This window comes from Gymnoscopelus braueri, assembly GCF_963280865.1.
Source record: "Gymnoscopelus braueri genome assembly, chromosome: 4".
NCBI classification, from domain to species: domain Eukaryota; kingdom Metazoa; phylum Chordata; class Actinopteri; order Myctophiformes; family Myctophidae; genus Gymnoscopelus; species Gymnoscopelus braueri.
Window position 1 is genome coordinate 13,196,545 of NC_137605.1, and position 144,179 is coordinate 13,340,723.

The following is a 144,179-nucleotide window of genomic DNA, read 5'->3' on the forward strand; positions in this document are numbered from 1 at the left end:
GGGGGGCTTCACACCCCCTCACTAGACCCGCGGATCAGGTCACATTAAATACTTGCCACATAATGTCCCGATGGTTTATTAAGTAATTTAGCGAACGACTCCGGTTACGAGACGAGCTAACCGTGCAAACGGGAGCCCTTTTTCTTGTTTGTTCAGTGGTAACCCTGTAAAAAAAAAAAAAAAGGTGGGCGTATCCGGTTACGTTGTCTTTTGAATGAGGGTACACCGCGTTTATCTTCTCACAATCTTTGGCCTGGGAATGTGCCAGGTGTTCTCGGGTTAAAACTCTGTAACTGCGTGTAAATGCTCTTACACGCACCGCTGAGCAACACTTCTGATGCATTGTTTTTGGATTTGTGAGATATGCCTGTTTTTGTTTTAACCGCTTTCAGAATAACCCTTTGTTAGTGTCACATCACAGGTTTACTGGTGTAAAGAAGTGGGTGAAATTCTTCTTCTTAATTTTCTTTCTTATTTTTTTCGTAGAGTAAGAGCACAAGAGTACAAGTCAGGATAGAGACGGCTCAAATAATCAAAAAAATATATATACCGATAACTGTAGTAGCTGGTATGGGCATGATGTTAAGAACATAAGCATCATATGCAGGTGTGTACATACATGTTATTTAGAATATTGGCATCATATGCAGGTGTGTACATACATGCCGCCACGAGGAAAGGTTAAAAAAGGAGAAGCAGTCGCAGTGTTCTTAAAGTGCTTTCAACCTGGTGTCCCTGTTTTGGGCATGTCCTGTGCAACATTTTCAAAAGAATTCACTTCAAAAATCAATTAAAAAAGCAGATCTACAAGTTGTCGTGAGCTCTGTAGATCAACAGTCTTCGCCATTCGTCTTACAAAGAAAGTCTATTGGGCTTAAAATGGTTAATAGTGGTTGTGATTTTCCTCTTGCAGCCTATTCCTCCAGTACGGCCACGGCTTACTCTCCCTACCACCACGAGACTGAGACGGACTCCTCTGGCGCTCCCCTGCTCTATGTACTGTGAACAGACGGACGGAAGGGAAAACCCACTAGTAACCAGCCGGCCGGACGGACCGTGTAAACCAGCTGGTCGATGGACCGGCTCCTCCTTCTGAACTGTCATCTGAACTGGCCGGCCGTTAAAAGGAGTAATGTTGTTACCGACCGGAGCACCTTGTACTGCATGGACAGTTTTTTTATTTTTATTATGTGAGCTCTCCCTCCCGCCTCGTTCAGTGGTCCTCCTAGACAATGTCTCTGCTATCGAACTGTCCTTGAAATTCACAGACCTCTGCGTGAGTCACACTCACTCAACACCTACAGTGTAGTGTCACAAGAGGTGGCTCCGCAACTGTCATGCTTGCATGACCCCGACCGGCGGCCCCTATCTCTCCTCCAAAATAGTCCACTTCTGCACAGACATTATGCGGACGACAAAGGGATTTTTTTGCCGTCTGTTTTTTTTAATAAGGAAAAGAGAGTTGATTTTTTTCTCTCTCTCTCCATCTATTTGAATGCTATTTTGCAAGTTGTTTTTATACGAGCGGTGTCCTGTCACTCTGTGCTGTAAAAAGAAATGGGTGAACACTCCATGCAACGGTAGCTCAGGCACACGAGGCCAGATTAGACGTTTCTGCCCGACAGCAACGATATGTAAATGAATGCAGTGCAGTGTTATATGACGCGTTATCTTTAATCGATAATTTGATGACCAGCGTACCGGTAGGCGGCGGTTCCGGTAGGAGACACAAAGGAGACTCCGCTGCCGGTCATGAAATTATTGGCTTAGGAATGCAACAAAAACTAAAAGAATATCCATGAATTCAAGTCTCCATGGGGTGACTAATCGATTGAAAAAAAGTCATTTTGGGGGTGAACTATCCCTTTAACCCATTAAGACCTGAGGCGATTCTTAAAAATGTTTTCTAAATCCTGACAGTTTTTTGAAAAAAATCTGAAAAATATTTTTTCACGATTTTTCAAAAATAGCAGATCTACAAGCTCGTAGCGCGGCACTCGGTGCCGCGCTATGAGCTTGTATATCTGCTATTTTTGAATAGCCTAAAGAAATCTAAAAGTGACACAGATGCGTTCCAGGTATTAATGGATTAAGTGGTACTGAATTTGCAGCTCAACAAAAGCTAATTCGTCCTAGTGTATGACGGAGGACAATAATAACGATTATTGTCCCATCAAATCTCTTACTGTCGCTGCTCTATGAAGGTCATGGTTTGTATAAAATCTCTTTACTGTCGCTGCTGAAGGTCATGGTCATGGTCTCGTTGCCGCTGTCAGGAAGCTCCTGCCGTTGTTGTTGTGCCGCTGATTATGAAAACATTTTACCGTCCGTGTTCTTGTGAGTGAGTGAGTGTATATGCAAGTGAATGCGTGTGTTTTTGCATGGGTATGAATGATATCTTACATTTGGACCTGTGTCCTTTTGTCGTTGAGTATTTTTTAAATGTATTTTTAAGCCATATTATGATGTACATATATATTTTTTAAAGTCATTGTTACTGGGCTGTTCAGACCATTTACGGCATCGGGTCACCTTTTTAAAAAAAAGTATTCACTTTAAAGTCTTACTTTTTATCAAAATAAAAAAAAATTAAGAATATATTTGCTCGTCTGTTTTCACGTCTTAAGGGTCGCTCGCACCAAGCACGATAACTATAATGATAACGAAGTTCAACGAACTATGTCGTTCACCGTTGTGAAACATACAGTTCACATTATGGTGAACTATTAGTCCGGTCGTGAACTCAGCCAACCACCTGGGCTAATAACGATTATTAAAACTATTATCTTTATAGCTATAGTGCTTGGTGTGAACGGCCCTTCCACGCATGATGATAAGGTTTCAACTTTGTCTTTTTCCCATATGATGCAGCTTAGTTGGATTAGCTACACTTTGGCACGTAACGACACCGTTCGTCTCTTAGCTATTACAAGCATTTTTATGAAGAATTGTGGACTGGACAGACGACATACTTAAAAGTAACACGCTGTCCTCATCAGCCCCAGTAAATGTGTTGTAAAGAGCTCTGTGTGTGTTGTTGTTGTTGCGACACCTGTGATTTCCTGTCCTCTTGCACCAGACACCTTGAAGCCCGGGTTTACACTTGGTTGCGCGCCGGTGAAGCGCAGCACAGAAAATAGTCGATCTACAAGCTCAGAGCGCGTCGCGTTGCGACGCGTTCTGAGCTTGTGGATCGGCTATTTTCGGTGCGCAACAACGTGATGCGCGACCAGGTGTCGCCGAGGCTTTTAGTCTGTCTGTCAACACAGGGCAAGTCTGTCTGTCAGTCAGCTCTGCCCTGCCAAGGTTGCAGTGGGGGAAGAAGTACTCAGATCTTTGGCTTAGGTAAAAGTAGCACAGTTACCACAATATAAAAATACTCTGTTACAAGTAAAAGCCCTGTATTTAAAATTGTACTTGCGTAAAAGTATTGGCATCAAAATATACGAAAAGTACAAAAAGTAAAAGTACTCATTATGCAGAATGTCCATTTCACACGTTTTTCCAAAATGTTCAACATTTGTCAAGAAATCTGTCCAAAATAGCCGATCTACAATCTCACAGCACATCGCCATGCAAATCGTTGTGTGCTTGTAGATCAGCCATTTTCGAATACGCAGCGTAAACTTAAATGGTAAAATGTATGTGGCGACACACCGTGACACATTTTCTTACAAAAGAAAATCAGTTATCTGTGGCGAGCAGCACGGCCGTAGGACGAAGTATAACCGGTATGAGGCTTAAGATTACTGCTGTCAGCCAGGCTGTTCTCCCCCTGAGGTCACCCTGTTGTAGGAGGCGGGCCTTTTCCGCCATCAGCAAAAGAGAGGAACTCGTTTGGCTGGTTCCAACAAAAGAAAAGGAAATAAAATCCTGGGGTTTGTTCTTTGTCATCCATCTATTACAGGGGCAAAAGGAAACGCTGGAGAAAGTTCAAAACTATGATTTCGGGGGAGCTTCTCTTCTCGGTGTCTTAAAGTCCTGATACACAGTCCTTAATTTACCGTCTTTTGTGTGTGGCCCTAAACTGTATAACCCCCCCCCTCCCTGCTCCTGGCTCCCTGCCCCTTCTGCCACATTCCTGTTTTACCTGTATGTGATATCGTGTAAAGCGCTGTCTCTTTCACAACTAAAAACCAAGGTAAGGACAAAATGTAACAACCTGTTAAATATATCAACATTTTTCATAAGCTGCTTTTTTTCTTAACCACAGTACTGTATCTAATGAAGCCAGTTAGTCAGGCAGTTTTTTTTAAAGAAAATGTCATTAGGCATGGAAATTTACCTCTCCTCAATTACGTTTCCATGTAAAAGTGTTGCAGCGTATCATTCACTATGTTTAATCTAACTGAAAGCAGAACTCCATGTTAACGTGAACCTCTTTCTTTCCTCTCTCCTAGGTTTGCTTGCTTGTTCCATTGCTGTCAGACTAAAGAAAACACAGGTGAATAACCACCTCAAGAGGGAGACAAAGCATCACTGAAACACAAAGACAAAACAAATGCATGCTTAGATTCACAATTTCATACATTTTTCCCAAAAGTGGAGACCGATGAAGCCATTGCTAGCCAATTCCCAAGGAATGCCTTAGTCAAAATGTAATGCTAAATCGTATTTTAGCTGCAATTCCTGAGCGTGTTTTTTTTTCCAGCCATGCTTCTGTATTTAGTCTGATACAAGGACAGTTAATAGGCCAATTGCAGAGTTCATGACACAGAGCTCACCGCCGGCAGGGTGTCTTGTGTGGAGTCATCCACCTCTGTGTCATTGACTCTGTGTGTGTCACACCAGCACTGTGTGCTACTGAGTGAGTGACTACCGCTTGCAGCAGATTACATGCCAATTGCACAAGTGTGAGCTAAACCAGAGGTTCTCGGGCCTTTTTTTTGTGTCAAGGACCCCCACATTTATATGTATTTGGTTGCGGACCCTGTACCAGCGACCACCCATATAAAGATTTGTGTTGTAAAAAAAATTAAAATACGTTTTTATTTTTTAAATCCAAATCTGAGTGAGCTTGTAGTAAATAGCCAATGTACATGGGGTTAAAGTGGTTAAACTGATTTTGATGCTATTGTATATTAACAAATGTTTCTGGGGACACCCTGGGAACCCCCCCCCACCACAGAGCAAAACACTGACAAAAGCTAAATGTAATGTAACTGGGGTTCGTAATGTTCCGTGGTGAAAAAACAAACCAAGGAGATGTCCTCTGACTGTCTGGGTCCGAACCATGTTGGTTTTTAATTGCTCCATAAATAACTAGCCATTCAGTTCAGGCTTTTTATCTGTTTTAATTCCCTCCTAACATCACCACCTACTACTGTACCTTTTGCATGAGATATCCCATCGAGCGCTTTACTTTCCTTTGAAGTATAATTTATAGTATAAATTAGCAAGATATCCTGCCAGTTTTACTTTTATTATTCCTTGCCTTGCCAGATTTGTAAATCATAAGAAAATGGTTAGTATTCTCACGTGGATGCCCTCAAAGATAAATATTCTGTTAGTGTGTTTTTTCTTTACCGATGGCTCACTGTGATGTGTTTTCAAACATTGAGATAGACGTCGTTCTTGTACAAAAATATATTTATTTGAAAAAGGGAAGGAAAAACAGCATTCCGTGGATGCTTACAAAACATTAACAACATTCAAGCACACCTAAGGTACGTTCAGTATAACACCATTACCCGATCGACAGTGTTAGGACACTGTTATGAATTATGATTACGATTATGGGACTGACCTTAAAGGTCAGTCCCATAATCATAATTCATAACGGATACAGTCTGTTTGTACTGAGCAGAACGTTTTGGAACTGTGTGCCACAGCAAAAATTGAATTCTGTACAACTGTAGGAACAATGACCTTAATTCTGATCCTAATTCATCTTTCTCTTTCCCCAACAGAAAACAATTTAATGTGCATCAGGTCACATTATTTATTTTGTCTCCAATATACATCAGTGCTTATTTGTGCAGTCCACACTTGACCCAAATGTCTTCTTTTCATGTCCGAACAGGTCAAGAAAAAAGCTTCTAAACTTCTCAGCCCACTATAAGTCTGTTCTTAAACTGTCCCGGGGGACATTCTAACCACTTAAATCCCATACTAGTGTCTTTTCTGTTTTCTGTTATTGTGGGGAAAGCTTTCGCAGAAAATAGCCGATCGACAAGCTCGGTTGTAAGCTTCTCGACCTGCTATTTTCTTGCGTATTGAGCTTTCCCCACGATACGGATGCAGGGGTTTAGAAGTGTTTAAGAAGCGAGCACATGATGGACCGTTCTGCCTTCATCATCTGTAGAACAGCATGTCGACCAGCAGCTCCAGCAGGTTGGTCTCTCCGATGACGGGCCTGAAGAAGAGCTCCGTGACCAGGCCGTGCGTGATGGTCTGCAGCGACGAGGCGGTGAGGAGGATGCGGGCGAAGCGGCCCTCGTCCCAGGGATGGAGGGGCTGGACCACCTCCTTCAGGGCGTTGTGGGCCTCCTGCTGCAAGCACTCGATGAACACGGCTGCCTTTAAGTCCGGTACGTCTGGAAGAAGAAACCCAAAATACGTAAGTGACCAAAATTAGATATATGATGCAAAGATAATATATGCTCCATTGTGACCACAATGGAAATAAGCTCTCGAGACTTTTTGTGTTTTATCCTTTTGACAGATACGTACAAATATATATTCTTATAAAGGCATTTTTGTCTATGAAAAGGTAAATGAATCAATCAATCAAATAATTCTTACTGTACATGAAAGAAGATGAAAGAATCTGAGTGATTGTCAAGGGATCAAGTGATGCCATTCATTCGTTCGTTCGCGCCAGCAGATGAACACTAACCTGGATTGAATATCATGGTCCCTTTGAGGTACGCGTATTCCTTGGGACTCAGATCCAAACTCCAGAACTTCTTGAGGCAGGACTTGAGCTTGCTGACGCCGGCCATGGTGGGCTGCTCCCTCTCCGTCTCAGCGTTCTCTTTGCAGTTGAGCAGGATCTTCTTCAGCATGCTGTCGGCGGGGCTGTCGGTCACCTCGAAGTCCACACCCTCCTGGGCCAGACCCAGGATGAAGAGCGGAGCCCAGGAGCTTTTGAGGAGCGAAAACTGGTCGTTTGGCGGGAGCTGGTTAAACGCAGGTAAGCTCTTCATGAAGTGAATGGTCTTGACCAGGACCGCAGAGGCTTCCTGGCAAACCTCCGACGGCCTTTTCAAGCAAACTGTCCGCCGCGTCTCACAATTGCACCCGTGTGGCTTTGAGTTGTAGTTATTGTTGTTTTGATTGCAGGTGCCGCTATCCTTTCGGCTCAGGATGTTGTAGAGGATGGCGTTTGAGTGTCGATCACTGTGATCTGAGCAGTGGCACCCCTTCTCCATGTCGAGGCCTGTAGAGAGATCGGTGCAGTTGCTGGTTTTAAATTCTCAATTCGGCTCAAATGCTATACTGTCCTCCTCCTCACTATGTCGAGGTCTCCGGCTGTAGGCTTACTGGTGCCTCTGTCTGCTGTGATGCCTCTATTTATAAGACCAACCCTCCCAGCCTCGTGGACCTTGACTTGTCAATACTCCCCGTTCGGGTGAAAAACAACTCACTGTATTGCTGAGCAACTGACTGAGCAATCCCTGGGAAGTTAAGATAAGCTTTCCTCAATGAAAGAGGAACTGCTGGAGAAATGCCTGGATATCAGGTGCGGTGGGCCTTATCTCTGAGCCTGTGTCATTAACCCAGGCAGTACCAAGCTACCAAGGACTGCAGAGCTAATCAGCCAACTCACACTGCCAGCTCACTGCCAGGTGGAACGAGGCCAAAGCCAAGAGGGGGGCAATGACCTATAAGTTAAGTCCTTGAGGCATACTGTATAACCAACCCTTATTTATTTTTATATTAAATATACATTCAGTGATACTCTACCTGTGGGTATTTAGAACAGATCGTCAAAGTGTTTTTAAAAAAGGCCCACTTGCAGCCTTTTTTAAAAACACTTTGACGATCTGTTCTAAATAGACAATTAATTATTCTCCTCATTGAACAGGACGTGTGCCATCTGTCATATTCTAGTCCACACATAAGGAAAGGTAGCTGTGAGACACCACGATTCATACATAATGTCTGCTTACAGAAATGTGCCTATCTAATGAAATGCTTGTGCTGTATCTTGGGTGCACCCTGAATAGGTCTATTTGTTCCCACCAGAGCTCCTTAGAACATGACATGCCATGGAATCTCATCGTTCACTCATTTGGAGGATAAAGTCTGCAATCTATACACTATATGCTTCTCTTTCTTTGAGAATTTCAGCAACGTTACCGCCTCTCTGTGGCACAGTTGACAAAAACATCTCCATGAATTCAAAGGCTTCATGGGGTGAGTAATTGATAAAAAATATGTACTCCTTTAATGCTTGACGTCTTAATGTTTTATGTAAAGCACTTTGAATTGCCTTGTTGTTGAAATGTGCCTTGCCTTATCGAAGAGGACTCAATCTCAGAGATGACATTGAATTGTGGGCCTTCGAACATGCTAAATTGAAAAGAAGTGTGCCATGGAGACACGTAATCAATTAAACATACTGTAGCACACAGGCCGTGTTAATGTTTTCAAATGGGTGCCACAAATGCAGAAGATATGCTCAATCAAATAATGTGATCAAAAGTTCAGCTCATCATCACACTGTCTTTTTTCTTTTATCGTTTTGGGGCTTTTTCTGCCTTTATTGATAGGAACAGTAGGCTAACAGGAAATGGGGAGAGAGATGGTGGGGGTGACACGCAGCAAAGGTCGTCAGGATCGGGAGTCGAACCCGCGACACGCTGTCAGGCTGGATTACCAACCTAAGTGCCCAGACGGTAGTTACATTTAAATACTTTGTCTAAAAAGTCCGTTCATAAAAGTCCTTGCGGTCTTGTTTCCAATGAGGTCCTTGATATACTCAGATAGATACTCATCTAAGTTTTATGGTAAAGTGTCCTTGTGGGTCCTATGTTGGTACGATATCACGTTTATTAAAACAGAATAAGTGAACACAGAAGTAGGATCAATAAAGGTTTATCTATCAATCATCTCCCAATCTGGGAACCCTTTGGCAAAATAAAGAAGAGAAAAAAAAAGTGGAATGGAATCTTTCTTGAAAGATTAATCATCTCCTGACACCAAAGTGTCAGTGATCTGACCTCGTCTCTGTAGGCAGTCGACAATCCGGCCCATCATTGTTGTGTTGTTTTGTCAGCATACTTGATGATGACATTGGAACTGTGAGAGGAGCTCATATGTGCATTTACATCACAGTACATTATGTGCCAAATAAAATAACAATTGTTCTGCGAGTCAGTGAGTCTTCCATACATTATCAGTGGACACACTGCAGGAAAACGGAAACTAAAATGACTGTTGTATACCTCAGCGATTTAACTGTGGGTTGGGAACCACAACCACTGGTATAACTCGTTTGAATAGAAACTTTATTGTACACATGGCAAAATGTAGCCACAGATGTCATCTAAGATTAGACTTCACCTGAAGCAGCGTAGGAGAGGAACAGGAGGGAAAGCAAGTATTTAAACCTATATATATATATATATATATATATATATATATATATATATATATATATATATATATATATATATATATATATATATATATATATGCTAGGAAGGGACACACGTGGGCTGAGAAACAGGTCTTAAACATTACATTATTAATGGGAATTTAGTCCTATCATGACATTCACCAAGTCCAGTCCTTGTTATTTGTCTCCTTTTATGTGAAACCTGTTATGTTCACACACAAATTTTTTTTTTTTTTACTTCACCAGTATATTCAGAATTGCATAATGCAAAAATACATCTTAAACCTTAAAGGGATAGTTCACCTCACCCCAAAAAAACATTTTTTTCCTATCGATTAGTCACCTCATGGAGACTTAATTCATGGATATATATTTTTTTTTTGTTGCATGCATTCCTAAGCCAATAATTTGATGACCAGTGGACCGGTAGGCAGCGGTTCCAGTAGGAGACACAAAGGAGACTCTTTGTGTCTCCTATACCGGAACTGCTGCTGGTCATCAAATTATTGGCTTAGGAATGCGACAAAAACAAAAAAATATCCATGAATTCAAGTCTCCATGGGGTGAAAAAAGTCATTTTGGGGGTGAACTATCCCTTTAACATAGTGTCCTACAACATTACAAACAAATCATTGCACTAGCCTAGTAAGTAACGCCTTGGTAGATAGACTGGATTAATTATCACTGAATGATGAATGTATGTGTTACAGGGTGAATGGAGAACCAGGTAGATTGAAGAAGGCACGTTCGTTTTTACCACCCACCCAGCAATTCTGTAGAAGCAACACTAGAGGGAGCCACAAGCCAGGCTTGTGCACAAACATATATGGCTGCGACCACACACACACAGTCACACACACACACACACACACACACACACACACACACACACACACACACACACACACACACACACACACACACACAAGCACACGCGCACGCGCTCATGCTTTTTTTTGGTTTATTGAAAGCAGGACTGTTAAGATACTTTTATTGTGTTCTGGCTTTTGTTTTACTTTCTCCCTGACACACACACACACACACACACACACACACACACACACACACAGTGATCCATGAAAAGAACTATTCTGTCCCTATCGGTTTACAACTCAAACGGCGCTGAGTCGACTAGTAGAGCATCGGCCGGTCAGCGCGGGCACTCGCGCCGCGCGCTTCCTCGGCCTCAAGCTCCACTAAGTCGGCGCGCCTCCGTCGTGGACAAGCGTGTGCGTGTGCACGCGTGTTCAGCGTTCCCCTAGCGTAGCTTCCTGGTTGCTATGTGGGGGGGAAAAGACAACAACAAAAGACAGGTCCGCGTCGGCACATCAAAGCCCCGCCTCTCCGCGACTTTTTATTTCGCGAGGAGGAGGAGGAAACTCCTCGCGAGCCTCGCGTAATAAACCCCCGCCTCGCAGCGCCGCGTCCTCCTTCTCCTCCTCCTCCTCGCGAGCCTCGCTAATAAACCCTATCTCGAAAAGCCCCGCCTCGCTCCGAAGCCCCGTGCCTAAAAACGAGCGCTCTGTCTTCAATCTACCTGGTTCTCCATTCACCCTGTGACATGTGCATGGTGTCCCAATGGGGTTTCTAGATTATTCAGTTTGAGATATTTTCATTTACTGGTCCATACCTGGGGGTGCATTCACCCAAACTACATGCAGGGGGGGGGGTTATCAGATCGTCGGATGCCAATGATCAATGCACATTTTCAGATGGAGTAACCAACCCACTTGGGAGAAAAATGCATGAGAATTGCCATGTAACTGAATAATGTCCCCATCCGCCGATTGGTCGTTGTCACTGAAGCACTCTGAGTGCTGCCCATGGTCAATAGCCATGTGCAATGTCAGATCAACTGGTCAACCCACTGAGGAGATAAATGAATGTGAATGGAAAAGGATAGAGAGTCTTGATTGAGTGAGATTTCACTGGAAATGCTAATAAACTGCTTAGATTTGGAGAAAGTGACAAGTCGCCTTCCGCAGTCTGTAGCTGCCATCAGACTTTTTATAAATAAGTAAATAATGTTTTTGTTTTGGTCAATTCATGTTTGTATTTGTCTCTCTTTGTTTTTACATGTGTATTGAGGTCCTTTACTGTATGTTTCCTGATACTGACTAAGGTCACACTAACCTCTAACAGCTGAATCAGATCAGTCAATCAGCAAAGGCAATTTAGATCACAGTTAATTACCAGAGCGGAGGCAGAGGCACATGGTAGTTTTATACAACCTAGATTCTGACAAGTCCCGGAAAAGACACGCTGTGATTGGCCAGTAGTCACTTTGAGCGGCAGTTGGGGCAAACGCTCACCCCAAAACATGATTTACGATTCTCTGCCTATCGGTACATAACTCGGACGGCGCTGTGTAGGCTCAAGCGAACTTCGCAACGTTTGGCACGGCAACTCACTCGCTTTCGAGTGGTGCCCCTTGTGGCTCAAGTTCGCTTGAGACTGTGCGCCTCCTTCCCAGTCCAAAACTATACTCTATCGGCAAAAAAGAATAGTCCGCGGTTGTCAGAAAAAGAGTGTCTGTCGCCAGTGGGATTCGATCGCGGGGGATTTGGAATCTGTAGTCCAATGCTCAGAAAGGTACGTCACCAGACCAGTCGGTAAATTAGGGTTTTGAGCTGTATTAGAATGTGACAACGCCCCCACCATTCTGGGGGCGGAGTCGTTGTTTTCTAGTTTTTGCATTCAGCCAATCGCGTGGCAGGCAGGGCGGGGCTTGGTAGAATCTAGTTACCGTTAAATAATACGCGGCAGGCGTAGTCAATCTGAACAGAGCACTCAACGTGCAACAAGCAAAGACTAAAGAGCGATGCTGTTGTTTAAGAGTCATATCAAGATTTCTAAAGTTTCTAAAGAAGAGAAAAGAAAAGATTTGTAACCCCATAGTTGATGCGGCCAATGAGGTGTACATCGTTAAGTGTATTTGTTCTGTGAGATTCTCTGTGAGAATGCTTAAGTACTAAATTAGTGTACTGTATGTTTGTTTATTCAGTTCTCACGGCATTTGGCATTTGATGGACATCAAAGCATTGGTGCTAACAAATGTCTGTACAAGAAAAAGAACACCTTGTGAGCATATCTTATCAACCGGAGGGGAGCTATCTGCAGCACATGCCAATGGTCAACACTCATGTGCAATTTCAGATCGATGGGTCAACCCACTGAGGAGAGAAATGGATGAGGACAGTTTTCTTCATTTTTTAGGCTCTCTCCTCTGCCTCCTGTAGTCCACGATCAGCTACTTGGTCTTGGGAAAGCTGAATAGAAACTTTATTTCCACATAAATGTACAGATCATGTCATCCAAGGTTTGGTTTGACTTGAGACAGAGAGGAACAGGAGATAAGGCTTTGCAAGTGTTTAAACCTAAATGCCAGGTGGCAGGGACGTAGGCAGGCCTGTCAATTATTACACAATCGCCTAATCGCGATTATTTGAGACGCGTCGCAATTATTGAGACGCATCGCTTATGCGTGGTAAGCATGTAGATCAGCTATTTCAACTATTTATAATTATTACATATGCCAGTAATTCTTTTGTATATTTCAGCTATTTGTCATATCTGCCCTGTGCAATTTCTGATTATGAAGCCTAAAAGGCAAACACAAATTATTCATATGTTCCAATGTTCAATGGCAAAAACCCAATTGTCAGCTTAAATCTGTTAAGGTGACAGGCAGCCCTACGACATACTGGATGTGGTGCTGAAAAACACAAGGTCTTAAGCATCACGTCATCAACGGGAAATGTTTTCCAGGGGGGTTTCTGCATTGAGGTTGTTATTCCTCAAGTCCCCCTTCTTAAGCACTGTTGGTGATCTGCCCTGAATTGTTATCTTTTCTGTGCCTAGCACCAAGGCTTTATACTGATAAGCTAATTACTTTATTATTGTGCTAAATAAACAAATGGAGAATCCTCAGTGAGTTCCCCCACCGGTCGTGATATTTTAGTGTTTTTGTCAGGGGGGATGCTCTACAGGTTATGGAGCTATGGATACATACACACACCACAAGAAGCTCAATGTTAACAACCTATCACCTTTTGGTAAAGCGATTGGAATACAAGTTCTGTCATTCTGAAAGCAGAGAGCTGTGGAGTCAAGGTCACACACGGGTGAATGACCGCAATAAAGAGATTATATGTGAGACACAACTGGCAGCACCAGTCACCAAAACGATTGTCTGTCTTTTATTTATTTATAGCACAGTGGCTCTCAAAGTGGAGTCCAGGTACTCTCAGCGTTCCTTGAGGGGGTTCTAAATTGTCCCTTATGGGTCTCTGTTATGGGGGTTGTTGTAGAACCACTACTCTGGCAGCACATTTTAACACTCACCAGAGTTGAATAATGTTGTTCTGGTGGACAGTGTTTCTACACTAGAATAATCTAGACTAGGTACAGTGGGTACCTACAGTAGGAAGAGGGAGTGCACATCTCCCATAATTATATTGGCCTCTCCACTGGCTTCCTGTCAAATACAGAATCCAGTTGACGGTTTAATTATTTGTTTTTAGAGATCTACCTGTTCCACCTCCAGGCCGTCGCCTCTTAATTTGATCCTCTGACCAACTCCTGTTTGTTCCTTTATCCCAGACGCAGTTAAATGCTACTTTAATGCTGTCTCAAGGCTGTGGAAATAGTTAACCACTTTTTATTGGGTCTTCCCCCTCCTTTGACTCTTTTAAATGTCATAGACACACCTTTTTGGCATGATGAGTTTTAATGCTTGGCTTGTGTTGTCTTTTGTATTTCATACCTTTATTTCATATTTTTATTTTCATGCATTCATCTTATTTTTGTCTTTGCCAAATGTGATTCATTGACATTGGTCAACTTTTGTTGATCACAAATAAACCAGACTTTGCCTTGACCTTCACACATTGTGTTTTTGAAAATATGCTCTGACCACATGTTGCATAGGAAGATTCTGGTGGTTTGACCTGATAGCTGTATTAGCTGAATGATTGGAGCGCAGAATGTCATCTTTCCCCATGTTTGAATCCAAACCGCATGGACTGTTTGCTCCGCTGTGTGTCATTCACTCCCTTGCTCTCTGTCTCAAAGTGGGGCCCAGATTGACCCTTACAGGTCTGTAACTCTGAGAGTTGTTCACTCTCAGAATCATGGGGTCCTTGAAATAAAGAATTGGTTGAGAACCAAATGCACTTAAATCATTGGTGGTATCAGCTGTATGGTATTTAGACTCAATAGAGCTCTTTGTCACGCGTGCGGTCCCAAGATACCAAAAAGAACTTAAAGTCTTGTTCTTTTGGTCACACATAGTAAAGTACTCATTGTTAATGTACTCATTTGTATCTCTGAGAATGTACAAATGGAACCAAATGGACGTTTGGTCACATTGCAAATTAACACTGGTGAATTCACTGTGTGTGTGTGTGTGTGTGTGTGTGTGTGTGTGTGTGTGTGTGTGTGTGTGTGTGTGTGTGTGTGTGTGTGTGTGTGTGTGTGTGTGTGTGTGTGTGTGTGTGTGTGTGTGTGTGTGTGTGTGTGTGTGTGTGTGTGTGTGTGTGTGTGTGTGTGTGTGTGTGTGTGTGTGTGTTATTTTGACACAGACTTTACAGTGAATTCACAGAGTTAAATGAACACGCAGGATTTTACAGATGTAGATCGGTGTCCCAGAGATAAAAACATGGTAATAAATGGGGTGTCCGTGGACTGACTAATGCATATCAAACTGGGGGGGGTCCTTGAAATTGAACAGAATGAGAATCAGTGTTCCTGCAGAGGAGACGTGATCATTCTGACAGTTACACACTCTACTATAGTATATAGTAACCTCCCCTGGGCTGGGAAGCGTCCTAACAGTTGTAAAGGCCCGCGATAAGGAAAGATAATTATAGCAGTTGGGAGCAGGCAGAGACGGGCACGGAGGACAGACGCTTATCTCCACCCAGATAGTAAAAAGAAAAAAAAAAAAGGTCCTTCAGTTCCGTAAATGTAATAAGGGCTGGCTGTGTATGCTATGCTATGCATACGGCACACCTGTGAAAGTGGAAGACCAGAGAGGAGATAGGCCTAATGATGATGGCGCAATATGATGTAATTGCTGTCACTTGAGGGATGTCCCTGTTTTAGCTCATCTTTCTGAAATTCGAATTATTATTTTTTCTGCATCATGAATACCTTTGCCAGACTGAAATTAAAGTTAGTTAGTAAGTAAGTAAATAAAAAACAACTTGTAAATAGGGGTGCACACTGGTGCCTGCCTGGTCCTAGTGTGGTGAGGGTTTGAATCCAACTCCTGTTTTGTCTTGCATCATGTCTCTTCTCTCTCTCTGCCCTTGCTTTCCTGTCTCTCTACTACGACAAACATTTTCATGACTAGGACCCCCGAATTGATATGTACCCCCGTCTGAAAAGATTTTGTGCCAGGGACCCCCATAAAAGAAGATTTGTCATCATCTCTCGAAAATAGCTGATCTACAAGTTCACAATGTGTCGCATTGCAACGTGTTGTGAGCTTGTAGATCGGCTATTTTCGAATAGCCAAAATGTTAAATGTGCATCCCTAGGGGTCCCCAGACCCCACTTTGAGAACCAAGTTCTGTACAACACTGACCCGTCTAGAATAAAGCATAGCAAGACCAAAAATAGATGTGAAAAACAGGACAAATGTTTTCACCAGTTCTTGAGGACAAACAGGTGAGTGATCATTGTTCAAACCACATAAACTTCATTGTTGGAGTGAAATAACAACTTTTATATGTCCCCATAATGAGCTGAGGAGATGTGAACTCGAGCTTCCAGCCTCTGGGAGTCATTGAACTCTTGCTGCTGTAATAGGCAGGCCAACAGCCCTGCTGTGTGTTTGCATGATGTCCAGGGCATGACACTTGGCCTTGACCTATTGTTAAGATTCAGCTTGCCTGCATGGTTCCCTTTCCCACAAGGTCATCAACCCAGGGGTAAGGGCGCCCCCTTATGGTGGGATATTGTTTTCGGGACCTTCTGTTAACTCCTGCTGGCCTGCTGCCACTCAGGGCTTCTGCCACAGTTAGACCAGTGATTCTCAAACGTTTTCATGTCAAGGACCCCCCACATTGATATGTAATTGGCTGCGGACCCCCATCTGAAAAGGTTTTGGGATAAGATTTGCTATTTGTTTTCTTTGCTGTTAGACATTTTCTGGATTTTCTTTTACAATTTCTGAATTGCCGGCATATAAAATAGGGCTGAAGTGGTTGAAGTGTTTTTTTTAATGCTATACTGTATATTCATTTATTTAGCTGGGGACCCCCTGGAACCCCCTCAAGGATCCCTGGGGGTCTCCGAACCCCACTTTGAAAATCACTGAGTTAGAAGGTGCTAAATTAGAGTATTCAGAAAGAAAGTGAATAAATAAATGCATTAATTAATCAATTAAATAAACCCTTATTGACAGACATTTACAATTGAGAGGTTGATCCACCAGAGCATCCTTGATCCTTCAGATATTTTACAGCCTACATCTTTTTAGACATTATATAAGCTAAGGTTTTTAAAGCTGCAATATGTACATTTCATGTCCTACCTGGGAGTTGAACTTGAGTCTCCCATGCAGGACACTAAGCCAAGTAGACATATCCACTTTGACAGAAGAGATGTTGCACTTATGAGCTTAGGCAGTACTAGGCTACTAGGTCAACCAGTAGGGTTTAAATGTCTCACTGGAAGAGTAGAGAGACCACTTCCAACTCCAACCACTGCAAATGTACTAGTTATATTGTATTAACATACTCTACCATACAGATGTTCCAGTTATATTGTATTAACATCCTCTACCATACAGATGTACTAGTTATATTGCATTAACATACTCTACCATACATATTGTACTACTAACTAGTTATATTGTATTAACATACTCTACCATACAGATGTACTAGTTATATTGTATTAACATACTATACCATAGAGATGGGTTAAAATAATGTTTTATTAATTCAAATAAGTTCCGGATTGTCAAGTCAAGTCACCTTTATTTGTATAGCACATTTGAAAACTACAGAAGTTGACCCAAAGTAATTTCCATTCAAAATAACATCATAAAGACCTCATAAAATACACCATAGTAAAAGAACCATAAAAACAATACCTCATACAAATACAGCATAATTAAAAGAACAAAAAGCAAAACAATTTAACACAAAAGTACATTCCAAAAATACATTCCAGAGTAGGCCATAAGTTAATTACCCTCAGACTGAGCTGAAGGCAATGGAGAAGAGGTGAGTTTTTAGGGTGGATTTAAACCTTTCAATGGTGGAGCTGGACTTGATTTGCAAAGGAAGGTTGTTCCAGAGTGTGGGGGCAATAACAGAAAAGGCCCGGTCACCTTTAGTTTTTAGGCTTGTTGGGAGAACAGCAAGGAGCATTTGGGAAGATGACCTAAGTACCCTGGGGGCAGGAGGTGCAGAAACCATTTTAAGGTTTAAGGCTTTAAAAACAAAAAGTAAAATTTTAAAATCAAGACGATGTTTCACTGGTAGCCAGTGCAGTTGGGCCAGAACCGGGGTAATGTGCTCTCACTTCCTAGTTCCGGTCAAAGGTCTGGCAGCTGAATGTTGGACCACCTGTAGACGGGAGAGAGTGGACTGAGTCAGCCCATGATATAGTCCAACCGAGATAAAAGCATGGATAACTGTTTCCAGGTCCTTGGGTGTTAAAACAGGCTTCAATTTAGCTATGGTTCTTAACTGATAAAAGCTACCCCTCAGTACACTAGAAACTTGTTTATTAAAATTCAAGGAGGAGTCCAAATAAACACAGTGTGTGCATATTTGCAGAGAGGGGGAGAGAGTGTTTGTTAGGCCAGCGACAGATTTTTGCGGGCCAAATATGATTGCAGCTTATTGCTTCCCCCCCTGTTTCCTTTAGTTATTTTAATAGTATGACTACATTGGTTTGATTCTGCGAACTTGGAACCACTCAAAAATGTAAGGTGCAGGCCTTTTGATTGATTGATTGAATACTTTATTAACAGTTTGCAAAGACAAGCACAGGAAAGTACAGTTCAGTACAAGGTCTGTGAAGAGGATTTTAAACCCAAGAAAGCACTATATGGCTTGTTTCCATTGGGGTCCTTTGTACTCAATTCATCGAAAATGGCCTGGTTCACTAAATCCGTGTTTGACAGTCAACTTTGAATTAACTGTTGTAGGCAGTTGTACACTCATCTAGATTCTACACTCTAAGTACTACATCACATGTAGTACTATACCCACTCTTAAGGTTGGTTCCCACAGCTACTACAATAATTTGTTTTACCACTTAAGCGACAAATAGCAAATCTATCGTGCTGTGAGCTTAATCTGTTATTTAAAAAAATAATAGAAAATAGGGGCACCAGGGTTACTGTTGTTAACTCACAGGTCACAGGTCAGAATACGTACTCTAAAGTGATGTCAGGATCCAGAAGTGAAGCGTAGTTTTATGATCCTACCATAAACCCATGGCAGGTGAAGGTCATATATCTAGGTAGGTATGATGAACTCTAATAGCACTAGCACTCCTTGGTTCAGTCTGTGTATGTAACAATGTAAACAGAAACTTAACACTGATTATACATAATTTCCATGATTTAAATCCCCTCCTCTGCAGTAGTGGAAAGTAACATTTATTTAAGTACTGTCTTGAGGTACTTTTACAGTTGACTTGACTTAAAGTAGCACTATTCTGTAAACTTATAACTTCTACTCAACTACTGCTCCGAGGCAAATATCGTACTTTTTTTACGCCACAAAAATATTTGACAGGATAGGCCTACGCCTATAATTACCAGTTACTTTGTAGATTTAGATTATTTGAAAACAATCTCAGATCTTGTAGATCAACAATTTTTGAACAAAATCTGACAAATGTAGAGAATCATTTTTACTTTCCAGTACTACTCAAGTCATTTTTTTAATAAAGGCCTTTTACTTGTAACAGAGTATTTTTATATTGTGGTATTGCTACTGAGTATACTTCTTCCACAACTACCCATCTATATGATGTCAGTTTTGTTGTCATTTAATCATAGGATTGAGATAAAATCCCAAGATGGAGATCAAATGATTAGATTTATGTAAGATTTCTATGATTAATTTCATTATAATGATCAGTTATTGTATCATTCCTGGTTGGAGAACATATTGAAAAGTGTAGGTCCAGAGTTTTGCAATTGAGGTTTATTTTTTGCACAAATTTGGACTACTAAACTAAATAACACACACAGACACAGACAGACAGACACACAGACACAGGCACACGCACACACGCACGCACGCGCACACCTCATCAGAATGCGACGTAAAAAGGATCTGACGTCACACGTGAACGTCGCTCCACTGATGACGTATGTAGCCGCTGCTGCTGTAAACAATCATGGCGGACAGTGAACAAGTTGTCGTGTATTATTTCGCCATCAGTAACATTCCTGCCAGCTTCCGCTCAGCCACCCTGAGGAACTATTTCAGCCAGTTCATAGAGAGTGGAGGATTCCACTGTTTCCACTACCGACACCGACCCGAGATCCTCAGAGAGGCCGAGGAGGGCGAGCCTAAAGACCGACCCGAGGTCCTCAGAGAGGCCGAGGAGGGCGAGCCTAAAGACCGACCCGAGATCCTCAGAGAGGCCGAGGAGGGCGAGCCTAAAGACCGACCCGAGGTCCTGAGAGAGGCCGAGGAGGACGCACGGAGGACGGATGAGGACCCTAAGGAGAGCCCGCTGGAAGGAGAGAACTCTGGAGCTTCCATGTCAGCGGAAACAAAGCCAACAGCAGCGGTGAAAGGTAACTAAAAACTTGTTTTTATTTGTATAAAACTATTAATAACATAGTTTAAAAAACAAACAAACCACGTATTAATTTTATAATTATTTGTATAACTGATATTATTTTAGAGATGTACCGATACCATTTTTTTTAGCTGTACCGATACCATTTTATCTTTCCCGATTCCGATAGGCCTACCCATAACTTGCATATCGGTCGATACCGATCTGATTCCGATACCAGTCGAGCAACATCAATTCTAAATATGACTGTAAATGAAATCTAATGTGATAAATGACATGGTATCGGAATGGCATAGACTGACATACTCGCCGATACCAGCATTTTAGGCAGTATCGGCAGCTTTTCCGATACTGGTATCGGAACGACTCTATAAAAACTATTAGTCCATTTTTACTCTATTAGCTATGGTCACCTATTAGCCTTCATACAAGACTGTCATTTTTATGTGATGACCGTCTTGATCCAAGGCTATAGCCTTGGCTGCTTTGGATCAGGACGGGTCATAGTTTTCTTTTATCTCACGATAAAAATAAATCTATGACAGTCTTGATTCTGAAGGCTGTGGTCACCTACTGCCTGGCCTAGGGTCAAACACCAACTCTTCAGATTAAAGCAGGGTAAGTGATATTTTTTGGTGAAAACAAAACGTTTTTTGTTAAAGCACTATATTCTGATATTCATTGCTATAGAGTGTTTGGTCAGTAACAGGGGTCTCTCCAGCTCTTTAATAAACAGAAAATACATTTTCAGGTGGGTCACACATTTTGAGCCAATCAGGAGAGAGTACCTATTTATCAGCTTATTTTTTTATACTGTTCCAGTTCCAATTTGTCTGCTCATTTATTTGTGTCATCACTTCCAAATTCTACTTGATTATCCTGTATCCTTTCTGAGTTCTCTCTCCTGATTGGATAAAGTTGGTATCCCGACCTGAAAATGAGTTTTCTATTCATCAAAGAGCTGGAGAGACAAGGAGGAGACTCATGTTACTGAACAAACACTCTTTAGCAATGATTACTATCAGAATATAGAGCTACTTAACACTTTATGTTAACAAAAAGAAATATAGCTTGCCCTAGCTTTTAATTTACATTGGAAATGAGGCGGTTTACAACTTTACATCACACCAATGTACAGAATGATCTGTCATCTCACAGTAGCAGGATGATGATGTACTGTTGATGTACAGTTATGAGGAGCTTTTTTCCTTACTTGAGTATGTCAATTTTTGAGCGGTGTAGCCGCTCCTATAAGTGGGGTTGGGAATTCGTCTTTCCCTGTACTGTGATTGGCTGACTCTATTCACACCCTTTTCGCCGTACCGTGATTGGCTGACTCTATTCAGACCCTTTGCTTTGATTGGCTAGCGAGACGCATGATGAAATAATAACCTATAAATAGCACCACGCACTTCAAAAAATCATATATTTTTTAAAGTGAGCTTCCATCACTGTGATGACCACTGTTGTTTCTAAATAACACCGCTCACTTCACACTGGGTGTGATTTTTCAATACTTTTATACTTCTACTCTGCTACATCTCAGAGGCAATTCAATATTTTTTACTCCACTACAATTATTTGAAAACTTTAGTCACAAGTAAAAGTTACTTTGTAGATTTAGATTGTTATTACAAAGCATACATAAACCAATTATGCTGTATTTTCTACTTTGTCTATTCTACAAGAGCTTCAAAAGATTGACACATTCTTAAAACTTGAAGCTCGAAACAGGAATGGGTCATTATTATATTCTGCATAATTATAACATTTTGATGTCAGTTAGTACTTTTGTACTTTTACTCAAGTACAATTTTGAATGCAGGACTTTTACTTGTAACAGCGTTATTTCTACCTTGTAGTATTGCTACTTCTATGTAAGTAAATAATGTGTGTACTTCTCCCCCCGCTGTCCAGCAGTGAAGACGTGTTGCTGCATCGTGGCGGTCCACAGTCAACACGCTGACCGGCTGCTCAGACTGTATGCTGGTAACCAGTGGATCGACCCCAAGGGGAACTGGCTGTCCAGGAGATGTGTCATCAAGAGGATCAAAGTGTCACAGCAAACAGGTTAGTTCAGTGATACTCTGCAACCTTCTTCATTTCAAACACCTCCAGTTTGATATGCATTATTAGGCCACCGTTGGATAATACATATATAATTAAATATTTAACTTTATTTTTTATTTTTTTTATCTTTGGGATCCCAATATACTTTGCTAAGTGCTGTGTTAATTTAACTATCAGTCATTTAGCTGGGAAACCCCCCAAAGACCCATAGGCATCCCTGGACCCCAACAATTTCGTTGTGTTTTTGGCATTGAACATTGGAACATATGAATACAAATTATAACATTGATAATAGTGAATTATAAAAGTTTGGCTTTTAGACAGAAATTGCACATGGCATATATGACAAATAACTTAAATATGCAAATAAATGATTGACATCTTTAATAATATACTTTCAAATAAATATTAAAAAAGCTTGTAGATCAGCTATTTCTGCTTTTTTATATCATAAAATGTATTTTTCATCATGGAAACGACTTTGACGATTGTGCAAATTAATTGTGATTATCTCAAATAATTCAGATAAAACGATTATGTAATATTATGACAGCCCTAACTAATTGTTCTAACCTCCCATTGTCTTGGGAGAATTACTAGACAAGAAAATAAATATCAATCTAATGGACAAAACAAAATATCTCAATCATTTTTAACAAATACCTCAATATGATATTGTGGGAATGACCATTGGTACTTGCTACAGAATATTTACGTGTGATTTTTTTTAAAAATAATCATCAGTAATGCCTATATAATTAAGTGGGTAAAGGCCTGGAAATTACATCACTTTACTGTGTGCCTTATCACAATATTAAGATATTCAAATTCGCAGACAATATCTAGTCTTGCGTCACATATCTTCCAGCTGTGATGCTGTGTCATCATTTTGTTCGGCTCCAGTTTGTATTTTGTGCTTCACAAAGGAACTCTTAATTGCAACAAAATGTTATTGCTGTTTCAGATGAGCATTTATTCCCCTACAAAACGAAACTGCAGCAGAGGCGCCGTGTGTCGCTGACGGAGTGTTTCACAGAGGCCGACCTCAAAGCTTTACCCGAGCTCAATCCCCCGTCTCTGATGGAGAACGGCAACGTGGGCACGACGATCAAAGTCTTCCTCCAGCTCATCCAGTCCTGCCGTCTGCCTCCGCGTCTCATCCGCAAGCTGGGCCTCACGTTCCCCAAGACCAGCTGCAACCGCCGCTACGGCAATGTCCCTTTCCAGTACTATGACTCCTTCACAATGCCACAGACGGAAGACAATGTCTTTACTGCTGCGGGGCATGAAATAGCAGGCCCTGGCGGAGTGACTCCTAAACGGTTAGGACCTCGGAAACCATGTGACGTTGGCCAGGGTGCAACTGAGGCGGAGGAGGAAGAAGAGGAGGTGTTGGATGAGGAAGATGGCCAGTCTAATGCAGATGATGTGGGTTTACATCAATTTAAGTTACATGTGGATAGTCTAATGTCTCAATATCTTCTGCATTGTCATGTTTCAGTATATTTAAAGGGCAATTTCACTTTATTTAAAACACTTCTGGGGACATTATTACATATAGGCTACTGAGACTTTTGTGCTCCCCAGACAGTTTTTTAAGTTGATGATTGATTCAACATTTAGACGCCCCAGACATGGTTTAAAGTGAATTCCCCCTTCAAGTTCTGTGTGTCTGAGTGCTTCAACTCTGGTCCTCAGGTATGCCTAGGACTGCAGATTTATTTTAAATCTATCTCCTGATAGGTTAGAAATGGTTTAATGTTTGGTTGTAGCTACACCATGTGCCAAAGCAAATTCCTCATTCCTTCGCAATTAAGTGTCTCAGATTCAGTTTGACATTTATACTGCCTAGAATATAAGAGTGAGTATGCTGTAGTTAATGAGAGGATATCTATGTTCATTTGAGCAGAGTAAGTGGCGTTGCTTTCACTTCTTCATTTGGGTTTCCTCTTGTTTTTGCGTAGGATGACGACCGTTGTGAGGAGTGGGAGCGCCATGAGGCCCTGTATGAGGACGTAACCAGCCAGGAGCGGTGCAAGGAGAGGCTGTTTGAGGAGAAGATTGAGCTGAAATGGGAGAAGGGAGGCTCGGGCCTGGTGTTCTACACCGATGCCCAGTACTGGGCCGAAGAGGAAGGAGGTAACCAACATTCCACAAGTGTTGAATTAAGCATCACATCACACCCCACTCTCCAATGCAGACGTGTGCGCACGCACACACGCACACACAAAGAAACAGGCTTGTCTGGCTTTTTTTGTATCATCCATTTAGCGTCTTTTTTAACTCGTTGTACTCTGTAATTCAGTCAGTAAAATATTCAATCAATCAAACACAGAAAGTCCTCTGCACCAGGTGACTGATTTATGGAACTGAGTACTGACCCCTTCGAAAGAAAACTTGGCAATACATTTTATTTAAATGTCAATATCTTTAGGATATGACATATTAACTATATTATGACACTGGTATGAACATACAGTAGTTGAGGTATATATGCAATTATAAAAAACAGCAAAAAAGTACAAATACTTATTTTTCCAGCGGAATAAGCAAGCCAATAAATAGTTTATTTTTTGCGGGCCGTAGTGCCTGGTGATATATGTGCTGATATGATGGCTCTTACTTCCTCTTGGGGCAGAGGTGTTTGACCAACCCACTGCGTAGGACAGTGATCACACCCTTTTGCTCATTCTGTTATGAAAAATGACAACAACGGCAAAATAATATTCATGTTGCAAGAGGCTGCATTATATAGGGAAAACTGTTGGTCACTGTTGCCTAAATAAAGTAGTATGTTACTATGCAGGACAACATGCATTCAAATAAATACAATTTAAGAAATAACATTTGCTTCAGGAAAGCTCTAACCATTAGAATTCAGCCTTTCATAAAAATGTTGAACATATAAGGAACACACAGAAAACTAATATTATGTGGCCCTACCATTATTTTAAGAAGAATGTATTTGCTATTCAAGAATAGCTGTCTTATGATGTGAAAAGTTAATTCTAGAAATGCATGTATAGTATGTAAGATTTGTGAAGATTTGTTCTTAACAGTACATGTCACCCATGAATGACGTGTATTTGCTAAGTCATACATTGATTTTGTCTCCTTGTTATCTTTTTCCCATAGATTTTGATGAGCAAACCGCAGATGACTGGGACGTTGACATGAGTGTTTACTATGACAAAGGTATTTCACGTTTGCATGTTTTCATGTCCTTTGCATGTTTTCATATCATTTGACTTCAAATGAAATTATGTTACTGTTACTTTTCAGGATTCAAATTCAGCAGATCTACAAGCGCAAAAGCTTGTGGAACTGCTCCTTTTTGATGCTTTTGTGTGACGCTGTAGTATGATCAAGTAGGGTGTTAATTTACAAGAAAACAAAAAAGTTAGAATACGGAGATAGGAAGTTTCTGCCCGACAGCAACGATATCTATTGTTTCGTATATGCTGGCCTGTGCATAGCCTTGTGATCCTCAGACAGGCCCTCCTGCTTGTTCCTAAAACCTGCCTCATTACCAGGGTTCGATCAGGGTTTTGCAGTCCGGGCATCTAGGCTTTTGGAACGCCCCACCTGAGGAGCTAAGGCTAGCAGCAACATCAGTGCCTTCTTTTAAATCACTTCTGAAAACATACCTCTATGTTAAAGTGTTTTTTCTTAACTCTGTTTGCCTATGATAGCTCTGTTTTTTACATTTGTTTTCTATTTGACTTTTATTGTTGTATTCTGATTTTGCAGAGTTTGCTGCTTTTTTTACGTTCTGTAAAGCACTTTAAAACTTTGTTTTTAGAAAAGCGCTCTACAAATAAATAAGTAATCTTTATCCTTATTGTCCCCTCCCCACAGATGGCGGTGACATGGACTCCAGAGACTATGTGCGCATGCGCTATGAAAAGAGGCTGAGGGATGGGCTCGAAGACAGGTCGGGGCGTGGCCACCCAATTGGCAGCTTTGAGAAATTTACTAAGGTAGTGATTTCTCACCACCACAGTTTATTTGACTTATTTCTTATAGTTTCATCCTGGAGCTGGAACTAGCTCAGGGTCCAGGGACCCCCAGGGTTCCTTGAGGAGGTTCCAAATGGACCCTTATAGGTCTGTATCTCTGAGGGTGTATGATTGGAACCGAATTGACCCTTAAAGGTCTGCAACATCTGAGAGTATACAAATGGAACCAAATGTTCCTTTAGGGGTCCACTTGGTTCCATTTGTACACTGTCAGAGTTATGGGGGTCCTTTATAATCAAAAAGAAGTTTGAGAACCAATGACTGAACTTAGATGTTATGTCGTTGATGTCCTGATCAGGGTTTCGGTCGTAGAGTGATGGAGAAGCAGGGATGGAAGGATGGAGAAGGTCTGGGGAACAGCCAGGTCGGGATCCCTGCAGCCCTGGAGAACGACGGACAGCATCCCAAATGCAAAAGAGGTTTTGGGTGAGTAGTCTTGAAAAAATAGAGACAAAAATAGAAGTTGGTGTTTTGCATTTGAGTCGGTGTACAGTCTCGTCACATTTGATCATTTCATTTCATGACGCGTGCGTGTAATTCTTCTGTTTCTACAGGTATCATGGAGAGAAGTTAAACTTGTATCCTGTGAAAAGGGCCAGAAAAGAATTTCATATTTCTACAGTGTATGATAAACCTAAAGATGTCGATCAAGGTGACAGCGTATTGAGACGGCAACAAAACACCAACTTGAAGTTCAGAGGCTGGCAGCCAGGGGGCAGCATTGGACCACGAAGATGACATTACTTCTACACATTTTTGTGTTTTTTTGCAGACATTATTTCTTTGTTATAATTGTATAATAAAATATTTTAAACATATATCCTCCAGTTTTATTTTTCATTGTAAAAGTATCTGCTTTAAATTGTTAGAAAGAGTTGGTCATTTACTGTTTCATAATGTTCCATTTAATATTCAGTGTTTAGTCTACACATTATTGCGATTTAACATTGTTTTTACTTTTAGTTTTATTAAGCATTATGTAACCCAAATGCAGTGGTGGAAAGTAACTAAGTGCATTTACTCAAGTACTGTATCATTTTGATGTATTTTTTACTTTAGGCCTACTGGAGTAATTCCAACTTTCAATACCTTTACTTCTACTCCACTACATCTCAGAGGCAAATATCATACTTTTACTCCACTACAATTATTTGACAACTATAGTTACTTTATAGATCTTGATTATCATTACAAACCACTTCAGCCCTATATATACTTTTCGGCCATTTGAAAATACGATCTACAAGCTCACAATGTGTCGCCATGCGACGCATTGTGAACTTGTAGATCTGCTATTTTCAAAAGACATTTGAAACCTGTGAAACGGGACACTATGCATAATGAGTGCTTATACTCGTGGTATATTTTGATACCATTACTTTTGTACTTTTTTGCGCAACTAAATTTGGAGTTCCGGACTTTTACTTGAAACAGAGTACTTCTACATTGCAGTATTGATACTTTTACTTAAGTAAAAAATTTGTACGTTTTCCACCACTGCCCAAATGTAAAGCAGTGGTTCTCAACCTTTTCAGGCCGTGACCCCCAAAATAATCATATTTGAACTGGGGACCCCCCATTTTGTTTGACTCCGCTCCACAGATAAATATTGTGAAAATAATAATAAATATTTTCACAATATTTGCCTCTTTCTTATTTTATTTGACAATTTGGCCAATGTTTTATAGTATAGTTTGTTGATTGCTTTTGATGCAGTAATGGTCTTTTTCTTTTCTTTAATTTATTTTTATTTTTTAGGTATTAAAAAGGTCTTAAAAGTCCATAAATTGTCACTTCACTGTCATCTGGGGACCCCCCCAAATCATGTGGGGACCCCCCTGGGGGTCCTGACCCACAGGTTGAGAACCACTGATGTAAAGCATTGCGCAAAAATATGAATAGCTACACATGCGTTCCAACCGTAGGGAGGTGCTTTTATTTTGAAAGCAAATGGAAATAACCCGGAAGTTGTTCGAAGGCGAAGCATTGCGACAACAACACAAACGTAGTGGCGGCAGAGAGCTATCAGGTATTTACATACTGTCAACTAATGTCATAATATACGTACTGTACGATGATGATGTATAATATAAAGTAGGTAGCATTTGTTCTAATTATATTGCCCCTGCTTTTCAAAAGCTAATTGTGTCAAACTTGCAACGTTAACCACAGTAACAGACAGTGGCCGCAAGCAACTCTTTTAGATACTATTTTTAATGTCTGGAATCTTCTAGAGTTGCAACACCAACCCTTATGACAGCCCATACATCCACACAGAAAAGTCTGATCTGATTGTGTTAAACGACGTTAAATCCACCAACATTGCAGCTGTACGGAAATCTTGGTTTATCCTCTTTCTATCTGCAAAGTTTTTGTTTCATAAAAATCCACCATAGACATGTTATTATGAGCTACTTTCTGTCATTGTGTTGCTTGCCGCTACAGTAACAGTACTGTTCCAAGCCAGGGCTCGTATTATTATTATTATTTATATATATATTATAACCTTTTATATTAACTATTAGCTTAAGTTATAATCATTAATATAATACTGGCACGTCTGATCTTAAAACTGACATCAACAGACTTGTCAGTTCAATTCACTTCAAATGAGCTTTATGTTTATTGGCACGAGAAAATATATGTTTACATTGCCAAAGCAAGTGTCCAAAACTGAGAAATGTATTGTACATTTAAGTGGAATAAAGACATGTAAACAGAGCTATATGTAACATTGCAACTTGGGGAAAAAACTAGCTTACAAAATTGCTGATAGATATACACATTTAGGCAATGGTAGCTTGGTAAAAAGCTTTTTGATACAAATGCAAACATTTTCAGGATTTTGCAGTCACTTGATATATAAAACCGTTTGGGACAAATGGCAGCACTTTTTCACAAGTAGCCTATTTAAAATAGCTGCAGTTTTTTCAAATGTGTTTAAAGGTAGTTGCTCTGTTTATACAGTAGCTCTGTGTCGGGTGAGGAATACACATAATGATAATAATAATAATGGCTGTATTCCAATGGACATCATTCTCCTGTCCCTGCCAGGTAACAACGTGGACACTAGCATCCTGCTACCTGTACTTCCATCCATTTAGATGTGGAAAAGTGACCTGGTATTGGCCCTGTCGCAAGCCTCACAGTGACCTGGTATTGGCCCCATCACCAGCCTCACAGTGACCTGGTATTGGCCCCATCACCAGCCTCACAGTGACCTGGTATTGGCTCCACCACCAGCCTCACAGTGACCTGGTATTGGCTCCACCACCAGCCTCACAGTGACCTGGTATTGGCTCCACCACCAGCCTCACAGTGACCTGGTATTGGCTCCACCACCAGCCTCACAGTGACCTGGTATTGGCCCCATCACCAGCCTCACAGTGACCTGGTATTGGCCCCATCACCAGCCTCACAGTGACCTGGTATTGGCTCCACCACCAGCCTCACAGTGACCTGGTATTGGCCCCATCAACCAGCCTCACAGTGACCTGGTATTGGCCCCATCAACCAGCCTCACAGTGACCTGGTATTGGCCCCATCAACCAGCCTCACAGTGACCTGGTATTGGAACCATGTCCAACCAGCCCTCAGCAGCCCAGACGTTACGCTTCGGCCAGGTGGTCATCGGCCCCCCGGGGTCGGGTAAGACCACCTACTGCAAGGGGATGCAGGAGTTTTTGGGCCACCTGGGACGCAAGGTGGTCGTGGTGAACATGGACCCCGCCAACGAGAGGCTTCCGTATCCCTGCGGTGTGGACATCTCGGAGCTGGTCACGCTGGACGACGTGATGGAGGGCCTGAAGCTGGGGCCCAACGGCGGGCTGCTCTACTGCATGGAGTATCTGGAGGCCAACCTGGACTGGCTGGAGGGCAAGCTGAAGGAGCACGCCGACTGCTACTTCCTGTTTGACTGCCCCGGGCAGGTGGAGCTCTACACCCACCAGAACTCTGTGAAGAACATCTTCTCGCAGCTGGCCAAGTGGAACTTCAGGGTGAGAGGTTCTCCACAGTGAAAAAGGTGTCAGGGAGGGGGGGGACTTTGACTCATCTTCCTTTTTTAACCACTTAACCCATTCAATCCAGGAACACATCTGTGTCACTTAATATTTATTTGGCTATTCAAAGATAGCATATCTACAAGCTCATAGTGCTATGAGCTTGTAGATCTGCATTTTTTGGAAAAATCGTGAAAATGTGTGCAAATCTTTGAATATATATATTTTTAAAGCAAACATTTTAAACTTTTTTTTTTGCTTCTGGGGGTCCCTGGAACAAAATATTTTGTTGGACAAATACATATCATTTTGGGGGTCCTTGACATGAAAAGGTTTTAGCAAATGGCACCACTGATATAGCAACAAATAGAGATTTAGAAGACATTTGTAGAATTCCCAGAAGCAGAGATTTGAGTTACAAACGTTTGCTTTAAAAATATATATTTATATATATTTAGAGAGATTTGCACAAATGTTCACGATAAAAAAAAAATAGCAGATCTACAAGCTCATAGCGTGGCACTCGGTGCCACGCTATGAGCTTGTATATCTGCTATTTTTTAATAGCCCAAAGAAATCTAAAATGACACAGATGCGTTCCCGGTCTTAAACCCTATATATCAGAATGGTTAGGGTGCATACCACATGGCACATATCAGCAAGTCTCTTGTTTGATTCCCGGTCCAGCCGGACCATTTTGCTGAATTTCTCTCCACCGTCACTGTCAATAAAATAAATAAATATAAACAACTATATACTGAGTCCCCCAGGGGTCTATCCCCTCTATGCCCCTTGAGAGTTGAGACACATTATTTCCTATATGCTTCCCCTTGCAACGAGGCAGCAGTGGCTCAGGTGGTAGAGCGGTCGCTTGGGAATCGGAAGGTTCCCAGTTCGATCCCGGCTCCCCCTGGGTTAGTGTCGAACTCCTGAATGCTCCCGATGAGCAGTTTGGTGCCTTACATGGTTTCCTCCGCCGTCGGTGTGTGAATGGAAAGCGCTTTGGATAAAGGCGCTATATAAATGCACCATTTATTTCTTACCATTTACGTCAGTGGTTCTCAAACGTTTTCATGTCAAGGACCCCCAAATTAACGCTTATTAGCCCACGGACCCCCATTTGAAAAGATATGCCAGGGACCCCCATAAGAGAAGATTTTTACGGCTCTAGCAGTGATTCTCAACCATTTTAATTTCTAGGACCCCCAGTTTGACATGCATTAGGCTAAGGACACTCATTTAATGGCATTTCTATCTCTGGGACCCCAATTTATATTGTAAAATGTATGTTAATTTAGCTCTGAGAGTGCTGGTTCCATTTGTACACTCAGAGATACAGACCCCATAAGGGTCCATTTGCTTCCTAACTATCTATCATTTAACTGGGGACCCCCTGGAACTCCCTCAAGGACCCCACTTTAAGAACCCCTGATTTACGTTGTCCTGTATTCCAGCTGGCTGCGGTTCACCTGGTGGACTCTCATTACTGTGCCGACCCGGCCAAGTTCATCTCGGTGCTGTGCACCTCTCTGTCCACCATGCTGAACGTGGAGCTGCCACATGTCAACGTCCTCTCCAAGATGGACCTGATCGAGCAGTATGGAACACTGGGTAGGGCTTCAACCATACATTATATAAGTGTTTTTCAACCCTTTTCATATCAAGGTCCATTGTTTATTGGTAATTTGATGAGATTTAGCCTCTCAGACCCAAGACTTAGAATATTTTGTTGTCATTGGATAATATTTTGTCCACAATTCCATGCTGTAATGATGTGGTACCATAGGAGAGATAACAGGTTAATGTTGATCAAAATAACAATTATTTCATTAAGTAATGCAGATAACAAGAACAATAATTTAATATTTTACACTCTCAAGAGTTAAAGAAGAGTCCATTTGGTTAACAACTCTCCATCATTTAGCTGGGGACCACCTGGAACCCCCTCAAGGACCACTGGTGGTCCCCGGACCACTGGTGGTCCCCGGACCACTGGTTGAGAACTACTGCATTATATTGTTGGTGATTATACTATCAATTATTTTTGATTAATTGAATAACCGAAAAGCATGTAAAAAAACATATTTATACAAATGTATATATAGATATAAACTAATTGAGGCGAAACAAATAATAGTAGTTATTTTTTTATAATCGACTAAATCAATTAGTCTGAGTAACCTCTTAAGCCGTGTGTGTGTGTGTGTGTGTGTGTGTGTGTGTGTGTGTGTGTGTGTGTGTGTGTGTGTGTGTGTGTGTGTGTGTGTGTGTGTGTGTGTGTGTGTGTGTGTGTGTGTGTGTGTGTGTGTGTGTGTGTGTGTGTGTGTGTGTGTGTGTAAATGTGACATGCTGCATGAAGGACTTTATTCTGTCTAGCAAACAATGTCTTCTTTTTTGTATTGTTTCTTCTACCATGGTGCAGCCTTTAACTTGGATTTCTACACGGAGGTCATGGACCTCACCTATCTTGTGGACCACTTGGCTGCGGACCCCTTCTGGAAGAAGTTCCGCAAGCTCAACGAGAAATTGGTGGAGGTCATACAAGACTACAGTCTGGTCTCCTTTGTCCCTCTCAATGTGCAGGTACAGTTCCTGTTGTCCACTTGCCTTCGCACAGTAAAATTCTGACTAGGGTTAGCCCAATAAAACCGGGAACGCATCTGTGTAACCACTTTAACCATTATTTTATACTTTGGCTATTCAAAAATAGCAGATAAACAAGCTCATAGATCTGCTATTTTTGAAAAATCTTGAACATTTTAGCAAATCTTTGAATATAATATTATAATATAGTAATAATATAATAATATATATATATTTTTCACTTATGTTGCTCTATATCAGTGGTTCTCAAGCTTTTTTCATATATCAAGGACCCCCAAAATTATATTTATTTGTCCGCGGCCCCCCATCTCAAAACATTTTGTTCCAGGGACCCCCAGAAGCAAAGATTTGAGTTAACAATGTATATACATATTCAAAGATTTGCACACATTTGGGACAGATTTTGGATATATATGAACCTTCTCTGATATTGGGACAGCATTTATTTTGTATTTTGTTATTATTTTGTATTTTATTTTTTGGAATGGCTGTATTGTTGTTTTATGCTGTATGCTGATTTGTACCACTGGAGTTACATTTTGTATCATATTAAAAAACAAATAAACATTTGAATTACAAAAAATAGCCAAAGAAATCTAAAATGACACGAATGCGTTCCCGGATTGAATGGGTTAAATATGAGAACCGAATGATATAAGATAAGGCCTTTATTAGGGAAATTCAGACGCCAAAGGCAGCACAGCAATTAAGATACAGTTACAAGGTAAGAAACAGTACTGCAGATACAGAAGTAAAGTAAAACATTTTCAGACATAACACAAAAAATAAACACCATCAATAATGAACAAAATGTCGTCTCTGTCAGGTGGAAACCTCATATGTTACTTTTCAGGATCCAAATTCAAAAATAGCAAAAAGTAGCAGATCGACAAGCTCAATATGCGTCGCTCCGCGCCGCGTTCGAGCTTGTGGATCTGCTACTTTTGATCCTTTTGTGTGACGCGGTAGTATGATCAAGTAGGGCGTTCATTTATGAAAAAACACAAAAAGTTAGAATATGGAGATAAGAGGTTTCTGCCCAACAGCAACGTCATACAACAGTAATACACCCTCAACAAAGCTTGCATTATGCAGGACAAAATAAATATTAATGGACCCATAAGGGGTCCATTAATTGGTTACAGTTGTACCCTATCAAATGGATACTGTGTTACACCAGACGCCAGAGGTCTGGGTGTCTGCATCTCATGGCGGGGCACCGATACATATCATTTTTGGTGGTCCTTGACATGAAAAAAGTTTGAGAACCACTGATAATATAGCAACATAAGCCATTAAAAAAAAACTGTTAGGATTTAGAAGACATTTGTAGAATCCCCAGAAGCAAAGATTTGAGTTGAAAATGTTTGCTTAAAAAATATTTACAAATTTTAGCAGATCTACAAGTGCCAGCTATGAGCTTGTATATCTGCTATTTTTGAATAGCCAAAGAAATCTAAAATGACAGGGATGCTTTCCCGGCCTTAATGGATTAATTCCAAGCCAGCATCAGGTGTCTTTACTTTAGTAGCACATTGCGTGCTAAAGACTGAACTAATTCCCCTGGTGTTGTGTTTGATTGAAATTAAAACCTACGCAAACTCTATCACCCATTGTTGGACATGACACATGCACCCTCTGTTTTATTTACATACAGCCCAATGAATAAATAAATAGACACAATCAGAGAACCAATTAAATAAAAGCTGGTGTGTAAAAAAATGGGTTCTGATAATCAGATTTTTGTCCCTCTTAATATCCTCAGACATGTTGTTCCAGAGTCTAGGGGGCCCTAGTGGCAATGTACTGTAACGATCACGGTTAGTTTATCATCACAATAATTTTAATCACTTTAATCACTATAAACATGCATTTATATGTTGGCTATTCAAAAATAGCAGATCTACAAGTCAGCTTGTACATCTGCTATTTTTTTTTATATTTGAAAAATATCTAAAATATTTGAATACATTTGAATACTTTTTACATAAATCTTCTCTTCTTGGGGTCCCTGGCACACAACATTTTCAGATGGGGGTCTGCGGCCAATTACATATCAATTTGGCCACGAAAAAGTTTGAGAACTGCTGGTCTAAGGGCAATCATTCACTTTTGGTACAGTTGTTTGAAAACTATAGGGATACACACACACATTCATTGTCACCTTGTATAAATCCAAGGGGTCTCAGTTAGGCACCGTTAATCCATTTAGACCGGGAACGCATCTGTGTCATTTTAAGATTTATTTGGCTATTCAAAAATAGCAAATATAAATATACAAGCTCATAGTAATGAATATATATATATATATATAACATATTTTGAGATGGGGGTCCGCGGCCAAATACATATAATTTTGGGGGTCCTTGACATGATATAGCAACATACTGTTAGGATTTGGAAAAGATTTTTAGATATGTATTTGGCCACGGACCACCATCTCAAAATATATTTTTTCCAGGGACCCCCCAGAAGCAAGGATTGGAGTTATAAATGTTCGCTTTAAAAATATATATATATAAGATTTTATATAAGATTTGCACACATTTTCACTATTTAAAAAAAGATCTGATTAGGGCTGAAGCTCTTTAATTCAGCCAGGTGCTAGTGCTAGTCAAGTGTCACCCACTGCACTAAAACCTAAATGTGAAAGAAAAGTAAGGAAGCTAGAAACGGGGTGTTTCTGTTTACCTGTACAGGCAACCATCTGGAGAATGTAGCATGTAAAAACACTTCTATTTTGTTAGCTTACACGACAAGTCTGCTGTTCTAGGACGGTTTGCAGCTTAGTGAGGACCGCCAACCTGTTTGGTACTCAAATGTAAAATTGTGGTTTTGACTTGCCACCAAACGTCTGAACAAATAGAGGCTTGTGGAGGCAGCTATTGCGTGCATGAGCAGGATGATTGGATTAACATATGCAAATATGGAATAGTCAAATAACAGCCGGTTAGCAAATATAATCACTTTTGGCTCATAAAAAATAAAATAAAAAAAGTGTGCTTTACTGAAAACAATCAGAAGACAAAACATCTAAAATTACGGTATTTATAATACATCACACTTATATAGCGCGTCCAAGATTGATGACAAGCAGCGTGGCAACTTTAGAGCAGTGCATACATTTTAATATCTACAGAGATTTTTTTTATTATATTATCAATAAAATCTTGTGTTTTGCCAATTATTTAGGGGCCCACTTGTTGGGAATGGCTGCTTTAGCCCTTCTTCATCAGAACTGATGGTTGAAGCCGCATCAAAGAACATGAACCAATTTAAACTTTATTTAATATTCTGTCGTAATAGTTTTTTTAAACGGGAGATTGGCAAATATAGCATTTCCACCATAATGAAAATCCACTATTTTGGCAGCCAGTGGTGACTCAGGTTGCCATGGCATTTAACGAGTGCAAGTTAAAAGGCGTAGCGCGACAAGAAAGAAGGAACCTCTCCACTCTTGAGTGGTGGAAGGTCAGCTAATGAGGGAAGCTTTTACACATGAAGGTCAGGCTATCCTTACACAACAATCATTCATGAAAGAGCCAAGCTTCTCGCTAAGGCTTGGAAGCTGAGCCATTATAAATAACTCAACAAGTTAAGCCATTAATTTCAAAGGGAGAAGCAGGCTGTGTTTTGATATATCCAGCATAGATACTTGAGTAAAAAAGTAGATTTTCTTTTAACAATATGAGCCTGTACTTTATGTCTAAGAAGGCAGAAACAAAATGCTGAAATAGCACTGAAATGGGATATGAATGCCTTTTGTTGTCATTACTTTATTGATGACAGAATTACATCACCAAAACAGTTTTCTTATAGAAAGGCTTATAAGAACATTTTTTTCGCAGGATCTTTGACAACAGTGGTCTTTTTCAGCTCTGACCTCATGCTGCTGCCTTCCACCCAGTGGTGGAAAGTAACCAAACACATTAACATTTACTCAAGTACTGTGCTTAAATATAATTTTGAGACACTTTTACTTTACTGGAGTATTTCCATTAAATAAAAATACTTCTACCCAACTGCATGTCAGAGGCAAATATTGTACTTTTACTTTGGTACTGTAAGCATATTTTGATGCCAATACTTAAAGGACGACTTCACCCATTTTCAACCTATCTTCATATACAGTAATTGGTCTACACTAATGCTCATGATAATATGGTACAATTTTTGTCTACTCGGGTCTGTATCTCAGAGGAGGGCTGTGGACAGTTGGACATCCCGCCTACCAGTGACATCGTCGGGGGGGAATCGAAGCTAATAGAAACTGCAGGCTTTCTATTCCTGGAAAGTTACAATGCTGTGATAGAAGCCATTGTTCTCGCGTTAATAAAAATCAAAATACAAAAATGTCAAATCTGGTTTGAAAACTAAATCCTGTTGAAAATGGGTGAAGTCGTCCTTTAATTAAAAGGCCTTTCACTCCTAACAGATAATTTGTTTTTATATTGTCGCTTGGTATCGCTACTTTTACTTTAGTAAACAAAATCTTGAGTACTTTGTTCCTCCACCATCACTGTGTTCCGTTCTCCAGGATAAAGAAAGCATGACTCGGGTCTTGCGGACGGTGGACAAAGCCAACGGCTGCAGCTTCGGGGACTTGGAGGAGAGGAATCTGCAGGCCATGATGTCAGCCGCCGTGGGGGCTGACTTCCAGTTCAGCTCGTATCCTTTCCCAACTGGAGTCTGGTGACTCAGCCATGATTCACTGCTGGAGCCTGTTCTCATTAGGAAAAACGTACAGTGGATACTAATGGCTTTTACTTTTTTTACATATACAGTAGTACGTTATGTCTTGCCATACGTAACATAGTTATTAGTTACATACAGTGGTGTAAAGTAACTAAGTACATTTACTCAAGTACTGTACTTAAGTACAATTTTTAGGTATTTTTTACTTTACTGGAGTATTTCCAATTTACTAGTTACTTTGCAGATATAAATGATTATATTATAAAACATTAACCACTTCATCCCTATTTTATACATAGGCTATTTGAAAATAGCCGATGCGACGCGTTGTGAGCTTGTAAGATCTGCTATTTTCAAACGTCTTAGTACTTTTACTTTTGGTACTTTAAGTATATTTTTATGCCAAAGCTTTTGTACTTTTACTCAAGTAACATTTTGAACACATGCCTTTTACTTGTAACAGAGTATTTTTTTATATTGTGTTATTGCTACTTTTACCTAATTAAAATATCTGAGTACTTCCTCCACCACTGGACTCAGCCATGATTCACTGCTGGAGCCTGTTCTCATTAGGAAAATGTACAATGGATACTAATGGCTTTTACTTGTTTACATATAGTACGTTATGTCTCGCCATGCGTAACGTAGTTATTAGCTACATAGTACATATGTTCAGCTCCAAGTTATGCTTGTATCCTTTCCCAATAGGTCTGATGACTCAACTATGATTCATCGCCACTTAATATTCAAAACCTGAAGCTTCGCAGTATTTTAGCAATACTGTACTGCCTGATCGAAAACATTATTCAAATGATAGCCTTTACACACAGAGATATTCTTTGTGTGTGCGATTAATTTGTCCGAAAACATAATTTTCTTAACAGTTGTCATGAACACATACACACGGAGCGGAAATATTACTCTGCAATAAAGCGACGTAATTATTATTCCGAACAAGGTCGATTTCTTTAGTTTTTTGGTTTTGTTTCCACACCGCAGAAGTTTTTATGTAAAATGTTTGCTGCCGCAGGCGAGTATTACTCATCTTCGTATAATGTATTGGTCCCCGCCCCCGGTGGTGTGTCAAGACCTTTAACCTGTTGAACTTGGCTCTACCTTCTTCTTTAACTATGTAACCTCCAGAACGCTCGGAGTGCAGGAGAGATATGTGGAAACAAACGAAAAGACAGTGGAGGAGGAAGTGATGGACCTGTGAAGTTTGCTGGACAAAAAATGAACTCTCCCTCTCCAGCACTGCTTTACCCAGGCCAGAGAGATGTGAAACTACACCGCCGGTCCTTCAAGGATACAGAACAACTAGCAACAAACAACAACCACCCGTAACCTTAACCCTCCACATAATAGTCAGTCACTCCAAGGATAAACTGAAGCCCAGCAAATGCTGTCCTTGCTGCCAGAACTGCTTAACAAGATCATGGCATGGATATTAATAATTCTCACTCACAAAATAGGAGCACGGAGTGGTGATCAATAAAGACAAATACTTTATACTAAAAGGTGTTGATTATGGTTGTGTTTTTAATCCATTACGTTATTACAGGATCCATTTTTATCAAGACGACGCTCGTGGAAGTATCGCTCCATGGACAACGGACAATCTGTGGCCTGACGGGCGTCAATACCTCAGACATGCAGCATATTATTGGTGCAACTAGTGTGTGTGTGTGATGGGATTTTCAAACACCGTCGATTTAACGTTACACCCTCAATATGATGTCCCTTTTCATACTTAGATAGTACACATTTTCATGAAGGTTAGGGCCCTTTAAACAGTAATTGCTGTTTTATTGCTCTTAGTTTAGAGACAAGCAAAGCAACACTCAAGCTGTGGTGTGTACAATCATCTGAATAACAATTATTTACAAAGGTTTTCAGGACAAACCAAGCATGTCCAGTAGTTACAGTTATTTGTGAAAATATCTTCCTAATCAAAATCCTCCCAGGATATTATGTTGGACAAAAAAGATGCCACCCTCTGTCTCTGAAAATACTAAATCTACAGTGATCTACTTACACAGCACTAGGCTGCATTTCCCCCCCCCCCCCCCCCCCACACACACACAGGCCTGCCCGGATTTTTTTGTACCAGGCAGGCCCGTTCAAGATTTTTGGTGCATGAGTGAATGTTTTTCCCTACTTAGGCAGCTAGCAAGATGTGTTTAACCCACAGATGTATGCATTTAAGGACCATCTATGTGAATATTTTTGTGGGGAAATTTGACACAACACTGAATCACAAATAAATGGCCAAAGTGTTGGTGTACAGTCGCACCAAAAATAAAAAAAACAACATAAGTGTGGTGGCAGTAGAAGAAATTATTTTGAAGAAAACGCGTGCTCTGTTCGAGGCCTGGATCTTCTATCCAGCAGGTGGCACAAGTGCACCCAAATCCTGGTCCCAGGGCCGTGGAACTCCACTCCAGCTCTTCGCGGCGACCGGAGCAGAAAAAATTAAGTCAGGCGGGGAGAGGAAGCCACATTAAATCTGTGTTTCTGCACAACTGGCCCTGTGTCTGGTCTCTGGGATGGAAGACCCTCTGTCTTTACAAGACACTCAAAAAACTCTTCTTTAGAGAACACAGTATTATCTTCATTGTTACTCTTGAGGTTATTTATTACCCTGGCTGTTCCACCGTGTGAAATCAAGGGCCCTTAAAAATCCATATTTAGATGCTGCATAATCATGTTATAAAAGGCGAGGGCCAGACATGCCTTCCAATCCACACACATCTAACATGAAATGTCATGTATATGTTTGTGCTCAGTAGATGTACTCTCTTGCTGTATTTTGATCATATTTAATATGTTTTATTTTGTGTGTGTGTGAGAGAGAGAGGAGATTGAGAGAGAGAGAGAGAGAGAGATAGAATGTTATGTAAAATGATAGTGTCTCTTATCCTGTGTAAAATGGTGCAGGTTGAAGGACTCAGTGAGACTGCACACAGCAATCTGCTGCTCAGTACATTAGGGGGTGTGTCACGAGAATGTTAAATTGTGTTCCGATGTTTGTACATGTGATCAAGTATGCCTCCTCACTGCTACTTCCTGCCTTTTTTTCCTTTTAAGCCCCTAGAGGTAGGTGTGTGTGTGTGTGGTGTGTGTGTGTGTGTGTGTGTGTGTGTGTGTGTGTGTGTGTGTGTGTGAGAGAGAGAGAGAGAGAGAGAGAGGGAGGAGTGAGTTGTGTGTGTGTAAGAGAGAGAGAGAGAGAGAAAGGGAGGGAGGAGTGAGTTGTGTGTTTGTTTGTGAGAGAGAAAGGGAGGGAGGAGTGTGTGTGAGAGAGAGGGGGGAGAGAAAGGGAGGGAGGAGTGAGTTGTGTGTGTGTGTGTGTGTGTGTGTGTGTGTGTGTGTGTGTGTGTGTGTGTGTGTGTGTGAGTGAGTGAGTGAGAGAGAGAGAGAAAGAAGGAGTGAGAGGACAGAAAGAAAGAGAGAGGGAGTGTGAGACAGGGGAAGAGAAGTGTGTGTGTGTGTGTGTGTGTGTGTGTGTGTGTGCCTGTGAGAGATAGAAAGAGGGTGTCTGAGCAAGAGAGGGGAGTGTGTGTGTGTGTGTGAGAGAGAGAGAGAGAGAGAGAGAGAGAGAGAGAGAGAGAGAGAGAGAGAGAGAGAGAGAGAGAGAGAGAGAGAGAGAGAGAGAGAGAGAGAGAGAAAAGAAAGAAAGAAAGAGTGTGTGTGTGTGTGTGTGTGTGTGTGTGTGTGTGTGTTTGAGAGAGAGAGAGAGAGAGAGAGAGAGAGAGAGAGAGAGAGAGAGAGAGAGAGCTGACAGCTTCTTGCCCCACTTCAATCGAAAAATATGAACCCAGCTTGATTTAATTCCATAAATCATCAATCACAAAGATACAGCCAAATCATTAAAGTTGGGATTTTAAAAAAAGTGTAAACATGGAGTTTCCTTTATAGCTCTTTAAAAGCTCATAAACCCCCTGTAATAATCACCACCACAGCCCTGCTATGTATGCTACATTCAATGTTGTATGTATACGCCCTCTTTGTCTTTTGTTGGAAGAATGCAGCTAAACGTGTGCTTTATTTTCCCAAAAAAGCCCTGCATTCCCTCGACTGGGACACTTCAGCAAACTATTGAGACATGTACTGTGAGTCTGTGACTGAGATAGGGTCAGGTTTGCACTAGTAGTTCAATGTTAGCGGGGGGAGAAGAGAAGGCAGTGTGTCTGTGGCTCAGGCCGCCCATCCCCCCACACTACCAAGAGCACAGCGTTTCTCTGCTAGCAGAGTGAGAGACAGACAGAGGGTAGAGTCTAGACCCCATCGCCCGGAGGAGCGGTCGGGCGATGGGCGACCGCGATTGGCTGGTTGGTTGTCCAGGGCAACAACAACCGCTGACAACCAACGTAGTAGAGACCGGTTTCATAAACATTTTCGTGTCTTGTCAAGGACTCCTAGATTTGATGTGTATTCGGCAATCTGAAATTATGTTTTATGAAAGGGACCCCCATATAACTATAAGACAGCTTTTGTGTTGTCTAAATATTTCAAAAATATTTCCAATGTTTTCATAATTAATCAACAAACCAAAAAATGTAATGTTTTGAAAAATAGCAGATCTGCAAGCTCAACGCCACGCGTTGTGGGCTTTTAAGTGGTTAAACTGTAGCACATTTTACCAGGGACCCCCTGGAACCCCCTCAAGGGTCCCTGGTGGTCCCCGGACCCCACTTTGAAAACCTCTGTCTGTCACGGATGTCAGAACAATTTCATGACAGATTTACGGTGGTAAATGCAGTACACACACCACACATTTCTTATAGACATGTTGGCCAAATGTGTATACAGCAGCTACAACAGTGTTATGAATGCAGTATGGTCTCTTCTTCGAAAACGTAGCAATCAACTAATTAACCAGCCATCAATCTAACTCCAGCACTAACCTTGGTGTGTTAAAACATCTAGTTTTAATTTAAAATATATGACAAGGAAAAAATAATTGTGTGCGTAAACTCGTGGGATACTAGCTCAAAGCAACGGTTGCCTGACAACCAACTAGCCAATCCCCGTGCGAGCCATTCCTCCGGGCCATGGGATGCAGACTGTGGCCAGACAGAGAGGGGGTGGGTAGGCAGAGAGAGGAGAATTAGTGAGAATGTACATTGGTAGTCGCTCTCTCTCTTTGCTGCAAGGCTCCCTTCTGTTCTGAAACATCTATGCTGCCTTGCTTTGGCTGCACTTACACTCTTGAGTACAATAATCACTGGAGGTGGATTGTTTTTGCTTTTCTTTTCTTTTTTACACTATAATCATTATTTGTATGTGTATTTATACATGTTAAAAATATTATATTTCCTATTATTCTTTCTCTTTGGGGGAGAACAATGGTGTGTACAGTAACACAAAAATAATAAAACAAAACAAGTCAACACAACACACAAAACAAGTCAAATGAAGGTACACAAAAGTGTTTCAGTTCATTCTCCTTGGTTCTATTCCCACACCCTGCCTGCAGTGTGTGTGTGTGTGTGTGTGTGTGTGTGTGTGTGTGTGTGTGTGTGTGTGTGTGTGTGTGTGTGTGTGTGTGTGCTGCTCAAAGGACTACGTGTACATCCATGACATAAACTCAAGCACAGAAACGACTCTTATTACTGAAGGTTTCCATCACAATTTATATATATAACAATAACACTGACTATTGTGTGTGACCGTCAACACACTTGCCAGTCTGTATATTGTAATATTGATACATTTTAACAAAGTGTGGCCCTAATGAGAGTGTGCTCTTTTTAGGACAGAGTTATGGGAACAACAGGAGTCTGCTTGATGTGTGTGGTGGGGCAAAAATGATATTCCATAATTTAAAAAAAGGGGGGACATGTGTGAAGAAGTCCTATCATACATTGTGACGTGAGGAGGAAAAAAATATTCCACAATTTAAAAAAAAGGGGGACATGTGTGAAGAAGTCGTGATGTGTGGGGCAATTCTTTCTTTTTTTTTTCATAATGAAAAAAAGGGGGACATGTCACATGTGTGAAGATTGAAGAAGTCCTATCATACATTGTGATGTGGGGCAAAAACAATATTCCATCATTTAAAAAAAGGGGACATGTGTGATGTGAGGAGGAAAAACTATATTCCATAATAAAAAAAGGGGGGGGGGGGACATGTGTGAAGAAGTCCTATCATATATTGTGATGTGAGGAGGAAAAAAATATCCCATAATGTAAAAAAAAAAAAGGGGGGACATGTGTGAAGAGGTCCCATCATATATTGTGATGTGTGGGGCAACAAAAAAAAACATAGTAAAACAAAAAAGGGGGGGACATGTGTGAAGAAGTCCTATCATACATTGTGATGTGTGGGGCAAAATAATTATTCCATAATTTAAAAAAAAGGGGGACATGTTTGAAGAAGTCCTATCATACATTGTGATGTGAGGAGGAGGAATCCACTCCAGTCTCCAGCTAGCAGTCCGCTCCGTGTGTTACTCGCCCCCGTGCGGCTCAGTAAAATGGCTGTGTGTCGCCTAGCCTCGTGTTGAGGTTCTGCCTCTCCTCAGCCCGGGCTCAGTAACACAACTCCCACAACAATTTGTGTCGGGCTTTTACGCATTGTATGGATACCGAACCGTCTCTCTGAAGCGTTTTACGGGATCGGGAACGGGGAATGGCGGCCGGATTCGATCCGGTATAAGGCGGGGGAATGCATCGGCACCGGGACAAATGGTTATAAAAGATTATTTATATTCACAAATGCTTAGCTTTTAGATTGTGACTGACTCGCCGAGAGCAGGAGAGAGAGGGAGAGAGAGAGGAGGGGGGTTATCATGGCCGCTCAGGTCGCCAGCGCCGCCACTCTCAACACTAGCCCGCCTTCCGAACTCAAGAAGCCGGACCGAGACCCGAAGGAGGAGTCGGTGCTACCGGGGGAGAAGCAGCAGCAGGACAAGAAGCAACCGGGACTGGAGAGCGGATCGCCGGGCCGGGGTGAACCGCAGGACGGGGCCGAAGGTGGAAATGCAGGGGGAGGAGGGGAACCCGAGATGAAGAACGGGAACGGGAACCCGCCCAGGGCTAATAATAATCAGAATGATTCAATCGGACCGGAGGGAAACAACCACCCGGGGATGGTGCATCACCACGGGTCCGCTTTCCCTCCACCCTCGTACGGATACAGCCAGCACTACGGTCGGGCCCCTTTTCATCAACATGGCGGACAACAAAGCCCTGGCATGGCAGCTGCTGCGGGTCCAGTCGTGCAGGCGTCGAGCAACATGATGGATCCGTATCAGAACGACCAGCACGGCTTCCCCAACCAGCACCAGTTCAACAACTACAGCCCGTTCCCCAACAGGACTCCCTACCCCGGCCCGGGGTACGGCGGGATGAGCTCCCCGCGCGGCGGCCAGCAGCAGCAGGCGCCGACGGCCGGCGGCCAGCAGCAAGCCAAGCAGCAGCAGCAGCAGCAGCAGCAGGCAGCGGGAGGAGGAGGAGGAGGAGGAGGAGCAGGGGGTCCCGCAGCGATGGCTGCTGCCGCCGCCGCCGCCGCCGCGGCCGCCGGTGGACCCTACAACAACCAGAGGTACAGCATGGGGACCCCCCCTACCTCCACCCCGACCCTCAACAAGCTGCTCACCTCCCCGAGCTCCACGCGGGGCTACAACCCCAGCTACCCGTCTAGTAGTGACTATAGCAGCCAGGAGGGGGCCGGTAAGGCACCAACGGACCAGTATGGAGGCAGCAACCCGGGCGGCTGGCAACAAAGAACCCACCACCCGCCGCCCATGAGCCCGGGAAGCGCAGGCCAGCCGCTGGGTAGAAACCAGGTAAAAGCCACCAACGTTATTAAAACACACGGACCAGCGGGGGTTGTTCCACACACACGGCTCTTTAACGCTGTGTTCTCTCCTCTCCACCTTCCATAGCTGCTTCACAACGTAGCAGGCCAGCCATTGTCTATTGGTTGGTTCAGCCAAAGACTCTAAAATGGCTGCCTTCTCTTGTTTTTTCTGGTCCAAGCACACACACCGTTAAATAACTGCCGTTTTGGGTCGTTCGCGAGGAGATACGGCCTCGCGACGGTGCCGCTCGGAGCGTGTATTATGTGTAAAATGTTACTAAAGGACGTTGAGGGAGTCGGGAAGGCCCGACTTTGAACGGGGGGTGAATACAGTGTGTTGTAGGGCAATGGCTTGCTCTTTACACGACCCGCTTTGCCTCACATGCAACAACACACACTTCACATTTAACGCTATATTCCCTATAATAATGTGACTGTAAACCAGTAATCGGTACGCGAGATGAAGATGTTACACACTCGAATGTATGGATTAAAAAGCAGGGCCACATCTTTAGCTGTTGGGTTGTCTTCTGTGCCTTTTTAATTGTATTAGTCGGAGGTAGGAATGCATTGCATGGTACACCAGATCAGACTCCTGGCCTTGCACACTAGTGCAGACCTGGTGGTCTTTAAAATCCGTAGAATGCTTGAATGTCTGCAATGTTAATCTCAAACAAGTTGGGGGTGAAAAAAATGTTGTACATGATCGTAGAAGCGACCATAGAGCAGTTTTAATTCGGTGCGTGTGTCGCCTTTTCAGGCGCTCGTCCGTCACATGGCTGTAAACAGTGTGCTGGTTGATGTGAGTGTGACTGAAATGAACTGCAGACCTAGTCAGTCAGTGTGTGAGCAGATTGCTTTGCTCTGGGATTTGAATTGTGGAGGTAAAATGCTTCTGTCAAAGCCAGGAGACAGTTGGTCTTGGGTTGACATGCGAGCTGGAATCTGATTGGCTCCCCAACCGGTGCTCATGGCCATTTATAATTACATGTGATGTAACGCAACAGTTGCCTGATAAGAAGAAGAAGATCACACCAGCAGCAGCATAGAGTCATCATCACCCAGTGTGTGTATAAACCACAACAGTGCTTCTCACACTTTCTCGTGTCAAGGACCCCCCAAATTGACACATATTAGCCCACAGACCCCCCCCATTTCAAAAGATATGTCAGGGCCTCAACCATTTTCATTTCTTGGGGGTCCCAATCTACACTGTAGTATCATGATCAGTGCTGATGTAACTCTTCAGAGTGTACAAACGGGTCCATTTGGTTCCATTTGTACACTCTCAGAGTTACAGACACATAAAGGTCAATTTGGTTCCTAACTATTAATTTGGCTGGGGGACCCCCTGGAACCCCCTCAAGGACCCCTGGGGGTCCCCGGATTCCACTTTGAGAACGACTGAACTACAACATGCATTACTATTCCACCTCATACTCTGAAGGCCCCAGCATCTCCCCCATCCTACCTCCCCTGTCCAAACACATTATGTGCATTAAGGCAGTTAAAGGTTATGGGTCTAATGAATGGGTTTTTATCAATTTGATTTTATATTTTACAAATTATTTCTGTGTATTTGAAACGAGACCAATTGTCTGCCCCATCAAATACTTAAACATGTAAGACTGCTCCTTGTACAGGCCTGTGTTTGTGTGTGTGTGTGTGTGTGTGTGTTTGTGTGAGAATTATTTGTCAAAAACGTCAACATAATATGAAATGACACACTGCAATCAATAATTACCTATATGTTGGCAGAGAAGAAACATGTTGGAACATCAGGCTTACTTAAACTGAAATAGCATATTCCTATTACAGTTGTATTGCTGAATGGCTCAATTTGCTGTATAGGATAAGATTGTACATCAGTTATGTTGCTTTAAAAAAAAAACCAACAAAACAAGATCACATTTTGATATCAATCATTCATTACTACGATAATTACTTTTGTAACAGTGGGAGGCTATAAAACAATCTCTTTGATTTACATGCCACCCTCATGCTTGTCCTTGATAGTTGCAATTTAAAATATAGACAGGTTGTCATGCTGGGTGTGGGTGTGTGTGTGTGTTGTGGCAGAGTATTGAGTGCCACACAAGTTTCACAATGTGACTGAAGAACCCCCCCAACCTTCCTCCCCCCAAGCCAATCAGAAGACAGTCCACGTCTCTCACTCGCCAAGGGAGTTTCCTCTCTGTCTTATGCAGATTAGCCATGTGCTGTTTCTTATTTATTTCATTTCATTATCTCAGATCTGGGGAAATGCCACGTTGGGCATTTTTGCACACTGTTTGTAAAAGGCCACGGCTGAGCTAAGACGTCTCATTTCTCAGGGCATCGTCAGGTGCACATGGGGTTACCGTCTCTGGAGAGATTTGGGAGTAGTACACCAATAGGTTTTTCAAATGACATGGTTCGTTTGTTGAAATTGGATTATGGAACTGTATAGTAAATATGTGTAGTTATGGACTTTCTGGCCTCTGATAGGTGGACTTTTTGGTTGTAGGTGATAACAATCTGAGGTTTATAAATGAAATGAACAGCCTGGGGCTCAAGGTTGGTTGGATGATTGGTTCATTCATGCTATTGGGCATAATAATTCCCCATAAGTTAACCACTTAGAACCCTAGCATCCCTGTTCTATGGGGAACATTTGCCAAAAATGGAAGAGCTACAAGCTCACAACACCCTGTGATCTTGTAGCTCTGCTATTTTTGCTAAAGCGATTTGGTGAAGATGGGAAAAAGAGCGCATGGCAACTCATGTCCAGTTCACTAAGTCTAGAGGGTTAAATGGTTAAAAGTTTGCCTATGCTAGCATGGTGAGTTCTTGGATGGGAGCTTTTATTACCTCTTGCTTTCTGTCAGACTGTGGCATGGAGCTACTCCCTTCATTTCTAGTGTCATTCATTCAGAGCCAAAACTGCCTTCTCTGGGAAAAAAAGGGAAAGCATGCTTGGACCCGACTCAAAACAGAAGCACAGCTGGGATGTGTTTAAGATTGGGCAGACTGCCCTCCATTCGAAAGTAGATATATATAGCTCTGTTGACTTCCGAAACTATGGCAAAGTAAGGTAGAAAAAAAATCAGGTTAATGACCGTGGGAAATGTAAAAAAATAAAACAAATTAAAAAAACATAATTCCTTGGACCTTGCCCATGATCTTTTCCTCCAGTGAAGGTGCACCGCTCCGGAGAATTTGAGGAAGGTAGTAAATGATATAGGCCAAGTTGTGAGGTTTTGAATATCAAAGTCGTATTACTTGTCAGTGTCCATTTCTCTTTGACATATCTTAGGTTTGTTGATTTGATTTCCCTGTCTTTTGTTCTTGCCTCCCTCTAGCCTCCAGGTCCCATGGATCCAATGGCCAAGATGAGGAGTCAGCCGTACGGAGCGGGGAGCCCATACTCTCAGCAGCCTCAGCAGGGACCCCCCACAGGTCCTCAGCAGGGACCCGGGTACCCCGGCCAGGGCTATGGCCCTCCGGGCCCTCAGAGGTACCCTGTGCCTGTGGGTTTGCAGGGACGGACTCCCGCGGGCATGGGAGGCATGCCTTACGGGCCACAGGTCGGTAAAGCCGGAGTTATACTTAGTTTAGCTGCACGCCGGTGTCACACGGCATAAATAGCTGATTGCAAAGCGTTGTGAGCTTGTAGATCTGCTATTGTTGGTGCGTGACACAGACAATTTGTGCAAAGAAGTATATCAAGCCCTTAAATGTAAAATAAAGTAACCCACTATCTTGACTGCTATTAGATCTGCCTCTGTCGATCAATCTGCTATCTTGGTATATAAATCTGTGTATGTTCTGTTCAGATGGGATCCTATGGCCAGCAGGGACCAGCAGGTTATGGGCCTCAGGGTCAGGGGCCGTACTACAGCCAGCCGGGCCAAGCTCCTCACCCAAGCCAGCAGCAAACCCCATACAGCCAGCCCCCACCAGGACAACAGGGCGGACAGTCCCCTTACCCAGGGCAGCCCCACCCTTCCCCGTCATCCGCTCCACACGGTCAGGGTGGGCAGCCCTATCAGCAGCAGCAGCCCCACATGCCTCCACAGTCCCAGGGGCCACTGCCAGGCCCGTCCCAAGGGCCCTCCCAGTCTCAGCAGCCACCTTACTCCCAGGCTTCAGCACCTCAATCCGGTGGCCAGTCTGCTTACCCACAGCAGCAGCAGCAGCAGCAGGGGCCTCCTAGCCAGTCCCCGCAGCAGCAGCAGCAGCAGCAGCAGCAGCAGCAGCAGCAACAGCAACAGCCGGGCACCCAGCCTCCTGCCGGGTCACAGGCCCAGCCCGGCTACCCGGGATCTGCCCAGGGGCCACAGCAGCCCCCCTCGCAGCAGCAGCAGCAGACGTCTGCTCAGCCTCCACAGCAGCCAGCGGGTCATAGCCAACACTCACAGGGCCAGCCTGCTTCATACCCCCAGAACGCACCACAGCAGCAACAGCAACAGCAGCAACAATCACAACAGTCACCTTACCAACGCTTCCCTCCTCCACCACAGCAGGTACCGACCGACCTACCTACCTACCTACCTATATAGTATATATATACATACCTACCTACCTACCTACCTACGTATATACCTACCGCTCTCAACCAGGGAGTAGGGCTGGGCCTTATGGCCTAAATCAAATATCACCATATTTTGGACCAAATACCTCAGTATTGATATATTGTGCCCAAAACCTAAAATATCGAAAACGGACGATCTACAAGCTCACATCTCGCAAAGCGACATGTTGTGAGCTTGTAGATGTGCAATTTCCTTTGAAAAAAATAAGAATAAAATGAAAGACAATTTTTTAAAGTATGAAATTAGGCTTAAATGATTAGAACTAGGAAAAGACAACTTATGCCATAATATCACTCATTATACATCATTACGATTTCCAAACTTCCACACAATATCTAGTCTCGCATCACAATATGGATATAATATATGGATATGTTGCTCAGCCCTACCAGGGAGCAGATCCTGTACTTAATCTTTGTTGTGTGACTGTGTGTGTGTGCACATATTTTGGTTTGTTCCTGAGTGTACACAAATGCACTTCAAATACATGTATGGTGTGTTCTCAGGAGGGATCACAGGACTCGTTCCAGTCCAGCGCCCCATCCTCTGTCCAGCCTAAAGCGGGCTCAGAAGACAGTCAAGGCCGCCCCTCCAGCCTTCCGGTCAGTTCAGCCCCATGTCTCAATTACGTGTGTGCAAGTATTGATTATCTTCTTAGCGATTGGATAATCGAGAATATTTTATTTTATTTTCTTTAATGAACGAATCGACATGCATGAAAAAATTGCAATTGCCCTTTTTAATCAATATGTGCAGGGTCAAATCATGAAATGGGGTTGGTTCATATATTTTTTTAAACTACAATGCAAACACATCGTGCTGGCAACTCTGTTGAGGAGGAGACACTTATTTGTGACTGAAGCTGGGGAAAGGTGCTGTGTGAATGTTTAGAAACACTAATCCTGTTCTGTCCTAGCTCCTCTAGCCTCACTTCTGCAAGGGGTGTTAAGAAGGAAGGAAAGGACCTCTACATGATATGTGTCAACTTCGAGAGCTTGTAGACTTGATTTGAGGACTTGTCAAATGCCAACGACATGCATGTATATTGCAGTGTTGATTTCGTCGACTGAAACTACGGCGAAAAGTCTTCGTCGACTGCCTTTTTTCACTGACGAAAACGGGAAAAAAAAAGATAGCTAAGCTATATGATGACCAAAACTACAATTAAATATTGACAATTTCGTCAACAAATAAATACTAGACTAAAATGGAGCGACTAGTGGAGAAGGGATAAGACGAGTCATTTTATGCTTGGTTGCACGTGGGTGTCACACTCTGAAAATAGCCGATCTGCAAGCTCAGAACGCATCGCAGACGAGTTGTGAGCTTGCCTTGTAGATCGGCTATTTTCGGCATACATCTAAGTATAAATCAAGCCACCAAGGCCACATTTTATTTTAGTTGACTAAATCAACAGTAGATTTCAAACTAAAACATTTCAAATGAGTAAAATGACCAAAACTAAAGGATTTTTTCCCCAAAAGACTATGACTAAAACTGCATCAAAATCTGCTGTCAAAATTAATACTGGTATATTGATATATTTGAACTTCATTCTTTGTCAAATATTCATACGCATGTAAATTGACATTTGAAGTCACAAAGAAGAAACAATTCTCGTTGTGCAACTGTGTCGATCTACATGTGTGAATATTCTTTTGGTGACTATTTCCTTTTCTTTGTCTGACTTAGAATTCTGATTACGTGACTGTGTGGATTACAGGTTCAAATTTCAGTGAGTTTGAGTCAGTGTGCTCAAAATAAACCCACAAGCTCTTGAATTTTGCAACACATTCTACCTTCATTATATACTGTAGATTGTCCTTTCCTTCTTTACGTAACCCTGGTAGGAGTGAGGATAAGAGGAGCTAGGACAGAGCAGAACGAGGACCTGAGAGCTAAACTAAAAAAGGCTGCGTCCTTTTGAGTTTAGTTCAAAGGTGTGCGAGTTTGTGTATGCATGCATGCGTGTTTGTGTATGTAGGAGTCACATGGCAGGGCTGCTACACGCTGACTCAGTTCCCATCCTACAAACCTTGGTAGCCATGGCAACGCCCAGCGCTAATGTGTACTGTGTGTGTTTTCCTTTTTTTCCCCTTCAAAGATAAATAAGGGCAAAAGCCTCAGTGCCATTGATTTGAGTCTGAACAACAAAGGAATTCCACTATGCTAACTATGCTAAAAAAAACTACCACGTAATCGGACTATTGCTAACGCTTATCTAGGTGGGGATTAAAACTTGTTTGGAAACAGGAAAAACGTTGCATTGACGGTTCCCGTCAGGCTCAACAGTAAACATAGGAGATTTTTGTATTAAAAAGCACAAATAATAAAGTACATTTGTCTTTTTAATATCAATGCATTGCTGTATTCCTTTTTTTGGTAATTTTCCAGAAAACGAATTCAAAAGATTTTTCAGAAATGTTTGAAATGCACTAATAAGTGGTTTATTCATAATGTACTTTTTGTCCCTTCCTAGAAATGTAGTGGTGTCAAAAGTACAATATTTGTGTTTGAAACTTAGTATCCAAAAACTCAAGTACTCAAGTAAAGTACACATAATTGAGAATGAAATGTAGTTTTATATGAGTACAGACAGTACTCGTATAAATCGTCTGTCGGGTGGAAACCTCATATGTCCGAAACTGTTACTTTTCAGAGTAAAAATGTTGTGACGCTGTAGTATGATCAAGTAGGATGTTAATTTACAACAAAAAAAAACACAAAAAGTTAAAATGTGGAGATAAGAGGTTTCTGCCCCGACGTAAACGAAATGTGCTTTTGTTACTGTCCACCACTGCTACTGCATCCATCAACCCGTCTGTTGTTTGTTTCTCAGCCACCGGCGCTGACTGGACCTCTCTCTTCTCCCGTTCTGGGTTTTCAGGATCTCTCGGGGTCCATCGACGACCTGCCCACGGGCACAGAGGGCGCCCTGAGCCCCGGCGTCAGCACCTCGGGCGTGTCGAGCAGCCAGGGCGAACAGAGCAACCCGGCTCAGTCGCCGTTCTCTCCCCACACCTCGCCCCACTTGCCGGGCATCCGCGGGGGGCCCTCGCCCTCCCCGGCCGGGTCTCCGGCCAGCTCCAGCACTCCCCGCACGGGGCCCCTATCGCCCGCAAACATGCCAGGTGGGGCCGGTCTGTCAGCCTTTTGCGGGCCAATTGTAGAATTATTGGATATCTGCTTTTCAATATTTTCACATGAGTTTTATTTTCACATGAGAGTATAATCATGGAGGATTTAATCCAGCCTTGTCATTTCCTTTTGCTTTCTTGAACTTATTGGCTTTTTGTTAGACATGGGGGGGGGGGGGGGCATTATATTAAGGCAGAAGATGCTATACATACTGCAGAAATTCAGGGTATGGGACACCCTGAATACCTTACAGCTTTACTATAAAGAGACATGTCGAAAAAAAGACTTTTGTAGCTAACAGTGTCTTAACTTAGTTACAGTTACTAGATCCACCCACAGCCTTGCTGTCATTTCCCCATTTTATCTCTTAATAGAAATAAAATAAATAACTTGATTTTGTACTGCTTCCGTACTCTAGAACGTCAATCCAGTAGGTAGTGAGCTGAGCTTCCTCGGGCAGATTTGGCAAATACATTAAAAAAAATGATTGTTTGTGGAATGTGAACAACAAACCAAGCAAGTCAAATTCCTCTGTGTGGAACTAAGCATACTTTCCTAATAAAGTATTGAGCCTTAATGTTATCAGCCTTATCAGCTAAAACTGATGCTCCATTTGTACTCCACTACCAGGCAGTGATGGAAGGAAGTACTCGCATGCTTTACTTGAGTAAATGTACTTAGTAGTTACTATCCACCACTGGCTATAGCTTCTGCTATATGTGCAAACGTCTGTTGAGAATGATGCATTTGAGGAACTGGGTGTGATCGGTGCATTATTATGCAACAGTTTCTGTTTCTTTGATACATATTATTTTGCTGGCATTGGAACTTTTCTCATCTAATGTTTTTTATCATGTACTACACATCACTGTTTCTCAATGTCCGGTCCGCGGGACCCCCAGGGCTCCAAATGGACATTTTTATAACGTGTGTGTAACTCTTTTTAGTGTACTAAAGTGAGCATTCATTTGTGCACTGTCAGAGTTAAATAAACGCAGTGTAGATTGAGGTCCCGCAGCAAAAGGGAAAGAAAGAAAGAAGTTACAAATGGGGGGTTCTCTGGCCTCGATTAAACTGGGGGGGTCCTTGAACTTAAAAAGGTTGATAATCACTGAACTAAACTATACTGGAACCCCAATCTACACTGTGTTAATTCAACTCTTAACACATTGTGTGCCAGAGGTCTATTAAAATAGGGTACGTTCAGTGCCAGCATATCTTCCATCCACTTACGTTGATATGTTTCGTGCTGTAGAAGCGAGGTCCGGACCGTTTATGGCACTCAATGTGTTAAGAGAAGGTACAAATGGAACCAGAATGGACCCGCACGCCGGTTCCATTTGTTACATTCAGAGTTACAGACCCGTAAGTGTCCATTATTTGGACCCTCTGGTGGTCCCTGAACCCCACATTCAGAACCAGTGTACAAAACTGACTTGAGCGAAAAAATAAAGGAGAAAAAAGGAACAAATTGTTCCAACGCAACGTGCAGCTTGCAAACACCAGTCCGGGTCCCCAGCTAAATGATGGAGAGTTAACCAAATTGACCTTTATAGACCTTTAACTCTTGAGAGTGTAAATGATGGTTTCATTTTACGCTCAAGAGTTAAACTATTGTTCAACATCTGCATTACTTAATTAAATAATTGCTATTTTGATCAACGTTTGCCTGTTTATCTCTCCTACGGTACCAACATCAATACAGCATGGAATTTTGGACAAAATCTTATCCAACGATAACAAAATATTCTTAAGTCTTGGGTCTGAGAGTCTAAATCTCATCAAACGGTGGTCCGTGGCTCAAATGCCCAATTAATAATGGACCTTGAAATAAAAAGGGTTGAAAACCACTGCTGTAGGGCTCTGCAGTATCCTGGTCAGTGGAAGAAACATTCCTCACCTTTTGTGTCAAGGAACCGCCATACAAGATATTTTGAAAATAGTCAATCTACAAGCTCGCGACAAAGCAATTTTCCAAACGGCTGATGTACAGTGTATAGGAGTTAAAGAGGTTAAACTGATTTTGATGCTTCATTAGCAAATTTAGCTGGGAACCCCCCTCAAGGACCCCCGGGGGTTCCTGGACCCCACTTTGAGAACCACTGTTCTATACCAGAGTTCTCAAATTCTGCCCGAACCCGACCCTACCCGACGTTTTCGGGCCGGGACGAAAATGAATGCTAATTTAAAAATTGTCAGGCCGAGCCGAGCCTCGGGTTCCGTGAAAAAATGCCCCTAGAGGCCGAACGGTAAGGCAGACGGAAATGGCAGTGGATGCGTTAATTGCATTGCTGAAAGTGAACTTTACTCAGGTATCTAGTTCGTCACCGTCCTACCTTCCTAGCCCGTGTTATAAAAAAAGAACTGGTGAAAATGGCCAGAACCCAAAATCGTAAAAGTAACCGTTTTCAAGATGTTTTGGCCATTAGCTCTGGAACGGAAGGTCCAACCTGCTCAGTTCAAAGCTTGTTGGATGTGTGACTTTGAGGACGTTTTTTTTGTTTTTTCGGGCTTAAAGTATGGTAATCGTTCGGGCCCTGTTCGGCCTTAATGTTCAGGCCTGTTGAGAACTATTCTATACTCGGTACCACTAACACATTCATGTGATTCCTCTGTGCTTTTAGGGACCCAGATCCCCCCCAGGCCGTCGAGCGTGCAGTCGGATGGCTCCCTCCACCCATCCATGAGCCAGTCCCCCATGGCACAGGACAGAGGTACAGTATGCATGGAGCAGCACATTTTGATGTAGTTTTAGCAGTAGTCTTTTGAATAAAATGGGCTGATTTTCACTGCATGCCGAAAATAGCAGATCTTGTTGTGAGCTTTTAAATCATTTATTTTCAGTCTGTGACACCCGCATGCACCCATGATGACTTGTCTTAGTTCTACTGGATCTCTTCTCCACTAGTCCCTCCCAAACAATTTGAGTCTAGTTTGGCTATTCTCGCTCATTTGGATTCCATAGAAGCCAGCATGTCTACTATGGAAACATGTTGCGCAAAGAAAATAACCGATCTACAAGCTCTCAATGTGTCATTGGCCTTTTTTCGGTTATTTCTTTTTAAGATTAGAGCATTTTCAGTGGTCATGTTCCAGAAGCATCTTCCATAAAACCTTGAATAGTCTCGGATATTTTTGAATAGCCAAAGAAACCTAAAATGAAAAGAGATGCGTTCCCGGATTTAATGGGTTAAAAGCTCTCCACTAATGGGCCTGGGATCAATTGTAAATGTGAAAGAACTACAAGAGCAGAGTGCAGTGCACTGTACACTCTGCTTTTAAGAATGCAGTTTTGTGTTTGTATTGTAATGTTTATAGATCGACCCATGTGTTCGATCAAGGTTTGTGTTGTAACGTCAGAGACGGATGCATTCTTTATTAGTCCTTGCGCCAGGCAGCCATCAAGACACAGAAAACACACAATATGCATTGACGATAACAATACTCCCTTACAGAAAGAATTTGGCAACCATTCATGGTTAAGCAGAGGATATCACTCATGTTCAGAACTGAAATGTTTGTTCAAAAGTCATATACTTGTGGGGACCAATTATCTCTGAGGCCGATGCTTGCATTGCATCCTCGGCACTGTGTACCGTCGTCCTGATGGCACGAGGCGGGTGTTGACTGTATAGCGGGGGGGGGGGGGGGGGGTGTTCCGTCACCACCAGGCATGTAACGATTCACTCAACTCACGATACGATTCGAATCACGATACTACGTTCATGATACGAATTTTCAAAAAAGAATTAAACAGAAAATTTGTTTCCAGACAAATGACTGAAAAATCTTTTTAAAATTGTTTCTCCTTCACAAATCCAGTATTATCTTTTTTTTTTCTACAATACCTTTTTTCTCTTATCCTCTTTTCAATACAGTAGCAAACTTAAAAAAAAAAATCTATTCTCTTCCCTTTTTTTCTATGCTGTTTCCATCGCGATATATTTTTTATTAAATCGGGTTAAATTCTCACCAGTTTGAATTGATTTTAATCGATTTACGATAAATCGTTACATGCCTAGTCACCACGAATACCTTGTCTCTTTCTAAGTTACCCGGGTCTCATACTTGATGATGTCATACTATCAAGTTGAACTCCAGCTATCTTCCTGGAAACGTTGATCATTTGTTTTATTACTCACAGATTGCTATTGTTCTGCTTTGTATTGTTATGTAACAGATGGAGATTGAACCCCTATTCTTTGTGGCTTTGTATTGTCATTTTTCATCAGAGTTAACCGTATGTTCTCCAGGGTTTATGCAGCGAAACCCCCAGATGCCTGCGTACGGCTCGCCTCAGTCCGCCTCCGCTCTGTCGCCACGCCAGTCCTCAGGTGGACAGATGCACCCAGGGATGGGCCCCTTTCAGCAAAACAACTCCATGGGGGGCTACGGCCCTCAGGGAGGACAGTACGTCCCCCAAGGTGAGTCAGTGGGCACCGGGTGGACAAAAACAGACTGGGTGCCTGGCCTGCTATTATTATTAACCCGTTGAACCCCAGCATCCATCCATATTCTAGGGGGGGAGGGGAACATTAGCCAAAAATAGAAGATCTATAAGCTCTTGTAGATCGTCTACTTTTGGCGAAGAGATTTGGTGTAGAATAGACATCTATAGTACAGAGCCTAATGAGGTCCAGGTTGACTTAAGTCTGGAGGGTGGCACTCCATATTTCAAAAGGCTACAGATGGAATTTGTTTGTTTTGTTTCTGTTTTTGTGTGTGTGTTTTGCTCGATTCATAAATGCTTCCCGTGCATATAAACATCAACAGTCTGTTGTTGCAAAGTTGCCCCCCTGCTCACTTCCTGTAGCCTATGGTATGCGTTTCTTTGCCTCGCAGGAATTCCGTGCTATCGCCCCGTCCCCTCCCTCCGACTCCAGAGCGTCTATTTATAGCGGTTGAAGCACAGAGTCAGCTGACGTAGCAGAGCCTCCTGTCAGTAGAGCTGCCGCTGTGACGGAGGGCTCTGTGTGCTCAGGGTGCACAGCTCGCACCGCTAGTTCCCACTGGAGGGAAAAAAGTCAGCCTCCCCACAGCTCCTTGACAATGGAAAAACTCGGCAGATAGACCAGTGCTTCTCAAACGTTTTTAATTCTAAGGACCCCCATAACTCTTGAGAGTTTTACAAATGGAACCACTTTGTACGACTCTCAGTTAAGGACCTGTAAGGATCCATTAGGTTCCTAGCTATCAATAATTTTGCTGGGGGACCTCCTGGAACCGCCTCGAGGACCCCTTCGGGGTCCCCGGTCCCCACTTTGAGAACCACTGAGATAGACAGACCCACTGTTACAATTAACGATCTTGGGAGATGTAATTCAATTTGTGTTTGTGACGGGAATCGCGACAAACGTTTTAGAATCTGTGTTTTTTTTCTTCCTGTGCCATCCTCAGGTTATCCTGTCCCCCGGCAGCCTGGCCCTGGCTACGTCAACATGCCCAACGCCAACTACGCCGGGCCTGGCATGGGCCCGATGAATCCCATGGCTGGTCAGGGCGGGGGGCCACCGTACACGGGCATGCCTCCCGGACGGATGCCACCGGGCCAGATGGGCACGCGTCCCTACGGGCCCAACATGGGCCCTAACATGGGCCCCAACATGGGCAACATGCCACCTCAGGTGGGCTCGGGGATGTGCCCTCCTCCGGGCATGAACAGGAAGGCCCAGGACGCCGCGGCGGTCATGCAGCACGCCGCGACCAACTCCATGCACAACAGGTAGGCAGTGGTGGAAAGTAACTAAGTACATTTACTTAAGTACTGTACTTAAGTACAATTTTGAGGTATTTGTACTTTACTTGAGTATTTCCAATTTCCAATACTTTTACTTCTACTCCACTACATCTCAGAGGCAAATATTGTACTTTTACTCCACTATATTTACTTGAAAACTTTAGTTACAAGTTACTTTTCAGATATAAACTATGATATAATGAAACATACATTAACCACTTTAGCCCTATTTTATACGTAGGCTATTTGAAAATAGCCGATCTACAAGCTCACAACGCGTCGCATCGCGACGCGTTGTGAGCTTGTAGATCTGCTATTTTCAAATATTTAGTACTTTTACTTTTGGTACTTTAAGTACATTTTGATGCCAATACTTTTGTACTTTTACTCAAGTAAATTTTTAATTCTGGACTTTTACTTGTAACAGAGTATTTTTATATTGCAGTATTGGTACTTTTACTTAAGTAAAGAATTTGAGTACTTTTTCCACCACTGCAGGTAGGTTACGTCACCTCATGTCAACAAACCTTTAACATGGTTCCTCTTGGGCTTCGAGTGACCCCACAGGCAAAAGAGCGACAGGAGAACACTAAACAAATGATAGATGAGCATATAGACATAGTCTGACAACAGAGGTCTCTGAATTCAAAATATTGAACTTGAAAATATTTGTTCCCAATAAAAGAGCGCTTTCCACATCTATTGAAAAAACACGTTATTGCGTTCCAGACATATTCACGTCTTCGCCGCTGATAGCAGCCATTGTTCCGGTGCTCTCCATCTCTTGTCAAGTCGATGGATAGATAAATAACTGCTGTTTAACCCATTAAGACCTGAGGCCACTTCTAAACATTTTTTAAATTCTAAAAAATAATTTTCACGATTTTTCAAAAATAGCAGATCTACAAGCTCGTAGCGCGGCACTCGGTGCCGCGCTATGAGCTTGTATATCTGCTATTTTTGAATAGCCTAAAGAAATCTAAAAGTGACACAGATGCGTTCCAGGTATCAATGGGTTAAGTAAGGTTCGGCTCCTCATATATCTCCTCTACATGCATCCACACAGGATGCCTGGGTACCCCAACATGTCTCCAGGCATGATGGGCTCCGGCCCGCCTTACGGCCCACCCATGAACAACATCCCCGGCATGATGAACACACAGGGTGGGCCTCCGTTCAACATGGGGCCAAACATGTCCAACAACTCTTCTGGTGAGTTACTTACTTAACTTTTATTTGTTTATTTGGACAGGACAGTACTTATCAATGAACACAGCAAACAACATTACAGCAGTAGAGTGCACACATTACAAGTAAAATCACAACAAGGCAACGCTAAGAAAAGATAATATGTAAACGGCCGACTGCAAGACCATTTATGTGCACAATTTGAAAGAAAGTTGTGCATTGAAGTGTCAGCAGGCAGTTTTCTGCTAGTGCAAAATGAATGTCGATTGCAGCAGTGAATGCAATTATAATGGTGGTACAATAGTCTTACAATAGTGTTGCACGACATTATCGGTAGCGTATAGAATCGGACGATATTTCATTAAAAATGGATTTTACCAATATCTTTGCACCGATATTGACCAAGATTTTGGCACCGATATTTCACCGATATTGACCGATATTTCACCAATATTGATGCAGTAATAATGAAAATGAAAAATAAAATAATTCAGCAACGAGCTCAATATAAACATAATGTATAATAATGTAATATATCGGTATCGGGCCGATTGACCCTGCATATTATCGGATATCGGCCAACATTTCAATATCGTGCATCTCTAATCTTTCCTCCTGTGTTTTAGGCATGGCCCCGAGTCCAGAGATGAACAACAAGATGAACAACAAATTGGACGGGCCCGTAACGCCCAAACCGGAGACCAAAAAGGTTTGAGTCGTCCTGCTGATTGATACTTTAAAACATTTGCGTTGTCCACGGAGACGGGGTTCCTGCGTGTCGTTTAACCCGTTAAAGCCGGGAAAGCATCCGTGTCATTTTAGATTTTACCTTTTTTCCACACAAGTCTTCTCTTCTGGGCAGGGATCTGCTGTGGATTTTTTAGCTTGTGGAGCTCTATTGTAATGACGTCACGTCACATGCACGCATGTGCACATAGCCACTCAGCTCAGTGCTAGTTGAATACTGTATTCAACAGTGTGATGGATTATTTTTTTAACCCATGAAGACCTGAGGCGATTCTTTAAAAAATTCTAAATCCTAACAGTTTTTTGAAAAAAATCAAAAAAATGTTTTTTCAATATTTTTCAAAAATAGCAGATCTACAAGCTCATAGCGCGGCACTCGGTGCCGCGCTATGAGCTTGTATATCTGCTATTTTTGAATAGCCAAAGAAATCTAAAGTGACACAGATGCGTTCCAGGTCTTAATGGGTTAATGTAATTATATTTCTTATTATTTAGTTTTTTTTCTTTATCAGCAGCTGGGAGGCCACAGGCCTTAGGCAGGCTTAGGCTTTGCAGTAGCGACAAAACGAAGTTTCCTTTGGACGATTCGGTGGCACGGTGATCGTCATTTGTAGATATTCGCAGACAGTGAAGCAGCAGAATACTAGGCCAACTATCTGTCTGTATGTCGGTTTATACAGTGTAACTGTACACATGCTCGAGTAATGTTATGCAAAGCAGCCAGGTAGAGGGGCTATTGTTCTAGGCGTTGACGGCGTGTTGACACGTCTTCCAGGTGCGTGCACCTCCTTCAGAGCTAGTGGCGCTGCGCTCCACTTCGCCCCCACCGGCAGTACACCCCCCGCTTCTGGGGGTCCCTGGCCCAAAACATTTTCAGATGCGGGGGGTCCGCGGCCATGTTATATATCAATCAATTTTCAATCAATTTTGACCTTGACATGACATTTTTTGAGAACTACTGACTTAGAAGGTATTTGTATAATCAGCCTCGGGTCTTAATGGGTTAACTATGATGTGATTTGCTGATGCGATGAATAATATCCCAGTAACTGAAAACGATGTGCGCTCGCTTTAGTCCTAAGTGTTGTATAAATAAGTCGATACACATCACATTCAATGGCCGCTATTAAAATACACCTCACATTGAATGACCGCTGAAACCTTCAAGTTGCACGAGGAAATTGTTTGTGACCTTGTGTTCTGTTGATTGATGATGTGGTGAATTAGACGGTTTGACTGTGAAACCGTATGTACCACTGCTGGCACAGCAGCAAAACCAACCACCCCACAGTCAAAACATAGATAATAGGTGGTCTGTGACTCTCCAATATTGAGAGTCCGGCATCGGACTGAAAAATCTGGCATTGGCTAATGTATAGTTTCTCAATAATTACATTTTATTCCCCCCTCCTTTTATTGTTCACATATTAAAGGAATAAAATATTCTGCAAATGCCTTCTACATCAGTAGTTCTCAAACTTAAGTGCCAAGGACCCCCTAAAATGATATGTGTACTATTTGGCTGTGCCTCCCTCCCCCCCATCTGAAAGTTTTTTTGTGGCAGGAAACCCCAGAAGAGAAGATTTGTGTTTTAAAGGAAAAGCTAAATGATTCAACATTTTTCAAACACTTTCAGGATTTTTCAAAACCGATGCTTTCCCAGTTTTAATGGGTTAACTCAAGTCTATAAATTGACTCTGTGTTGGAACTCTGAATAATGTGGGGTAGGGAGGGAATAATGTGGGGTAGGGAGGTGGGGCCGTGTTGTATTTATTTCTTCAGTGTTTCCAAAACTAATCAGGGCCTCTTGTCCATTCCTTTTAAGAAGAAGTCCAATTCTTCCACGACGACCAACGAGAAGATAGTCCGCCTGTACGAGCTGGGACCCGAGCCTGAGAGGAAGATGTGGGTGGACCGATACCTGGCCTTCATCGAGGAGAAAGCCATGGGCATGACCAACCTGCCCGCCGTGGGCCGAAAGCCCCTCGACCTCTTCAGACTCTACATGTCTGTCAAAGACATCGGAGGCATGGCACAGGTAGGCCTGTCTGTCTGTCTGTTGCAATTATTACATATTAATCTCCTGATCACAATAATTGCAATTATTTTGCACAACCGTCATAATTAATTGTTTACATTCTTTCTTTTGTATGAATTCTTCTGTTGAATTTTTTTTTATATATAAAGAATTCCAAAATAGTGGAAATGGAAGATATATGTGCCATTTCCAAAATGTTTGAACATTTATGAAAGTATGAAATTATTAAATACATGGCCTGTATTGGTTTATTTTAGATTATTGGTACTGGTCATTGTCTGTCAGTCATTTACTTTTCATATCTGTCCTGTGCAATTTTTGTTTACAACGCATATAGAATTGTATTTTCAATTTATATATGTCCCAATGTTCAATGCCAAAAGCACAATTAAATCATTAATGGCAATTATTTGTATGCCAAATAATCATCACCTAAAATGTTGTGATCGTGATAGCCCTAGAAACAGGTGTGCTTCACTTTTCACACATCGTCACGTAACGTTAAGTGTTGCTCGTCAGTGTGTGCCTTCTTCACGTTTGTAGCGCTGTGCTAAAGTTGCTCTCGTCCCGTTTTCCTGGCGCGCCGCCGCCTCCTCCTCAGGTGAGCAAGAACAAGAAGTGGCGTGAGTTGGCGACGTCCCTGAACGTGGGCACTTCCAGCAGCGCCGCCAGCTCCCTGAAGAAGCAGTACATCCAGTGTCTGTACGCCTTCGAGTGCAAGATCGAGCGCGGCGAGGACCCGCCCCCCGAGATCTTCACCGACAACAAGAAGAACCAGACTCCAAAGGTCCAGCCGCCCTCTCCAGGTTGGAGCCCTGCTCTTTTTCATGTTTCCTCCATCTCTCTCTAAGCAATCTGGGAACCCATTCGTAAAAAAAAAAGTGGATTTTTTTTTTCTTTTCCTTTTGTCTCTGAGAGGGCACAACCTCCTTTTTTTTGTTTAGAAACAGGAACTTGGTTTGGCTCCTCCCCTTTCTTAGTCCACCTCCTCCCGTGTGCTTCTGTGTTTATTCCTATTAACAAAACAACACTACATGTTTAGGGCAGTGGTGCTGGCAGATTCTGCTGTTTAGCAGAATTTGTCTTGAGAGATTACGCTTTCAGAGTGTCGTACTTATCAGGGCGCCATTTTTTTTTTGTCATATTTAATTCCTGCTAAATGTCGAGAACCGTCGCTGTCGGGTGGAAACCGTTAACCGTTAAGAAAATGGAAATAAGAACCTGTGTTCCAATCGATCCAATGTAGTTGTTCTTTAGTCACAATCTCTTGGTACTACTTTTCATTGGTTAAATATTTACAAAAACTCTCACACTCACTTTCACTTTCAAAAATTTCACAACACACAACACAACATGAAAAGGTCAGATATGGAGATAAAGGTTTTCTGCTAGACGGTGACAATACGAAGTATAATGCACGTGACACTATATCCATATCTTACAATATGAATTGAGTGTCAATATGCATTGAACTCAGAAGCCCTAATGCTTATTCCAATGCAATTGAGAGTCAAACTTTAATCTTAGGTTTATTATTTGCACACACAATGATGAAAGTATGTAGATTGAAAATAATTACAAAGCAGATAAGAAATGTGCAGGAGATAATAATGCAAATAAAACCGCGGCTTGTCCTTTGAAAAAGTGTAAATTAAGAAGGAAGCGAGACATTGAGTAAAGAACAACAATAATAATAAAGGGAAAACAAATGGTTAAGACAGAACGTGACAAGAGAATTGCAAGAGTCGTTGAGCTGAAAAATTGGTCGTACAAGTCTAATTATAGCTTCTATCTAGTATCTAATCTTACCTCTATTTAATATTCAACCTGCTGTGTTGCAATGTCATTAAAGCCCTGCCACTTTTATCTTTCTGCTTTCCCTCTCTGCTGTCTCTTCTCTCTTGCGCTCCACACTGAAGCGTCCCTGTGTTCCACAGCGGGGTCAGGCTCCTTGCAGGGCCCCCAGACGCCCCAGTCCACCAGCAGCTCCATGGCCGAGGGGGGAGACTTGAAACCCCCCACCCCGGCCTCCACCCCTCACAGCCAGATGCCCCCGATGCCACCTGCCAGGTGAGGCCCGTTCCACGGCAAGCAAGGGGGGGGGGTTGACGTCACCATCGTCACTGATGATGTCATTCCAGCGGAGAGGCTTTTTCATGTCAGACAGATCTTACATTCTACGGATCCGCTTTAAAAGGGATAGTTCACCCAAAAAATGTTTTGTCGCATTCCTAATTTAGGTCCGCTGGTCATCAAATTATTGGTTTAGGAACCAATAATTTGATGACCAGCGGACCGGTAGGCAGCGGTTCCAGTCATCAAATTGTTGGCTTAGCAATGCAACAAAAACAAAAAAAATATCAATGAATTCAAGTCTCCATGGGGTGACTAATCGATAGAGAACAAAAAGTCATTTTGGAGGTGAACTATCCCTTTAAGCGTTTAGCTTCAACTTGGATTATAAAAAGCTCATGATAAATCAGGAGGACGCTGGTGATAGTGCTCAAGACAATACTCCCGTGATCCTTGAGACGGTGCCAGTACAAGAGTAAAGCGCCGTTCACAACAAGCACGATAACTATAACAATAACTATAAATATGTCGTTTTTAAAAACAAATCTAACTGAAGTGGATGGCACAGTCCACACACCACAACTATAATGACGACGATAGTCGTAAACAATGTCGTTTGGATTACTTTTAGAGTGATGTTATGATCGATGGAAAAACATTTGACAGCTGTTTGAAGGACATCTGGGCTGCAACCGGACTCATTCAAAGTTTTGTTATGAAGGGAGATGAGGTGACGATGCAATGAATGGCTAACACTAGCTGGTAGTAGGCTAGCTGGCATTACCTTAGAAAGAAGAGGAAGTCCGCACACTGTTGACGCTCCAGCGACCACAATTTTATTTAAGGCTCACAGCACACAACGTTTCGACCCCTTCGGGTCTTCATCAGGTATGAGAAGTGCAGACATAGGCAGGTTAAAATAGAGAGCAAACAATCAAGTCCCAGCTGTGTCGGGGATAATGGACACACCCCCCCATCTTAAGGGGACAGGCTACAAACAGTATAATGAGTAGAGAAACAGAAAATCAGTTCATTTTTAGAAAAACAGTTAATTTTTAGAAAAATAGAAATTCAATTCATTTTTTAGAAAAATAGAAATCCAATTCATTTTTAGAAAAATAGAAATATAGAAATTCATTCATTCTAATTCATTTTTAGAAAAATAGGAATTCAATTCATCTTTAGAAAAATAGAAATTCATTCATTTTTGTGACATAATGTAATGACATAATGCAGCACAATACAGTTTTAAGAGGCAAAAAAGCCAATGGACTAATTATAGGCAGTACAGGGGTGTTTTTGGGATCCCAAAAAAGACACATTAGGCATAGAGCAATAGTTTAGCAGCTCCCAAATAGGCATCACTCAAGGCCTAGATGCACAGATCAAATAAGCGAACGAGTACACAAATATGGTACCATAGTGAAGGCATAGACAAAAAGACAGTATAATAAAGAGAACTTATAATAAAGAGAATAGCTGGAATTACCTCTCAGGTACAACTATCTCGCCTCCTTATAATTAATAATAGTCAGATTATCTGATATATCCTGCTGCATGCGTCTTTCAGCACCACTGAAATGGTGGAGATTTCTCTCTCTCCTTCCATGTGGGCTCTGACTGGCTCGGACACACAGGCTCACACAGCTTGTCTGTGCAGTGCGTGTTTGATGCCACTGTTCACAGAACTTATTGTTCACAAGTGTGGACACTCACATAATTATCGTTATAGTTTTTGTGCTTGGTGTGAACTGCCCGTAACCCACTTCAATCCGGGAACGCATCTGTGTCATTTTAGATTTGAGCTATAACCATTATTTTGTACTTTGGGCTATTCAAAAATAGCAGATCTACAAGCTCATACCGCGGCACCGAGTGCCACGCTACAAGCTTATAGATGTGCTATTTTTGAAAAACCTTAAAAATGTGTGCAAATCTATGAATATATATATATATATTTGTTTTTTAAAGCGAACATTTTTACTCAAATGTGTGCTTCTGGGGGGTCCCTGGAAAAAAAATATTTTCAGATGGGGGGGGGTCTGCGGCCAAATACATATAATTTTGGGGGTCCTTGACATGAAAAGGTTTGAGAACCACTGATATTACAGCAACATAGGTTTTTCAGAAAACTGTTAGGATTTAGAAGACATTTGTAGATGTGTTCCTGGATTGAATGGGTTAACAAACCAAAAAAAAAGGTGAAAAGGATGGGAGGAAACAAATTACTTTTCTTTTCATCCTCTGTTCATTCTTCTCTTTGTGACACTAGAATGACATGTCAGTAGAACAGCTTGCATCTAAAAGCAGAGGAAAGCAATAGCAGGAGACTAATGTCTTTCTCTCATTTGACTCACCCTCCACTTCATTCATTCTCTCTCTCTCATCACCCCCCCCCCCCCGCCCCCCCACCTGACACTCCTTCTCCTCTAGGAGCAGTGTTAGCCTGCAGGACCCCTTCTCTGAAGGGAGTGACCCTGCCTTCCCCAGGAGGAACATGACTCCCAACTCGGGCTACCAGTCTGGCATGAGCACCCCGGAGATGCAGGGCCGCATGGGCCCCTACGAACCCAACAAGGACCCTTTCAGGGCCATGCAAAAAGGTGGGCACAGCGTCTTTGGCCAATTATATTTAGTTGCTGTCGGGCAGAAACCTCTTTAACACATTGACTGCCAGAATTATTTCATTTTTTTTTTTGCCAGTGCCAGAGTTTTTCATTGGAAAAAAAAAGTACTCAGGAGCCGAAATACAGCATTTTTAAGTTTTAAGTTAACAAGGAAGTGGATAGGAGTCTAGATCTTCAACTAATCATATCTCCTTGGTCTTTGGGTGAATTTTTTTTTTCACTTCACGTAGATCTACGCGATTGGCACGTGGCGGCTTTAAAGCGGTTCGCGTAGATCTACGTGATTGGCAGTAGGGACTACACCATGAATTAAAAAAATAAAAATAAAATTAATATCATATTTTTTATGTCCCTCAAACGTTTTTCAAAAGGTTTGAGCCTAAATCAAGCCTCAGATATACTCATTCCAACTAACTTCTCTCTGGCTTATAAAGCACTTTCACCTGCAATACCACATTGTCCTGTTTGGCACGGGCGCTATTGAGCCAGTTTGTATGCATGTTATCTCCTGGTTCTGTGTGGAAAAAGTTTTTTTTGGTTGGAACTGAAAAACGGGAGGGATTGTGTCACGTCAGGGACCAAATCAGTTTGGCCTGTTTTGAGACCAATTTACTGAAAACCACAGATTTGCTGTGAAAGCCTGAGTGTTCAAACTGGGGTATTTTTGGGGATAAAAGAGAGGTAGGGGAGACCAAAAACACACAAAAAAGAAGAAAAAGTTAAAATTCATGGTGTAGTCCCTTTAACTTTTTGGTAAATTAATGCCCTACTTGATCGTATTACAGCGGCACACAAAAGCATCCGCAAGCTCGAAACATGGTGCCAAGCGACGTGTTTTGAGCTTATAGATCTGCTACTTTTGCTATTTGAATCCTGAAAAGTAACAGTTTTGGACATACAGTATGAGGTTTCCACCCGACAGAGATGATATTTAGTAATACCCCTGTCTTGCATAGAATGGGGCTAAAATAACTTTACAAGCGGCACTATTGTATGAACATATTTTTATGTTGTCAGTATCTGTCGATTGGTGTAACAATGTCTTTTTAACCTTCTTTGTATGATGGCTGATGGCAATTAATAATACAAAATAAAAATAAACTAGGGTGGACAAACATTTTTAGGCGAGAGAAAAAACATGAATCACTTGGACCCTTGTGTCCCATGTTTTGGGGCGAACATTCAGTGAAAATCGCCGATCTATAAGCTCACAACGAAGCTTGTAGATTGGCTATTTTCGGCACAGAGATTTGAGGTATTGAGGGAAATACTAGAGTATTCTAATATAGATCCCTCTGGGACCCTGGGCAGCTCAACAAGTATCTAGGGTTCAAGTGGTTAAAAGGGCATTAAAGCAATTTAAAGAAGGAGAATCACTGTGCACAGCAGTTCTATTCTCCCGAGTGCCAGCCGGTACCAGAATAAGCTGAAAACGGTTGTCCAGTTGGCACTATTTATTCATTAAAGGAATGAATAAAAGTAATGAATAAACAGTGTCTGTCTAATATCCTGGTGTGCATTTGGGCCACTCTCGTCTTTTTATCCTGGCATTAAAACATTCATTTATTTTATTGTGTTATCCCCAATATAGCATTTTCCTAAATGAGATAGATAGATAGAAAGCAGAGAAAAGGGCATTTTTCCAAATCCATTGGGGTGAATTTTTTTTTTTTTTTTTTTTTTTTTTTATCACGCTGCTTCACTGGGAGTCAAATGGTGACTCCTAGGTTAGCAAAGAGCGCCATCTAGTGTAAAAACTGAAAACACCAGTACACGTCCTCGGCGGTGTGGGCTTTGGATTGACACACGTCAAAACACGTCATTGGCAGTCAATGAGTTAATGTCTTACTGTACCCTCCGTGCTGTTTACATTTCTGACTAATATAAAGTATTCAATCAATCAATCAACCAATGAAAATGTGCCCCAGCAGTAGGGGAACAGTTCCTGCCTGCCAGCCAGGGACCTAACAGCGGTGTGGGGGACCAGCAGCAGCAGCAGCCTCCACAGCAGCAACAACCTCCACAACAACAGGGACAGGGACCCCCGTTCAACAGAGGGCCCCCAGGGGCCATGGGCAGCATGGGCCCCATGGGGCCCCGGCAGCAGTACCCGTATGGACCAGGCTACGAAAGGAGGTGAGACTTCACTTTTTAATTTCAAGGGCCGTGGATTAAAGTTCTCAGTCATTTGGGATTGCATAGAAGTCACCATGTCTTCAATGGCAGTGGTTCTCAAACGCGGACCCCCATTTGAAAAGATATGCCAAGGACCCCCATAAGAGAAGATTTTTACGTCTCTAGCAGTGAGCACCCCCAGTTTGACATGCATTAGCCTACGAACCCCCATTTAATGGCATTTCTATCTCTGGGACCTCAATTTATATTGTAAAATCAATGCTAATGTAACTCTGAGAGTGTACAAATGGAACCAAATGACCCGTTAGGATCCATTTGGTTTCATTTGTACACTCTCAGAGTTACAGAACCATGAAGGTCCTTTGGTTCCTAACTATCCATCCATCATTTAGCTGGGGACCCCCTGGAACTCCGCCAAGGACCCCTGGTGATCCCCAGACCCCACTTTGAGAACCAATGTTCTATGGAACCAGGTCGTGCCAGCGCAGTGCGACGTGTTGTGAGCTTGTAGATCGGGCTATTTTCGGTTATTCGATTATTTTAAGATTAACGTATTTGAAGTGGTCAAACTAGCGATAGAATACATGTTCAGAAGCGTCTTCCATAAGCCCCGATGGTCTCGGATTTTGTCTTAAAAGCAAAGGTTAAAGCCTCAATAAATATGCAATTTCTTCAATTGGTTGGCTGTATGTATCACAGTTCAGGTTTTTTTGTTCCTTTTTGTTTAATGTTTCAGTCATCATGAGATTTAATTTTGCTTTATTTCATGGGCCCAAGTGTACAAATGGAATCAAATGGACCCATAAGGTAACCTGACACCGTCAAATGGAAGAAGCTTGCGACACACATTTGTTTCACAGCCTACTTCCCATCTGAGACTCTGGTCGCAGAATCGATGACAGACGGTTTTTCTTTTTTTCAAGCTACTAGGCAGGTGATTGGATGATCCCGCCCCTAGCAGCCGCTGATTGGTTCGGACACGCAGTGTTCGGGCAGCCTTACTCCCTACGCAATCCCAGACCTCCCTGAAATCAAATGCAAATGAGATTTCCGGAGGGAGGGGCTTTACCAGGCTACCCATAAGGGTCCATTTGACACAACCATTATAAATGGTGTGTACCAAATGGACCCATAAGGGTCCATTTGGTACACACCATTTATAACACCCTCAAGTGGAGTCCCTGAGTGGGGTCCCCTCCACTTTAGAGAGCCACCTATTGATGGTGAAATGGCTTGTTAATGTTCTACTGTAGGACAATAAGGTTTGGAACGACTGGCAACAGATGTGAAATAATGTGATTATTTTTTTGTATGTGGCATTTGTTTTTTAATTCCTGAACAGTGAATAGTCATGATAGCCGATCTACAAGCTCGCGTTGTGACGGAGCCTGCTCACTGTCACGTTGTGAGCCTGTAGATGTGCTATTTCTGCATTTTTTTTTAGAAAATCATAAAAAGTCCGAAATAGGGACTCTAGGGTTATTGGTGGTTTTACTGGTGAGAATTATTCTAATATTATGAATGTAATCACCATATGTGTAGTCAATACTTTAGGAACGGTCTATTCTAGTGTATTATTTTGGAAAGAACCAATGATATTTTGCTAATTGTAAAAGGCGGGATCTTCCCTTGTATAAACTACTAATTCAACCAAATCAGAAATTAAGCATGTGCTCTGTTTGGAACTACAACCACAAGACACTATGAATGTCTGTGTCAATTCAGCCGAGGGGAATTTGACCAGCATATTAGGTGAATTGGATATAATTTGATAAGCTATGATGCAAAAGGATCACTTAACAAAAGATGTCTTCAGAATCATAATGCATGTTATGATTCCCTCTGGTGTCCGTCTGAATTCTCAAACACTGAACTGGTAGCAAGTATCATTTGGATTTTCCTCTTAATGTTAGCCAAAAGATTTGGTGGAAAAAGGTAAATATAAATTGCATTTCTCCTTAGCTGTGAACTAGCTGTTTTTGTCTATCCTGAGACACTTAACCAGCCATTTTGTTTTCAGGCCAAATAAGCTTTTTGAGAATATAACTCGGTTCTCTGTTGGTTTTAGCCCCTTAAGGAGTGGAGACGGCATTTACCAGCAACACTGTAAATTGACAAATATTTTGGCTTGTGGCGGGTGTTAATTTTCCATCCTGTTACTAAATGAAGTAGTAGTCAGCACTTGCAAATAAGAATGGAACAGCCCCTGGCTTTATTCAGCGCCCGGGGCTCAAAATGCGTCTGTGTCCTTCTGCTGCTGTGCGTTATTTAATGTGTTAACATGCTTACTGTATTTGCAAGTGCTGACGACTTCATTCACTATTTTTGGTGGGGAAAGAAATTCGGACCATGAGATCCTGAATGTACTGTATTATATAAATCAATGGTTCTCAAAGTGGCGTTCGGGGACCCCCAGGGTCCTTGAGAGTGTTCCATGGGGCCCTCAGCTAAATTGTTGACGGTTAAAAAACAAATGGACCTTTTAACAGGTCTGTAACTCCAAGAGTTATAGGCGTCCGTGGCCTAACGCAGTGTTTCTCAAGGGGTTTCACCCCTAGGGGTACGTGGAGGTACTACAGGGGGGGTATGTGAAGGAAAGCGAAACATTTGAATTTTTTATTTTACTGTTGCGTTTAATTTTAAAACATTGACAGACTTTGCGTGAACTTGCTGAAGCAGGTGAAAACCAAATGAAATCTAAAACCTAACTAGCGCAACTGTTATTGAATAGAAAGCAATACTCATTTGCTATTATACGGTTTTATTTTAGAACATACCGACATCAAAACTGGGCCCACTGAAATGTTAGGGTCACAGTTTGAAATAATAAATCTGCTGAGGAACAACTGATTGTTGTTCCTCCCAGTCTCTTATTTGTAATTTAGATTCTTCAAAAAGTGGTTTATCACTCATCCATAGCATCCTATACTAGCTATGGCTTTCTCTTGCAGTATTCTAAGCAAAGAAATGTTTTAGTCGTGCATAGAGTGTACTTGTTTTTTATTATTACTTAAGTGTTAGTAGTTTTTTGTTCTGTCTGTCGTTTCATTGGAGGTTTTGTTACTTGTATGTCGTGCATATGCTTGAAAACCTGGGGATTTCTAATCTGTATTGCCTTTCATTTTGTACTCATGATTCTCCAATAAACCCTATTTAAAAAAAAAAGGGGGCACTTTGATTTAAAGTCAGAGAAAAGCGGTACTGAAGACAAAAAAGTATTTTTTGCGCCGCGATCATTGTTGTTTTTTCCCTCCTGCGCGGTGAAAAGAAAAGCTCATCACAATCCAGCTATTGCCGCCCGCGCGCGCGTGCACAAACGAGCACGCGCGCGAGAATTTCACGGGGGCAGCGCCCGCCTGCCTCACCGCCCCTCAACTTCTCTGCGCTTCCCAAATAATCGCCCGCCTCTCATTGAAAATGAATTACATAGGCGCGTTCGCCCGCTTGCCGTGTGAAAGGACCTTAATGCATGCCAAACTGGGGGGTCCTTGAAATTAAGAAGTTTGAGAACCGTTGATATAAAGGATATATTAATGATACAAAATTATATATTATCATGTTGTTTGTGTTGTTTCAGAGCGGAGCAGGGTCCAGACAGTATAATAGGGTATGGGTCCAGACAGTATAAATGATATATATCATGATGTTTGTGTTGTTTCAGAGCGGAGCAGGGTATGGGTCCAGACAGTATAAATGATATATGCCATGATGTTTGTGTTCTTTCAGAGCGGAGCAGGGTATGGGTCCAGAGGGCAGTATGGTCTCAGGGGCTCCACAGCCAAACCCCATGATGGCTGCCAACGCTGACACCACGGGGATGTATTCACCCAACCGCTTCCCACCACAACAGCCACGGTCAGTTCGCCTGGAAAATCCTCTCCAGCCGTTGATATAGGTTTGATGCCACCAGCAACTGAATAGCCCTTCTTCTTATCAAAGAAATATATATTATTTTTTTCAGGGTTCTTATCGGATTAGAAATGGTATGTCATTATTTGTGACTTATCTACAAGCCCATGCGTTGTGTGCTTGAGTAGATTTTTCGGCGAAGAGATTTGAGTGTTGAGGAGGGAAAAGGAGAGGACCTAGTATAGAGCCCTGTGGGACTCTGGTTTCTAGTGGTAAAATATTCCCTTCTAGTGCTAAAAGATTCCCTTCTAGTGCTAAAAGATTCCCTTCTAGTGCTAAAAGATTCCCTTCTAGTGCTGAAAGATTCCTGTCTAGTGCTGAAAGATTCCCTTCTAGTGCTAAAAGATTCCCTCAAGTACTCGGCTGGGCGATGTTGACACAGTGATCTATATGGGTATAGATATATGGGCCGCTTCGTTGGACAGAGAGGACTGGTAAGATCTACTGTAGCAACGGGGGTGACCTGATAGCCAGGTCATTGGTTAGGGTACATACAACTAGGGCTCCATCAGTTAATTAATCTAAGCCCCACCCACCCCCCATCTTTATTTGGCCACAGACCTCCTTGAGCCAGGGACCTCCACAATATGGCTTTGTGTTATACAAGTTTTTCAAACACTTTCAAGATCTTTAAAACATTGTGAGCTTGTACATCTGATACTTTTGAATAACCAACGTATAAAATGTAGATAAAGTGGTTAAAATGATTGTCATGCTGTATTAACACATTTTGCTCGGGGACCCCCCCCCCGTTCCCACATTGAGAACCACTGATCTAGACTAGAGGTCAAATATGCAGGACAGCCACCACGCGCAGTCAGTTTCTGTCTGTGAATTTGGTCTTCTTGAGTATCAAGAACGTGGACACCATCTATCAAAACCCAAAAGAACATGGTGGCCGCCAAGTGGCACCGTGTTCTATTCGGTTCCTCAAGCTATATAAGAATAAACAAAAATAAGTAGAAGGTCTAAATAACATATCAAACATATTGGTCTTCATAGAAATGTAGGTGATGTTACATAAGAAATAGCCTATCTACAAGCTCACAGCGCACCGTGGCATGTTGTGAGCATGTAGATTGGCATTTTTTTTTTTTATTAAAGATTTTTGAGAATTTGCTAAATAAGTAATTATTTTGGCAATTATTATTATTATTTTTGTGTTCACCTACTTACATGTCCAAAATGGGTACACCAGGTTGAAAGTGATTATGGTCTATATCCCAGTGTGCCATGTGTTTAATTGCCTAGTAACACAATGAGCAGCTCATACAGTATATGTGGCTGTGAGCAGCAGTGACTCTGACTGGGTGAGTAAGCAGTGTGACACCTAACATTTGACCAAGTGGAAGCTGACGGGATCTCCTAATGTTTGCAGGCACGATTCCTATGGTAATCAGTACCCTGGCCAGGGCACGCCCCCTAGTGGCTCATACCCCAATCAGCAGCCTGGAATGTACCCACAGCAACAACCGGTAAGCGATCCGTCTGTCTCTCACACACACACACACACACACACACACCGCACTCCAGTCTCACACCAACGCCGATACGCCGGGAACAAATGATGTCACACTGAAGCTATTCAGTTTTCAAGTATAGGTTTCGTCCTTTGGTGTTGGCACTATTGTTGCGTTTCCTTTTCAAATGGCCTTCTGATGCTATCTGGTTAACTGGATGCTGGGTACTCGTGTGCTGCTTTAAGAGGTTTTAATCTGGGTCACCTGATGCTATTGTCCAGGTGGGGGGTTTCCCCCTAAACCTTTTAGTTTGAGACCCAAAAGATCAATTATTTGGTGTCTCCCCGGGAAAGACACCAAATGTACAAAATACATTACAGCGTTGTTGTCGGGCAGAAACCTTATCTCCATATTCTAACCTTTTGTGTTTTTTCGTAAATTGACGCCCGACTTGATCATGCTACAGCGTCACACAAAAGCATCAAAAGTAGCAGATCCACAAGCTCGGAACGCGGCACGTAGCGACGCGTTTTGAGCTTGTAGATCTGCTACTTAAGCTATTTTTGAATTTGAATCCTTTCCACCCGCCCACGAAGATTGATTGTTCACTTAAGCAAAATACTAAATAGTGGAAATATACGATGGACAACATTTTGAGCTTGTAGATCTGCTATTTTCATTATTAAATAATGTTTTATTCATGGACTTAATTCTTTAATTTATTTTTTAAATTATGAAAATCTTTTGAAATAAAAATAGAAGGGGTTTATTTACTCGCGACAAATTAAATGGGTCCGCGACCCTTTGTTTTTAGGAGCCACTGCTATTGTCTAGACTGTCTGTGGACCGTTATTGTTTGTTTTTCCAAACGTGCAGAACTACAAGCGTCCCGTGGAAGGTGGATACCCGCCAGCCAAGCGCCATGAGGGCGACTATTCCGGGCCTTTCCCCGGCGGGCAGCAGCCACCGCAGCAGCAACAGCAGCAGCAGCAGCCGCCGCAGCAAGGAGGCTCCACTGCGCCCCCCTCAGGCCAGCCGGAGGCGTACAACCAGTACAGTGGCAGCGGCGGGCCCTACCCCGGCCCCGACCGTCGCCCGCCGGGCCCCGGCGGCCAGTTCCCCTTCCCCTTCGGCAGGGAACGGATGCAGGGCGCCCAGGGTCCACCCAATGCCCAGGTAGGGCCGCAAATAACCCATTATTATCTTAGCGATTATTGTTCTATTGATTACTTTTTTCGATTATTCGCTATTTTATACTTTTTAGTGAAAATACCAGATTTAAGAGCTCACTATGCGCCGCATTATTTGTGAGGTTGTAGATCAGCTATTTTCACTTTTTGACTATAATGACATGCCCCAAAATAGGGATTGATTATTAACCCATTAAGACCTGAGAAGATGATTTAGAAATGTCTTCTAAATCCTAACAATTTTTTGAAAGAAAAACCCCCAAAAAAAAATCCTCGTTTTTTCAAAAATAGCAGATCTACAAGTTCATAGCGCGGCACTCGGTGCCGCGCTATGAGCTTGTATATCTGCTATTTTTGAATAGCCAATGACATCTAAAGTGACACAGATGCGTTCCAGGTATTAATGGGTTAATTGATAATGTTTTATGAGTTTTTCCGATTAGTTTCAATTAACTGTTGCACCCCCTACTGGTCACCCAGGGGCCCAACATACCTCCCCAGATGATGCAGCAGGGTCCCGACGGCCCCCAGGGGCCAGGCATGTGGCAGGGGGGACCCCGGGAGATGAACTTCCAGAACTACCCCAACCGGCAGGGCGGCCCGCCGGGGGCCTCCTCCGGGGGACCCCCGGTCCCCGGCGGCGGTTACCCCGGCATGAACCGCTCCGAGGAGATGATGCCGACGGAACAGCGCATGAACCACGAGGGCCAGTGGGGGGGCCCCCAGATGGGCCCCCGGCCGGGGCCCCCCTACGGCCCCGGAGGCGCCGGCCAGCCCATGTCACGCGCCGGCGTGCAGCCCGGCGGCTACCCGTCCCCGCAGGGCGTGCAGAACCACATTCCACAGGTAGGGGGTCGGCTTTTGCCATCATGGAATTTTCGAATTATTGCGCTAACGATTTTAATTGAACATTGGAACGTATGAATCAAAATTACATAACATTTCTGTTTGTCTTTTAACCCATTGAGACCTGAAGCCGATTCTACATGTCTCCTAAATCTCAACAGTTTTCTGAAAAACTTATGTTTCTATATCAGTGGTGCTCAATCTGTTTCATGTCAAGGACCCCCAAAATGATATGTATTTGGCCGTGGACCCCCATCTCAAAATATCTTGTTCCAGGGACCCCCAGAAGCAAAGATTTGAGTAAAAAATGTTCGCTTTAAAAATATGTATTCAAAGATTTGCACACATTTTCACGATTTTTCAAAAATAGCAGATCTACAAGCTCGTAGCGCGGCACTCGGTGCCGCGCTATGAGCTTGTATATCTGCTATTTTTGAATAGCCTAAAGTGTAAAATAATGCTTTTTAGCTCAAATCTAAAAATGACACAGTTCCAGGTCTTAATGGGTTAAGCTTAGTGATCAAAAGTTGCACAGGGCAGTCAGTTATGACGAATAACTTCAATATACAAATGAATGACTGACAATGACCCGTAGCAATAATCAAAATGTGCTATGGCCAAATAAACAAGCCATATAAATAATAATTTCATACTTTGTGCTATGGGAAATCTACGAGCTTTAGTAGAGAGCCTTTAGATCTGCTATTTTGTAAATAAAAATTAAAATAAATGTATGACAACTTGTCAACAGATGAATTTACACAGATGAATGGAAATGATGCAAACATAATTGAAGTCTTTGTTGAGAAATAAACCCTGGCAGGGTGATTAGACCCCGACACGCCTACTTAATAAAGAAATTAATCAGAATCAGTTTTATTGTCACATCACAGGTTTACAGGGTAAAAAAGTGGGTGAAATTCGTTTTTGTACATCGTTCCCATCGCAACGTTAGTTTCCATAGAAAGAAGAGGGGGGGGGGAGAGGAAGAGGGGGTGGGGGACAAGTGGGAAGGAGATCAAAACAAGAGAGCAACAGAAGGCCAGACAAGTTATCTACATATTTACAAAGTACCTGAGATAATAATAAAAAAAAAAGAAAATTAATTAATAAATGTACCCAAAAGTATTATCAAAACGAAGGATTTAGTTACTTACGGTAATGAAAGCAGTCCATTAATTTATGCCAGGTGCGTCCAGTGCAACGTGTCGCCTCGGAAAACAGCGGGTAGTGTTGATAAAATAGAATACATTTCCGGTTACTGCATTGTCTAGTTCTCGCTTCAAATGTTTTCAGAAACATTCTTGAGAGCAATGTTGAGCTGTAAATTACATTGTGCGTTTGTTTACACGGCTGCCATGTTGGATACGGCATAAAATCAAGCAGCGCAGCTGGGTGATCTGAGCCTTTGATTAGACAGATTTGCTATTTGCTATTGAGCTCAGCGGTCATTATTCAGAAATAACACACAGCTGAATTCCGTGATTGACCAATCGGAAGCAAGCATTCAACCAAGCTGTGTAATGCTAATGTAATAAGAGTGACCTTGTCCTGTCCACACAGGTGTCCAGTCCGGCCTCCATGCCCCGGGTCTTGGAGAGCAGGTCGCCCAGTAAATCGCCCTTCATGCACAAGATGCAGAAGGCCGGACCCCCGGTGCAAGCGTCTCACATAGTGCCCCCCGCGGTGCAGTCGCCCCTCATACGGCGGGACATGCCTTTCCCTCCCGGATCCGTGGAGGCCACCCATCCCGTCTTGAAACCACGACGGCGACTCACCGTCAAAGAGATTGGTATGTTATGGCTAGTTGGCTACAACGCACTTGATAAATATTTATAAAACCCACAGACAGAGTAAACCTTTTCACTTTCAAAATCCTGTGAATATATATATATATATAGCTGATCTACAAGCTCACACCGTGTGGCTATGCAACACGTTGTGAGCTTGTGGATCGACTATTTCGACTACTTAAAGGGCAATTTCACCCATTTTCAACCTGTCTTCATATAATTGGTCCTCACTAATGCTCATAATATGGCATAATTTCTGTCTACTCACTCTGTTTCTCATTGGTGGACTGTAAACAGCTCAGAAACCTGCCTACCAGTGACATCATCGATGGGGAATCCAAGCTAATAGAAACTGCAGGCTTTCTATTCCTGGAAAGTTAGCATGCTGAAATAGACGCCATTGTTATCGCGTAAAAAAAATACAAAAAATGGAATCTTGAAAAAAAGAACATTCCTAACAATGATGTCACTGGTAGGCGGGTTTCTGAAGTGTCCATAGCCCTCCTGAGACACAGGCCGAGTAGAAAAGAATTACACAATTGTATCAGGAGCATTAGTAAGGACCTATTATATGAAGATATAATATATAAAATGGGCGAAGTCTTCCTTTAAGGGAGTTTTTTTTAATGAAAAAACTAAAGTTGAATGAATTACGGAGACACCAGGTTTCTGCCCGTCAGCAGCAATATATATATGAACGCACGTTGAATACTCGTGTCTTTTCTTTTGTTTCTATCTGGCAGGAACCCCAGAGGCCTGGCGAGTAATGATGTCATTAAAGTCTGGTCTGCTGGCCGAGAGCACATGGGCTTTGGACACCATCAACATCCTGTTGTATGACGACAACAGCATTCAGACCTTCAGCCTCAACACGGTGGGCACATGATCACACCCCATGCTTATTATTCTGAAAAACTAGTAAACTACCGCGACCAATTCAGATACTTTTTAATATCTATTATTACTGATGGGCTTGAACTTGATCAGCCACAGGGGGTTTAGGGTTGAGTTGAGGGCTGTTGACACCAAGCACTATAAATAACTCTATTTGTTCACCATTGTCTTTGTTATAGTTGCGCTGTGAACTTTCCATTTAGAATGATTTTTTCAAACTGGTGTGAATGGCCCTTTAAAGAGAAAGACATGCTGGCCTCTATGGCAGGGGTCGTTTTTCAGCCCAAGGACCCCCTAGCCGAGAGAGAGAGAGATGAAGCAGGGACCCCCACTACATACTGTATAAAATTGTATTTTCATAGATTTCATAGACCAACATCAAACCTCTTTGCCGAAAATAGCCGATCTACTAGCTCACAACGCCTTGCAGCGTGAGGCGCTGTGAGTTTGTAGATCTGCTATTTTTGGCTTAAGTTCTCTTCCGAATAGGGATAATAGGATTCAAGTTAATGTAAAAAAAAAAAATCCAATCACAAAGATTTGGCGACCCCCCCCCTGCAGTAACTCTGAGGACCCCCTAGGGGCCCCGGACCCCCTGTTGAAGACCCCTGCTCTATGGTATCCAAATGAGTCAAATAAGTTGTTGTGACTGAGAGCTTTAAACCATGTGTATGTTAACAATACTAACGGTCATTTCCTTCCCCTCCACAGTTGCCTGGCCTACTAGAGCTGGTGGTCGAGTATTTCCGACGCTGCCTAATCGAGATCTTCGGCATCCTGCGGGAGTACGAGGTGGGAGACCCCGGCCAGAGGACGCTGCTAGACCCCGACGCCCTGAACCGGGACTGGGACAGCCCGGACGACGAGGACGCGCTGATGGAGGACATGGAGCAGGACGACGAGGAGGACGACGAGGAGGAGGAGGAGAAGGAGAAGGGAGCGGCCGAAGGGCAGCCTCGCGTGAAGGCCGAGGAGGAGCAGCAGCCGTGCTCGGGCTCTCGGACGGAGGAGAAGGCGGAGGACGAGGATAGGAAAGGGAAGGGGTCTTCGTCCGAACAGTCGCGTTCCTCGTCGTCGACGCAAGAGAGACCCAAACAGGCCAGCAAGTTCGATAAGCTCCCTCTCAAGGTGGTACGAAAGAAGGACCCGTTTGCGGCCAACCGCGCCACCCACCACGGCAAGGTGCAGGAGTTCGACAGCGGGCTGCTCCACTGGAGCGCCGGCGGAGGAGACTCCACGGAACACATCCAGACCCACTTCGAACCTCGAGAGGACTTTGTGGAGCCCCGGGAACGGATGCTGGTCCCCATGAAATTCCTGAAGAGAAAATTACCTGAAAAAGAAACGGCAGCGGAGGCGGCGGAAACCGGCGCCCGGGCAGAGGAGGCCAAAGAGCGGCGTCTGGATGAGGATGAGAGGCCAAAGCGGCCAGCGTCCTCGGAGAACGCCTCAGCGGTGGAGAAGGCCTCTACGTCGGCGACACCCTCTACATCGGAGACGTCTGAGAAGGCCTCGGCGTCCGAGAAGATGTCCGAGAAGGCCTCTGCGTCTGAGAAGGCCTCTGCATCTGAGAAGGCCTCTGCGTCCGAGAAGATGTCCGAGAAGGCCACTGCGTCTGAGAAGGCCTCGACGTCTGAGAAGGCCTCAACGTCCGATAAGATGTCTGAGAAGGCCTCTGCGTCTGAGAAGGCCTCTGTGTCTGAGAAGGCCTCTGTGTCTGAGAAGGCCTCTGTGTCTGAGAAGGCCTCTGCGTCTGAGAAGGCCTCTGCGTCTGAAAAGGCCTCTGCGTCTGAGAAGGCCTCTGCGTCTGAGAAGGCCTCTGCGTCTGAGAAGGCCTCTGCGTCTGAGAAGGCCTCAACATCTGAGAAGGCCTCAACATCTGAGAAGGCCTCGACGTCCGACAAGACGTCCGAAAAGGCCACGACGTCCGAGAAAGCCTCGGCGTCGGAGAAGGCCTGCACGTTAGCCAACAACAGTGAGGAGAAGAAAACGGACGCCGACACCAAGCAGTCGGAGAAAGAGATCTCCAAAGGCCAACAGGAGATCAGCAGCATCAGCGCCCTTCCCGCGTTCGGCGGCAGCGACCTGGCCCTGCTGCCGTCGTCCCGCCGCCTCGGCACCATCCTGGAGGACGAGCCGCACAGCAAGGACGAGGGCCCACTCATCACGCTCGCCCACTGGCAGGACTCTCTCGCCCGCCGCTGCATCTGCGTGTCCAACATCATCCGCAGCCTCTCCTTCGTCCCGGGCAACGACCACGAGATGTCCAGGCATCCGGGGCTGCTGCTGCTGCTCAGCCGCCTCATCCTGCTCCACCACAGGTAGGCCCCGCCCACAATCATTACGTAATCGCCCCACCGCAGTTATTTGAGATGAATCGCAATTGTTTTTGCACGATCGTCGGCATTGATTCCGTTCATCTGCATAAATTCATCTGTTGAAAATGTTTAATTTTCAATAATAACGGAAGAAGCTACAAGCTCATATTTAATCATTTAGTAAAAATATTAAATATGGCTTATTTTGGCAATGGTGCATAATTTATTTGGATTATTGGCATACTGGTCATTTTCAGTAATTTCTTTGCATATTGTACTTTTTTTTTTTTTTTTTTAAGCATTAAAGCCATACAGATTTTTTTTTTTCAATTTTGCAATGAAAAAACCCAATTAAATCGTTAATCGCAATTATTTGTACGACAAATAACCCACAGGCACCCCGAGCGGAAGCAGGCCCCGCTCACATACGAGAAGGACGAGGAGTCCGACGAGGGCTCGACCCAGCGGGACGAGTGGTGGTGGGACTGCCTGGAGCTGCTGCGGGAGAACACGCTGGTCACCCTGTCCAACATCTCTGGCCAGCTGGACCTCTCCATCTACTCCGAGAGCATCTGTCTGCCTCTGCTGGACGGCCTCCTCCACTGGGCCGTCTGCCCCTCGGCCGAGGCCCAGGACCCTTTCCCCACGCTGGGCCCGCACAGCGCCCTGTCGCCCCAGAGACTGGTCCTGGAGACCCTCAGCAAGCTGAGCATCCAGGATAACAATGTGGACCTCGTCCTGGCCACGCCGCCCTTCACCCGGCTGGAGAAGCTGTACGGCATCCTGGTGCGGCTGATCGGGGACCGGAAGGTGGCCGTGTGCCGGGAGATGGCCGTGGTGCTGCTGGCCAACCTGGCCCAGGGCGACAGCATGGCGGCGCGCGCCATCGCCGTCCAAAAGGGCAGCGTGGGCAACCTGCTGGGCTTCCTGGAGGACAGCCTGGCGGCCACGCAGCTCCAGCAGAGCCAGAGCTCTCTGCTGCACCTCCAGGGGATGCACTTCGAGCCCACCAGCCCGGACATGATGCGGCGAGCGGCCCGGGCTCTGCACGCCATGGCCAAGGTGGAGGAGAACCACTCCGAATTCACACTATACGAGTCCCGGCTCCTCGACCTCTCCGTGTCCCCACTAATGAACACACTGGTGTCCCATGTCATCTGTGATGTACTCTTTCTGATTGGCCAGTCATGACAGCTGTAGGGAGCTGAGGCTCCACCTTCTTAGGGGTTTTTAAAATCCCTGCCCCCCAACCCCCACCCCATGTCTCTCTCTCTCTCTTCCCCCCCCGGTGACCTGGCTTGTATGTGTAAAAGGGGCAGGGAAAGCTCAAGTGACTCTTTTTAATTTATGCAAAACCCTTCAGATTCCATTCTCTGAGCCCTCCCCAGGCCTGTCCTCGTTTAGAGGCGGGCCAGTCACAGAGCTGCAGTGGATTAACCAACCAGAGAGACTCCCAACAGCCACAACAACAACAACAACAACAACTTGGATCGTGAACGCCAACCAGACAATGTCGGAGCAGAACGGCAAAGGTTTAGGAGACCGTGCCGCACTTGTGTGTGTGTGGGGGGAGAAGGTCGGGGGGGGAGGGGGTAAAAGTACTTTTTAATAAAAGATAAATAAATGAATTAAATAAATAGCTGAAAAACAAAAAAAAGAGAAAACTGTTAACCAAAGTTGCTGTCTCGTTTACAGTGAGTTTTGGGAGGCTTAACGTTGTGCCCCAGCTCTCCCCTTGAAGGGGCACAGTGAGTCTGTAAACTGGTTTTCTGTTTCTGAGGCGAAAGCAGAACTGATGAGTGGCCAACTGGTTCTGGTTGCTGTTCAACTGGATCCCCACCAGTCAGCCTCTACGATAGACAGCCTGCTGCTCAAGCAGACAACCTTCACCGGGGAGGCCTGTGCAGTGTGCAGTAGATTGTAGGACATTTTCTGTACCGTACTGCTCTTTTGAGTGTAAGCATTCTGTAACACGAGTTCTCTCTCTCTCTCTCTCTCTCTCTCTTTCACACACACACACACACATATACACACACACACACAAACAAACGCGCGCAGAGAAGGGCGACGACGGCGCAGCTCTCCCTAGACGTTTCGAGGTCGTTTTTTTTTCTTTTTTAGTTTGGTGTTCAAGAGAGAAAAAACTAAACAAAAAAACTAAACAAAAAAAAAAGGTCTTTCTTCCCCCAAAGTTATAAAGACAAAAAAAAAACTACGACCGGACGACGACGACAACAACAATCCTTACCTCCTCTCTTTATCCCTTGATTGTATGAGATACCCTTGACGGAAAAAGAAGTCCCCCTCCCCCCCCCCCCTTCTACACCCCCCGAGGACTGGTTTTCAACTTGGGATAACAGCTTTGCTGTGGTGTATATATGATGTTGTACATTACACTTCTTTCTGTGTCCGTCCTCTTCTCTGTCTGTGTCACTATTTCCTCTACAAACACACGCTACTGACGGGGGGGCATTGATCGAGGGCCCACGCAAAAAAAAAGAAGCCCCGATTCGTACTTCGTCGGACGGCAGCGGCGGCGGCGCGCGCCGGAATCAGGCCGACCTATACAAGCGGATGCGAAGCGTTGTGAGCTTTGTGTAGGTCGGGGCGCTTTTTCCTGCGTGCGGCTTCGTCGTGTGACGGAGCATAAATTGAGGGCGTAAATAAAGCCTTTTTGGTTCCTGAACTCTGGTTCCGGGTCCCACTACAATCCCCACAACCTCCCTCTCTGCGCTGATGGACCCTTTCCTCCGGTCTGTCTCTCGCTCTTTCTCTCTCTCTCTCTCTCTTTTCACAGCTCCTTAGTACGGCAGACACGGCTCGAACCCTGTTAATCTCCTGGTACAAAAATGAAAAATAAACCCTAGATGAAGTTACGTTTGACAATTTTTCTCCGGTTAATATGGATTCTCTGCATATTTGTATTTCAAGACTTATGTAGCTAAAGACATCATGTAAATTCCTCCCTTTCCCCCTTTTTTGGCTCAATGAATATCATTTATTCAGTATGAAAATCTTTATACTATATGTTCCACGTGGTAAGAATTAAATGTACATTAAATCTTCCTAAGATGTTTAACGGCGTCATTCCTCTGGTCGTGTTTCTGGGGCATGATGGTGTACTTTTTTTTTTTCTTTCTTTTTTTTTCTTCTGGATCATCCGGACCAGAGCCATATAAGGAGAGTTGTGTCACCTCCGTTCACTTCATCGGGCCAGTCTTCTACAGAGCCTTCTATTGGCCAATAGTGACAAAGCCCTGAACCGGAAGTTTACGGAATGCACTGGAGTCACGTTTGTCACTACTTCGAGTTTACATGAACCACGTGACCAGCGCTGTTTCTGCCCCCTCATTGCCCCATCATTGACGCAACTCTCCAATAGAAGGCTCTGGTTCCGGATACAAGGATAATATCTGGGAATTACAAGATCGATAACTTCATGTGCATGCATTTTTATTTTCTGAGTTTCCACTAACCTTGAGCTGACTATTCAGAAGTACACAGCCCAGTCACATTTTAAAGGGATAGTTCACCCAAAACAAATCTTTTTTTTCTATCGATTAGTCACCCCATGGAGACTTGAATTCATGGATATTTTTTTGTTTTTGTCGCATTCCTAAGCCACTGATTTGATGACCAGATGTCCGGTAGGAGACACAAAGGGAGACTCTTTGTGTCTCCTACCGGAACCGCTGCCGGTCATCAAGTTCTTAGCTTAGGAATGCGACAAAACAATATCCATGAATTCAAGTGTCCATGGGGTCACTAATCGATGGGAAAAAAATATTTTTGTGGGTAAACTACTCCTTTTTAAAGCCCCATAATATGTGCCAATAAAAAAGAAAAACCTCTGGGACCTACCGGATCCAAAGGTCAACCAGTTCGGAGTTATAGGGGTTTTAGAGAAGGAGATACAACGGAAGCGGATGGGGAGCCATGTTTTTGGCACGGTGATCTATAAGGCCCTTCCTTCGCAGAATCACCGTGGGTGATTCCAGAGCTGCTCCAGCCCCTCCCGTGTGGAAAAAAACGGAAAAAAATAAAAGACTGAAAACATGGTTCAGACCTTGTTCGGCACCGAAGCGCTACTCTGTGAAAACACGGTTCAGACCGTGTTTGGCACCCGATGTGTTAACTGTCATGTCATGTCCTACCGGGGGATTCGAACCCGGGTCTCCCGTGCAAGTGCCTGAAATTCTTAACCACTGAGCCGATAGAGCACACCTGCTCGCTGAGGGGAGAAATATATATATTTTGAACACTTCTCAACCAGTAGTGGTTCTACCGGGCCACAAGCATCTAAATGTCTCTATAGACTAAATATTTGTTTACTAACATTGAGACTGGATGCACAGGTGATTGTTTCACGCAATCAATTCCCAACCTGTTGTTTTTGGTTGCGCTGGTTTCAGCACACCCCAACCCCCTCTTGTGTGTTGGCTAGTGAGGCGTGTCCTAGCGAGACCTGATAGAATGGGTTTCATTGCGCGCATACTGGTTCTTATCAGTGTGACGTCGTCTGTTAAGGGGTCTATAGGGCATAGCAGTGGCGGCCATTTTGTGGGGCCACAGATGCAAAACCCATCCATTTTCCCCATAAATATTTATATGCAGTTCTTTTTAGTCTGAAACCAAGCCATCCAGACATGACCATAAAACATTTGATTCTGTGTCAAGAATATTTGAATATTTAATTATATTTTGCCGTTTTTTTTTTTCTTTTTTGACACAATCAAATGTTTTATGGTCATGATTCACTATAGGAGCCTGGATGGCTTGGTTCCAGCCTTAAAATAATTTATATAAATATTTTCGGAAAAATGAATGGGTTTTCTACAAGCCCCCAGAACCGAGAGGGAGCAGTGAAGCGCATTGGACATGGTGGCTGTTCATAGGTACTGCAGCTTATTACAGCCGGGTCCAGACACATGAACGAGTGAAATTGTGAATTTCACTCGTTCATGTGAATTGGGTTTCGACCAATAGGCTCGACTCACGAGCTTGCGCACAGGGTTGCACACGGAGGTGACACTACTGTGCATGTGAGACGACGCGCAGAGTGACGCAAAACGCGTCACTTAGGCCCCAAATAGGCCCCGCCCGTTTCATTTCCTAACCCGGAAGAAGGGGTGAAAAGGGAGTATGCACTGGGTGAGCAACTCCATACAAGTGAATGGGCTGGGATTTCCGGTGTGCTCTCTATTATTTTGTTTTTACTCTTTTTTTTAATCTGTGGCACCACAAAATGCCTATCGAAAAGCCGGGAGAGCAAATGCAACCATGTTGGTTATATTGTATAAATATACTCTTGAAAAGAGGCAAAAATTGTTGCACACTCCGGCTCCATAATTAACATACTCTTTAACATACAGATTGGTCCAAATACCATTTTATTCACTAAGAAAGTTAGTGTAGCTTTTAAGCCTGATACTTAGCGAAAATAGCTTTCAGATCTACTATGATCGCTGGTTTTCGGAAATGTTTTGCCTATAATGACATGCCCAAAATCTTGACCTAAGGTTGAAAGTGACTTATCTGTCGCATCATCACTTCACTGAGGGATTTTGTTCGTATTTTTACAAGTGAGTGAGTGTGGGCTCTAGCCTCTAACCCACAGTCTGTCAGCGTTGGGTGGGTCCGGGGCCCAGCCAGTGGTCTAAATAGACCCTTATGAGCGTATACAAATGGAACCAATTTTTTATTTTCTACACTGTAATATTCTCTGTTCATTTAACTCTGAGAGAGTACAAATGGAACCAAATGGACCCGTAAGGGTAAATTGTTTTGGACCTCCTAGTGGTCCCCAGACCCCGACATTGAGAAACGTCTCAAAGGTGCTTCACTGATTTTTGGGCGGTGAAACCGCCCCTATATGTGAGGTTTGGACATCGACATTCGCTGCACTGTGATTGGCCACCATTGTACCCCCCCCACCCATTGCACCCCCCCAACCCTGCGCTGTGATTGGCCGCCATTGTACCCCCCTAACCCTGCACCGTGATTGGCCAATCACAGTCTATTCAGGACTGTGATTGGCTAGTGAAACATGACACATGTGCATAGCCCTATAAATAGGACTATGCACTTAAAAAAAACACATTTATGGGTTTTTTTTAAGTTAGGGGTGTACAATGGTTGGTCCACAATATTACTTTTCTTCCATCACTTCTTCCATCACTGTGATGACCACTGTGACCACACCGCCCACTTCACACTGGGTGTGATTCTTTTTTTTTGTTTCAGGTTTTTTTTGTTTCTTCTCAAAGATGCCCTTTAATTGCTTGGTTTTAATTTATTTAGCACACATATTTTAAGACATTACTAAAAGAGTACACAAAATATAGGAGGGAAAGGTGCCAGGAGGAGGCAAGAAGCCCAAAGGGCTTATACGAGGCCTCTGTGTATAACACAATAAAAAAAACATTAGTTGGACATGATTTGCAAACAATTGGCCAACAAAGTTGACACGCATGATTATATAAATTGACATGATTGCATCATAAATTAAATCTGCAACATAGCTGAAATACATGATTATTATATCTGATTATCAATGGCATGATTACTGATAATAATTTGCCAACATATTTCACATGTATGATTATACAGGGTGTCAAAGCCATACTGCAAAACAAGCAAACAGGGAATAGACAAAAAATAACCCCAAAAAAAGGGATCAATGAGTCAGTGTTATCAGGGAATGTTGACAAGTCCCCCCTCCAGTCATGTTTTGAAATATGCAAATATACTCTTATCATTAATATGTTGTTTAACATGTTTTTTTTCCCCCACATAGAAAAACAAAACAAAACTGAAAAGTGGTCCCTTGTTGAGAAATTCTGGATCGCATGAATATTCAATGAGTGCTGAATATTCATAATTATTCTAATATGAAAGACACATCACAGGCCCGCCCACTACTGCTGCTCTTAGTGGTTTCGGGTTCCCAGCAAGAGGATAATTTGCATGTTAGTTGGACCTGGTGGGCTGCTGTTGCTGAGTGGGTGGAGAGGAGGATGTCTGGGAAGTAATCGGAAGGTCGTAGGTTCGACCCCCACCCCCTGACTCTCCCAGTCTGTGTCCCTGAGCAAGACACTTAAGCTCCCCGCCCGGGTGCCGCGTTAATGTCAGCCATTGCTCCTATGATAGTTAGCAGGCGATGAATTCTAACAATCTGTGCAAATGTACTGTTGCACTGTGGTTCTCAAAGTGGGGTCTTCAAGGAGTTTACAGGTGTGTAACTCAGAGTGTACACATGGGTCCATTTCATTACATTCTGAGTGATCCTATAGTGTAGATTTGGGGGAGGGATGAAAAAAGAAGGGAAAAAGTATCAAATGGGGCTCTGTGGCCTAGTGCACATCAAAGTGGGGGTCCTCGAAATGAAAAGGTTTAAGGACCACTGCTGTAGCAAATACCCCAACAACAACTAAAGGGGACACAAATGTATTAATTTAATAGGTTTGTTGGGTTGATGACATGACACAGTCTCAGATTTTGAGGAAATGCAGAGGAGCCTCTAGTGGAAGAATGTGGGAAAGGACACTAGTTCTGCACATATTACAAATTACAATCTGTATTCACGTCAAGTCAAAGTCAGTGATTTCGCAACCTTTTTCTTTTCAAGGACCCCCGGTTTGATATGCATTTGGGCACGGATGGTATACCATTTTATATCTCTAAGGACCCTCATGATCTACTACACTGTAAAATCCTCTCTGGCGCCTGAATTTCCCCCGCGGGATCATTAAAGTTATCTATCTATCCGTGTACATGTTCGAATCAGAATCACTCATCTAAGTAAACAATGAAAGAGGGTTCATTATTGGGGCATGGCCACACGGATGACAGGAGCTTCAGTCTGAAGACTGTTCGACTGGCATGTGTTTCAATAGGGATACGGGTCCAGTGGGCACCTAAACCTTGTGGGCTCCTCAATGTTAAATTGGCATATCTTTTCTCCCTGAAATGTAAAACAAAGTATAAATGTATGCTTTGGAAAATGGTCGGAAATAATGTGAACATGCACGGTACATTATTGTCGGACCTAAATTCAATTCAACTGTTGAAGGGTAAAGGGTCCTTAATTACTATCAACGTTTTTGTAGCAATTTGTAACATTTTGTAGATTGGGCCTTAGAAAACATATATATATTATAGCCTATGTATTTGGCCCCTTATTTGTGAAATAAATGTAGATATAAATCATATATAAAATAAATAAATATTTAAAAGAAATGCCCAGTGTTCCCAGGGGCCCACTGTTCCGGAACAGTGGCCCACTGTTCAATAGGCACAGTGGCTAAACACACGTCTGCAAAAGACATAAAAACAAAAACATTTACTTGCATAGGTAAGTAAATATATGCTTGACATTGTGGTCGAAAAAAACGCACATTTGATGACCGTGATGCTTGTGTAGTCTACGTAAGGAAAAACAGCAGCACAGTCCTCAGGTGCGAGAGCATCAACGTGATCACAGTGTCGGCAAGAGAACAGTCCCAACAACTACAGAGAGGGATGTTCTAGTAGCCTACAGTGGTTCTCAACCTGTGGGTCGGGTCCCCACTTGATTTGGGGGGGGGAGGGGGGGTCACGGCCTGGAAAGGTTTAGAACCACTGTTCTAGTAGGGCTGCAGTGCATAAAGCCCTCATTTACAGACTAATGCACATTTGAGAGTTCACCGTTGCAAAAAAGAAACCACAGGCACTGTGTCTGTAGAGAAACTGATATGGTCGGCTGAGTCATCCTTCACCATATTCTCCACAAGTGGGCGAGTGCACACCAACAGAACGAGCACCACAGGCCTGCATGCTTGACCCCCCCGACTGTTGAGAATTAAGTAGTCCTCTGTTGTGATCCTAAGAGCTATCATTTAATCAGGTGGTTTATACCAAGCAAGCTGCACAAGCATGGAAAACGAGATGACACAAGGTAATATCACACTATATGTTCTGAAGTTTATTACAGGTAGGGATGTCTCCCTGTCTCTCCACCTACTTGGTAAACAGAAAATAAATGTTCAGATGGGTTGCCAATTTCATCCAATCAGGAGAGTAGTACCCATTTATCAATTCAAATCTTTATTTATATAACGCATTTCAAAACAACAGCCGTTGACCAAAGTGCTGCACAGCACAGAAAGCACAAAACAAAGCACCACAAAAGCAAGTGCAATCACATACGCACTTGACATGCACATCAATGGATGCAAAAGTTTAAGTACAGAATAGCCCACTCAGATTTGATTAAAAAGAAAGGGGAAATAAATAAGTCTTTATCAGCTGTATGTTATAGTCTTACAGTTTCACTTTTGTCTGCTCATTTGTGTCATTACTTCCATTTTCATTTGTTTATCCTGTATTTTGTTCTAAAAAATACATAAATATATGTAGTTTACATTATGTTTATTATCAATGAAGAGGTCAAAGTTTTCTCTCCTGATATCCCAACCTGAAAACATATTTTCTATTTACTAAAAAGCTGAAGAGACTGTTATAGAACAAACACTATAGCAATGATTAATCAGAATATAAAGCTATTTAACACTTATTTAAACAACAAAATACCACTTCGATACCACTGCACCTTTAAGCACATACCGACAATACATTTGCAGAGGTCACATACATGTGGCCGGAAGATATGATTCTATTTGTAAAAAAGGGGGGAGGAATTCATAACTATTTAAGCCCTATATGGACAAACGGCTAAAATAGTAGATCTACAAGCTCACAATGTGACACACTGAGCTTGTAGATCTGCTGGTCTCACTATTTTTCAATAAAAAAAGGATTATGTTAACATAATTATTTTATAAAATTGTTAAAATGTGATGTTATGAAACATAAAATACCAAACATATCAGAAAGTAAACAATTTCCCAAAAGGAAATGCATGTATATACTGTAAATATATAGTCTGACAGAATCGGAGATGAAACATAATCTTCACCGGCTATAAAAAAAGAATGACTGACCAGAGCGGGGATATCAAAAGCAGAGGCCTTTCTTCCTCCCTGCACACATGGGGCATGGAGGGGGTCACTGAATCTATTAGTGTGCTGCGGCCTTCGCTGTCACCAGATCTCGGCGCGGCCAAATACATATCAATTTGGGGGGTCCTTGACATGAAAACGTTTGGGAACCACTGACTTACACCGTAACGGTTCGTAGCACCGGGCACCACGAAGGAGTTAATCTGCCCCTGCTAACAGTACAGGACCCTGCAATAATAAAACAAGACAGGGTCTAATAATGGTGTGGCTTCCCTGAGCAATCCTACTCAGAGGCCAGTGTGGAGTCTGTGTGAAACATGCAGTACGCAGTTTGTGGGCCAGCTGACCACCTATGGTGCCACCTTATAGAACATTATAAAAAGGATGGACCGCTGGTAGGTCCCTGACCAGAGGTTGAGAACCAGTGTCTAAGGTGCGGTAGTTTTTCTTCTTACAGCGGTGTGGATTGCGTGGAATCGTGTGGTGAGGACAGAGGCGTTTCCAATGGTGTCTAATGGCCGCTCTGTGAGGTCACTCGCCAACCTGCTCTAGTGCCACGCAGTTCCTGTCATGGCTGGGGACAGGAGGGATGTGGTGATGATAATATTAATAATCCTATATTAAACTTGCTTTGTGGGTAGATGGTGGGTGGGACGGTGGGCTTCAGCGTCCCACCCACCTCATTCCCATATGTGGAGACCACTTTAAACAAGGTTTGAAGGCTGCGTAGCGGCCTGAAAATCGGGTTTTAAAAAAAAGCCCTGGGTCTGGATTGAGGGGGGGACAACAATAAAAAAGCAATAAAAAAAACAGAAGTGTCTAAGGTGTTCTAATGTGTTGTGCTGTCTAAAAGGTTTCTTAGAGCCTTTCTGGATTGCATGGAACCATGTGGTGAAATAATAAAAAAACGAATACATTTAAAAAGTGCACAGGGAAGAACCAGGGGTTCAAATCCTCTGCGGTGCCTCCGGCTTGGCTGGGCGTCCATACAAACAATTGGTTGTGTTGGTGGGAGGGAAGCCAGGCGTGAAGGGTGATCTCTATTGCTGCACTGCAGCGGCCCCTACTAGTTGGTCCGGGTACCTTTTCAATGGAACTGTGTGGAACAGTGAGGAAGGAGTAGTGGGTTTTTCGACACACGCTACGTCTTCCCGGTGGGGGCTCCTTGCTGGCAGGAGTAACAGCAGTAACAAAACTAAAGTGTGTGGGGAATTCAATTGGCATAACCGGGAGAAAAAACAGGAAATAAATTGGCTACTCTTAAAAAAAGGAGGGGTCCTGGTCTGAGACCATTTGCTGCATGTCATCCACTCTCCTCCCACATTTCCTCAAAACAGCCTAATCTAAACCCTAAACCCTCTAACTGGTACTTGTTTTAGAGTCTTTTTCCATGCCCAGTTGGTTGTCTCCATTTGTGTGGTGACCTCTGTGTACCCTCTGGGGAACTTCAGTGTTGTCTCCCCGTTCAAGTTCAGTTTACTTTTCAGTTCACTGACCTTTGGGATACTTTTTGGGACCGGTTTCTTGCCAGGTTTGAGTCTCTTGTTCCATTGTGGATGGGTAACTGCAGGCTGGATCAAACATAGGTTTTCCTTTGTGTCGTATGATTTGACACGACCGACATGATCCAACTCATTACCTGTAGCAGCTTGGTAGCTGGGTCTAAATCCATCCCAAAGTTCTCCGTGGCCTTCTCCAATTCCTTCCCTGGCTGCTACAAGTAGTGGACGGAGGTTTTGCTTGTCGTCTATTGCTGTGCTGATCACGAGGTCTGCATATTGTTGGAATTCATTCTCCTCTGCAAGAGCACGCTCTATGCACTTGTCTTTGTAATCGCGTTCGTCTTGTTTCACTTTTTCGGCCATAGCACGTTTTTCAGCCACTTGTTGTTTACAAACGTAGTCACAATATCTTCTTTCATCGATACGTTGTTGTTCCACCGCTCGTTGCTGCTCAAGATGAAGCCGCTGAGATTGTTTGAGTTCCTCCTCTGCCTCTTTCTTCCCCTCTAGTTCCAGTCTCTTCTGTACCTTTCGCTTCGTTTTAGTCTGTATTTCCCTCTCCTTCAGAACCTGAACATGCAGGAGTGCCCTGTGTAATTTCTGGACACGTTCAGTATTACAAAAGATCTTAGACTTGGCCCTTGTAAGAAGAGCCTTCTCTTCTGTATCCGCTGGATCTTTGTATCTGGCCTGCTCTAACTCGACCAATTTCCTTTGGTCTTCCTCATTGGCCTCTTGGATCTTTTTCAGTTGAGCCTTGGCTTTTGCAATGGCCTCCACCTGTGCTTGATATTTGTCCTCCTCCGTCACGTCGACTAATTGTCTTTGCTCTTCCTCAATGGCCTCCTGGATGACCAGGAGTTGGGCCTTGACTTTTGCGACCTGTGCTTGATATTTGTCCTCCTCTATGTCCATTAATAGTTTTCTTTGGTCATCCTCACCGGCTTCCTGGATCTTCTTGAGTTGGGCCCTGATCTTTGAAATAGCCTCCATCTTTGATTTGTATTTGATGACCTCCATGTTGGCTAACTGTTTCTGCTCTTCCTCTTTCTTACTCACCTGAGGAACCTTTGTATCTCCATTTCTCGGCATTTTCCCTCCCTGTACTTGCAACTGCACAACAGAAATGTTGTCCAAATTACAAGCAGTGAACCGTAAATGCTTTATATACTGCCTGATTAGGAGATTGTTGCTGACGTCATCCAGCCTCGCCCAAATATGGAATTCTGGCTAATAGTGTAATAAGATAAGTTAAGTTCTTTTTTTACCTTGTGTGTGATGGTGTAGCTACATCAAGAACGTGTACACTATTCAAAGTAGTAGGGCGACAGAAAAGAACATGGCGGCCGCGTCCATTGAGTTCAATAGAGAAGTGGCGCCATGTTCTATTCGGTTCCTCAAGCTAAATTTATATAGCTACATTTGGCACACCAAATATCCTGGATGACCTTGGGATCAAAGGGAGGGGGGGGGTATTGTATTTTATTGTATTGTATATACAATTGTATTTAAATACAATTGTTTTCTCTGCTCTCAATATATATGATGGTTGTTTTTTAATATATACAGTATATGATGGTTGTTTTTTATTTTGAATTTTCTGTCTGTCTCTTACATGTCATCATGATTTGTGTGCATGGGTATCTCATCTTAAACAAGCTTAGTGCTTAATGAGTCTCCCAGTTTAGTAGACCTTGTATTGTGAATTTGTACTTCCATGTACTGTTGTTCTCATGTCTTACTAAATAAAGTACATCAATCAATCAATCATTTGAATGTGATTGTGTCTGGCTGCCTTTCAAATGGACTGTTTCCTTATACTTTGACATTATATTGTCCTTAATACTAGGCTGAGTAGGCTAATGTTTTAATTTACCAGTCCGGCGGAGACGGACCCCCAGGCGTCCTTCATGGTTTCCAGGGGGTCCCCTGCTAAACTGAGTTGATATAGAATGCGCTGTGAGCTTGTAGATCAGCTATTAGATCAGCTATTTTTGCACATTTTTGAAACATTTCGAATGATTAGGAACACAACACAAATCTTCTCTTATGGGGGTCCCTGGCACTAAATCCTTTCAGATGGGGGTCTGCAGCCTAATATAAATTTAGGGGTCCTTGACCCAAATTTCTGGGAAAAAAATACAAAAAGGAAGTGGAAAAACGTTCGTCTATGATGACCTGCCCAAAACATATGGACGCCAGGTAACGTTGAAGGCTGAAGAGAATATAGAAATCCGAATAACGTGGAACAGAAACTCTTTCTAGGGTAAAGTGCATGGAGTAAAGTGCCCGCATTGAGAAACCTTTATTCTGAAACTTACCCCTGAAATCACACCGGAAGTAAAACGTCCACCAATCAGATCAAGTGTGAGTGCCGCTGCAGCAGAAAAGAACAGGAGCTGAAGACCGAAACACACACAATCAATAAGGATGAAATATTCACTATAAATAATGATGGATTTAATGTTTACACTGCCGTGTAATTCTGTACAATTAACGTAGTTGAACTCAAACACCGTCTTCCTTTGACTGAAAGTAGTTTGGACCTCTGGTGTTGAATAATAATAATAATAATGATGATACTGATGATGATAGGAGGACAACAATAACATGGAGCCTCTGTCCTAGCTCAGTGTTTATTGTTGGCCTGCGGCGACCATGTTCTCCTGTGGTACCAGTGTTCTCCTCCTGATGTTCGCCTGATGTTCGCCAGCTGTTCTCCAGCTGTTCGCCTGATGTTCGCCTGCTGTTCGCCTGATGTTCTCCTGATGTTCTCCTGCTGTTCTCCTGTGGTACCAGCAGTGTTCTCCTGCCGTTCTCCTGTGGTACCAGTGTTCTCCTGCTGTTCTCCTGTGGTACCAGTGTTCTCCTGCTGTTCTCCTGTGGTACCAGTGTTCTCCTGCCGTTCTCCTGTGGTACCAGTGTTCTCCTGATGTTCTCCTTCTCCTCCTGACCTCCTCAGTGACCATGGATGTCAGAACAGTGGTGCAGTTCGCCACAGTCACCAGGGGCCTGTCCCTGCTGCTGCAGGTCAGATCACATGGATTGTTGTTTGTTTGTTTGTTTGTTTGTCAAATTACGTTAAAGGTTAACTGGGTAACTTTTAGCCTATTTAATTGATAGATATATGAAACTATTTAAGCCATCATTTCCCTCTATCAGTCATAGTGTGTTTGTAAACACACACACACACACACACACACACACACACACACACACACACACACACACACACACACACACACACACACACACACACACACACACACACACCACAAATGTTACATAGTTCCCTTTAAACCTGAAAATCTGGTTCACATCTCTGAACCAGTTTGTACTTTGTACCTTTGCTGTCAAATCCTGAGTTGTTAAAAAGCTTCAATCTGGAACTCATTTTAATGAGTAAAACGTTGTTTTACATGATCCCATACACAGCACATATTGTGCACTCTTGAGTTTCAGACCTGTACAGGTTTACGGTTAAAAGCTAACCATCATTTGGCCGGGGACGCCCGTCTGGAACCCCCTCAAGGACCCCTGGGGGTCCCTGGGCCCCATGTTGAGAACCATTGTGTTAAAGCATAGTAAAGGTGTACATATGATATATTTAGGGGTGCAACAGTTAATGAAACGAATCGATTTGAATCAATAATTTAATCAAATAATTGATTAATAATCGATCCCTATGGGCATCCCTGGGGCATTTAAATAGATCTACTGCTGTGAGATTGTAGATTTTCACAACTTTTGCATTATGTGGTTTATCAATTTGTAGGTATACAGTATATATATATATATATATATATATATATATATATATATATATATATATATATATATATTATCTATTAAAAACCTGCTTCTCGATTATTCTATTAATCGAAGAAGAAAAAAAATCGATAGAATACTTGCAACCACTAAGAAAAGAATGATAGTTGCTAAATATATTCCTATTATGCAAGAGGCAGTGATGGTTTCAGATCAGTGGTTCAAAAACTTTTTCAGGTCAAAGACCCCCGGCCCATATTGACATATTTTAGCCCGCAGACCCCCATCTGAAAATGTTTTGCGCCAGGGGCCACCAGAAGAGGAGATTTACGTAAAAAACGAAATTCCAAATTTTCCGAACATTTCCAATATATATTTTTTTATTTCTAAAATTGCAGATGTACACGCTCTCATGTTGTCTCTGAGCTTGTACATCTGCTATTTTTGAATATCCAACATATAAAATATGGATGAAGTGGTTAAAATGATTGTGACGCTATATTAACTACTTTTCCTGGGGACCCCCTGGAACCCCCTCAAGGACCCCTGGTCACTTTGAGAACCACTGCTATATCATGCAACGTCTCATCATTTCAGGCAGTCTTCAACGCCGCCATCCCTGACCACCAGGCGGACGCGTTCAGCCCCCCGCGCACAGAGGAGCCTCTCTACCTGGACCCCGCGGTGGAGTGGCTGCTGGGCGGCCTGTCCCACTGGGACGCCGAGCACTTCCTGTTCATCGCCGAGAGAGGCTACCTGTACGAGCACAACTTCGCCTTCTTCCCGCTCCTCCCGGTCATCCTGCGGGGCCTGGCCGACACCCTGCTGTGGCCCCTGAGCTCCTGGCTGACGGTGCGGGGCCGCCTGCTGCTGGCAGTGGCGTTGGGTACGATGTCATTAGTCATTGTTGGGCATGTAACGATTTTATCGTAAATCGATTCAAATCGATTCAAACTGGTGCCAATTTAAATCTATTTAATAAAAAATGCATCGTCATACAAACAGCAGAGGGCGCGTAAAAAAAAGAGAAGAAAATACAGGATCTTTGTGAGAGAAATTATATAAAAAAAAAGAGTTTTAGTAATTTGCTACAGTATTGAAAAGAGGATAAGAGAAAACATAGTATTGTAAAAAAAAATCAAAAGAAGAAAATACTGGATTTGTATAAGAGAAATAATTAAAAAAAATATTTGTCTGGAGAATAATTTTGTGTTTGTGAAAAATCGTATCGTGAACCTAGTATCGTGATTGGAATGGCATCGTGAGTTGAGAGAATCATTACATGCAGGCCAGGGATTCTCAAAGTGGGTGCCGTGACGCCAGTCCAGGGGTGCCTCAGAATACTTAATATTTAGAATTCATCAATCAGTTTAACCACTTTAGACCAGGGGTCTTTAACGTGTTTCAGAGAGAGAGATGAAGCAGGGACCCCCACTACATATTGGATTCATGTTAAACGTGTGTTTTCAGACAATTAACCACTTAAACCCTCAATACTTAGTAAACTTGACCTTTGGCTCTGTACTTGGTCTGCTCTTTTTCCCCCCTCTGCACCGAACCTGATCTACAAGCTCACAATGCGTGACAGACGCGTTGTGAGCTTGTAGATCTGCTATTTTCTGCTAATGTTCTCCTCAGAATAGGGATGCTATAGGGTTCAAGTGGTTAATGTAAAAAAAATATATATATACCCTATCACACAAAGATTTGGCAGGACCCCCTGGCCCCAGGGGTCCCGGTCGGACCCCTTTTTGAAGATCCCTGATTTATAAGGTATAATTCTACCACAATTCCTCCTCCTCCTCAGGTAACAGCGCCCTCTTCCTGCTGAGCGTGGTAGCGCTGTACGCCCTGAGCAGGGTGGTTCTGCAGGACAGACGTCTGGCTCTGCTCTCCAGCCTGCTCTACTGCCTCACGCCCGCCAACGTCTTCATGCTGGCCGGGTACTCCGAGAGCCTGTTCGCCGCGCTCACCTTCGGCGGCCTGTACCTCCTGGAGAAAGGCTTCACTTTCAGGTAAATAGTAAATGGTGCATTTATCTAGCGCTTTTATCCAAAGCGCTTCACATAGATTGTGCATTACATTCACCCATTCACACACACATTCATACACACGATGGTGGAGGAAACCATGCAAGGCACGAACCTGCTCATCGGGAGCAATTAGGGGTTCAGCGTCTTGCTCAAGGACACTTCGACACTAACTCTGGGGGAGCCCGGGATCGAACTGGGAACCTTGTGGTTGCCATCTGGCCGCTCTACCGGCCACTCTACCGCCCCTGCAAGCTATCCAGCATTTCTTAGATCTTCTCTCTGTCGGGTGGAAAAACCTCATGTCCAAAACTGTTCAAAAATAGCAGATCTATATTACAAGCTCGAAACTTTTCTAGCTTGCCGATCTGCTACTTTTGATGCTTTTGTGTGACGCTGTAGGTCAAGTAGATCAAGTAGGGCATTAATTTACGACAAAACACAAAAAGTTAAATTATGGAGATGAGAGGTTTCTGCCTGACAGCAATGTTATTTATATAGCCAAAAATATATCAACCATTTAAGCGTCTCACTACCCGTCACGATGTGATGAATTTGTGAGCTTGTAGATTGGATATTTTCACTATTTTGGTTTGGTTTGTTTGACTTTTTTTCTGCTTATGATAACATGCCCAAAATATGTATTGATAATGATTTTAATAAAATGATTGATTACTTAGGAAAAAAAACAATTAAATCAATTGGTTCGATTAACTGTTTCACCCCTAACTTTCAGGGCCTGCCTAGCCCTCGGCATCGCCACCGCGGCGCGATCCAACGGTCTGGTGAACATCGGGTTCCTGTTGTACCTGCCGTCGCTGCACGCCATGTCCCGGATCGGCGCTTGTCGCGCGTCTGGTATAGGCTACGGCGGCAAGATCTTCCGCTACGTCTGGATCGTCGCTCGTCTCCTGTTCACCTCTCTCCTGGGAACGGCGGTCATCGCCCTGCCCTTCTGTGCGTTCCAGTACTACGGCTACAAGACGTTCTGCATGCCGTCTCTCTCCCTGGAGAGCGTTCCCCCGGCTCTCCTGTCGCTGGCCGAAAGGAAAGGCTACCGCCTCCCCGACCAGAACGGACCCCCGCCCCTCTGGTGCATGAGACCCCTGCCGCTGCTCTACTCCCACATCCAGGACGCGTACTGGGACGTGGGCTTCCTGCGCTACTTCCAGCTGAGGCAGATACCCAACTTCCTGCTGGCGCTGCCCATGGCCAGCCTGGGCATCGCGGCGGCCTACGGGTACTACCAGGCCAACCCGGACATGTGCCTGAGGCTGGGCCTTTGGGAGACGGGGGCGAAAAAGCGCCTGGACAAGCCCACGCCTGGATTCTTCAACCCACGAGTGTTTGTGTATGTTGTACATTCCACGGCACTCCTGGGGTTTGGAACGCTGTGTATGCATGTGCAGGTGAGAAACAGGGCTGATTATTCTATCGATTGCAGTTTTTTTAAATTAATCGATTAAAGGGGAAATCCACCCATTTTCAATATTTAACTATGTCATTAATATAGCATAAAGGAGTTGTGTGGAAATAAGAAAAAAATTAAAAAAAAATTAACATTGCAAAAAAATGTAACATTGCAAAAAAATTAACATTGCAAATTACACTGTGATGACTCATCATGGTGTAATTTGCAATGTTAATTTTTTTGCAATGTTAAATCACTTAACAAAGCACTTAAAGTAATACTAGGTAACGTTTTCAACAAAACTAAAGTTAAATTGTATATCTTTTGCGAGTGGCAAAAGTTTCACAACACCCACTCCGTGAATTTCACCCCCGGAAGCCTTTTATTTATATATTTTCTATTGAAAGTGGACTGGGGGGACATTCCCGGGGAAATGACGTTCCTGGCCAACGTCATGACGTCGTGGCCGACGTCCCCAGGAACTACCGCAACGGTTTCCTGTTTGGCCAGGAACTACCGCGCTATAACAAAAAGGAACCTCACGCTGATGTTAAGATAATGTAGGATTGGAAGATCGAAAAAGAACAGAAAAAGAAAGCACAGCTCATGGTAACTAATGCTCCACTGGCTAAGAGAAACGATCCGTAGATAGTATAAAACAATTAAAAGATCGCTTTTTGAAACGCTTCCGGCTTCCGGTGAAAACGAATGGAATTCTGGGTAATCGAGGATTACGGAAATTGTATGCAGTGACGGTAGTGACCAGCAGAGGTTGCTAAAAATCGTTATTTGGGATTCTGCATTGTATTACTTTAAGTATTGTTTTACACTTTGCCACACAATGCTGTCGTGCAAAAATTGTAAAAAGATATAAATGACAAATGATGAATGTGTACTCTCTCCTGATTGGCTGAAATGTCAACCTACCTGAAAATGCATTTTCTGTTTATTAAAGAGATGGAGAGACGGGGAGAGAGACCCCTGTTACTGAACAAACTCTCTATAGCAATGATTACTATCGGAACGTCTGTTGGGTGGAAACCTCACATGTCCAAAACTGTTACTTTTCAAATTCAAAAATAGCAAAAGTATCAGATCTACAAGCTCAAAATGCGTCGCTTCGCACCACTTTTCAAGCTTGTGGATCTGCTACTTTTGATACTTTTGTGTTACGCTGTAGTATGATCAAGTAGGGCTTTAATTTACAACAACAAAAAAAAGTGATTATGGCGATAGGAGGTTTCTGCCCGACAGCAAAGATATAGAGCTTTAACCTTTTCACACACACACAAAAACCTATCACTTATACTACCTTTTTAACCTCTAGGTTCTAACCAGATTCATGGCGTCCTCGTCTCCGGTCCCCTTCTGGATCAGTGCCCACCTGCTGCTGCTCAACGAGCCGCTCCTCCACAAGAGGACGCCCAGAAACGGATGGAAGCACATGCCCCACAACAACCCCATCGCTGACCTGCTGCCACACTGGAGACAATGCTCCCTGACCACGCAATGCATCCTGGGATACTACCTCTCCTACTGGCTGCTGGGTCTGGCGCTGCACTGTAATTTCTTACCTTGGACTTAAAAAGGAACACTTCACCCATTTTCAACCGTATCTTCATATAATTGGTCCTCACCAGACCCATAGAGAGAGAGAGTTGCATCACGCTTTGATCTCGCCGCAAAGCGGGATGTTGCCTCCTGTAGTTCCAAACATTGGAACTTCCTCCTTGAGATTGAAAGAGAACTTCCGCATTCCATTCTTACAATGGGAGTCTATGCTAGTGACATAACTCTCTCTCTCTATGGGTCTGGTCCTCACTAATGCTCATTGTAAGATGGCACAATTTCTGTCTACTCGCTCTGCGTCTCATTGGTGGACAGTTCAGAAACCTGCCTATGAAGATAGGTTGAAAATGAGTGAAATGGACCTATAACTCTGTGCACTGGATGCAATACTTTTCATGTAGGACTGGGCGGTACATCATGTAAGGCTGTTGTTCTCAACCAGGTTCATACTAGGGATGAGTTTAGATTTTTTAACATTTTCATGGCAGTCTCCAACATCGATTGTTCGGAGAATTGGACCTCTTGCGACCCATTATTTGGTCCAGATCCACTGGTTGAGAAACACTCATTTGAGGCACACTGGTTATGGATCTAGTGTCCTGAGACAGACTGTTGACTCAAACAGTTTTCAAATGCTTCAGAAGAAGCCTAACAGTCTGTACATGGGAAGCACTGAAAATCTGCAGGAAATAAAACGGATGTACCGCCTCCTCCCCACTTCCATTTCGACTTTGCAGTCGCACAAATAAGTCTCTACTGTAAATGAGTCTGAGCCCGACTAGCTTGGTGCTTAGCTGAAATGGAAATTCAACTGGTGCTCTTTAGTGAAACAGGTAGGTATATATGAAACTATATATATATATATACTATACAAGAAGTCGTGCTTGATTTTAGATCCCCCAGTGGTGCAGACAATCAAGGAAAAGCAACTAAAGGCCAATACATGCTTCTCCCGAACTGTAGCTCGGAGAGTCAGGACATCTGGGGATGCACGAGTTCTGAGAAAAAGTTCTGAGACCGACCGCCCATCAGAAGTTCGGAATGACGTCAATTTGTTGTTATATCACCTCACTTTCAGAAGAAAAGTTTGGATGTCGGAAGGAGCATGTACTGGCCTTCTCTGCACTCTGGGCCCTATCTTGTGCGCTGCCTTACCCCCTATGCCTAAACCTTTTAGGCATTTGTTTTACTATTTTGAAAAACATTTTAAAATAGTTCAAATAGCCGATCTACAAGCTCAAAACGTGTCGATTTAGATCGTCTATTTTAACAATTTTGAAGTGTTTTCTAAATGTTTAGAAAGTTTCGGCATATGGGGTAAGGCGACGCACAAGATAGGGCCCTCTGTCTTCAGGTGAATATATCAAATATGTATTTCTTTAACCAAGGCAAACAAATGACCAACGCGTGTCAACTCTCAGGTCTTCGTCAGGTAAAGCTGAATTCCAATACTCAAATTTCTGCCTCCTCGTTTCCTCCGCTATCTGTCCTCCAGCATGGCGGTGTTATGGTGAAATTGGTGACCTGCCGAAATATTTGACAATCGTGTAGACATCGCATAAGGTCAGTGTCTGAACGTAAATCATTGAGGCTTATTTATTAGCAGAGTTCAACCTAGCGGTAATTAGGCCACGTATTTAAAGACCTCCATGTAAGTTATGTGAAGTCCACAAGATGGTCACATTTCCGCAGGTCATCAATTTCACCGTAACACCGCCATTCCGGAGGACAGATGACGGAGGAATCGAGGAGGCAGAAATTTGAGTAATGGAATTTGGCTTAAGGCTTTTTTTTCTGGATTGTGTGCTGTGCGCCACAGGGGATTTAAAATTAAGTAAAGACTTTGGGGATTTTCATTTTCAGATGAAAATAGCTTCCTGTCACACCTTTTTGCGAGGCGCATCTTACAGACGCTCTGTAGCGTTCAAAGACTGTGGCTGTGCAGGAGTCGTTCTGGCTGGAGAGACTAGAGACTAGAATGGATCACTGTAGAGATGTGTTTCAAAGCCACTGATTGTCAAAGACTGATGTAGAAATAGGATGACGAATGGACCGTTATAAATTAAAGCTGCAATCTGGAACTTAGTTGAATGAAAACAACTTTATTTGAATCTATGTGGGTAGAGTATGTTAACCCATTAAAACCGGGAAAGCATCTACGTCATTTTAGATTTTTAGCAACACACGTTTTTCTGCTATTTCTGAACATTTTTGAAAAATCTAAAATATTCGCTTCTGGGAGTCCCTGGCACAAAACATTTTCAGATGGGGGTCCGCACGGCCAAATACATTGTGGGTCCTTGGCCCGAAAAAGTTTGAGAAATACTGATTTAGAAGGCATTTGTAGAATCGGCCTCAGGTATTAATAGGTTAATACATTATAACTAGTACTGTACATGTGCAGTGGTTGGAGGTGGTCTCTCTACTCTCCCACTGAGACATTTAGACCCTGGTGGTGGTGGTGGGTAGAACACTTCACGGGTTTACTGGCAAGTAGTACTGCCTAAAGCTCGAGGGCAAGGTCTTACTCTTAGCTTACTGGTAGAAACGTTTGAATCCCAGGAAGGTTATACATACATCTCTATGGATTGCAGCTTTAAATAAAACCTCCATTTTGAAAGTTTCTTAAAAAAAGAAAAAAAGAAAGACTTTGAAAAGAATGTTGTTTATGGCGAAATGTGCATTGTGAAAACTGAATACGGTCAAATTGTTTTATTGAAGCTGAAACAGGATAAAGCTAATCTATCACCTAGTCCTACTTTCATCATACATACATTAAGACAGGCCAGTAATGTAAATGCTACTCTGACATTAAGGTTTTATTGCATTTTCTATACAAATGGAGATTTATGGAATGCAGTAGTAAAAAAGAAAAAGAAAAGAAAAGTCAATTTGCACATTTTAGCCAAACTGAGTAGAGTGGGTGTACAACGTGCTGGGAAGAAGAACTGTTTGCAATAATGACTTTTTAAGAACACTTGAGTTCTTGCTGCAATATTCTGATGAATCCTTTGTATTCAAGATGGCACTGCATGGTTAATAAAAAATAAAAAATATAGGATATGGGAGTACTGTTGGTATATCACGGTCCTTGAAACTACATTCTACTTGGTGCAGTGATATTTTGGTTGGTTTAAATAAGTGTTAAATAGCCGCATATTCTGATGGCAATCATTGCTGTACGGAGTAACAGGGGTTTTATGTTCAGTAACAGGGGTCTCCGTGACATGTCTCTCCAGCTCTTTAATAAACAGAGAATGCGTTTTCAGGTCGTGTTAGCCAATTTTGTCCGGTCAGGAGATAGAACTCATACAGGCTTCAGGATTAACAAGTGAAATTGAAACTTGATGACACAAAGATGTGAGCAGACAGAATTTGAACTGGAACACTATACAATTGATGCTGATAAATGGGTACTCTCTCCTGATTGGCTGAAATTGGCAACCCACCTGAAATCTTCTGGAGAGAGATGGAAAGACCCCTGTTATTGAACAAATAACCCCCAGCAAAATTAGTTAATATAGCATCACAATAATTGTAACCACTTTAACCATTATTTTATACTTTGGCTATTCAAAAATAGCAGACATACAAGCTCATAGCGCATCACTTCGTGCTATCTGCAATTTAAAAAAGATTGTGTGTGGGGGGGTTGTGTTGTTACATTCCAAAATCACTTTCTGCATAAGTCAATTAAAATCAACCTTTTGAGTTAGGCAGTTTTTTTTAATGTAATAAGCATTCTGATAGACTGAGAACATAGGCAATATTAATGCAGGATGAATCATCAGTGTTTGAAGCAGAAATAAATAAAGGCAGATAAACACGACTTAGGCAAAATGAGTTTTTTTTTCTCATGATTGCCTAATAAGTCAACTAGATCAGTGGTTCTCAACCTGTTGGTCGGGACCCCCAGGGGGATCCTCACATGTTTTTTTTTTGTTTTTTTTGGGGGGGTCCCCAGATGACAGTGAAGTGACAATTTAAGGGCTTTTAAGACCTTTTTAATACCTCGAAAAAGAAAAAGAAAGATCATTACTGCATCAAAAGTATATCAACAAATATACTATACAAACTGGTCAAACATTGGCCAAATTGTCAAATGATATAAGAAAGAGGCACAAATTGTGAAAATAGCAGATCCACAAGCTCACGTTGCGAGGCGTTGTGAGCTTGTAGATCTGCTATTTTCACAAAATATATCTGTGGGACCGAGTCATGTAATGCCTCAACTACTACAATTCCAAGTGCTTATCAAGGTGGGGGCGTCCCCAGTTCAAATATGATTATTTTGGGAAGGTTGAGAACCACTGAACTAGATGACTTCATAGCAGATAGTGATTTTTCATTTCTCCTTTCTTGAAAACCTTAAAAACATGACTTTGGCAATTAAGCTATGAGGCTAACTATGATGCAAAATAAGTGATGGATGGGGCTTTTAAGTCCACTGCAACAGTGCCCCTCAGTGGCATTAACATGCACTTCAACTCCTGTTTTTTTTTATTATTAATATCTTGCAGGCAGTGGCACCTCTTAATATGTAACTTATGATGTATAATTATGTAGATTCTCAGGGATTTCAGGTTGTAGCTAATGTTATCTGTACCCTACTTTGGAAGGCAAAGTGTGCCTAGTGTGTTGAATAATGCATCACTTAATGGATGATATAGCCACGTCTGTCTCTTGAGGTTTCAAAGAATAAATTATCTGTGCTTTGTTTATTTTAACACTTTAGTCAGAAGGGAAACTGGACATCTCAATTAATAAAATGCATCCTTAATGTTTTCAGACTGAGGGATGCATGGATGGATGGATGATATACATGGATACTTTATTCATCCCTTTGTGAAAATTCCGGTAATATAGATTCCAAAAGTAATTTTGCACAACATGAAATTAAATTGAATGAGGTGTATGTTTGTAGTTATCAAAAAAAAAACATGGGCATAAATTGTTGGTATGTCATTGATATGGAAATCCAAGCAGCACTGGAAACTGTTGATGTAATGGTCAGAAATATCAAAAGAGACGCTCGGCCCGGACCGCGGCCTATTGGTCTGGGCACTTAGGCGCTCAATGTAGCCTGTCAGCGCGTCGCGAGTTCGAGTACCGAGCCCGACGGCCTTTGCTGCGCGTCATTCCCTGTGTCTCTCTCCCCGTTTCCTGCCTATCTTTACTAATACTATACAATAAAGGCAATAAAAGACACAGTCATAACATGCAACACTTTTACAAATCAATCGGATTCCCAAAGTGGTGCACCCGGCAAGAGAGTGGGTATTTAGAGGTCTGTGCAAAGTATATATATATATACTAGATTTTCAGATCCAGTCCTATTTTGCGCTGATCAGCGCAATGGTCACCGAGTTCTGGCCATTTGAAGTGGCCCCCTGGTGTGGCTATTCTGATGGCAGACCCCTGAACAGTGTTTGTACCGAGTTTCGGTGAGGATTGGAGCAACGTAAACTGTGGCAACGGGGCCCCTGGATGGCCCCTGGGGACCACACATGGCCCCTGCCCCCTGGTGTAACTATTCTCACACCAGACCGGACCCCTCCACCCATTAGGCAATTGTAATATAGGATAAATATATAACCATACGGAATGGGATGTATATATATCTCTCTCTCTTTCTCTCTCTCCCCTTGCCCCCTTCTTCTTCACACACACACACACACACACACACACACACACACACACACACACACACACACACACACACACACACACACACACACACACACACACACACACACACACACACACACACACACACACTTATATATAAAACATTCATCAAAAGTTCCTATTTTCTGCTCAGTGCTCAGATCGATCCGGTCTGAAGTCCCGCCTACTTTTTCTGTTTCCGTATCCGCTCTAGACCGGATATACTAGATTTTATTTATAATGCACTTTAAGCAAATCTGAAAGAAAGAAAGTGCTACAGAATAAATAAAACATTGGCATAAAACCCACCTAGAAAACATGGATGTATGCAAACTGGAAAGTGATTGATCATCTCGGTCCACTAGTCTAGTCAGCAGTGGTGTAAAGAAAGTACTGGCAAGTACTGTAGTGTACTACTTACTACTACTCAAGTACAATTATTTAGGTATTTTTACTTTACTGGAGTATTTCCAATGTTCTGTACTTTTACTTCTCCTCCACTCCATCTAAGAGACAAATATTATACTTTTACCCCACAACAATCATTTGAAAAATGTAGGTAGGCCTACTAGTTACTTTGTAGATTTAGATTATTATTACAAAACGCTTTAGCCCTATTTATATCTCGGCCATTTGAAAATAGCCACAATTTTATACATTTGAAAACTTGAAATGGGACATTTTCTCATAATGAGTACTTTCATTTGATACGAATACTTTTGTACTTTTACTCTAATACATTTTTTTATTCCGGACTTTTACTTGTAATAGAGTATATTGTATTTCTTTATTTGCTGTACTTTTTTCCACTACATGCTAGTCTAGTGGCTGAGATCAATTCCCAAAGCGAGCCGAGGGCGATGGGTGTCGCTTACCAAGCACAGAGCAGATCTACAAGCTATCGACGCGTCGCACCGCGACGCGTCGATAGCTTGTAGATCTGCTCTTCTTGACTAAAACAGTGACACCGTCCTTCTCTTCCTCCGAGGTGGAAAGACTGGTGACGCGAGGTTACCGTCCTTCCACCGTCGTCTAATACGTCAACCTGAGACCCCGTGACAACCATTCTGTTGGCTGCTGACGATAAAGGGAAAGCAGGACCCTCGTCCTTTAAAAAAAACAAAAAAACAATTACTACAAAATCTGGCAATTATTTACAGTTTATTAATCATAATTAGCCGTTATTAATTAATGATGAAAGGACCGGCATGGACCAGAGAACATGGCCGTTAAGAGAAGCAGCTTCGACGGGGAGGCTGGCTGTGGAATGTCGTTGCTGCTGGCTAGCCAAGCTAAGCTAAGCTAGCTAACGGCTACAGAATGGGGAACTATAACTGAGAAGAAGAAGCTCTTAACTTAAATAAATAACCACCAAACTAACTGAGTCATTATCTTAGTTGATATATTAACTAATTGAGTGGATGAGTCATCAACGTGGACCTCATCATCATCATATCTGAGTGCCTTGTAGCCTCTTCTTCCTCCTTTTGTTGTGTTGTTTACACTGTTGGAAGAAGGAAGGAGAACCATGAAGAACTGTGAGTACCAGCAGATCGACCCCAGGGCTCTGACCGTCACGGCCGGCGGACAGGGGTCCAACGGGGGGAAGGATCGTCAGGCTTTTCCTCCGCTGCGGACCCCCTCTCATGCGGGGGCCGGACAGGGACAGGGACAGGGACAGGGGGGCCGGAGGAAGTGGGAAGTGTTCCCGGGGAAGAACCGCTTCTACTGCGACGGCCGGGTGATCCTGGCCAGACAGAGCGGGGTGCTGCCTCTCACCCTGGGCCTTATCGTCGTCACCTGTGGCCTTTTCTTTGCTTTCGAGTGAGTTTGTTGTTCATTCAATCATTTCAGTTTAGGCATTTAGTGGGTTGAGGGTGAGCAAGCTATCTGTGTGTGAACTGTGAATGTATTTGTATACTTATGTATGTTTATGTCTTATGTTGTGCATGAGTTTATGGCAGTGGTTGTCAAACATTTCTATGTCAAGGACCCCCAAAATGATGTTTTTCTTTGCTGTGGACTCCCTGCCTCAAAAAAGATTTTTGTGCCAGGATTTTTGAATAGCCAAAGTATAGGTAAATTGGTTAAAATGATTGTGACGCTACATTAACTAATTTTGCTGGGGACCCCCTGGTAGCCCTGGGGGTCCCCGGACCCCACTTTGAGAACCAATGGTTTATGGGACCCCCTCGAGAAAGAGATGCTGCATCTCAATACATTCTAAATTTCTAATCATGTTCTGAACTTACGGAGTTAATGAATATATATTTTTTTCACGAATGTCCTGTTACTGTTCTAGTCCTGCAACGTATTAGCCTTGGATCAAGACTGTCATCATAGATGTGTTGACTTTTACTGATGTATGCAAATGTCAAAAATCAAAAATACACTTATGTACCTCACCTGCTGCAGTTTTTAACCTCACCTTATCGCTGCACCCTATTAGCCTCCTGTACACACTTACTGCTATTTATGCTATACACATATACTGTATTATGTATATATTTTAGATTTATATCCTGCGCCATTTCTCCTGGCTCTTCCTCTATCTACTGTATGTCCTTCCTCCCTTTTCTGAAAACCACAAATGATGGAGCTTGCATGAAAAAAGAAAAGAAAATTCACCCACTTCTTTCTATACACCTGTAAACCTGTGACGTGACAATAAAGTTGATTGTGATTCTGCCTTAACTCTGGCAGTGCACATAACGTGCACTCCCAGAGTTACAAAAGGGTAAAGTAACAGGAGTTTACAGCATAATAATAATACATACGTTTTTATACAGCACGTTTCTAGGTACTCAAAGTCGCGTTACAGAAACAAAATAAAAACGACTTTATTAGGAAAAAAACTAGTTAAAAAGGTTAAACTATAAAAGAAAAGTAAACAAAGGTGAGTTGGGATTTATGTAGGGAATCAAGTCTGAAAAGGTGGGTTCTGAGTGTGGTTTTTGGTGAGGGTGTGGGCAGCAGCAGTACTGTATGTAATGTATCTACGAAGAGGACACCAAACCAAAAACCATGGATTGTCTTCTCTTTGTCTCACTACAGCTGCCCGTTCCTGGTGGACCGCCTGACCGTCTTCATACCTGTGATCGGCGGGGTGCTCTGTGTGTTCGCGGTCGTCGCCCTCCTGCAGACCAGCTTCACGGACCCGGGCATCCTGCCCAGGGCCACACCGGCCGAGGCTGCAGACATCGAGAGGCAAATAGGTACAGTTTACAGTTTAGGCATTTAGCAGACGCTCTTAATCCATAGCACTAAAAGGGGAACAACATTACGCCCCCGCGTACCCACCCACGCGGGTCCGCGGGGGTCGCAGTGCGCTCCTCATGTGAAAAGAGGGCGTTTCTGCACGTCGTTGGGTAGAAAAAGGTTAAAGGTTAATTTAACTCGACATGGGTGGCCGTGAGACGAGCACAAGCGTGACGAATTTCACGGGATCGCGCCCAGTCGGTCAGATTGCCCACTGACTTTCATCATGCCTGACCCGCTCGCCTCTCATTAGTCACTTCCTGTGTGAAAAGCCATTTTATGCTGCGTTCACACACAAGCGGTGATGAAAGCTACAAAACAACCAGGCGGGACCAACTGCATTGCTGCTGAGTCACCATTGAAGTGTTGCTCAAGCTACACTGCTGCCTAAATGAGAAGGGTTGGGTTACATTAGGACAAGGAACTGGTTAGAATTGGTTTTTCTTCCTTTTTACGGAACAGAGTAAGAATTGTGGAGGGAGAGAAAAGGGAAGTGGAAATGGTGAAACTAAAACATGATTTATTGATGCTTCACTGAGTCATTGAAGCGCTTGGAAAAAAAGTTGAAGACAGCTCAACTTTTTTTTTTTTTTGTAGTGCGTCACAGAGTAGCTTCATTTCGCTTGCTTCCATTGAAAATGACTTGTAGCCTGTTTTGTTTTGTGGCTGTTGGTATGAATGCAACATCGCTGGGCCACTAGTTGGACAGATGGGATCAGAAAGCTTTGCCATATGGGGGGGGGATCGTTGTGGTGCTGACCTAAGCAGATTACTATCGGTTAGTGTCAAGAAGCAATCACTCAGGGCCAAGTGTTTCCCTCAGATCATTTAAAAAAGGGAGAACTCACTTTTAGTGCTCCAAACTATGGAAAAAAACAGCAGCAACAGACTGTTGTTGCATTTTTTTGTTTGGAGCACTAAAAGGGAGTTGCGAGCCCTCCCTTTTTTAAATATGATTTCACTGCCCTTGCAGTTTGTCTCGGCACCAAAAATTGGAGGATGTTCGTTAAATTGTTCTTGAATCCCTTGAATTTCTCAAAATGTTCAGATTATTTCTCAGTGCTGATTCTGATTCTCAAATGAAACGATGTTGGTTTGCCTCTTGTGGTCGTTTTGTTTTTGCTATAAAGCCTGTGACTCAGTCACCTCTGTTCTGATTTGTAACTGAAGACACGTCGGGGTCGTCCACATACCGCCCTCCTCCACGGACCAAGGAGATCCTCATCAACCAGCAGGTGGTGAAGCTCAAATACTGCTTCACCTGCAAGATGTTCCGGCCCCCGCGGACCTCCCACTGCAGCCTGTGTGACAACTGTGTGGGTAAGATGAACACACACTACACAGCATGCTGCACCTCAGCATGTTTACTGTATCGTTGCTGTCGGGCACAAACCTCTTTTCTCCGAATCCTAACGTTTCGTGTTTTTTCGTAAATTAATGCCCTACTTGATCCTGCTACAGTGTCAGACTAAATAATCAAACGTAGCAGATTCGCAAGCTCTAAACGCAGTGCGAATTGATGCGTTTTGAGCTTGTAGATCTGCTACTTTTGCTATTGTTTAAATTTGAATCCTGAAAAGTGTGGGTTAGGGCACTCCATGTGAGGTTTCCACCCGACAGAGACGATATGCAAAATCCGTAAGCTCTGACTTGCTCTGCCTTAAACCACATGAACCCTAGTATCCCGATTCTGTGCATGTCATCAATCCATAAGCCTTGAAATGCGTTGTGGGCCTGTAGATATATATTTTGTGGGCATATCAACACAAGAAAAGAACACAGAAGACCCCCCCCAGAAAACGTACATAAAACACTATAGACCTACACCCCCTAACCCTAATATACAGCACAGGATAACATTACACATTATACAATAACAGTTGGCAGTGCAAGGGAGTGTCAGTATCAGCTGTTCAGCAATCCGACTGTCCTTGGAATCAGCTTTATTGTCACATCACAGGTTTACAGAAACTGTTACAGAGATGGATGGAGTGTGACTTGATGCTGAGAGTAGTGGTTTTTAGATGGAAGGAGTGAGTGAACAAAACATGAGTGGGGGGTCGCCACTAGAGCTTAAGATTTCAGCCCGAGCCCAACGGGACCCGGCAGGTCGGGTCCAATTGGTCACGCATTTGTCTGGATTTGGGTCGGTTCGGGCTAGGCAACTACATGTTTTTTGAATTATTTTAATAATCCAAATAAATGATATATCAATTATTTTGTAGCGTATTGTGTTCGCAATAAGCAACTTGTCGTATAAGTCAGATCCAGTTGCAGGCAGGCAAGCACAGCGCGGTATATCATGTTGTCTCAGTCTCTGTGACTGTAGTAAGATGCGCTGCTGCGCAGCTTGACTGTGTGTGTGTGTGTGTGTGACTGTGTGTGTGCAATGTACGCCTGCTGCCTGATTTAGTGGAGGCCGTGTCCTCCGAGCAAGGCTCCTGTTTATTTGTTCCTTAATTAGGACGGTTATTACAATTATAGCCTATTTGCTCCAAGGAGTTTTTTTCAACCGTAGTCATTTTACCCTTTTCCAACTGTCTTTAACAAATTAACAAGATTTCATGAGAAAAAAAGGCTGCATGCAGCAATTAAGCTTGTTTAGAAAAATGTCGGGCTGGGTCGGAATCCATTAGTCAATTATGTATCGGGCTTTGGCTCGGGCTGACGTTCTGTCGGGTGGGCTGGGCTCAAATATTTAGGCCCGATTAAAGCTCCAGTAGCCACTACTGCCCTAGTGTGGTTTCGCTGTTGATGTAAAGTTAATGTTTGTAAAGCTGATGGCACCAGGTGTATTAAATTGTTGCTGTCGGGCAGAAACCTCTTATCTCCATATTCTAAATAAGAAAAAGAGGTTGCGGCTCTGAAGAAGGCTCATAGCCGAAACACATAAGTTCATTTATTGGTGTGTGCCAATAAAAAAGTGGAAATGTGAGTACTTTGTCGTCCATTTATTAGAAATTTTGGATGTGCTACCTTTTGGGGATTTTTTTTAAATTCCTACTTTTGCTCCATATTGTAACCTTTTGAGTTTTTTCGTAAATTAACGCCCTACTTGATCACACTACAGCGTCACTCAACATTCTCAAAAGTAGCACATTTACCAGCTCGTTTTGAGTTTGTAGAACTTTTGCTTTTTTCTTGGAATTCTTATCCTGAAAAGTAACAGTTTTGGACATATGAGGTTTCTACCCGACAGAGATGATATATTGTTTGTCCAGAAAGGGAAAGCTCAAGGCTGATAGGCTGGAGAGTATCTATTGAACTGTACAATGTATTACATTTTTTATAATTGTTATTGCAATAATATTGTAATAACAATTTTATATTGGTGCCAATAATACACACCAGACGCAAAGATGCAATGTGTCAATATTAAGGACATTCTTTCTAACACATCACACTCTCCCTCCAGTCCTTGCATACATGAAACCAGATGGGGCTCTGTGTGACGCAAACAGAGCAGTATGTCTAAAAATAAACAGAAGACGGGTGAAAACCCTAAACAGACAAACAGATAATTGACCCTTAAGGGTGGAAATGTGAGGTGGAACAAATGTCAGGCAAATAGAGACATTCCTTTCAGATGTTTTGTCTTGTGTTAAAAAGATTACTTATTTGTATATATTTTTAAAAGAATTATGGATGACAGAGTAAGAGCTAGAGTTCTCAACGGGCCTGAAAATTAAGGCCCGGCCCTAACTGTGCCCTACTAGACCGGCCCGAGGCTCGGCCCGGCCGGAACAACTACCATACTTTCAGGCCTGAAAACCCGAAAAAAGCTCTCAGGTTGGGTTCGGGCAGAATTTGAGAACTCTAGTAAGAGCGCATACAACATAAATAAGGCTATAGTCCTTCTTGCAGCTAGCCCGTGTTTGAATCCAACCTGAGACTGTTGGCCTAATGTCACCTCTCTCCTTGCCTTTCCTGTCTTTCTGTTCACTGTCACTTGTCTGAAATGAAGCAGAAAATGCAGGGGTGGGAAAAAAACAGAATGGCCTTGATAGAATGTGTAGGCTAGTTTCAACCTTTTGAAGAAAACACATTGGGTTGCTTTTTGGTTCTTGGCCTCAGCAGTTAGTACACACAACCCGGAGTCCCGGAACTACTTTTACAAAGTAAACAAATTTAAGTTATTCAAGGTTGAAGCGCATTACTGGCTATTTATTGGTAACTTCTATCAGTTACTCACTGCAAAAGCCTCGATTTCATGGAGAATTTGTGTTTGTGTCGCATTCGTTCACAGTTAATGAAGATTCCGCAAAACCGAGAATATACTAGATGAATTGAAGAAAATGGGTCAAAATAAGTATGTTTTATAAAGGCAAAAACAACTCTCACAGTATAATCCAAGTGTCTTGTATGTATCCAGTCAGTGTCCTCATTACCTTCAAAGCAAAGCATAATAGCTGAAATTGTACTATGCAAAACACTGTTGGGATAAACAGGCTCATGCACGAATGAGGTGCATGCCAGGGCGTGCATATGAACTCGGCTTGTGTTGAACCCCACACGCACGCCCAGGCACGTTCTTCATTCATGCATGAGACTGTTTGTACCGCAAACGTTTTAAATGGAGCGAAAATGCAGTGTTTTGAAAGTATTTTGGACACAGACTGGATACAAGACAATGTGAGAGTTGTTTTGGAGTTTATAAATAGATTTTTTTAATATAGTTTTATGGTTGTTAATCTTGGATCCCTGTGTTTTTCAATTCATCAAGTATTATTATTTTAATTTTTAACAAACATTCTTAACTCAGCATCAAGGGTTTGTTTGGGGGTAATTCCCTGCGACATACTAGTGTCATGACCAGGGGTACATTACCTTACATTCATACTGTACACTTGTACATTCATACTCCTGCCCTATAGGCCACAAGGCAGGCTACTTGCTTACTTACTTGTAAGCTCGTAGATGGGCTATTTTTTGCAATTTTTGAAAATGTTCTCCTATAATGACATGCCCAAAATAGGGATGCCAGGTTTAAAGTGGTTAACATGCACCAGGATACTGTGGGTATTGCAGATTACTGCTGTACATTTACTCCTAATCTCTTAAGTCTAATACATATTTTTCTTATTCTGTTTTTGCCCTCAGAGCGATTCGACCACCACTGCCCGTGGGTGGGGAACTGCGTGGGGAAGCGAAACTACCGCTTTTTCTACACCTTCATCATCTCTCTGTCTTTTCTGACGTCGTTCATCTTTGGGTGTGTCGTCACACACCTCACCCTGCGTACGTAATAATGCTCGCACCGCCGTCACACACACACACACACACACACACACACACGTTGGGACTTGATCACTTTGTGTTTTCAACCGTCCTGCACAGTAAACTCCTCAGTGGTTATTTTGTCCATTTGAAACCCTGAGGGTGTACGAATGGAACCAGATGGACCCGTAAGGGTGTGCACTCTGAATTAAATCAGGGTTTCTGCGTGTCCCTAAAAGGTCTAGAATCCAATAATCTGAAATTCAGGCCTTTTTAAATTGTCTTAAAACGTCTGAAGTACGACTTAAAAGACAGGTCTTAAAAACAGATTGGATTATGAAGTTAACGTTACTTTTATAAAGTTGTATTTACTTCAGTCTCGCTTTTAAACGTGTTTTGGGGATTTTTTTTTATTGATCACATTATAACAAAACTACAAAATGAAGACCAAAATGGAACCAATAACCAGTAATGCGCCTCAACCTAGAATAGCTTAAATTAATTTACTTTGGAAAAGTAGTTCCGGGACTCTGACGTTCTTTCATATCCTTTGTATCTTTTGTTTTGCCAGAACGGATGTGAAATAAGTCTTAAATTGCATCCATTATGGTCTTAAAAAAGTCTTATATTAAACGTGTTGAAGCCTGCAGAAACCCTGTTAATGAACACTGAGGATGTTTTGTTTTTATGGTGTAATGGTTTTAATGAGAGGCTGATGATGAAGGCTGTTTTGGGTGTGTGAGTTGCCTGTAATCTTCTCTTTCCCCCCCAAGGTTCCCAAGAAGGGAGAGGCCTTATCCAAGCCATCACGGAGAGTCCTGCCAGATATCCTTTCTGTACAGACAACATTCCTGCTTGACATCATCGCTGTCGTGTACAAACCTTTGTCTTAAACTGTTATTTTTTAAGAAAACTGAGGGAAAAAATAACCTCTCTTCCAATGGATCCAAAGTAGTTATTATTTTAGTACTTCAATACTTTTGCACTGATTCAATATTTATAAAACCCACAGACTTAACACTTTCACTTACATTTTCCTTTCGTGTGCTAATGATAGCAGATATACGCGATGTGAGCTTGTAGATCGGCTATTTTTTTTACTTTTGTGTGACACTAAATCCTAACCTAAGTTTTCAGAAATAGTTCTATCTTTTATTCAATATTTGTTTTACAAATATCTGCTGCTATGGCAACATCTAAAATTACATAGATGCTTTCCCGGTTTTAAAGGTATAACAACGTATAGGCTTTCACGGTCTTAATGGGTTAAAAAACATAACATTTCCAGTTGAAATATGGAGATGCAAGGTTCTCTGCCCGACAGCGACGATGATCAGTCAGCCTATAGATGCTGTGGTGTCACGGTGCCGCTGGTGAGCCGTGCATAACACATAACTGACAGTAGCAACACTGTTGACGACACGTTCCTGACAGGCCTTAGGGCTCTAAGCCAGCAGCTAATAGGATTAGAGGCATGGCCAGAGTGTGTGTGTGACACACACACACACACACACACACACACACACACACACACTTTGAAGTTAGCATGGTTTAAGTCACTGCTTTTAGGCAGATGGCCTTTGTTTCTATCAGAGTAGTGTTGTCTCATGTCCATATGGCATGATGTCACTGGCTAGACAAATAAAGCTGGCTGATTGTGTGTTTACACGAAGTGTGTGTGTGTGTGTGTGTGTGTGGGGGGGGTAGCCTCATTAGAATATGAATGCCGTGTTGTACACACGGTCAACAGTGTAGACCAGTGGATGGGGCATTGATCATAGAATAACATTGATTGTATCATGGTTGAAACAATTACCTCTGACATACGTTTCAATCAACCAGACCCCATCCACTCTTGTGTGTGTGTGTGTGTGTGTGTGTGTGTGTGCAATTGCACACTCGTGCACATTAATCTCCACACATGCAGCATTGTGGTCAACTTATGTCATGTAGCCAATTGAGGTCATTCTTCACTGTGACAACAATGCGTTTTGAGTCGTAAATTGCCTTGACGATCTCTGTCACTGTTGTGGAGCTGGTCATCTGTTTCTTCTCCATCTGGTCTGTTTTGGGCCTCTCGGGATTCCATACCTACTTGGTTGCCTCCAACCTCACAACAAATGAAGACGTAAGTACATGGACAGTTAGCAGTCCCCCCCCCCCTCCTACGATGATAGTGGAAGACTTATGAATAATGAATGAGCCAAGTGTACAGCTTTTTATTTTAAAGATATTTTTGGGCTATTCTGCCTTTATTTGGATAGTACAGAGTACAGGAGAGCGAGACATGGAGTGACACGCAGCAAATGCCAATGGGCTCAGGAATTGGACCCGCGACTCGCTGTCATGTTGCATTAGAACCTATATGTGGTATGCGCCTTAACCACTAGGGAATCGGCACCCTGTTCATTTAGTTTTTCAATGGCTGACAAAAATGTTTGCATGTGAACCAAAAATATATTTATTGACTCATTGTCAAGTGTCATAATATTTTCGAACTGATTCCCACCCTACCGGTATGCAAGTCGGACGGCGCTGAGTTTGCACTTCTCGGTGCGGGCACTCGCTCATCTGTCTCCTCGCTCAGGCGCGCCCAACTTGGCTTAAGCACACTTCTGTCTGTGCGCCTGTCTTGTTTGGAATGTTGGATGACTCCTGACATGAGAACACTTGACTCATGAAAGAATTACTTCACCCCCAAATATTACTTCACTCCCAAATTACCCTTTTTTTCAGTTCATGGAAAATGTTTGTTTGTGTCATGGTGAATGAAGAATCCACACACAAAAATAATTGACATCCTGGATTAACGATGGCAAAAACTGTATGAAAAATCCATTTACGTCTTTATAAACTCCCTACACCTCACAGTATAAACCAAGTGTCTTGTATCCAGTCGTATCCTCATGACTTCCAAAACACCACAAAAGTTTACTATTTAAAACACTTCAGTCTCATGCACTAATGAGGCGTGTGTGTCAGTTGTGCATGGGACTGTTTACACGGAAAGTGTTAAAAGATATAGTAAAGTTTCAGCAAAAATACGGTGTTTTGGAATTAATGAGGACACCTGGATTATACTGTGAGAGCTGTGCTGAGAGTTTATAAACATGCTTTTGATATAGTTTTGCTGTTGCTAATCCTGAATCCCTATATATCCCGTTATTCAATTCATCGAGTATATTCTCTTCGTTTTTGGATTCTTCAATCTCTCTGAAGGAAAGGAATATGACGCAAACAAAAATTCCCCACAAATTTAGGACTTCATGGGGTGAGTAATTGATAGAAAAAAAAGTATTCCTTAAGTCTTCCCCTGCCATCCTAGGAAAACAAAAATATAGCGTACAGTTTACACCCACATCAATCAAAACATGCTTCATTTGGAATTGTTTTGTGCTTCACTCTGCCAAAGACTGTAGGCCTGCTGCAACTATCCATTATTTTATTAGTGATTATTCTATCGATTCCTTTTTCGAATAATCGAGAAGGTAGTCTTCTGAGAGCAGTTTTTTTTGTATGGAAAAAAAATATATCAACAAATTGATTACCCACTTAAGCATTATTTCATTCTTCCTTCATCCAAATATAGTGAAGATAGCCAAACTTCAAGCATACAACGCATCGCAGCTTGTAGACTGGCTATCTTCACTATTTCTGAATTTCTTATCAATATTTTTGAAACTTTTCGCCTGTAACGACAAGCCCAAAATAGCTGGGATAGATTATTGATAGATTATCTTATTAAATGATCCATTATTTTGTGTAATCGATTAAATCGATTAGTTCAACTCTAAAGCTCCTTACACACCGGGGGCGATTTTTTTCATGCGAATAATACGTCGTTTTTAAAAAACCTTATAAAGTCAATGCAAGCTTCCACGGAGCGAAAAGGCGAAGCGAAAAAGTGTATTTTAATTATTCGGAACGAGTCCGAATTTTGCGTATATTCGCATAATCGCCGGTGTGTAATGACCTTAAGACACTGTTTACGTAGCTGTGTAACAACACACTGCTGTGTTTTCCATGATGCAGATAAAAGGCTCCTGGTCGAGTAAAAGAGGTGCAGAGGAGACGGGGAATCCATACACTTACAACAGCATCTTTACAAACTGCTGCGCAACGCTGTGTGGGCCAATGCCCCCAAGGTCAGTACCACTGTAACCCTGTGTGGGCCCATCTACAAGCTCACAACATGTGAGCTTGTAGATCTGCTATTTTCACTGCTAAAAATATGTATGAAATGTTTGACATGCATACTGTATTTTTTTTCTGAAAATCAACATTTTCTTTCTTTCTTTCTTTTTGAAAATCTTTTAAAATAATACAAATATTGTTGGAAACCGAGAAAAAAAGAAGGGATATTTACTTGTGACCGATAAAAACGGGTCCCTTTCGACCCACTGTTTGTAAAAACCCTGCTGTATAGTATCACTCTGACCCCATCCTCTTTGTTTCTTCTGGGCGTTCCGCAGCCTGATCGACAGGAGAGGCTTCCTGCCTCCCGACGAGGCGCTCCCCACCACCTCCTCTTCAGACGTGGAGCTGCCGCCCTTCATGGCCAAGAACGACTCACACATGGTAGGATCAGACACCTTGTGGTCCCCCACTAATGCCCCCCACCCGATGGTATAGCTCCCAGTGTTCCAACCCCTGCCCTGCCCCGCCCCCTGCCCCACCCTGTGTGTGTGTGTGTGTGTGTGTGTGTTAGCTTTCCCTACTGTAGGTTGGTCTGTGTTCAGGTTCCTCCTCAACGTTAATCTGCTGCTGTACCCCGGAACGCACTGAAGCTGTGTCCTCCGCATGGATTTGAAGTTCTCAGTCGGCAAGAGTATTAGAATGGATCAAAACTAAGCAATAGAAAACATGTGCTTTGAAAAAAAAGAGGAAAAGATCTGAACACAAAAAAGTGAAAGAGGATGTGGAATTAAAAGTAACTTTAATGTAGTAACCCATTTAGACCTGGAACACCTATACGTGTAGTTGCTGCTACAGTATTTATTTAGATTTCTTTCAGGAAACTTAGGTCAGGATTTAGAAGGCGTTTCGACCAGGAGCTGGTCTTCATTCATCAGTCGAGAACTGTTGAAGTTCTTCTCCATTCTACATCCTCTCCTCCACTTTTTGTCCGAGTTGCCAAGTTGCTAGGATCCTTTCCTCTTTTTTTTTAAAGTCTTCATTCCCGTTGATCCTAGAAGCATCATCAGTATACTTTTATAATGTTTTATCTAGTTTTTGAGCACATGGTTGGCTTCTTTGTTTTTAATTATTTTCTCTGTTTCTCTTGTTTAAATTGTAAAATTGATGTTCAGAAGCATCTTCCGTTAAAAACCCTAATGGGTCTCGGATATATTTCATAAAAAGCAACCTGCGGTTTCTTCAACTGGTTGGCTGTATGTAGAACAGCGGGAACACAATACCTAAACACCATCGTTCTACATGTTGTGGTTATTGTTTGGGACACTAACACAGAGCTAGTGTGGAGGCCTCCTCTCACACTGTTTCACAAGTCACAGATTGGGACGGACGTCCTGAGATTTGTTTTTACTTTACTCCCTGCTGTGTCCTTCATTACGGCGCATGTTTCACATTTTCTACTGAGTGCTTTTAAAAGTGCGTATCGCTCCATTAGTATTTTACAAGTTTTTTGTTTTAATTATTTTTTACCTTCTACCTTCTGCCTTTTCTTTGATCTACCTCCTTAATAAAGTAGTTTTTAGTTGTGTTGTAAAGGGCTGAGGTTGTATGGGTACACAAAAGTCCTAAAGATGGCTGCTGCTTATTTCTGTTTCGGCACATATGTACAGTATTTTGAGGCAACGGGTGTGATTGTTGGACTGTTTTTTTTTCTTCTTTTCTTTTTTGTAAGCACTTTAGCGCCTCTCATTTTTCACATGCTTTGAATGTGTTGTCATTCAATGTCGCCATTCACACCATGTTTGAAATATCTTTTGAGTGTAGTCCGTTCAGTTCCTAAATGATTGAGGCACGATTATATGTTTGAACTATTTATATCACTTTAAGGACAGTGTTTAATGTCTTAAATCAGTGGTTTTCAACCTTTTTCATATCAAGTACCATTATTTATTCGGCATTTGAGCCAGGGACCACCGTTTGATGAGATTTTGCCTCTCAGACCCAAAATTTCATATTTTGTTGTCGTTGGATAAGATTTTGTCCTCAATTCCATGCTGTATTGATGTTGGTACCAATAGGAGAGACAACAGGCAAACATTGATCAAAATAACAATTATTCTACATTCTTTAATTGTGTAGACTTACACAATTAAATTGTGTAGACGTCAATTAAGTAATGAATAAAGATCTATAAGGGTCCATTTGGTTACCAACTCTCCATCATTTAGCTGGGGACCACCTGGAACCCCCCTCAAGGACCACTGGTTGAGAACCACTGTCTTAAATAGAAAAAAGAAAATCTTTTGTTTGTTTATTTGGAATGTTGCCTCTGTTTTTTAAGTTGACTTATTTCATTGCACATAAATGTAAGACAATTGGCAGCATTTGTGCCTGTGTTGGTTAAATCTTTATTTCATCAGGAGCAGGAGGGTCTAGTTTAGATCAGAATGATCAGTATGTAAATAATTTATTTCCAAAAATGACATGTCCACTATTGGGGTGAAAAAAAGTCGTCAACGTGCCTTTTTCAAAATGATTCCTGATATAAAGAAAAATAAAGCATGTTCTATGGTTTTTCATAAAATGAACGAGTCATGTCAATTCAAGCCTTATTTTTTATACTTTGTGCAATGGTATCTTTCTTAAAAATTGCAGATCTACAAGCTGGTGTCTTTTCTTAAAAATGTGCAGTTCTACAATCTTGCGTCGCACGACCCGTGACATGCTGTCTTGTAGATCTGCTATTTTCAGTGTGTGATACTGTCATACATAATATCCATATACTTTTTTTAGTAGTACTTTTTTTCCCCCCCATCTTCAAAATGGACGGACCAACCTTTTCTGGATCAGGGCCCACTTGAAAATCTGCGGTCCACCCATCTGACCACTTAACCATTTTCAGAGCATGTTTATTTTAATGACTTGGATCAATGGAACTAACGTAGCATACTTTAAAGTTGCTATTTATCGGTATCACAAAGATAACACATTTTTCAAGGTTTTAAAGGAAAAAAATGCCATAACCTTTTTCTTTTTACATTGTTCTTTATATTAACCCTACTTAAAGGAGTAGTTCACCCAAAAAACATACTTATTTTCTATCAATTACACACCCCATGAAGCCTTTTGAGATTTTGAATTCATGGAGAGCCAATAATGTGATGACTGGGACCAATTTTATCCAATCAGGATAGAGAAGTCAGTCAGGATACAGATTAAACAAGTGAAAATGGAAGTGATGACGCAAATAAATGGAACACTATAACATTTAAGCTGATAAATGAGTACTCTCTTATGATTGGCTGAAACTGGCAACCCACCTGAAAATATATTTTCTTTAGTAAAGAGCTGGAGAGTCGAGGAGACCCCTGTTACTGAACAAACACAAAAAAAATACATTTATGTTTTAACCAAAAAATATCATCTTCCCTACCTTTTAATGTGTTATATTATCATTTAAATCTTTGTATTTTGTAAATTATTTCCTACATTCTCACGATAAAAAGAAAATGGCAGATATACAAGCTTGCCACGCTATGAGCTTGTCGATCTGCTATTTTTTAATAGCCAAAGTATAAAATATGATTAAAGTGGTTGAAATGATTGTGACGCTGTATTAACACATATTGCTGGGGACCCCCTGCTACCCCCCCCCCCCCCCTCCCCAAGGACCCCTGGGGGTCCTTGAACCCTACTTTGAGAACCAATGGTTTAGTGATGAATGCCTTCCATCCTCGCAGGAGGAGAACTGTCAGGATTTTGCTCTGTCCTGCACAGCCTGAAGGGGGCACTGTTGCTGTGTAGACGGCCCATGGTAAGAGTAGGGGCTCGGCTTCAAACCCGTCGCACTCATCTCACCCCCTCCTCGCCATCTGTCGTCGTCATGTAGCATGATTATCAGTAAATATCAACCCACAATATATTGTTGCCGTCAGGTGGAAACCTCATTATGTCCAAAACTGTTCACTTTTCAATATGGCAAGAATAGCTGGTTGAGAAAACTACTACGCGTTGTTAGCCGAATCTAGACTAATCTGCCAGTGCAAAAAAAAATAAGTAAGATTATAGTCTGGCCCCGCAAGGTTGTGATTGGATTTCGCTGCCCCCCTGAAGTTGTGGGGCACCAATCAGGGCCCAGTATGCAAATATGGGACGGGTTTATCACTAGAGGCATTATTTTTATCCGCCCCTTGGAAATGCAGGTTCCACACAGAGATTCCAGACTAATATCTACACAGTGATATTAGTCTGGCCATGCCAATAACTACATTGGATCCATTGGAACACAGGTTCCCTGAAAAGTAACTATTTTGGACATACAAGGTTTACTTCACCCGACAGCGGCGATATTATACGGTATTACTAATCCCCTCAGTTATTTCAATAAACTACATTGGATGCTTTCATTTTCACATGTAAGACAAAGGAAGGCAATGTGGGGAGAGATGTAGTCGATGGTGTCTGAACGAGGCCGTGATCTGGATGATTTCGTTCTGCGTGCCTCTTGCCTCTGAATGTGCATGGTTCACTTCACTGTCAATCACGGTTCCACACACTATTCCTCTCATTAACATTGACTCACTCTCCTCAGTGTTGGATGAAACTTCACTTTTCTTTCAACGTTGGTGTCCTCCTGTGTGCACTATAGGGTTGGGATCCAGAACCGGATCCAACATTGATGAACCATTAACGGTAGTGATCGACTGGTTTTTCAGTGGCAGATAGATAGATGGATCGATCGGGAAGACCCGATGGCCGACCAAAAAACTATTATCTTGAAGCATAATGAAATACAACAGTAATAATGTGAAACGGTAATACTCACATAACTAAATGCAACAAATAGAACTGCCCTGACTGGTAGTTTTCTCCCACAAACCAAGACATCTACAAGTTATGAACCTGTTTAGATACCAGGCACTTGCTCATGGACGTAGAAAGCTGTGATCGGTGTTCTAAACTACAGATGGGGCCAAAAAAAAAAGTCGACAGGGTAGCACCATAGGAAGCACAATAGAAGACAGGGAAGCACCATGGAATACAGGAAAGCACCATAGGAAGCACCATAGATGACAGGGAAGCACCATAGGAAGCACCATAGATGACAGGGAAGCACCATAGGAAGCACCATTTAAACCATCTCGTCCAAAGGGAACCGTTAAGGAGTTGGACCGTTAAGAGGCAATCGTTTAAAATCCTAAAGGATCCCAACCCTAGTGTTCGGTCCCATGATCAGTGATCCTCCGCACAGGGCTCTCTGCTGTTTGCTTGGTGATCCATTGTTACATAACACTCCCTTCCGTTCCATCTTTTGCTATCAGCCCTCGAGCAAATGCAGGAAAAGAGAAAAAAGGGCTTCCGTTCTTCTATTCTTCTTCTGCTGTTGTTATTTTTTTCTCCCTCACCTTGTGTGGACGGTATTTTCCCTTTATTAATCTGACTCACTTCCTCTGTGTTGCTACTGTACCTTCATCTTAACCCACTGACCTACTGCCATTGTTCTCCTCCTCATCACCGTGCTGGATGCTTTGTCCTGAACTAACCTTGGCTTCATTCATTCACATCAGAAGAACCCTTGGGTGCTTACACTGTGCTTCACTAACTGTGTGTTACTGGCTTTATTCATTCACTCCATCTCTTGGCTGCCTTGACCCATTAAGACCGGGAACGCATCTGTGTAATTTTTTTTAGGTTTCTTTGGGCTATTCAAAAATAGCAGATCTACAAGCTCATAGCGTGGCGCTGAGTGCAGCGCTGTGAGCTTGTAGCTCTGCTATTTTTCTATTGTTTTTAAGATATTAAATATATATATTTTCCTTCATTGATAGGATAGTAGGCTGACAGGAAATGGGGAGAGAGATGGGGGGGAAACATACAGCAAAGGTCGTCGGGATCGGGAGTAGAACCCACAACACACTGGCAAGCTGGATTACCAGCATATGTGGTATGCGCCTGGACCGCTAGGCCAGCGGACGCCACGTAGCTCTGCTATTTTAGAAAAATCGTGAAGATTTGTGCAAATCTTTGAATATATATATATATTTTTTTAAAGCTCCTGGGAGGGTCCCTGGAACAAAATATTTTGAGAAGGGGACAAATTCATATAATTTTGGGTGGTCCTTGACATGAAAAGGTTTGAGAACCACTGATATTATAGCTACATAAGTGTTTCAGAAAGTTTAGATGGATTTAGAAGACATTTGTAGAATCCCCAGAAGCAAAGAAGCAAAATGTAAAAAAACATATATATTCAAAGATTTGCATGATTTTTCAAAAATAGCAGATAAACAAATTCATGAGCTTGTATATCTGCTATTTTTCAATGGCCAAAGAAATCTTAAAATGACATCGATGCGTTCCCGGTCTTAATGGGTTACCGCTTATGTGGATCATCTTGCCCTTTAAGCCCCCTTGACTTCCGTGACCTCTCTTGTCTTGACCCTGTTCCCCCCACACAGTGCACACAGAGCACCAAAGACCTGCTGGAGAGGATGCTCCGCTCCCCCGACGTCCACAGCCTGTGTTGTCCCGGCGCTCCCAAGACCAGTCCCCTGGGCCAGGACCAGTCCGCCGCCTCCGCCGCCGCCGCTGGGGAGGAGCCTCCCTCCTCCTCCTCCTCCTCTTCCTCCCTGGGCTGCCTGAGACAGCAGCAGCATCACATAGGAGGCGCTCCCTCCTGCCCCCCTGCGCTCGGCAGGACCGACGACACCAGGGCCTCGCTGCACTCCATCAACCCTGCCTTCCGCCTGGCCTCCCCGTCCCCGTCCTTCAGCCTCCGTGGGGGACCCCTGATCCTGCAGGGGGACGCGCCTCCTGACATGGGCTTCGTCCCGCTGCAATGAGCGCAGGGAGGAGGAGGCGGGGGTACATCCAGCCAGCCCCCCCCGCGAGAGGAAAAGCTACGTCACGGCGAAAGACTTTAGGACTCTTTTCCACTACAAGAACTTAAGTGAGCCGAGTATAGTCGCACCGTGAAACGTATTTCATCACGGGTTCTGGTTTTTGTTTCCATTACGCTGCTGTGGTTCGGCTTCAGATACAGTTCTCAGAACGTTGCCTGTCGGGGCTGGAACCCTCTTATCTCCGTATGTAAACCTTTTTATGTTTTTCATGAATTAATGGCTTACTTCGTCATACTCTACAGTGTCACACAAAAGTAGCAAAAATTGCTACTTTTGTGGATTTTTTTCCACCCGACAGCGACGAGAACCTAATTTGGGTCCTCAGGAGGTGGCACTAACACTGAGTACTGGGAGAACCCACAACTCGGAGCTTATACTTTAAAAATTGTTCTAAAATAGCTGATCTACAGGCTCCACAACGCGCTGCGCCGAGATGCGTTGTGAGCTTGTGGAGCTGCTGTTTCGCTTTTTTAAAAAGTTTTTTACGACGTACCTCCCTCCTTCAGGGTGGTTGTGGTTCTAATAGAAAACTACAAAAAAAACAATCACAGACCTTCACTGGTTCTGGAAGGTTCTGGGTTAACCCTTTCATAGTCGAAAAGAGCCATTGTGTTGGAACAACTCGCTGAATCCCCCCAACAATCCTGATCTCCCGTCGTCACAAAGGGAACCCGTCATGGCTTTTTGTGAGGAGACCCCTTTTTTTATTATTCAGACTGCCGCTTTTTCTATCTCAGGATTCCGTTCTGCTGCCGAGTTGATAGTGAGTTGATGGTTAATTAAAGAGGGTTGTTAAACTTAGTAACACTGTCAAGCACAACAAATATTTTATAACTCCATACTATTTTATTCCCCTTTTAATTGTTTTGGGCTGATGCTATTAGCACCCAGGTGTCAGTAGCCAACAGTGCTATTTGACCCCTGGGGTGGAATAGCACCCGGGTGGATTTAGCACGACAGAGACAAGCACCCACATAGCGAACCACGTTATTTGCACCCGGCCGTATGTATGTTTCTCAAACATTTTCAAGTCAAGGACCCCCAAATTGGTTTGGCCGCGAACCCCCACCTCAAAATCTTTTGTGCCATGGACCCCCATAAGAGAAGATTTATTTCTGTTTTCAAACATTTTCGATAATTTTAACAACACAAATGTTGTATGGTGGTCCCCCTGGCTCAAAATGTTTTTCAGATGGGGGGGGGGGGGTCTTTGGAGAAGTTTGAGAGCCAGTGAACCAGTGATGTACAGTACTATTGGGTTCAGTCCCCCAATCTTATGCAAAGTTAAACCAACCCTGGACACACAGGTGTGTTAGTCAGGGAACTGTGTGTGTGTGTGTGTGTGTGTGTGTGTGTGTGTGGGGTAGGTGAGAAGCGTCTGGAGACACAGACATTGAACCAGGCGTAGCAGGATGGATGGATGGGTGCAGTCGGGTGTAGCGTGCTGTTAATACTGTCTCTGCTGTTCCTTTTTTTAGTTTTTTTTTAATATGTGTGCGTCTTGTGTGTTAAGAGTACTGTTTCTCAACATGTGGTCCGGGGCCCACCACCAGGCCAGGGGGGAGGGGGGTCCAAATGGATCCTTACAGGGTCTGTAACTCTCACAGTTAAATTAGATGGAACCAAATGTTCCATCTGTACACTCTCAGAGTTGCAGACCCGTAAAGGGACCATTTGAGGACCCCTGGTGGTCCTCAGACCGACGTTGAGAAACCGGTGTGTTGGTGTCCATTTTAACACTGATAGTGAGGTCTAGCTTGACGTTTTTGTTTTGGTTTAAAGGGTGCATCACTAATAGTAGGAGTCTGTGATGCAGAGAATATATACTTGTTGAAAAGTAATTTCTGTGGAACTATTCAGGTATCGTTTTATCGTGGATAATCTTCCTCGTCTGAAATGTAATGGCACATGAATCATGAACATTTGCCACCACTGTGGTTTTTTAAAATGAACATTATTTTCCACTCTGCGCATTCATTCATTCATTCATTAATTCTTTCATTCATTAATTCTTTCATTCATTCATTCTTTCATTCATTCATTCATTCATTCATTCATTCATTCTTTCATTCATTGCAACAAAAGGGATTGATTTGAATCAAAAAAACAAATCCCCGACTGCAGTATTTATAAATGACTCAGTGTTTTTTTCTATTCATTTCAACTACCATTGTGTATGACGAGCTAGTATAGCATTGTTTTTTTGTTCCGTTTTGTTTTCTCGATGCACATTCACTGTTCTACTGTACTACACTGTATTATGTTTGGATCGTGGATGTACAGTACCGTATGTTAGGGAAACGATGCACAGGCTAGATGTGACCAGTGGTGGGCCAAGTACTTGGATATTTATACTCGAGTAGCAATAGGACGATATACATATCGACATGCTGTCGGGCAGAAACCTCTTATCTCCATATTCTAACTTGTTTGTGTTTTTTTTCGTTAACGCCCTACTTGATCACACTACAGCGTCACACAAAAGCATCAATAGTTTGCGCCGCGTTTCGAGCTTGTAGATCTGTTTTTGAATTTGAATCCTGAAAAGTAACAGTTTTGGACATATGAGGTTTTTCCACCCGTCAGAGACGATATACGGTATATACTCTGTTGCAAGTAAAGAAGGCCTGTATTCGAAAAATTACTTGTGTGAAAGTACAAAGGTATTGGCATCAAAATTTCAAAAGTTTTAAACATTTTGGCGCAATCTTTAAAAGATTATTATGAGCTTGTAGATATGCTATTTTTTGATATCCAAATTATAATACGGGGATTAATAATTGGTTAATGTGTGTTTTGTAATAATCTAAATCTACAAAGTTAACTTATAACTAAGAGTTTTCAAATAATTAGAGTAGTGAAAGTAAAGTTAAAAGTTCCTTAAAGATTGTATTCGAGTACAGTACTTGAGTAAAAGTTCTTGGGCTACTGTCCACCACTGGACGTGACATCATGTTTGAACCCAGAGTAATGTTCTAGGAAGGTTAGGTGACACTAGGGTACAGTAGATGTGACCTTTGCCTACGCTAGTGGCATGAAATGTGATCCCCCTTCCCCCTAGTCGTTTGGACTACTCTGCTGTGACCGTACACTGCAGGTAACCACAAGGGGGCAGAGTCCACCATCATTAAAATGTGGATTACACTAGTGGTCACACCACATGGTAGAAATGTGAAACAAACAGTATGTCTAGAAGGGCCCTTGATGCTTCTTTGTTTGAACATTGAAATAAGCTGTAGATAGTTTGTGAAAACCCACTGTGTGGTAGTCAACATGTCTTATTTATGCATCTATATCAGTTGTTCACAAACTTTTTTTATTTTATTTTTTATTTCACGGACCCTTGTAACTCTGAAAGTGTAGAAATGTCTACACTCTCAGAGTTCTAAGACCTGTAGGCTAAGGGTCCATTTGGAAGCCCCTAAAGGAACACTGAGGGTCCCTGGACCCCACTTAGAGAATTAAAAGCCACGGGTTATACTCAAGTGTGTGTGTGTGTGTGTGTTACAATTACAAGCAGGGCTTGTATGAGCATATGGGATGTTTTTTTGTTTCTGATGTTTTTTTGTATTTTGTAGATTGTAATGAATATCAACAGTGGAACTGTACCATTTGCTCAGTAAACCTCACCAGCTTTGTAAACCGTTTGAGTTGGGTTTATTTTCTGTTTATTTCCTGTTTATTTCCTGTAAGATATCCTGTGAAACCATACTAGCACTAGGAAAGAAAATATATAGCTACCGCCTACCGGTAGTGTAACTCTCATGGATTAAAGTTCTCATTCACCACAACGTCATTTGGATTCCATAGAAGTATTTTACGGAACCAAGTCGCTCACAGAAAATAGCCAATCTACAGGCTCGCGACGCGTCGGCTATTTTCGGTTATTAGTTTTAATATGAAAGAGTATTTGAAGACGTCATATTAGCAATAGAATACTGTATGTGTTTAGAAGCTTCTTCCATAAAACCATAATGGTCATAGAAGGTGAAATGTTTTACATATCGCAGATTAGGACTTGACATAACTCGCCAGTCGTGAGATTTTATTTTGCTTTAATACATGAACTCTAAATAGAGGAGAACCGCAGTGTTTCTGCTCTACGTTTCTTACCGACGATGTTTTGCAGGGTGCGGATAACTCAGAGGACTTGAATTTAGCTGACGTAGACATCTCACAAAAAGGGAATATTAAGTGGACACTGTGGCGGATTTGCTCGCACCGGGGTCTTCAAACTGAAGGTGAAACAGCAATAGCTCTTCCCTAGCATCAGTGAAGATCTCTCGAACTATACTTTCTTGTCTTATTAACGGACTAATAAGTGCCTTGTGCCGTCGCTGGTGTGAGAAATGTTCCGCTGGTTTGTACATCTGAAAGGAGGACCAAACGGTTATGGTTGTGCTGTTTAAGCAGTGGGACACAAGATGTACGCTTTTGGAGGGCGCTCCTACTGTGAGACTGACTTGTCCAACATGGGTCCGAGCAGTGAGAACTCCCACACGACATCAGGTGGAAGTGGTACCTGGCATCCATGACGAACAACAGCAACTGAAACAAGACTGGGTCCAATAACGGCCTGGCTTCACCTCCGCCATTGACTTCCTTATAGACGGCTTGACTCTGATAAAGTCTAGCCAATGATGTCCCATGTAAGGGCCTTTCTGTGTGGAGTTTGCATGTTCTCCCCTTGTCCCCTAGGGTAGGTACACCCTCACAAAAAACATGCAGTAATCCTGGTCTCTATACTGCCTCCCCCAGCCGGGGGTGCCTGATAGAGGGGAAAGGAACTGGTTGGAATAAAGTGTTCCTTCCACGCGCTACGTCCTACCGGGGCAACTATAGTAGAGCAGATAGTAGGAACAATCGTTCACTTTGTGATACAAGCGTGAAAATTGGCATGAACATTCCTTTAGGTCAACTCTTTGACTTTTTTAATAGAGCCACTCAAAAATCCAAGATGGCGGCCATTTTTCAAGATGGCCGATACCTTAGTGGGCAGTTAAGTGATATGATGGTTTATTTGGTGATACAAGCATGAAAATTGGCATGAGCAGTCTCTGTGGGTCACTTGACAATAGGCCACCCACAGCTACTTGAAATTTAAAGATGGCGGCCATTTTTCAAGATGGCCAACACTTTAGTGGAGCATTTAAGTTATATAATGGTTCATTTGGTGATACAAGCATGAAAATTGGCATGAGCAGTCTCTGTGGGTCACTTGACAATAAGCCACCGACAGCTACTTGAAATGTCAAGATGGCGGCCATTTTTCAAGATGGCCACCACCTTAGTGGACTAGTTAAGCTTAAGAAATCATTTAGTTGGTGATACAAGCATGAAAATTGCCATGAGCCGTCTCAAAAGGTCATTTGACAAGAAACCGCCCACAGCCACTTGAAATTTCAAGATGTCAATCTTTAAATGATACCTTTTCTCATAGAAATGTATTGGGTTCCTCAAAAAGCTCTGTCAAGAGAGGTTGTTTGACTGTGTTTTGTCTGACTCCTCGCCCACGACCTGTCCAGTTTGGTAAGACCCACCGGCATAGCTCTCAGGGTTCACTGAGGTAGGCCTAAACAAGCTCCCTTACCACGACAAGGTAACAGTCACAAGGGATATATATATATATATATATATATATATATATATATATTTTTTTTTAAACTAACAGCCATTACATGTGTCAAATAAATACTAAGGGGTGGGGATACAAAAAATAAGATGAATAAATTAGCACAGTTGTGGTGCTGATAAGCACAGTTGTGGTGCTGAACGGACAGTGCTCCAAAATTATGAGTAATGGCTAATACTGAATGGCAATAGCCACGGAACCATGACAAACGATACTAAGGAACTAAACTGAAAATGTGCTTCACTGTTAGATATGGCAGTGGAAGGCAGTGGAAGCAATGTTACAAAGTAACAACTGAAAATTACACAGTAATAGACTAGATAAAAAGTAAAACATGATGCGTCGATGTGACGAGGGGAAGCCGAGCCATAGGCCTCCACTTGAAAACACAGAGGACAACAGGGAATAACTCTGGCAAAATAAACATGCAAATAGGTTCTAGCAGGGGCAACTACATAGGCATGTGAAACTGAGTCCATATCTGAAGCAGTTACACCTTCCAGTACATGCCTTGGAGCACCCACATTTGGTCAACTCCCAACAACTCTCCGCAATAGGTGGAAGTGGAGTCCAGAAGACTTTCCACTTCTCGTCCTGTTCCACCCATCCCCAGTCAGATGGGCTCGGCATTTGTGGATGTCGCTTCAATGCCTGTCCCCACACGTATCCATCCTCATAAGAAGCATGTTTGGCATGCTCTTTGAGTGCTGCTTGAGTTGGTGGGATCAAGTCATATTGTCTTTGCTTTCTGGCAAAGAGATCAAGCCTGGCCTCGTTCACAGTTGTGACATCGCTGGACCGGTCATACATTAGATCTTCTTGGCCTCTTGACATGGATATCTTTGGTATCTTCAGTGTCTTCAGCAGATGTAGATGCTCTCTTTTGGGCCCTTTCCAGCTCTGTGTTGTTGAACCTAAGTTTACAGCTTGAATTATATTTTGCTCTGTTTCTTGTCGATGTGCTTTCTATGCCATCACCTTCATCTAGTCGGGTTGGACTAAGTAAGATAGGCAGAGCATTGATCTTATGAAATAATGGAACATTTCTTGCAATGGTATCATAACCAGTACGATCGTGCTCTCTGTTGAATAAACTCGGCTGAATGAGTTTTTCCTTGGTGACCTGCTGACAAATTAAACATCTGTCCCAGTTAGTTTTCACAACTGTTATGATGGCTTCTGCCATGTCTGCAGCATAGGCAGAGGCCGAGGGTTTATCCTTTTACCACCTTTTACCAAGCACTTTGATGTATGGGATACAAGTAAGTTCGTGCCTTAACCCTACACTTAGTTCGATCGTTCATCCAATGCCATTTAAATCCTGAGCGATCTGTACACCATCCGGTTAACTAAAACCCCATTAACCTTGGCTCGGCTCTCCCGTGCTGGCACAACCTGTCAATTCAGGTGCGGCTATCTAACTGTTTTGGGGTAAATTAGACAGCATTTGGGATACCAACTTTCAATTAGCTGACATTGAACCCCACTCTGAGTTTAACAGCAGTGATATATCACCAGTGTGCCCTGGTAGTGCAGATATTCACTCTTATCTAATCTATCTATGATCAACAAATCAACACAACTATATTGTGATGTGTTAAAAGTTGTTCTTTAGCATAATAATAATAATCGTATAATCGTCCTTAATGAAAAAAAAACATACATTTCTATGAGAAAATGTATCTTTTGAGGATCCAGGGGGCGGCCATCTTGAAAATAGAAATGTAAAGTGGCTGGGAGTGTTTTCTTGTCAAGCAACCCTTAGAGACTGCTCATGCCAAATTTAATGCTTGTATCACCAAATAAACCATTATATAACTTAATTGCTCCACTAAAGTGTTGGCCATCTTGAAAAATGGCCGCCATCTTGAAATTTCAAGTAGCTGTGGGTGGCCTATTGTCAAGTGACCCACAGAGACTGCTCATGCCAATGTTCATGCTTGTATCACCAAATAAACCATTATATAACTTAATTGCTCCACTAAAGTGTTGGCCATCTTGAAAAATGGCCGCCATCTTGAAATTTCAAGTAGCTGTGGGTGGCCTATTGTCAAGTGACCCACAGAGACTGCTCATGCCAATTTTCATGCTTGTATCACCAAATAAACCATCATATCACTTAACTGCCCACTAAGATGTCGGCCATCTTGAAAAATGGCCGCCATCTTTGATTTTCAAGTGGCTCGATTAAAAAAATTGATAAATGACCTCTAAAGATGATCTGTACCAAGTTTCACGCTTGTATCACCAAGTGAACGATTCTCCCAAAATATTGCTTTTAGCCGCTGCACTACTACTGTACCTTCCATTATCCTCCTATAAATGCGCAAAATCTCGTTCGTTCGTCCATCTGTCTGTGTGTTCGTGCACGTATACTGTAGTTCACATATCTGGAGAACCGTCCGACCGACCAACTTTAAACTTGGCGCGCATATTGCGACGACCCGAGGTAGTGCCGTGCCCGCCAATCCGCCATCGAGTCGGTCCAATAGGTGGTTGGTTGTTCAGAACCGCCGATCCGACCGATACACCCCTATTTAAGCATATGGGGATATCCAGGTGTCCAGAACTGCTGATCCAACCGCTATGCCAGTATATGGGCATGCCCATATGTATTTTTTGGGGGAGGTTTCTGCCTTTATTTGATAGTAGATTGGATATTCACAGGAAACGGGGAAAGTACAGTGGTGATCCACAGGAAACCTGTCACTGCTGTTGTATCCTACTGACTCACCTGCCAGTGAGGAGCCCCCACCGGGAGGTTGGGCTTGTAGGAATAAGTGCAGTAACATATGTCATCCTCCCCGCCTGGCTTCCCTCTCCCGAACACAGTCGTGTTTGTAAAGATGCTCAACAAAGCCGGATGCACCAAGGTGGAGCCGCACCCACAACCTCCGCGGTGGTGAACAGGCACTTTACCACTGCGCCACCCAAGGAAGACATTTAGTGTAGACGTCACCCTCACTTTGTCCATAGGTCTGAGAACTCGCACTCCAGTGTGGGAAAGGCTATCGGGACGTTGTAAAATGACACGACGGGTCGTACCCGACTACCCGTCATGTCAAATGTTGTCGTTTGGTCAGATGTTGTCCCTTGCCATCACTATATATATATAGTGCGGCTTGGAAGCGAGACCATGTTGTTGATTTTATAACGCAGTGGTTCTCAACCTTTTCTGGATCCAGGGCCCACTGGATATTGAAGATCTCCAAAGCGTTTGCGGCCCACCCAACTGACCACTTAAGAAGTCAGCTGATACCGTGTTTAGTGGTCAGATGGGTGGGCCACATGCACTTTCAGAGCATGTTTATTGTAATGATCAATTATTACGGCCTGGTGGGGGGGGGGGGGAGGGGGTCACAGCCTGAAAAGGTTGAGAGAGAGAAAATTCATGGATATATTTTGAACACTTTGTATCTCAACATTTGTATTGAAAAGTGGGACTTTAACTGCAGCAAAAAGGATAGATTCAATTGTGTGTATGGTAACCAGTAGACCAAATAGTGAGTTTAACAATATTATACATTTTTTGGAGTGCTTTATTCAAAGTTAAGATATTACATAGTATCACATTGCAGCAGCAAACTGGATTTGATGGATGACATGCCATGACTTCCTTGTATCTGTGGCCCAGCTACATTAAGACTAAATATACATTTTCTGCAGGTAAGTGCATGAGAGCAGTTTCTATCAGCTTATGAATATATTTTTATGATTTCTACCTTTTATCAGATAAATCGGTTCACGTAAATAAGACATCACATGCTTTCTGATCTCTTGTTTTTCGATGTGCACACTATATAGTTTTATTGACGCATCTAAAGAGCGCAGAGTATGTTTCTGTCTGTCTGTTTCACAATAATTACAATATGATTATTGCATATTATGCAGAGAAAAACAAGAGACCAGAATACAAATTGAGATATATCTTTTATTTTCCTGAACCAATTATTTTTATCCTGTGCCCTGTGTGAGTTCTCTCTCCTGATTGGATAAAATTGGTATACCGACCTGGAAATTTAATTTCTGTTTAATCAAGATCTGGAGGTACGGGGAGAACCCTGTTTCTGAACAAACAATCTATACCAAAATTAGTACCGTCAGAAGCAATTTAACACTTATTTTAACAAAAGAACATCACTTAACCTACCTTTAACTGAGACCATTCTGAAACCCCCCTGGATTGACTCATGGTTCCAGCTGGAATCTGTGCCCTTTCTGATCCTTTATGACCTTCCTCATTTCTGAGGTGAAGCTAACATAGTACGAGCATGGTACTCAAAAAGAAATGAAATGAAAAGAAAAAAGACCATTACTGCATCAAAAGTAATCAACAAACTATACTATAAAATCTGGTCAAACATTGGCCAAAATGTCTGAGAGCCGATTACATCTCCTGTCAAACTGTACATTTGGACCATAACAATGTCATATACAAATGCACGAAATTATAAAATATATATATGTAACTACAGTGCTATAGCCTATCAATAGTCTTTTATTGGCAGTGTAGCCAATTTAATGTTTGCTTTACTGTGACTGAAATATTGCACAAAATCATATTTTTCTTCCATCCTCTGTCTGTCTGTCTGTCTGTCTGTCTGTCTGTATGTTGTCAAAGTGATATCAGTCCAACTTGTCTTACAACAACTTTTTCCCCCTTTTTTTCCTCCCAAAAGTTTACATTTTGTGTTATTTTTGCTACTTTTCAAACGAGAAGGTTAGGATTAACCCTTCACACGCCGCAATGCAACACCTTGTGAGTTTGTAGATCTGCTATTTAAAAAAAGAAGAATATCGACAAAGACTGAAACTAAGGACATTTTCTTTATGATTTTAGTTGGTTTTGCAAACACACCATACAAAAAGCACTTCCAGAATAATAAACAGTATTACTGTTTATTATTCTGGAAGTGCTTTTGCTGAAAAAGTGTGAGGCGACCTGCAACGCAAAAGCAGCAAACAGGATGTTTTATTCAATGTTGATATCGATTACAAATAATATTACATAGCTGTAAGGATTAGTCTAATCAGTGTGATTGACAGGAGAGATGATCAGAGGAACATTAAGGTTTAAACATGGATGGAAATATGGATAGAGTCTCTCAGTGAAGGTGCAGCCAGTGAAAGAGTAGAGATGAACTCTGGTCTCCACATCATAAAAGGAGACCAGACCCTCCTCATAATCCACAAACACTCCCACTTTATGGACCTCCTCTCTTACAGGGAGGAGGACAGCACCTTCACCAGCAGCCTCGTACTCATTTCCATTCCTCAACATTATAGCCCAGTAACCATCGTCAGGGCTCAGATAGATGTCTCCCTTCCTGTTGATGGACTCTCTGACCACTCCTATTGTCCACTCAGTCTTCCCTCCAACCTGAACCTCATAGTAAAACCTTCCTGAGGAGAAGCTTTGTTTTCCTAAGACGCAGGCACATGGAAAGAATCTCTCTTTGTTGTCTGGCAGATTCTTCTCTACGTTTCCACAACGCATTTGTTTTCCATCCTCAGACAGGATGAGGTAGGGATGAGCTGTATCAGGGTCCAGAGTCACATCCACTACATATTGCTGGATTCTAATCAGATCAACATCACACAGCTTCCTCTCCATCTCTTGACTGAGTGTCTTCTCCAGCTGAGCCACAGCTGTCCTCACAGTCCCCACACATGAAGACGGATGGACATTGACCTTTGTCCAGTCCTTGATGGGTGGAGGGGTGTTGATGGAGGTGAAGTTCTGGAGGAGGTGGAGATGGTCTTCAGTGTGTGAGAGTTGCTTCAGCTCAGAGCTTCTCCTCTCTAACTCAGTGATTTCCTGTGTCAGCTCTTTAATGAAGCCTTCAGCCTGTTTCTCTGTTGTTTTCTGCTTCTCTTCAATCACATCAATGAGCTCAGCCTGGCTTCTCTGAATACAGCTGATCAGAGCAGTGAAGACCTGCACACTGTCCTCTATCTCTGTGTGTGCATCCTTCTTGCTGAGCTCTACTGAGAGTTCGACCTCCTGAATCTTCACTTGTCTGTCCTGGATCATCTGCTGGATTTCATCCTCTGTCTTTCTGTCATAATCGTCTTTCCATTTCTGACTCCTGAACTGTTGAACCATCTCAGAAATGAAAGTATTGACAGATACTTTTGGTTGCTTTTCGAAGGTTTCTTTACACAGTGGACACTGACACACATCACTAGTGTCCCAGTAATGTGTGATGCAGGTTCTGCAGTAGTTGTGTCCACATGGAGTGCTGATTGGATCAGTGAACAGATCCAGACAGATAGAACACAGGAACTGCTGTTCAGAATGGAGAACGCTGGCAGACGCCATTTCCACACACTGACGGTAGCCAAGTGGTTCACTAGATGACGTAGTAGTAGCAGAGGCTGAAGGAGAGGGTAAGTGGCAGGTGCTCTGTAGTAACCTGAGTATCTGGGCTGTCAGGACAAAAACCCTGGTTAGCTGAGAAGGTACGGACGGATCTCTGTCCTGCTGACAGTCTGGTGTTGGTTAAAGGTCTGAAGATGGAGTCTCGTTGAAGAGTTGATTCAGGGAGACGGTTGAAGACTCTGAGGGCGGTCGTTGGATCTGGGAGCGTCTCTGAGGTTACTATGCCTTTTATATCATTGGCTAATGCGCTGAGGTCATCCCTGTGATGTCACTATGAGTCTGTCTTATCCATATATGGAGTACTGATGTCAGTCATGTCCATATATGGAGTACTGATGTCAGTCATGTCCATATATGGAGTACTGATGTCAGTCATGTCCATATATGGAGTACTGATGTCAGTCATGTCCATATATGGAGTCTACGATGTCAGTCATGTCCATATATGGAGTCTACGATGTAAGTCATGTCCATATATGGAGTACTGATGTCAGTCATGTCCATATATGGAGTACTGATGTCAGTCATGTCCATATACGGAGTACTGATGTCAGTCATGTCCATATATGGAGTACTGATGTCAGTCATGTCCATATATGGAGTCTACGATGTCAGTCATGTCCATATATGGAGTCTACGATGTAAGTCATGTCCATATATGGAGTCTACGATGTCAGTCATGTCCATATATGGAGTCTACGATGTAAGTCATGTCCATATATGGAGTCTACGATGTCAGTCATGTCCATATATGGAGTCTACGATGTCAATCATGTCCATATATGGAGTCTACGATGTAAGTCATGTCCATATATGGAGTCTACGATGTCAGTCATGTCCATATATGGAGTCTACGATGTAAGTCATGTCCATATATGGAGTCTACGATGTAAGTCATGTCCATATATGGAGTCTACGATGTCAGTCATGTTCATATATGGAGTCTACGATGTCAGTCATGTCCATATATGGAGTTTACGATGTAAGTCATGTCCATATATAGAGTCTACGATGTCAGTCATGTCCATATATGGAGTCTACGATGTCAGTCATGTCCATATATGGAGTCTACGATGTCAGTCATGTCCATATATGGAGTCTGCGATGTCAGTCATGTCCATATATGGAGTCTACGATGTCAGTCATGTCCATATATGGAGTCTACGATGTAGGTCATGTCCATATATGGAGTCTACGATGTCAGACTTGGATATGCCAGTTATCTCCATATATGGAGTTTGAGGTGGTCAGTTTTACCCATAGACTGTATAAAAGAAATGGACAAAGCCAACCCCTGTTTTCTATAGACAGTAAATTAAGCCGATTGATCAGCTATTTGAAATCCGCCATCTTTAATATATACAAAAAAGCATCCGGCAATAGGAACCGGAAATCAATCCCTAAATGAATGCTATTGGTTGGGTAGCTTGTCAATCAAGAGCGGGGGGCGGGGAATGAATGCTATTGGTTGTGTAGCTTGTCTATCAAATCATCCCGCCCCTCCTAAAGCATAAGCTACTTTGTCGTCAATTTTAAAATAAATAGGACCATAATTTACCAAAACGCATATCATGATGATTGAAAGAAGACTTTAAACTAGCGACTGGAAGCATATAGTATTTATGACAACTAGAGGTTTGGGACGCTTCGCGGCCCTCACATCTAGACCTGATCAAAAAAGAGATGCTGCGGCCAGAAAAAAGGAAAGCTGCTGTGGCTAAAATGTTAGGATGTAGTAAGAAATTTAGTTTTATATTAACCGTACAATATGTAAGTACATTGAAGGCGGGGAAAGAAGCCTATATTATAGCCAGAGCTCTGATCAACAGTCTGGGGCAAGTTTCGGGGCAAATGGAGTGATCGTGTGTTGACCAACCCCGGACAAATTTTGGAGGTCATTTCAATTAAAGTAGTAGGATAGGATAGGATAGGATATTCGAATATATTCGAATATCTGCCAATTTTTAAAACCAATATTCGAATATCATTTCTGAGGAAAGTTACCAGCCCTACAGGCTCACATCGTGCCGTGCTGCGAGCTTGTACATCTGCTATTTTTGGAGAAAAGAAAAATGTTAGGAAGGCCCCTCTGTGCGCCCAGTCAGGTTCTGTCTTGTTTGATGCTGTCCAAATGTTTGTTTTACTGTGACTGAAATGTTGCACAAAATCTGATTTTTCTTCCATCCTCTGTCTGTCTGTCTGTCTGTCTGTCTGTCTGTCTGTCTGTCTGTCTGTCTGTCTGTCTGTCTGTCTGTCTGTATGTTGTCAAAGTGATATCAGTCCAACTTGTCTTACAACAACTTTTCCCCCCTTTTTTTCCTCCCAAAAATTTACATTTTGTTATTTTCGCTACTTTTCAAACGAGAAGGTTAGGATTAACCCTTCACACGCCGCAATGCAACACCTTGTGAGATTGTAGATCTGCTATTTAAAAAAAGAAGAATATCGACAAAGACTAAAACTAAGGACATTTTCTTTATGATTTTTGTTGGTTTTGCAAACACACCATACAAAAAGCACTTCCAGAATAATAAACAGTATTACTGTTTATTATTCTGGAAGTGCTTTTGCTGAAAAAGTGTGAGGCGACCTGCAACGCAAAAGCAGCAAACAGGATGTTTTATTCAATGTTGATATCGATTACAAATAATATTACATAGCTGTAAGGATTAGTCTAATCAGTGTGATTGACAGGAGAGATGATCAGAGGAACAGAGTTTGTACCATTAAGGTTTAGACATGGATGGAAATATGGATAGAGTCTCTCAGTGAAGGTGCAGCCAGTGAAAGAGTAGAGATGAACTCTGGTCTCCACATCATAAAAGGAGACCAGACCCTCCTCATAATCCACAAACACTCCCACTTTATGGACCTCCTCTCTTACAGGGAGGGTCACCAGCAGCCTCGTACTCATTTCCATTCCTCAACATTATAGTCCAGTAACCATCGTCAGGGCTCAGATAGATGTCTCCCTTCCTGTTGATGGACTCTCTGACCACTCCTATTGTCCACTCAGTCTTCCCTCCAACCTGAACCTCATAGTAAAACCTTCCTGAGGAGAAGCTCATGGAAAGAATCCCCAGATTCTTCTTTACGTTTCCATCACTCACTTGTTTTCCATCCTCAGACAGGATGAGGTAGGGATGAGCTGTATCAGGGCCCAGAGTCACATCCACTACATATTGCTGGATTCTAATCAGATCAACATCACAGCGCTTCCTCTCCATCTCTTGACTGAGTGTCTTCTCCAGCTGAGCCACAGCTGTCCTCACAGTCCCCACACATGAAGACGGATGGACATTGACCTTTGTCCAGTCCTTGATGGGTGGAGGGGTGTTGATGGAGGTGAAGTTCTGGAGGAGGTGGAGATGGTCTTCAGTGTGTGAGAGCTGCTTCAGCTCAGAGCTTCTCCTCTCTAACTCAGTGATTTCCTGTTTCAGCTCTTTAATGAAGCCTTCAGCCTGTTTCTGTCACGGTCTGCCCCCCCACAGACCGTGTCTCCTCTTCGGCCACTCCCTCTTTCCATTCCTTCTCTCAGTCCTGGTTACACACCTGTCCCCACTCCCTCATCAGCCCAGCAGTGCCATGCCAATTACAAGCCTGTGAACACTTCTCCAATCAACCTGCTCCCTATAAAACTGGACTCATTGCACACACTCATTGTCAGTACATACTTTGTTGTTCATATGATCTGCTGTGGAGTTTTCGTGTTCTTCGTTTTTGTGCTCCTGAAGAGTTTGAATCTGTGGACATCCTGATTACTGCTTGCAACTCCCGGCCATGAGTTTACTGGTTAGTTGTTTTGTGCTTCAGACAAGTTAGCATTTTCAGACTTGCTGTTGCGTGCAACTACTGCTTTTGGTTGTAAGCTTAACTTATGCTTTAATAAATCTCTACTTTGAAACTATTCTGCTTGTGGCTCTGCATTTGGGTTCAGTCTTTCTGCAAACCGTGACAGTATGTACTGACCATAAAAATGAACCCAGCAGAGCTACAGCTTTTTAACAGAAAAGTAGTTGAGTTTGAACATGTGGTGGCTCGTTTCATGTCATCTCCCCCAAACCTGCGTGCTGAACTCCAGAAGGAGATTACAGTACAGCAGCAGTGGTTTAAAGACAGGCCATGGGTTAGCCATTTTGTCCCCCACCTGGATGTTGTCTGTGGGAGGCTTAATAGCTTTGTTGAAACCAGCTCGGCCCATGCTTCCCAGCCAGCTCCCCGCTCCATAAGGCTTGGAGTAGTGAGTATGCAACCCACCAGCCCTGCTGCAGACCAGCAGAAGACCCAGTATGTGGACTTGCTTACGTATTTTTGCAGCCGTGTGAAGCTTCCTGTATATTCTGACCCAGTTCAAGAACCACATCTGGGCACAGACCTGGCTTGGGGAGGTCCCCGTAGTGCCAACAAACGGGGCAAAGTCTCCCTGGGTTGCCTAGCCACCCGGCCAGCTAGCCCCTGGCCTGCTAGCCCTCAATTGACTAGCGACCAGCCTGCTAGC

General features: G+C 42.7%; 7 protein-coding genes across 22 annotated transcripts in view; 6 read left to right on the plus strand and 1 right to left on the minus strand.

Annotated features, from left to right (window-relative positions):
- The window catches only part of kdf1a (keratinocyte differentiation factor 1a), a 14,285-nt gene extending 12,327 nt beyond the window's left edge, over positions 1–1,958 (plus strand). The window contains exon 4 of the mRNA XM_080426033.1: positions 914–1,958. Coding sequence (XP_080282159.1) covers positions 914–1,005 — 92 coding nt within the window. The 3' untranslated portion in view covers positions 1,006–1,958. The remainder of the gene's footprint in view (positions 1–913) is intronic.
- A 3,889-nt stretch (positions 1,959–5,847) lies between these two features.
- On the minus strand, positions 5,848–7,413 carry nr0b2a (nuclear receptor subfamily 0, group B, member 2a). The gene is made up of 2 exons (XM_080425551.1): positions 6,839–7,413; positions 5,848–6,536 (listed from the first exon to the last, which is right to left on the minus strand). Exons 1-2 carry the CDS (start codon positions 7,371–7,373, stop codon positions 6,295–6,297), a joined length of 777 nt encoding a protein of 258 aa, XP_080281677.1. The 5' UTR covers positions 7,374–7,413; the 3' UTR covers positions 5,848–6,294.
- Positions 7,414–19,920: 12,507 nt separating this feature from the next.
- On the plus strand, positions 19,921–27,257 carry gpatch3 (G patch domain containing 3). 2 transcript variants are annotated; one of them, XM_080426039.1, is made up of 8 exons: positions 19,921–20,345; positions 22,268–22,420; positions 23,385–23,848; positions 24,385–24,559; positions 25,556–25,615; positions 26,279–26,400; positions 26,738–26,865; positions 26,994–27,257. In XM_080426039.1, exons 1-8 carry the CDS (start codon positions 19,940–19,942, stop codon positions 27,175–27,177), a joined length of 1,692 nt encoding a protein of 563 aa, XP_080282165.1. In that variant the 5' UTR covers positions 19,921–19,939; the 3' UTR covers positions 27,178–27,257. The 2 variants fall into 2 exon arrangements, with proteins under 2 accessions (XP_080282165.1, XP_080282166.1); XM_080426040.1 differs by having other exon boundaries at positions 22,271–22,420.
- Positions 27,258–29,858: 2,601 nt separating this feature from the next.
- On the plus strand, positions 29,859–39,256 carry LOC308083824 (GPN-loop GTPase 2-like). The gene is made up of 5 exons (XM_080426221.1): positions 29,859–30,437; positions 31,895–32,051; positions 32,863–33,023; positions 37,582–37,712; positions 38,883–39,256. Exons 1-5 carry the CDS (start codon positions 30,018–30,020, stop codon positions 38,953–38,955), a joined length of 942 nt encoding a protein of 313 aa, XP_080282347.1. The 5' UTR covers positions 29,859–30,017; the 3' UTR covers positions 38,956–39,256.
- A 4,994-nt stretch (positions 39,257–44,250) lies between these two features.
- On the plus strand, positions 44,251–85,087 carry arid1aa (AT-rich interaction domain 1Aa). 14 transcript variants are annotated; one of them, XM_080427421.1, is made up of 24 exons: positions 44,251–45,529; positions 48,885–49,109; positions 49,359–50,048; positions 50,624–50,719; positions 52,957–53,248; positions 55,880–55,969; positions 57,488–57,679; positions 58,653–58,977; positions 60,059–60,204; positions 60,807–60,889; positions 62,753–62,965; positions 63,567–63,771; positions 64,885–65,035; positions 67,472–67,641; positions 69,597–69,801; positions 73,379–73,408; positions 73,528–73,656; positions 75,089–75,185; positions 76,047–76,346; positions 76,841–77,206; positions 78,770–78,998; positions 79,743–79,873; positions 80,605–82,214; positions 82,607–85,087. In XM_080427421.1, the coding sequence occupies exons 1-24, from the start codon at positions 44,531–44,533 to the stop codon at positions 83,400–83,402; spliced, it is 7,770 nt and encodes a 2,589-aa protein (XP_080283547.1). In that variant the 5' UTR covers positions 44,251–44,530; the 3' UTR covers positions 83,403–85,087. The 14 variants fall into 14 exon arrangements, with proteins under 14 accessions (XP_080283547.1, XP_080283554.1, XP_080283553.1 ...); XM_080427428.1 differs by having other exon boundaries at positions 67,478–67,641; XM_080427427.1 differs by having other exon boundaries at positions 62,756–62,965.
- An 11,043-nt stretch (positions 85,088–96,130) lies between these two features.
- Positions 96,131–105,539, plus strand: pigv (phosphatidylinositol glycan anchor biosynthesis, class V). Of its 2 annotated transcripts, XR_013933000.1 has the most exons (6): positions 96,131–96,741; positions 98,077–98,365; positions 99,287–99,494; positions 100,246–100,918; positions 102,248–104,618; positions 104,859–105,539. XR_013933000.1 is itself a non-coding variant. In XM_080426018.1 (5 exons), exons 1-5 carry the CDS (start codon positions 96,679–96,681, stop codon positions 102,503–102,505), a joined length of 1,491 nt encoding a protein of 496 aa, XP_080282144.1. In that variant the 5' UTR covers positions 96,131–96,678; the 3' UTR covers positions 102,506–105,539. The 2 variants fall into 2 exon arrangements, 1 of the variants encoding a protein (XP_080282144.1); XM_080426018.1 differs by having other exon boundaries at positions 102,248–105,539.
- Positions 105,540–109,229: 3,690 nt separating this feature from the next.
- Positions 109,230–131,309, plus strand: zdhhc18a (zDHHC palmitoyltransferase 18a). The gene is made up of 9 exons (XM_080426967.1): positions 109,230–109,980; positions 111,211–111,371; positions 112,585–112,734; positions 116,515–116,652; positions 117,405–117,456; positions 118,657–118,759; positions 120,664–120,776; positions 121,104–121,209; positions 127,224–131,309. The coding sequence occupies exons 1-9, from the start codon at positions 109,685–109,687 to the stop codon at positions 127,605–127,607; spliced, it is 1,503 nt and encodes a 500-aa protein (XP_080283093.1). The 5' UTR covers positions 109,230–109,684; the 3' UTR covers positions 127,608–131,309.
- The last annotated feature ends 12,870 nt before the right edge of the window (positions 131,310–144,179 follow it).

Bases quoted from the DNA above. Each gene is read 5' to 3' on its own strand.
- nr0b2a (XM_080425551.1), bottom strand. From the start codon at position 7,373: ATGGAGAAGGGGTGCCACTGCTCAGATCACAGTGATCGACACTCAAAC. The intron at 6,537-6,838 runs GTTAGTGTTCAT...TTCTTCTTCCAG, and splicing joins GACCATGATATTCAATCCAG to ACGTACCGGACTTAAAGGCA.
- gpatch3 (XM_080426039.1), top strand. From the start codon at position 19,940: ATGGCGGACAGTGAACAAGTTGTCGTGTATTATTTCGCCATCAGTAAC. The intron at 25,616-26,278 runs GTATTTCACGTT...CCCTCCCCACAG, and splicing joins GAGTGTTTACTATGACAAAG to ATGGCGGTGACATGGACTCC. The intron at 26,401-26,737 runs GTAGTGATTTCT...TGTCCTGATCAG, and splicing joins GCTTTGAGAAATTTACTAAG to GGTTTCGGTCGTAGAGTGAT.
- LOC308083824 (XM_080426221.1), top strand. From the start codon at position 30,018: ATGTCCAACCAGCCCTCAGCAGCCCAGACGTTACGCTTCGGCCAGGTG. The intron at 33,024-37,581 runs GTACAGTTCCTG...TCCGTTCTCCAG, and splicing joins TTGTCCCTCTCAATGTGCAG to GATAAAGAAAGCATGACTCG. The intron at 37,713-38,882 runs GTATCCTTTCCC...TGTAACCTCCAG, and splicing joins GCTGACTTCCAGTTCAGCTC to AACGCTCGGAGTGCAGGAGA.
- arid1aa (XM_080427421.1), top strand. From the start codon at position 44,531: ATGGCCGCTCAGGTCGCCAGCGCCGCCACTCTCAACACTAGCCCGCCT. The intron at 50,049-50,623 runs GTACCGACCGAC...GTGTGTTCTCAG, and splicing joins TCCCTCCTCCACCACAGCAG to GAGGGATCACAGGACTCGTT. The intron at 57,680-58,652 runs GTGAGTCAGTGG...TGCCATCCTCAG, and splicing joins AGGACAGTACGTCCCCCAAG to GTTATCCTGTCCCCCGGCAG.
- pigv (XM_080426018.1), top strand. From the start codon at position 96,679: ATGGATGTCAGAACAGTGGTGCAGTTCGCCACAGTCACCAGGGGCCTG. The intron at 96,742-98,076 runs GTCAGATCACAT...TCATCATTTCAG, and splicing joins GCCTGTCCCTGCTGCTGCAG to GCAGTCTTCAACGCCGCCAT. The intron at 100,919-102,247 runs GTGAGAAACAGG...TTTAACCTCTAG, and splicing joins CGCTGTGTATGCATGTGCAG to GTTCTAACCAGATTCATGGC.
- zdhhc18a (XM_080426967.1), top strand. From the start codon at position 109,685: ATGAAGAACTGTGAGTACCAGCAGATCGACCCCAGGGCTCTGACCGTC. The intron at 118,760-120,663 runs GTAAGTACATGG...TCCATGATGCAG, and splicing joins ACCTCACAACAAATGAAGAC to ATAAAAGGCTCCTGGTCGAG. The intron at 120,777-121,103 runs GTCAGTACCACT...GGCGTTCCGCAG, and splicing joins TGTGGGCCAATGCCCCCAAG to CCTGATCGACAGGAGAGGCT.